This window comes from Varanus komodoensis, unplaced genomic scaffold, assembly GCF_004798865.1.
Source record: "Varanus komodoensis strain SLA01 unplaced genomic scaffold, ASM479886v1 scaffold27, whole genome shotgun sequence".
Lineage (NCBI taxonomy): Eukaryota > Metazoa > Chordata > Lepidosauria > Squamata > Varanidae > Varanus > Varanus komodoensis.
In genome coordinates, this window is record NW_025335701.1 from 11,525,235 (window position 1) to 11,644,058 (window position 118,824).

The window sequence follows — 118,824 nt, forward strand, 5'->3', positions numbered from 1 at the left end:
CATTTCCCGCAGCCGTTCGGAGGGCGGGAGGCTCGCCCGGCCTTCGCAAAAAAAAAAAAAAAAAAAAAAAAAAAAAAAACGCGGCCCCCGGCCCCCTCCCCGAGCCTGCGCGGCGAGGGGCCCCTGGCCGGCAACGGTGCCGCGCAGCCCGCCTCCTCGGCCCGCGCGGCCCCCTGGCGGCTCTGGCCGCCCTGCGGGAAGCGCGGCCGGGCCGGGGAGCCGCGCTGCGCGGAACGGGGCCGGGCCGGGGGCCCCTCGCCGCGCAGGCTCGGGGAGGGGGCCGGGGGCCGCGGTACGTTCCCGGGAGAGGGGGCAGCAGCCCGGGCGAAGGCCGGGCGAGCCTCCCGCCCTCCGAACGGCTGCGGGAAATGCGGGTTTTAGCCGTTCTCGGTCGGTGCAACGCGTGGGACCCGGTGGGCTCCCCCGGCTGGGGGTGGGGGGCGGTCTTGACGGCTGAATTCGCCCGCAGTGTGGGCTGCATAAAAAGTTGTGCTTTGAATGCACAGGCTTTAAATGGTGCCTTGTAAACTTGTTTCTTCAGTGACATGGCCCTCTTTCGTAGCTTTGAATGGATTATCCTTTTAGAATCAAAGGAGTGGTATGTTTGTTTCTTTGGAAAGGGAATGTTATTTTACTCAGTCGCAACAAAATGGACCAATAGAACAGTGTAACTGAAAGTCAGTGGTTTTGTTTAAAAAGGGAACCCGATATCAACCCGAGTGGGATTGGTGCGGCTTGAATGTGGAATGCTAGAAAAGAAGTCTAGTTCTATTGGATTCTGAGCTTTTGGGATTTACTACAGTTGAATTTTCATGTGCTTTTTTCCACCGGTGACCTTCTAATATACGATAATTAAGCCTCAATTCAGGCTTTTTGCAGATCTGTGATTTTTAGGCATTAAGTTTTCCCTTAGCAGGGAATTTTTTTCCTGTCTCCTTCATCTTGCTTGGATGTAATAGCATTTGGTGGTGATTCATGGGTTAATTAACCCATAGATTAACCCCCAAATAACACTGTGTCAGATGTGCAAAAATGCAAGAAGAGGTGGCAGCAATTTGTAGGCTAATTGGCCCAAGGATTGTGGGAACTCTGCTTTGCCCTTGTCACTCCGAATTCCCAGAGGTGGCGTTTGTATGCTTTCTGTGCAGGTTGTGACACCTGAATCTGCATGAAACAAGGGAAGGAATGGCTACCTTGGGGTTGTTTAACCCATGATAACCGCCTATAGATCCTTCATAGCTTTTGTACCAGTAGCTGGAAGTGGCTTGAGCCCGGTGTGCGTCCCAAATGATGCCAGTACAGTGGTACATTGGCTCACGAACTTGATCCGTTCCAGGACTCTGGTTGTGACCCAAACTGGTCATGAGCCAAGATAAATTTCCTCATAAGGTTCAATGTAAATGAGGTTAATCCGTTCTGTAACTTTTTTTTTAATCAGAAAAATGCAAAGAAGCAAAGTGACAACGAACAACAAAGATCATGGCCATCTCCCCGGCCCCCCAGCATGACTGCGATCCGGCCGGTCATCCCTGCACGCTCTCCTCATCCTGGTGCGCTGCAGGGGGGAAATGGGCGTGAACGCGGGTGCACTGGGGGGGGAGACGGGTGCAATCATGCTGGGGGGAGATGGCCGAGGTCGCGGTTGCGCTCATGCAGGAAGGACAGGCACATTCATGGGCGTGCTCCTGCAGGAAAGACGGGCGTGATCTCAACCATCTCCCCCCTGCTGCCCGCAGCAAGATCACAGCCATGTCCCCACTCGGGGGTGAAGGGGATGGCGTGATCGTGGTCGCCACCCAGTGAGGAGTTCGCAACCTGATTCACAATTTTTATGAAATTTTTGTTCATGGCCCGATTTGGTCGTGAAGTGAGGTACCACTGCATGTCCTGTTCGCCCCACTGTGCAGAATTCTGAAGGGTGTGTTCCAGGAGGCAGTTAAAAATATAATCCCCCATTGCACTCTGTTGAATTAAGGTGCTGAAAGAGGGGTCTAAGTTTGCAAGTTGCATACAGAGCATATCATAGAACGAAGGATCTATAGGCGGTTACCATGGGTTAAACAACCCCAAGGTAGCCATTCCTTCCCTTGTTTCATGCAGGTTCAGGTGTCACAACCTGCACAGAGAGCATACAAACGCCACCTCTGGGAATTCGGAGTGACAAGGGCAAAGCAGAGTTCCCACAATCCTTGGGCCAATTAGCCTACAAATTGCTGCCACCTCTTCTTGCATTTTTGCACATCTGACACAGTGTTATTTGGGGGTTAATCATATTTGTTCAGTGCCACAGGCTTGCTGCTTCTGATCATTTTGGTATCATTTTAAATGTCTTAAATTTAAAAGGCAAAATGGGCCTGTGTGTATTTCTTGGAATGGAACTGATGGTTTTCATGTAACTTATTCAGAGCAACTACTGTCCTATCTGTGTTTAGACCAAAAAAAAAAAAAATGTTGCAGCTGCCTGGAGAATGATGGGAATTGTAACACTTTTTCTGTTTAAACATGCGTGGCATTGTGCCCTTAGGCTATTTCCAGAAAGATCACCACATGACTCTTTTGCTGTAAACACAAGTTATTGTGGTACCTTAAAGGTTAACACATTTATTATGACATAAATATGAATGAACTACAGTGCAGATATATCAAGTGTTCTACCGGGGGGGCAGAATATAGATCTGTAGAAATCTGGTTTAATCTTTTGAGGGGCAGGAACAAAGAGGCGTGAACTTGGAGGAAATGTAAATGCAGAAGGAACTCACAGTAAACATTATGTAAAAACCTATAGGTAAAATAGTTGACTGTTAAAATGCTTACAAAAATTTCCTGGCAACAGTGATAGCCAAAGAGCTATAATTTCAGTTTGAGCCACAGGTGGTAGAGTTAAATCACTAGATGAATTATTGTTTCCATGCTGGAATATCCCTGATTGATTTCTTTGATTTGAGTGCCAAAAAAGAGATTAAAACAATAAACCCTTGCAGTTCCCTTGTTTCAAAATGGCTGCTGTATGGTGCCTCTTAGGAGGTTGAACTGTTCTTGCACTGGTTTCTGAGGATTGTCACTTCTGTTGACAACAGTGTTTTCATTCTTTATACCGGTGTGTTGTGACTTGGTTCAGATTGCAGCGTTGTGGAAGTTAGCTTAACCTTCAGAACAGAGTGTCAGTCTTTACTAAGGCTCATGACTTGTGGCAGATTCTTAATGCCAGATTACAACATCACATTGTTTATTTCAAGAACACCCCCCCCCCCCGGTACATCTGTGAGTTTCAGCAAAAGACCAGTGCTGCTCTTCTGGTGCTCTGGGGTGCGGAGCGTGCACATTTTTTCTGCATTCCTTTTGCATTATACCTGCAAGAGCACAGGTTTGTGAGCATGCATGAATTACTTTTCTGTGTTGGGCTGCAATTTCTGTGCGATAGCCTGAACCCAATTGCCTGACAACTGTTCCTTGTCCTTCTGAGAGAAACCTTGCTAAATCTCAAGTTATGATTTAGAAATAGTGTAAGAGGCCAAAGTAGCATGAAAGTCAGTATCACAGATGGAAACCCTGGCAACAGATATTTATGAATGTTGGCACCATACTAGAATTTGGTTCAATGCGGTGGGACTTAAATTGTGCCATGTGAACCTGGATGCTTGGACAAGAGGCTTGGGGAGAGTTTGCCCAACCATGGTGGCCTATTTTCCCTCCCTGCAGGTCCTAAGCAGGAGCTGCTTAATTATTGTAATTACCCTCACTGCATGCAGGTTGTTGTGACACCTGAACCTGGCAAGGGTGGGTGGCTGGGATGGTTGACAACCACCTGAAATGCTAGAATAAGCCATGGGTTTGTAAAATATGCTAATATATTTACATAACCCATTATATGGTATGCTGACCACCACACGTCTCTTTCAGCAGAGTTCTCCTTCCTTGTCTGTGCTTATTAGCTCCAGTCCATGTTGGTTGAATTCTCATGAAGCTGCCAGGACTGGCCTGCCCCGCTTCCCAGGGAGGGCATTTCAGCTGCCCTGGGGTGGCCTAGAAACTAGCCCAAGCAGCCATGGCGTACAGTTTAACTTAGTAAACCCACTGCGGCTTAGTGCGCTGTCTGAACGCAGACATGGTGAAGCCGACCGCCTGCAGAGCCCAGTTGGCTGAAGCAGCAAAAGGGGGTTCCAGCAAGGTGGTCACACCACACATTGTGCCTCTCTCAACCCCTTCTCCCCGCCTCCTGCTGATGCTGGGAGAGGTGGGGGTGCCCCTCACCCTGTGTGGCCAGTGCACACCTGTACAGCAACTGGCAGGGACCTCCTGCCCACCCTCCGGAAGAGGTGGAGGAAGAGCCCCGTGCCAGGCATGCAGTCACTGTGAGGGCGAGCTGGGGTGGCCGACACTGCTTTTTCCGCAGCCCCCCACAGGCTGTCATGCCTGCCCCTTGTTCCTTGGCCTCAGCGGGAACGTGCGAGCCCAGCATGAGGCAGGCCGTGCCCATCTGCTCTGGGGTGCCTGCCCTGGGCACCTGTTGACCTCGCGTGATCGTGTTCTCTGCACTGGCAGGAGGATGGGGCGGGAAGCAGGCGACAGCTGCCCAAAGGGCCCGCTTTCCGCAGCTGTCGCCCCTAAGTATTCCCGCCCTGCCGAGGGGGAAAGAAAGGGATGCCTTACCTGCCACAGCTGGGTCCCCAGGCATCTTTAAGCCCAGGGCGGGTAGTTCAGTGACACTTTTGTATTCCCTCACATACCTGCTAGGGAGAATAATATGAAGAGCACTAGTAATGCCTTTGAAACTGCCAGGCTTTGCTAATATTCATAATTGGCAATAACTGCTAAAGAACACGAAATAGATGATTTTCTGCAGAAAAACAGGGCATGCCAAATCTGTGGGTAGCAGCAGTCGCCCACCTCAGCGTTCAGTTGCAATGATGCTAGGAAGGCTTTGCAGTCTGAAAAGTGTGCTGCGAATGAATAATGTTGATTTCAAGGTGTGCAGCTGGAGATTAAGCACATATGCTTCATTCATGTATACTCTTGTAGTAGATTAAGTGGCTATAATGACGGAAGAGGCAATGGCAGTTGGATGGTGGGTCTGCATCCCACAGAGCCTTGCACGCCTGTCCAATACCTGCTGTCGACATTAACTTCTAAATAAGGCATCGAGTGTTTGCCTCTGTGAAGTTGCAGCCTGTGCACTCGGAAGTCTGTCCTGTTTACTTTGGGGGTATACTTCTGCACGTGGTGTGGAGGGGGGTGTTTTGCCCCTCCCTCCCTCCTCCCAGTTGCCAGAAAATGCATCTCAGCTGGTGGGAATGAGACGTAAAAGAGCTCTCTATGTCAGCACGGGTGCTTTCTGTTTCTTTTCTGGCCACTGAAGGAAAAGAGGCAGTAGTCAGGAAATGCGTAAATATTTGTGGTGATGTTCCATGCGCATGGAACAAGGAGAGTTGTGGGAGGTGGTCCGGCACGATGTGCAAACCAGGGCTGGGCAACGGCAGGGGTTCAGGCCTGTTCTGCCTCCCACCCTCTCTTTGTAGGCTGCATTCAGTTTTTTGGCAGGGATCTGGAAAAAAGCACTGGCTGGGCGCCAGTTGATTGAATCCAGTGCCATCTTGATTGGTTTGTAGGTGTTTTGTCATGTGCAGATGATTCCCATGCGGAAAAATGTTACAGGTTAAGGGCAACTCATTTTTCAAGATGAGTTATAAGGATTGGGTATCTGACCCATGATGGCCTGTGTACGGGTAGCAAAAGCTAAAGTTGTCCCGTTTATGTAATGAAGAGGACTCCATCGGAAATGCCTTTTCCTGTGCTGAATGAGTAGGAAAGCCTTCTGTCCTGGGAAAACCGATAGCTCAAAAGGGCTTGAAATGCAAACATTTGGGATTTGGGAATGCAGCATAACTCTTAAGTATGCAGAAACTCGTGCAGTAGTTCAGTGGTGAAGAAGCTGACAGGCCTGCCCTGGGTGGGATAATTTAGGTAAGTTGAAACTGGACATTAAGTAGCAAAACCCTTTACATTTATCCTTGGACTTTAACCGTGATTTCATTTTGTATGTTGTTATGGTTCACTTTTACTAAACATGCTGAAGTTAGATCATAAAAGAAGTTGACAAGGTTAGGCATGGCAAAGTATAGCTTAAGATAGGGTCCAGTAGAGTTAAGGCTGTGAGAACTGGTGCGCTAGCTATATCTTCCTTAAGGGAGTTTTGTAACCTGGTGTTTGAACTAGAGTTAAATGTGATCCCTACTTGTCTTTTGATGTCATGCCAGAAACATCTTGCCGGCTGATCAACCACCCATCTGCAGGATGATGGTGCTTAGTGTGTACGGAGAGAGTGCTGATCTCCTCGCTTGCGTGTTCTTGCAGCTAGTGCAGTTCTGTGGATGAGAAGCAAGCAGTAGCAAGAAGGGGGACATGATGCGCTGTGTCTGTGTCGGATCGAAGTTAAAAACCGCCTGTTACCCTTACGCGATGTTACTGCGTCCATGGGGCTGTCTGAGTTTATGATCCTGGCAAGACCGTGGCTGATGAATGCAACATTTGCTGGTATTAATTAGGCAGTGCCCTCAACTTGCCTGGCAGCACCACATTAACATGGTCAAATGAAAAATTATGCATCAGCCTCCCACAATCTGATACTCACAAGTTGTTTTGGACTTCAGCTTCTAGCAGCCCCAGACAGCATAGTGAATGTACAGGAATTCTGGGAATTGTAGTCCTAACATCGGGCCACCAGGCTGGAGAAGGCAGTGCTGCTACAGGCAGTGCAGGGTGATGATCAACACACTTGCAGAGTCTTCAGCAATTATTTTGCATTTCCACCAGCCAAGGTGTCTTCCTGGTTCTGACCTGACCAACAAGATGCAAACATGCATTATAACGCAGATGGCTAGTGATCTGGAAACACAGGATTCTAAAACGGCTCTGTCTTTTCTAGTGAAGTGGTCTCTGATGATACAGCTAAACAGGCACAGTTAGGGCTTTCAAGAGTAAGCTCAGAACACGCAGCTCTAACCTGATGTGGTGGATTAGCAATCAGAATGGTTGTATCGAAAAGGAAGGAGGTATTCAGATTCTAGTAGCTTTAAGTAGAAATAATTTGATCTCCCCCTTGATGCTTTTTGTTACCCCTTCAGGGAGCTCTTGTTACAGCCAGAGTATAATTGGGTGTGCTTTGTCTATACTACTTTCGTTTAATTTTCAGTTATCAGTTTTTTATTTTAAATGATTTTTATTTTGATTGGGCATGTCTCAAAAGGAAAAGTGGGATTAAGATTAAGATCTATTTAATGATAGTAGTTAAAACTGTATATCAATGTTTTTGATGTATCAACTGTTGGAAATAGAATCTGCCCCTTGCTTGTATAAATCCCTTTCAAAATTATTCTGAAGAGGACTTTGCTTTTTTCATTTTCCAGTGAGAGCACTGGGTAATTCCAGTTTTTCTTTACAACAAGACTTTTATTTATTTATTTATTTATTTATTTATTTATTTATTTATATTTTTGGATTTATATCCTGCCTTTTTCCTACAAAGGGCTCAAGGCAGCTTGCATCAATCTCCTCCTCCACCTTATCCCCACAACAACAACCCTGTGAGGTAGGTTGGGCTGAGAGTCTGTGACTGGCCCAAAGTCACCCAGTGGGCTCCATGGCCGAGCGGGGACTTGAACCCGGATCCTCTGAGTCCCAGTCCCACGCTCTTAACCACTACACCACACTGGCCCTCAGAGGAACATTTCAGTGTAACGTCGAAACGTTAGTTGTCTACACTTTGCATTCTGTTACCACTTGGATTAAGATTTCTTTAAAAAGTCGTATGTGAACAATGCCACAAGGGAAGGCGAATGGTTGTTCCAACCTGAGCTGCTGTTCTGGTAATAATGAACTCTGTCCCTGGCTCTAAATGTTAATGGATTTTTCCCAGTAGCAAAAATTCAGATGTAGGTAGTAGGGTCCATTGTATCCTTTTCTTTCCACTGCATACCTCACTAGCACGATCCATGCATTTGTCTCCAGCCAGTGCACAAAGAGCTGCAGCATGAATCGGTGATTCCTTTGCTAACTGCATAAGAAGTACTGCAAGGAAGGGGCATTGTTCCCATAACCCACTTCTTAAGCGTGTTGCTTCAGTGAATGGCCCTGGACAGTTTAGACTCTGCATAGATCCAGGTTAGAAGGAAGTTCTTGGGTGGAAGTGAATGGCCTATATACTTGGCACAATATTCATAGTCTTCCGAGTGCATGGCAAACGATCTTTGGGGAGGTTATGTGCAGGTGGGTTGCTTTTTAATTGACAGTGGTTTAATAATTTAAGGCTGCTACCCTAATACATGTACTAGAGTAAATGCCTCTGAGCATAGACATCCGAGGAAACAGTCTTATGTACAGCTTTAAAGCTTATTTTAAAGGGAAATCTAACATTTTGATAAGGAAAGCCTCTTTTTAAAGCAGTTTTGGCTATGCTTTTCTCCAGTTTGCATGAGCCTTGCTAAGCTGCCACATGTAACTCAGGATCATCTGAAAGCCCGATGATATTTCAGAGGCCAGATAGTTCAAATAAATAACCAGTTGAATTGTCTTTAGAAATGGTGTTTGCCTCAGCTTTGAAATGGGGCATGCAGAATAAAATAATGAAGCGGACTGTGGGCATCAGTGTCGTTCTGGGACACAAACTAAGGAGGCACACAGGAAAGGGCTCCCAAAGTTGTGTTGGTGCTGGACCAGCCTTTTATTGGAGGGTTTTTAGTTAAAAAAAGGTGAGCAAGGGGGACATGAAAGAGGCATGCCATTCGTGCACACACGAAGAAAGCGGATAGAGGCGGTACGCAGAATTGGTGTTATCTGATGAAGTGGAACAGTGGGCGATGAAGAAGGGATCAAAGGGAGTTCGTCAGACAAGGTGTAGCGAGGCTGCGGAATTTCTTACCACAAGAAGTGGTGATGGCTACGGCTTGGAACAGCTTTAAAGGGCGGGCAGTGGGTCAGACGAACATATAGAGGATGAGCCTGTCAGTAACCACTAGTCATCATGGCTGTATGTTGCCTTAACTGTGGATGACTGGTTTTGCAGGAGCGCAGAGGGGAGCTGTGAGCTCTCCGGAAGTACGTCTGAACTTACTGGCTGTTGCAGGAAGAGAAAGCCAGACTTGATCTGCCTCTGGTCTGTTCCAGCAGCACTGCTATTACATTCTTAATTTTATTTTATTTTTAGGATTGACCGCTTCACACATTTTTCACATTACAAGCTATCCTGAAATAATCCCTTAACTTGCTTCAGTACGAATCTGTTTGTAATTTCCAGACAGAGACAACAGCTGCATTAGCTGCTTCCACCACGCTGCTGTGTCTGCTGGCAGCTAAATCACGGAGATGAAAAAGCGGTGTGCCGTTGCTGCATCCCTCGCTCGGAGGGGAGAGGAGTGTGTGAGCAGAGCAAGACGTGGTTGAGGAGGATTGTAGATTTTCAGCATGAGGTCAGAACAGATCCGGCGCTGCTAGTGCCATTTCCACTCCTTCCATCAATGAGCTTCCAGGGGAAACACCTGCTTTAAGCCTTTCACAGCTCATTCTTGTGCTACATGTTCGTCTCAGCTAATATGTTTTGGTTCGTATCGCATCCACCTATCTTGCGAATAAGTTCCTCGGTATGATTACTCTGTATGGTTGCACAAGGTTGACTTAATCTCTGTCTTGGAGCATAACTTATTTGGCATGCTTACGATTTGCATTTATAATTATATAGCTGATTGAATTCATTTCTTCGAGAAAGGTAGCCACTGAAATATTTTAACAGATCATATCAACTACTTAAACTTATTTTCTTAAGTTTTTCTTAACTTAAACCCTAAGTTTTTAAAGCATGTCAGGGTCTGGTGGGTTAGATACTGTGACTTTATACCAGTCTTTTCAAATCTGATGCTGTCCCAATGTTTAGGATTCAGTTTTGATAATCTAATCATTGGCATTGCTGGCTGGGATTAATGGGAATTGCGATCCAACACATCCAGCTGGGGAAGGCTGCTTTTTGCTCTAATAGAATTTCTTTTGTAAAAGTACTCGCTCTCCGCTTTCTTCTGTTCAATGGTCCTTGAGTTGTTTGTTGAATCCAGGATCTGCTTTCTGCGAGGAGAAGGAATTTGCTCTCCAAAGGTCCCTTGCCTGATTCTGGGGAAACCTCTCCACCACGCACCACAGCTCACCCCTTTCAGCAGGTTCTTCCAACTTGGTGTACCATTTTCTGGGGATTACAGGGGCTGCTGTAGAAAGTCCTGGGGCAGGGGGAGCCTGCGTCTGTCAGCCCTGTTGATTTCGTGTAAGCCTGAACTCCATCCCATGTTGCTGTTTTTTTAAAACTTTCTTTGCAGGGTGTGTGACCTGATTCACATGGTTGAGTAATCGGAAGCGACCCACTTTGCCAATTTCTTTCAGTGATACAAAAACACACTGCCCGCGTTATACCAAGAACTGGTTGTTGTGGGCAGGTGCTTGCACCATACAATAGGGTGCAATCTACTCTGGCGATCTTGCTCTTGTGGTGCTAGGTTTTTGCAATTTCTGGACAAGACCAGCATCACGCAGCGCAGTTTTGTATGGAGTTTTGCAGCAGCTGACGGTAGAGAATTGTCGTGCCCAAAGTTCCCATTCTCGAGCAGAATGGAATCTGAAGTAGCTCTTGTAGCAGGCTGTAGACAGGTTAAAAAACATGTCGGCACTGCTAGCAATCCGAAGACTTTCTTCCTCTTGGCTCCTCTTAAAGGAATAAATACCAACATTTTGCATACGCTGGATAATGCAATATATTTGCTTATTATGGAGGCAGTCCTTCCTTCCTTTGAATTCTGCCTGTTTGGTTCAGGGTGGGGAGTGTTGGCTGAGTGTACCTAGTTTAAACGAGCAGGAGTCCCCAGAGAGCATTCCTGGTCTAAAGCAGCTTAAGCAGGAGAATTTTCCCAGTGGCTTGCAATCCTATTCTGAAAATAAGTGTGTAAAACTTTGTGCTTTCCATAACATGCTGGACAAACCCTTTGTCTTCCTGTCACCTACAGTCAAACAGGTTTTACAGGTTTTTGAAAGAATAGAGAAACCTACGAAGCCTGAGAGTGAAGTGTGAGTAGTGATCCGTTCAGACTTCTTGCAGCTTGCAGGTGGGGTCTTTTTGCAGTCTGAGATTAAAAATCATGTCCGGCGTTTGGCTTCTTTCATTTCAGAGGGCAGTTCACACATGCTGAAACAAGCAGGTTTTGTTTGAAAGATGCAATGTTGTGACAGAAAGTAGTCTAATATTTTACGTGATGCTGATCTTAATTTGGTTGCTTTATTTCAGCACATGTAATTTTAATTAAAAGTCTTTGTGGCTACTGGGCTGTTGCTACTCCGGGCTACCGGACAGTCTTCTCCCTTGGATACTAGGAGACTGGAGCAAAATTATTTATCTACCAGACAGGTCTGTTTCCTGGCTTTATGGAAGCAGAAATTTCTTCATTGTGTGCTTTTCTTCCTCAAATGATGCTTCTATCTTTGAGGCATCCTGTGTGTGTGGAAATGCCTTGAGCCCGGTGAGTACCATCTTGGCAGGAAGCCATTTACCTGTAGAATGGTAGCCACGCACCTGCCTCCCTCTTGGGCATGGACCAAGGGTGGGGCTTGGGCTCATCCCAGAGTTTTGGCTGGTGCACAGCTGTGTAGCCCAAGAAACCAAAGCTCTTTGCAGAGAGGTGTGGCTAGCAACTCTGGAAGCTCAACCAGTATGAATCACTCCCCTTCTTTTATTCAAGTTTTAATTTTATATGTAAAAGGGAAAATACAAGGGAAAAGTAACATGAGAAAGAAAGAAAATGATATCAAGGGAACTTACACAAAAATTACCTATAGCATTAAGTGCGAGAAATTATGTAAAAAAGTCAATAATTATTACTTTATCAATTTTATAACTACAATTTTGACTTAATTATATTTGGTTATTCCAAAACACGTTAACATGGCTATCAAAGTAAATATTAATTTACCTTACAACATATCTACAAACCCACCAGCAATTAATAATTGTTTTTTTCTTTTTCCCCAGATAAAACAATGTCATAATAAAATTTTAAATTTATAAAACAGTATTAATGTGCTCACTGTCTACATAATACTTAGTAGTTACACTCTCAGTTGTTAAATAAAGACTATGTAGTAGGCTTTCCATTTAACGTAAAATTCTTTCACTGGTCTTCTTTGTGTAGCTGATTAGTAAAAGTATCGGCTAGGTCATCCTTAATACATCCTTTTTTCTTTTTGGACCACTCCCCTGCTTCATAGGCATGCTTCTTACAGATCTTGACCGTAGAAACCACTCCTCCCAGAGAGTCCTACTCTCTCTCTATTTAGTCTCTGGAAAAAGAACCGGAGGCTCGAACCATTCCAGACTTGAAGTGGCACAGCTAAGTGTGTGGAGTGTTTGGATCTCCTCTCCCGTGGAAAGCAGGCGGCACTGTGATTCAGAGCGTTGGACTGGGAGAGCCGGGGTTGAGTCCCCACTCAGCCATGGAGCTCATTCACGGACTTTGGGCCGGTCTCGTCCTCTCAGCCTAACCTACCTCACAGGGTCATTGTGAGGATAAAATGAAGAGAAGGAAGACCGTGGAAGTTGCTTTGGGCATCTTGCGAGAGAAAGAAAGGTGGGCAGAAATGTAATGTAATACCAGGATAATGATAATAGTAAATTATATTTCTGTATGGCCCAGTAGTTGTGTATGAAATTGTGCATGGTGTAGGGAGAGAGGATCAGGGCAGGCTTGGGCCTTGGGGTTATTTCATGAAATGGAATGATGGGAGATTCTTGAAAAATAAAAGGAGGCATTTCTTCACCTGGTGCACCGTTGGACTGTGGAATTTGCAGCCACAGCATATAGTGATGGCCTCCTACCTGGATGGCTGTGAAACTGCCAAATTTACTTGGGTGGCTTCGGTCAGGAATTTTGTCCAACCTTCTCACAATTCCTGTGTATACAATGTCTACATTGCATCCACTTGTTTGATGCTCTTTGAGAATGTGAAAAAATGAATAAAGGACATAACTTTTGCAGAATCCACACTGACTCTTTTACAGAATGACTTGTTCTTCTGTAGCAGCCTTCCCCTTCCAGATACATTTGGACTGCAACACCCAGAATTCCCAGTTAATGGCCCTGCTGGAAGGGCATTCTGGCCGTTGTGGTCCAAATGCTTCTGAAGACCACCAGGTTGGCGAAGGCTGTTCTATAGGCTTGGCAATTTTATTCTTAATAATGCTTCCTGCCTGTTTACCTAGAGCTGACCTTAAGCTGACAGGCTTGTCAATTCCCGAATCCTCCTAGATTCTGTTTTAAGAACTGCCACCTCGTATTTTCCTCGTATTTTCCAGTCTTCTGACCTTGGGGACTGTTGTGTCACACATTTTTGTTAGGAGCTCAGCGATCCCATGTTTCTCTGTATTCAGTCAGTAGCAATCCAGACTTGGTGATTTGTTGATTTTAAAAATTTGTAAATAAGCAAGAAGTATACTGTTCCTTCCTCCTATTATTTGAGAGAGAAATTTGCTTCCTGTTCTTGACTAGAAACAAAGACCTCAAGGTAAAAGCAAACCACAGTTTTGCTTCTTTAATATGTAGTAAACCTGATTGAAACTGCCCTGTTGGGTGTGTGGGTAAGAATTTGTGAATCATCATGTTTGCACTATCTTTGTGGGAATAGAATACATTTGACCTGTGATGTTTTGAAATTAATCCGGTGCTTGGTTTTGTGGTTTTAACCAGATCAAACTCTCTTCAAGTGTAACTTTAGGCCTTGCAGATGTCGCTGGATGGGAATAATTAGTGGCTTGACTAGACTTCGTGTTTTGATATTTTTGGTAAAAGAAGGTTGCATTTTTGTGGTGAAGGGTTGGTATGATGGAGGATAGTCAGTGCTTGGGAAACTTTGGAGAAACACGCCGCATTCTTCCTTTGAAGACTGGAGCAAGAAGAACACTTGTTTTCCAGTTACTGTTTTCCACCACTATAATCTGGTGCCTGGATTAAATACAGATTAAATTAGTTCTACATGACTCAACACCACTGATAAGAAATAACTATTTCCTAGGAATGAACCGTGAAAGAAAACCGGGATCCAGAAATACCCTTGCAAAAGGCAGAAACAAATGTGTTGCAGCTTTCGGGCCATCTTCTTATATGCCCTGGTTCTGTAGCAGAGCAAAGGGGAGAGTATCTCTTTTCAAACTGAGACCAGGTTGTGTCGTGTTGGAGGGGAGAGGTGCGGGGGGGGGATGCGCACAGGTGCAGTTCTGCCTCCCACCCCTTCACTGGGCAGCCAGGGGGCAAGAAAAGGGATTCTGCCTTAGGGCAGGAGGTGAGAAAGCCAGGCCTCTCTGGCTACGGGACAGTTGTTCCCAACTCAGCCCAAAGTCGTGGAGCACTAGCCGCCTTCTCCAGGGGTATCCCCATGTGCGCATACTTGTGCATGCGTTCAGGGTTGTGGGAAGCTTCCCTGGCAAACTGCTTATGATGGAGCACATGTGAGCTAAAGGGAAATGTTATGGTTCAGTGCAAGCTTGAATACTGGCAGTGAATACTGCTAAGCCATGGATTGGCGCTTCCGTGTGTGCATGTGAGAGAGACCAAGGGAGACGGGTGTGTACTTGTGGATCGAGGCTTTTCATGTTTTTGTAGGTTATGTTTTTGTGGTATTTATTTTTATTTGCATTTTGATGATTATTTTGGTTTAGGGTGATTTGGGTTGTGTGTTTTCTTTTAGTTGTATCAATTGTGGATTTCTGTATTGTGGTTTTAAATTACAAGATTGGTTTTTGTAGTTTGAAGCAAGGCGGGCATTTAATTACGTAATAGCAACAGCTGTTTGTAACGGGTTCTGTATGAAAAAGTGTGCTCAGTTCAAAATTCACAATTGTCAAAAATTTTGGTGGGCAATTTGGCTACCATCTTGGAAAGTGGTCACTCATTTCCATCTTTTTGTTACTGTGTTCAATTTATTGAAACCATCAGGTTTTTTCATAAGCAGTATTGTGAAGGCACCTTCATAAAGATTACTGTGAAGTTTTGGAAAATAAAAAAGTTTGATTTTTTAAAAAATCACCCACAAACAAGTTGCAAGAAAAACATGTGGAGTTGCTTTTCAATTCATTTGTACAGTTTATGGAATTTAAAGCCCTGTAGTTTAAAAGCACTTACTTTCCCCCCCTTGAATTTGAATTTCTGCTGTGCCATAAATTGCTTTGTCCTAGATGAAAAGTGAGAGATGACGATCTGAGGGGCGTTCAATGTGTTCTCGGTATCGGGTTGATTTGCAATTGATGTAGGTAATTTAATTATTTCAGTAGCTAATGACGCTATCTGAGGGTATACATGCAAAATTTCAAATAAATGTGATCATTAGTTCCCTAGTAATCCTCAGTGAAAGACGACCATAATGACTGATGCGACAATGTTGAAGAAAATCGAGCACCGTGCTGTGATTAAGTGCCTTACAAAACAAGGAAAAGTAAAAAAATCATGCATGCAGAGATGGTGGCCGTTTACCAGGACTCTGCACCTTCATTATCTACTGTTCAAAAGTGGTCAAGTGGATTTAAAAGGGGCAGAGAAAGCATTGAAGACGACCCTCGCTTGGGCAGGCCCGTTACTGCCACTACGAAAGAAAATGTGAAAAAAATTGAGAAACTTGTATTGGAAGATGCCCAGATAAAAATCAAAATGTTAGCAGAGATGACAAACCTATCCGTTGGTACCATATTTACTGTTTTTCATGACCATCTTAACCTTTCAAAGGTCTGTGCAAGATGGGTGCCGCGAATGCTCATGGTGCCTCAGAAGCAAGTGCGAGTCGAGTGCTGTAGGGAGTTTTTAGAGCTCTGTGGTGAAGATCCATCTAGTATTTTCCACTGGATTGTTACTGGAGATGAAACTTGGGTTCATCACTATGACCCTGAAAGTAAGCAGGAGTCCATGCAGTGGCATAAAAAAGGTGCTGACCCTCCAAAGAAATTCAAAGGCACTCCATCGGCCGGAAAAATAATGGCCACAGTGTTTTGGGACTCAAAGGGAATTTTATTGATCGAGTACACGAAAAAAGGTGAAACCATAAACGCAGCATCTTATGCAACCACTCTGTGTAATTTAAGAGAAGCAATTAAAGAAAAAAGGCGGGGGAAAACTGACCGCAGGTGTGTTGCTTTTTCATGACAATGCACCCGTTCACACGGCGCGTGTTTCGAAGGCTGCTGTGCGAGACTGTGGTTTCGAAGAAATAAACCACCCACCCTATAGCCCGGACCTGGCGCCCAGTGACTACTACCTATTCCCAAATTTTAAAAAAGCTCTTCGTGGAAAGCGATTTTCCAACAATGAAGAGCTCAAGGCGGCAATTAACGCACATTTTTTAGACAAGGAGGAAGGGTATTTTTTAAAGGGAATTGAAAAGTTAATTTCTCGATGTAATGAGTGGATTGAAGTTATGGGGGATTACATTGAAAAATAAAAATTATTTCAATTTATTATACCTTTTTCTTCATGCTGATACCAAGAATACATTGAACGCCCGTCGTACAAAGGCATCCACAGCTCTGAGCAAACAGGCACCTTTTTATGTTCTTCGGTCTCAGTTGCCTGAAGACACCCTCGTCCTCTGGTTCTGCGCATTGAAGGGCCGACTGGTTCAGAAACGGGGAAGCCTTGCTAATCAGGCCGCTGCAGTTGCTACAGTCGGTGTGGACTCCACTTGCAGAACGTTAACGTTAAAGACCCTCCCTCACAAGACAGCCAGTGTGTTTTTTAACTGGATGCTGATGACTTGGGAAATGCCCTCCCACATACTTTTATAAAGGAAAGACTGATTCATGGAAATGAAATGCCTGTTGAGAGAAGTGCCAAAACAGCAAGAAGCAGTCCATAAACGTTATATTCCTTGCATGCCATGGAGACAGGAGCTGGAGGAAAGGAGCATTTTTGAATGCACAGAGACATGTTGTATAGCTTCTTGTTGCAGCTTGTCAAGGACAATGTTGGGATGATCTGTCAAGAAGTGGTACAACTTGTCAATTGTACAGGCACGTGGACTGTTGAGAACTGGACCGAAATTTGCTTTTGGATGTCTCAGCGGCAGCCTGCAAAGCCCTGCTCTCAAAAACACGGTGTTTGGGGATGCTTGACTCAGAGTCTTTGACTGCATGCTCAGAGTCCGTATTGATGGTTCCTCTAAATGTCCTTAGCCTTCTACCTGCCAACATTCACTATCACACAGAGCTTTGGGCATTTTCTTGATCCTGTCTTTTGTCAGAACTGCTTTGTCTTGACCTTTTCTGCTGTGAAGTTTCTTCTCTGGCCGTTGCTGCATCTCTTCAAGATTGTGCATATTTCCTTATTCCCTGCAGTTCTGTTGGTAACAGTTTCTCTACCCACTTTTCAGACTCCATCACTCCCAACACGCTTCTCTTCCTGAGACACCTCCGAAAAGCTGCTGGGTTCAACCCCTGTGTGGGGGGAGGGAAAAGGTCATGGCGAAAAATGCATGTGCGGGACCTGGAAAATGAAGAGGTATCCAAGGCAGAGAAGCACTCCTGAGAATTCTTACAGTTGGTATGGCTCAGCCAACCCTTTTGCTCTCCTCCAGAGAGCATCAGCTGCACATGAGCGCGAGAGGAGGTTAGCCAGAACCAAGCATGAAGGGGAATGAATTATTCACTGGGTGAGTGGAACAAGTAAGAGTGAAGGAGGGGAAGGGAGTCTAAAAAGTAGACAGAAGTGACTTAATTCTGCTGAACTGTATCAATGAACTGCAGGTCACCGAGATTAGCATGAGGCAAATAAAGGGGGTTGTGGAATCTTTGCCAAGTTAAAGAGATCCAGTGATGGCCAGAGAAGAAATTCCACAGCAGAGAGGTTGGGGAGGGGTGGGGATGTAGCTGCTAGTCCCAAAGGCCATTCAGGGAACACTGAGCCAAAGCAACGGGGGGAGGGAGGGGGCATGGGGGGGAGCATAGGGTCGCATGGCAAATAAAAAAGGCGCAGGGGCGCATCAAGTACTGGGGCATTTCATTGGTGGCTGCCAAAGAGCTCTTCTGATAAGCGAGGCAGGGCTTTCTGAGCAGACTTGGCCTGAATGAGAGAGAGCACTCCTTCCTGTCATAACAATTCCTAGCAGCTCAGTTTCGAGACTGTTCTGCCAAATGAGCTTAGGAAGCGATCTCTGTAGAATGCTAAAATTGCCCCACTCTTTTGTGGCAAGTGTTGTAAACAGCAGCCTGCAGCAAGGCTGGCTGGTTGTAACTTTCTCACATAATAAGCGTTAATTAATTAGATTTATAAGTTACTGTCGATCTGAGACCCACTCCTTTGAACGATCGAACGCATTCTTCCTAAATGTGTGGCACCCTGTAGGCCAACAAATTTATTAGGACATAAGCTTTTGTGGCCTGGAAATGACTCATCGTTCTCAGTCGGTGGATATGCTTGGATGTAAAGGAGAAATGTGAGGTCTGATGGAAATAAGATGGAAAAAATGCAGGAAAAAACCTCTAGTCTGTTACAATTAAGTTAAAGCTTAAATATGCAAAATATGTGACTAATCGCAAACAAATAGGGCACAATCTCAGCAAACTGTTTCATGCTTTTCCTTGTTCAAGCAGAGGTGATGCAGATTTTGAAGAATTTCCACTCTAATCCAGAAGTTCCGTTGCTCAGAAACGGCCGTTTTCTGCCCGTGTTTCTTCCAGGAGGCCTTTCCTAGTAGGTAGCCATCAAGTAGTCTGATCGGAGCAGACCAGTGGCAGAGCAAGAAAAGAACCTTGGGGTTGTGCTGGACAGCTGGAGGAAAATGCCAGACCAGTATGTGGCTGCTGTGAAAGAAGCAAACCCCGTTTTAGGCCTAATTCGGAAAGGAAAATAAAAGCCACGGTTGTCCTCCTGTCCTCCCACAAACCTATTGTGGAGCTGCACTTAGAATATCTTGTGCAGTTCTGGTTGCTGTACCTTAAAAAGCAAAGGTACTGTGAAGTTGGGAGAACGTATAGAAAAAGACCGCTCAAACCACGAAGGGGTCAGAGCAGTTGCCCCATGAGAAAAGGCCCCAGCAACTTGGTTTGCTTAGCTCAGAAAAAAGCGAGCAGTGGAAGATGCGGGGCTGGTGTTCAAAATTATGCATGGTGCATTGGATAGAGAGGCGTTTCTCTCTCCTGTAACGTTAGAACCCCAGGTGGCCACCCCGTGCGTCTGACTGGTGAAGGGAAGCCCTTCTCATGCACAGTTTAACCCTGGAATTCGCTCCCAGGAGCTGCAGTGATGGCCACCAGTTGGATGGCTGTCAGAGGCGGTTGGACACATTCATGGGGAAGACTGTCGGGCTATGAGTTCTGATGGCTAGGGGCGACCTCCAGGATCAAAGACGGTATGCCTGTCTGCACCAGTTGGTGGGGAACATGGGTGCGAGGGTGCCATAGGAGCTATATTCTGCTCATGGGTTTGCCATGGGCAGCTGGTTGGTTCTTTTGTGAGCAGAATACTGGACTAGGTGGGCTGTGGGTCTGGTCCACTTGGCTCTTCTTACCTTCACACGAACACGCAGGATGTGAGACCTGCACCGCGGCTTAAGGGGCCTTTCACCAGTGATACAGTGCTCAGGGAGCAGATGTTTGTGCCGTCTTTCTTTTGATAAGATTTTATGGAATGTTTATTGTATTTTTATTGTGCTGTTTTTATGCTGTCTGCTAAACTGACCAGGGAGCTTTGACTGTGGGGTATTGTAGCAATGGAGTAAAAAAATCGGCAGTGCTGATAATGGGGATACGCACTTGTGAAATGGAAGAATCAGATCACATGCTCACTCAAAGTCCCCAAAAATTGCCTTTGTTTTACCAGTCTTTGTTTTCAAAACCATATATGCACAGTCGTTAAAGTGAAAATTGGTACACCCATCCCCTAGCATGTATGTTAATGTACCAGTTCTAACAGGCCTGAAATAGAAGGGAAAAGACAAAGACTGGAGAAATTGGCATCTTTAATACAAGGAGGGAACATGATGCTCTGGAAATGTCAGAGATCGGAAGACTGCATGACACAAACACTCCGATGAAAACGGTGTGCTGTTGAGAAGGAAGTGGAAAGGTTTAGAAGGAAAATAAGGGTGGGGAGCAGAGTGGGATCCTTGACGTGAGGCGTCAGTGTACCGTCAAGTTCATAAAGCACGCTGGATGCAGCTCCTCTGAAGTTGCTCTGGATCTGGAGAAGCGTTCTTTTCCAGGACGGTTTAGCCAAAGTTGATGATGGATGACACCCTGTTGCTTTCTCTTCTGGGTCCGTGTCTCAGTAGATTTCACCTGGCAGCTAGTCTGGCCATGCTGGGGAGGGGGGTTCCGTCCCCACTTCATGGTAGCTTCAGAAATACCTGCTGGTAAATCCTTCCCCAGAGATTTGTGTGGCTTGAGGTGGAACGAATGTTGTTGTTCTTTTATTGCATAACTGTGCAGTGTCTCCCCACAGCCTTGAGTTCTGCATTCAAGCCAAACTTAAAAGGTAAAGGTTTCCCCTTGACGTGAAGTCCAGTCATGCCTGACTCTCGGGGGCGGTGCTCATCTCCGTTTCCTGGCCGAGGGAGCCAGCGTTTGTCTGCACACAATCTCCATGCACGGAATGCTGCTACCTGCCCCCCGAAGTGGCACCTTTTTATCTACTCGCATTTGCATGCTTTTGAACTGCAAGGTTGGCAGGAGCTAGGACGGAGCAACGGGAACTCGCCCCGTTGTGCAGATTCGAACTGGTGACCTTTCGATCAACCAGCACAGCAGTTTAAACCTCTGCGCCACCTGCATCCCTTTTCTTTTCTTTTCTTTTCTTTTCTTTTCTTTTCTTTTCTTTTCTTTTCTTTTATTTATTTTTACTTTTATTGCATTACTGTGCAGGGTTTCCCCACAGCCTTGAGTTCCGCATCCAAACCGAACATACAGGGTGGCTATTTCAGGATATTGTGTCATATGAACAAGATGGAGGCTCAGCTGTAGCTGCAGAGCTGTGGAACACTCTGCATATTGTTGCAAGAGGATAAAGACCTGAGCCTCTTGTGCAACAGCAGTTTGAAGCTGATCGAAGTGCAGAATTCCGATATCCAGAGTGACTTTATGAAGTACACTGAGTTTCAAAAGTATGTCTAAACAATTAATGATGCGATCTCAAGAAAGCATCCTCAGAAATAAGGGTTGCTTCTTAGAGCGGAAATTTAGAGAGCACACGCTGGAGAAAAGGTGTCCAGTAGCCTGTTCTAAATCAAAGCAAGCCAGAGGAAAAATGTTGGGAGATCAGTATGAGCAGGAAATCTTGATATCTTTGCACGGTTGGTCATTGTTAATATTTCTGCTGCTCACAACGCAGACAACGAGTGTTTTTAGATGCCGTGAAGCTTAAGAAAGCCTGTCAAAGTTCGTCAGGAGCCAGGATAGACTGGGTCCCCTAGCAAACCCGTCTGTGGGAGCATCTGTCCTTTGTGTATCTCCCCAGTGACTGCTATTCCAGGATTTCCTGTTTCAATCACACATCTTCCTTGTACTAATAATACTATAAAATCTATAAACAAATATATAAATACCAGCAAAAGAAGCACACGGAATAAATATTTTGAAAACAATTCTAGAACATAGACTGCTTGGCTTCAGAAGTGTGGGGAACTAAAGCTGCCAGGCTCCTTCATCCCAGGTTGGCAGCTATTCTGGACCAGACTCCAACACCGTTTCTGCACAGCCTGAACCATCAGCGAAGAGGCTTGTGCAGCCCAGACCGTCGGACACCACCCTCCTCTTGCGCCAGCACGGCGTGCTCGGTTTCCCGCCGCCCTGCCCGTGAGCCGCTCGCCCGAGGTCAGTGAGGCAGGGGAGCAGCAAGCCCTTGCAATACTGTTGGCTGCAGCGCTACGTGACTTTGGGTTGCAGGGTGAATTTTCGAGCACTGCCCCACATTAAAATGTGTGCCGGCACACCCGAAATTGCCACACACAGAGAACATGAGTTGGAAGATCGGGCCTAAACACCTCCCCGATGTGCCAGGTCTGGATGTTCCAGAAGCGTCTGTGACTCTGACTTCAAGGACTGCATGTGAGGTTGCCAGCTTGCTCTTCATGTTGAGTAGCTGTTGTGTTTTCAGCTCACACATGAGCTGCTAGTTAAAAGTGCACTTTAGTATGGGGCTTAGGTGCAGGGACCGTCCCGGTGCTTAAGTGGGAGTCCTCCGGAAACCAGATGGAGCTCTGGAGCAGCCGGTTGCGTGCCCTTGCGTGCACGTTCATTTGGGGCCGTGACGTTGAAATCCTACTAAATGATCACTGTCGGGAAGGCCTGCTTGGCACAACATGGTGTCCCTTTCGCACAAGAAGAGCCTTGTGCAGCGGTTTCTAACTGGCAGCGCTCTAGTTGTGCTTTAGGGATGTGTGTCCTCCACGTGAGTCCAGAACTTTCCTGAGTTGCAATCGCTGCCTTCCCGAAGCTTCATTCACCTACGACTGTAGTCCATCGAACGTCTCAGCACAGGTAGCCTGAAATGTTTCCCTGCCCCCAAGCCTTGTCCATACTTTGGAGTATGTTCAGTGCTGCTTATGCAAGCTGAAATAGCAGTGAAACCATCAGTGACGTTGGTGCATCAGTGATGTGACTGTTGCTCAGACCCTTCTTGATCAGTGGCTATGCAGTGATATACGGAGACCTTCTAGGGCTTAGAGCCTTTCATTTGTCTTTGCTTAAGCCTTGTTTTTTTCTAACTATATTTTAAGGCTCATTTTGAATATGTGAATTCTTTTATTCCACTCCGACTTAGAATGAGGAACAGTCCTGGATTAAAGCAACTAGGAGACGCTGGGTGGCCCAAACATAGTAGCATCTGATCATGAGCAGCAAAACCTTGCAGAATGTACATGGAGCACTTTGAAAGAGCCAGAAATTCTGCCGGGAGTATCATGCAGCTTTCTAGAACAGTGAAATGTCAGAATTCAGGGAACTAATGCCCTCACCCAAGCTTCTTACAAATTAGTCTGTTGCTAATAAAATGGAATCTATGGATTTTTTTCTGTATGTATGTTGGCAGGTGGTGGGAATGTCAAGTTCCTATCATTTGCTTCCCTCTCCTGTCTCAGATGCTATAAAAAGTCAGGAAAATTAAATGTTGAGTATAAAGTCAGGAAATGCTTGCAGCATGTCACTTGACAGTGGACAAATAAGAACAGAACAAGAAGCATGGCTCAAGGAATTCGGAAGGAACTTGGTGGTGGAGAGCCAACATGGGTTTATTTAATTGCCTTGAATAGTCCACTTCAAAAAAAATACGCAGCAGCTTCCATTACCCTCTTCTGCAGCAGAACCCTGACTCTTACTGAACGCTTACGGGGGAACCGTAGCACTCTAAATGTTGTAGTCTGTTCTCTAATGTATTAGTGCATGGCTCTCCTGCAGTTTTGTTTTGTTTAGTTTAAGGAAATGTATACGACTGTCCCAGCACTCTCTGCACAAAACTGTTCCTTCCACAGTAATGCCACCAGTAATGTGAGGGTAGAATCATAGCGCTAACTGGGACTGGGAGCACAGAAATGGGGTTTTAATCATTCTGAAAGGATGGAAGTCAGCTGCTGATAGGCTTCGCTTAATAAAAACCTTGCCCTTTGCTGAATAATTCAGGGCTGCTTGAAGGGAGAAGTTTGACATTAGGATGGCTTGTCAGAACTGTGGCTGGTCAGCAAGAAGGCTTCCCAGAGCAGAGTTGTCTTTGGCAGATGCCAAAAATAACACAGTGGTGATGTCTGCCTGACTTCGCGAAGCAGCCCGTTCTGCAGAAATGGAACCATCACGCTGGGGCCCTTCTCCTGGTAAGCTCCAGTTGGAGCGTCAGGCCCTGTGGCATCACCAAGAGAATTTCTTCCGGTGACCTTGGTGATCCGGCAGGTGGGTAAGGCACAAGTGCTGTCTCAAGTTTCCTGGTCCCAGATCGTCACGGCTTTGCACACTAGCACCGCAACCGTAAAACCTGGCCTGGCAGTGAGCGGGCAGTTAATAGAGGTCCTTCAGCTAAGGAGTTGCATGCTGAACATGGGCAGCCCCCAGCAGCGGCCGAGCCGTGACTGGATTCTGCACTGGCTCCAGCTTCTGGAGCAGCCTGGATGGCAGCTGCATGTAGAACCTATGGCAGGAATCCAGTTTGGGGGTAGCTGGGCATATCCTCAGACGAGAGAGTTGATTTTCCAGGTGGAGTGCAGTCCCGTTGGGAAGAGGCAGCAGACCGAACTCCTGGACTGGGAAGCCATTCTCCCCCAGGGCAAAAGCCATTCTCCCCCAAGCTTCCAGCAAGCTCTCTCTCACTTAGGGTGGGCTGGCAGATCAGCTGGACCTGAACAGCCATCCCCGCCATGGGCGTGGGGCGATGGAAGCCCTAAATGGGGCCAGGATGAGCTGGGCAGCCGGGCTGAAGCATTGCCTCCGTGGCTGCTGTGCCTTGTCCGGCAGGCCATGCCTTTGTGCCAACAGCCCAGTAGAACAAGCGGGAGCTGCTGGGTGATCGGGCCCATGAAGTGGCAGGTTTCAAAGGGTCCTCGGGTTCTGTCCTCTCCCAAAGACGCGTGATGTGGGCTGAGGGGCGGGGGTTTCCTCCTCAGGCAAACCAGGTCTGATCCAAGCTAATCCCTCAAAGGAATATTCCAAGAACATGCCTCCGTTCTTGTCCAGCTCTCATTTATTTTGGCGGGCGTGCCAGAAAGCAAGATGGCACTTGGTCTCATTTCCAAAGCCCTCATTCTGCAAGCTGTTTTCAGTCATGTCTGGCTACCTGAGAGAAGGTTGCCTGTGTTTGGCTTGGGCAGGAGGAGGGCGACGCTTCCCTGCAGCAGGTGGCTTCCATCCCACGCGGGCCAGAGGGCCTCTTCCATTCCGTTGGGAGTGTCTGACACCCTCCTGCCTCGATCGTATCGCCTGCACGTGCCTGAGGGTGGCCCTCCCCCCCCCCGCCCAGCTGCATGTGATGGCTGCCCACCGGCAACACACGGGGCTGGACTCTGCCCTTCTCCCTCCTCCTCTCTCCTAATTGAGTGCAGTTTTGGTTTTCCAAATAGCTGGGAGCAGTGGGCTGGGGAGTCGGGGCAGGAGGGGGCAGTTGTCCTGCCTGAGGGGTCTTGTGGGGGGCCAGCTGGCCACCATGTGTGCAGTGCTGGGCTGGAGAGACCCTTGGCCCCAGCAGGTTTTGCTCTCTGCCCACCTCTTGGGTCTGTCTTTGGTCTCAGGTAACCTCCAGTCTTTTATAAAAGGAAAAGGAATTGACTACAGGAGAGATGTGTGGATAATGGAATTTTATTTAATATTATTTAAATCATTTCAATTTAATATCTTTAATATTATTTAAATTATTTCAAATGTGAGGCAAGGGTATGCAAGTTGGTAAATAAATGTCTTTGTGATGAACACTTTTAGCACAGTTCTTACTCTTTTTACTTTATGGCCCAGGCCTTCCCACAGATAGAGCATATTGAAATACTTTGTTTTAAAATACCTAAATGTAGCATAAGCATTTGATGGCAAAAGGAGAAGGGGACGGCAGAGAATGAGGTGGCTGGATGGAGTCACTGAAGTAGTCGGCATGAGCTTAAGAGGACACCAGGGGATGGTGGAGGACAGGAAGGCCTGGAGGAATGTTGTCCATGGGGTTGTGATGGGTCGGACATGACTTCGCAACTAGCAGCGACAACAACATAACAACAACTCCACACTCTGATAAGTAAATCTGTGATCCTCTGTCAAACAAACTGAGTTAAATCCTACTTTTCACTGTAAAAGAGTTGGCCATGGGCAAAGACATAGGACTTTTAGGGTCAAATGTCATAAAGCTTTGTAGGATTTTTGTCTCCAGGTAGCTAGCATCTTTTTTGGTGATGTAAAGCACACCGTAGGCTTCCGAGTCTGCTGTCTTCAGGACCCTGCACCTGGACACATAAGATGCTGCTTGATCTACCTTTGCCCTGGTGTTTGAGAACTTGCAGACTTCATGGCACTTGCAGAAGATGGGAGGAAGTTAGGCCAGGGCGTGATACATAAATTTCTTAAATTGGCACTTTTTGCACAGAATCCTTGAACAGAAACATGGTGGATTCATTTCATGGTTTGAACTTGGAACAGAGTCATGCTTCAGTGATACACGCAAGCATAATCTGTTGCACTGGGAAGGCTTGTGCATAATCAGAGATCATGGCTCGTTGCGATCCGTGCTTCCGGCTGCCATATGCAGAGAGCAGAAATGACAGAACTAAGCCGGCTGGTGTTACATGAGGCATGAATGTGGTAAAACCCGGAAATGGTTTGAAGGAGTCGCGTTTATCAGTACTTTAAATGAAGCCATCGTAGCCCAGATATTTTGTCCTGCAGTCCCCAGCACGCCAGCCAGCAGGGCCAGTGGTCAAGGATGATGGGAGCTGTTGTTGCTAGTTGCGAAGTCATGACTGACCCATCGTGACCCCATGGACAATATCCTCCAGGCCTTCCTGTCCTCCACCATTCCCCGCAGTCCACTTAAGCTCATGCCGATTGCTTCAGTGACTCCGTCTAGCCACCTCATTCTCTGCTGTCCCCTCCTTCTTTTGCCATCTATTGTTCCCAGCATTAGGCTCTTCTCCAGGGAGTCCTTCCTTCTCATTAGATGGCCAAAGTATTTGAGTTTCACCTTCACTATCTGGCCTTCTAAAGAGCAGTCAGGGTTGATCTCCTCTAGGACTGACCGGTTTGATCGCCTTGTGGTCCAAGGGACTCGCAGGAGTCTCCTCCAGCACCACAATTCAAAGGCCTCAATCCTTTGACGCTCAGCCTTCCTTATGGTCCAGCTTTCACAGCCATGCATTGTAACTGGAAAAACCATCGCCTTGACTATACGCACTTTTGTTGGCAGGGTGATGTCTCTTCTTTTTAGTATGCTGTCTAGATTTGCCATAGCTTTCCTCCCAAGGAGCAGGTGTCTCTTAATTTCTTGGCTGTAGTCCCTGTCTGCAGTGATCTTGGAGCCCAGGAAAATAAAATCTGTCTCTACCTTCATTTCCTCCCCCATCTATTTGCCAGAAAGTGAGAGGACCAGATGCCATGATCTTAGTTTTCTTAATGTTGAGTTTCAAGCCAACTTTTGCACTCTCCTTCACCCACATCAGGATGCTCTTTAATTTCACTTTCTGCCATGAGAGTGGTATCATCTGCATATCTGAGGTTGTTGATATTTCTCCCGGCAATCTTAATTCCAATTTGTGATTCATCTAGCCCTGCCTTTCTCATGATATGCTCTGCATATAAGTTAAATAGGCAGGGCGACAGTATACAGCCTTGCCGAACTCCTTTCTCAATTTTGAACCAATCAGTGGTTCCGTGTCCAGTTCTCACTGTTGCTTCTTGACCTGCATATCAGTCTCTCAAGAGACAAATAAGATGGTCTGGTACTCCCATCTCTTTAAGAACTTGCCACAATTTGTTGTGATCCACACAATCAGAGGCTTTAGCATAGTCAATGAAGCAGAAGTAGATGTTTTTCTGGAACTCCCTAGCCTTCTCCATGATCCAGCGTATGTTGGCAGTTTGATCTCTACTTCCTCTGCCTCTTTGAAATCCTGCCTGTACTTCTGGTAGTTCTCGGTCCACATACTGCTGGAGCCTCGCTTGTAGGATTTTGAGCATCACTTTGCTAGCATGTGAAATAAGTGCAATGGTGCGGTAGTTTGAACATTCTTTGGCATTGTCCTTCTTTGGGATCAGAATGTAAACTGACCTTTTCCAATCCTGTGGCCACTGTTGAGTTTTCCAAGTTTGCTGGCATATTGAGTGTAGCACTTTTATTGCATCGTCTTTTAAGATCTTGAATAGCTCAGCTGGAATACTGTCACCTCCACTATCTTTGTTGTTGCTCAGACTTCCTAAGGCCCATTTGACTTCACATTCCAGGATGTCTGGCTCGAGGTCAGTGACCACCTCATCTAAGCTCTTTCTTGTATAGTTCCTCTGTGTAATCTTGCCACCTCTTCTTAATCTCTTCTGCCTCTGTTAGTCCCTGCCATTTTGGTCCTTTATCATGGCCTTCATATCTTCATATCTTCAATTTTCTTGAAGAGATCTTTGGTCCTCCGTATTCTATTGTTTTCTTCTATTTCTTTGCACTGTTCATTTAAGAAGGCATTCTTTTCTCTTCTGGCTAATCTCTGGAATTTTGCATTCAGTTAGGTGCATCTCTCTCTTTCTCCCTTGCCTTTCGCTTCCCTTCTTTCCTCAGCTATTTGTAAAGCTTCCTCAGACAGCCATTTTGCTTTCTTGCATTTCTTTTTCTTTGGGTTGGTTTTAGTTGCTACCTCTTGTACAATGTTGAGAACCTTCATCCAAAGTTCTTCAGGCACTCTGTCTATCAGATCTGATTCCTTAAATCTATTTGTAACCTCTACTGTATATTCATCAGGGATATGATTTAGGTCATACCTGAGTGGCCTAGTGCTTTTCCCTACTTTCTTCAACTTAAGCCTAAATTTTGCAACGAGAAGCTCATGATCTGAGCCACAGTCAGCTCCTAGTTTTTACTGACTGTATGGAGCTTCTCCATCTCTGGCTGCAGAGCACATAGTCAGTCTGATTTCTGTGTAGACCGTCTGGTGCTGTCCATGTGTAGAGTCGTCTCTTGGGTTGTTGGAAAAGAGTGTCACGGGGACACCCGGTTGGAGAAGGCTGTGGTGGAGAATGAGGTAGTTGTGGGTAGTGTCCTGCTAGCGCCGGAAGTTGTTCTTGCCCACCAAGGGACATCTCGTGCATCTCCTTGGTGTGTTGGAAAGGGCGCCTCTTTGGCTGGACGGTGGGGTGGAAATGCTTTAAATAGTCAAGGTGCCTGAAATAGATGACTTCACTGGCCTGATCCTTTCTCTCCATGATCAGCTGGAATTTCTTTCTTAGACATTTCCTTGTTTTCCTTATTCCCTTGGTGGTTTATAAAGAGAGGGTTGACATCTTTTGTTTCTTAGTGGAACGTTTTATTGTAAACGTACACATTTGGAGGCCTCTAGCTTTTCTGCTTGCCAATTTTGAAACTAAGTTATTTTTTAATCATTGTAGATTATACCTAGTTCACCAAGATGCATGCACGTGTTTCAGTCAAATGGTGGCAGTTAGCAGGCATTTTGCTCATGGCTCCTTCACTCCACATGGGAGATGGTGCTCAAAAGACTAGAAACATAGAAACAGCGCGAGTCAGAAGGGGTCTCCCGGGCCATCCAGCCTGACCCCCGGCTCCAGCCGGCTCCGCTCACGGCGTGCCACCATGGGCATGTCTAGGAAAGTTGTGTAAGCCATTCTAGCCTTCCTCGCTGCAGTGCTGTAAGAGATGGACGATGGACGCTGCATTACAATAGCCAAGTGTCCAGTGAACTGATTTGCATAATGAGAGGAATTTGGCTTAGTCTGAAACGCAAACTCTTGTAGACGTGGAATGTAGAAGTGAGCAGAGCACATGTGGGCCGACAAGGAGAAGAAATAAAAATAAGGTGGCCCATTGTTCACATGCATTTCAGCGTGCAAACATTTGGTGAGGACACCTCTGTGCTGTGTTTGGCATTCCAGCTGCAAGTCGTGATGGGCGTTCTGTGGCTGAGAGTAACTTTTACACGAGTGCAAGAGGTGCTACTTCTGAGAAGCAGGGGATGGACTGGATAGCTAAGCAGGTCCTGGGCGTTAGGGAAGTGCGCTCCAAGCAGAGGGCAGGTTCCCATTCATGCGACAGCCCGCATGTGTTCACGCCGGCAGAGGCTTCTCATCCCCACTGCTTCCAGGAGCCCCCTTTCCCCCCCTCAGAGAACCTGAAAAGTGGGTCTCAAACCTCAGTTTGTGATCCCCCTTTGGTCACCCATGAACAGTTCATCTAAATCAGTAGCAACTTATTGGGGCTGCCTGCGGCTCGCCAGCCATTCCCCCCCCAAACACAGAATTTTGTAGGAAAAAAAATACAGTAGTCCACCAGTTGCACTCCTAGAGCACGCGCGAATTGCGAAAAACCATGAATTTTGGATGTGGCAGAGGTTCATTGCCAGAAGCCTTAGAACAGGGGTCCTCATACTTCTTGGAGGGCCAGTTGAAAGGTGCCGGCGAAGGGTGCGGGCCGCCAAGGCAGTGCGGGCGGGCGGGTGCATGCAGAGATCGTTTTCTCCAGAGAAAACGATCTCAAGGCACCGGCTTGCTCGCAAGGAGATCGGTTTGCACTCACTCGGAGAAAACGATCTCCTTGTGAGCAAGCCGCCACATGGCGAGGAAAATTCTGCGAAAGACTGAGGCTGCGAATGCTGAACCACGACTTCACGGGGGGGTGCTGTGCACCCTATGTATGTGGAAGATTAACTGTCAAAAGAAGTCCAAGCTGTGAGGGCGTCTTGTTCTGACAAGGGGCTGTTTGGGGGATTTCTACCCCTTCTTATCCAGGTCCTTGCCTTTTCTGGCCTCCCCTTTATTCTCCATGGGGAGCAAACTGTGGTCACTGTCTCAAGTTCCAGGCTAAAATGGCAACCTCCCCTGTCCAAAGGGAAACAGCAGCTAGGCGTCCTAACTCTGGCTTCTTTTAAAAAGTTGCTTTTGATCGGGAAGAAGGTGGTTTTGGACTGGGGCCCTGAGGCATGTTTCCGGTGTGGACCCTGTCACGCTCAGAACCTCCTACAGCAGCTGTGGCTTCCGGAGTTGTTTCAAGAGCGCCCTTAACCATGCATCTTCCCAAGTTTAGACAACGGGAAGATGCATCAGTAAAGGGAGGTTTGGGGGGAAAACCCACAGTGGCTTCTTTTCCTCCTGCAATTGTGTAAACCCCATCTAGGTCAGAGACCATTAAGGTACACTCTTCACCACCCGCTGAATTTTTTGCATCTTGTCATGTCACAGTTTAGACTCAGGACTGATGAGCACTTCTGTAACCAACAAGTGCCAGTTTGTTTGCTCAACTTTTGTGCCACAATAAAAACATTTTGCACTTTCACAGCAGTGCGAAGCATCTGGCATATATCAAATGGTAGCAGTGCCAGTTAAATTTGTGTCACTTTCTGATTATTGCACAACAAAATGTGGAAGAATCAAAGGGGGTGTGTGTGTGGAGGGGGTAAATACTTCCGTCAGGCACTGTAGAATAGGAGAGGGCACCTGCATCTGTCAGGGAAGTGCAGATGGAAGAATTCTGCCTGGCTCGGCTCCCCTGCGTATTGTAACAGGTACAACGCAGGTTCCGAAAGCCTTCCAGGAAAGTGGACCTTGAATGCCCAGGGCACGTTGAGCCACACAGTAACGGGCCTGCCTGTTCCTTTTCAGTTCCCACAACTGTGGTGGACTCCGAAAGTGCAGGTTATGGGCTGGATCAACCGAGGGAAAGGGCAGGTGGTGTTGGGACACTTTGGAAAGAGTGTCAAGAACAAACAGCAGGAGCAGAGAGGAGTAAAAGTATTTTTCCTGCTCTTCTCTAATTGAACTGCAGGAGCAACACTGTCTAAAAAAGGTGCATGCACTATTTAAGAGCGCAATCCTGTGGTCCCTTGGAGATCATCCAGGGACTCTAGGATACTGCTGAGCTCTCCTGCCGAGACCGTATGCATTGCTGCATCTTCCGGAGAGGAGATCAGAAGCGGAGTTCTCGAACCTCACAACCTTCATGGAGAGCAGTGCAGCAGGTTCCTCACCTGAGGTCGGAGCTCCGACTTCAGGTAAGCATGCAAAGAGGAAAGGGATGGGGAGGTAGTGAAGACACGCAGGATCTGGTTGAAACGAGGCGGAAACATTTGCTGAAAACCGTCCCAGAGCATTATTTCCATTTCATAAAGTTAAACTCAAATCTATGTCAATTGCAAATATAATATAAGGCTGGCTTGGCAGCTTCGAAGTTGTAATTAAGGTAATCATCCCTACTAAGTATATGAAACGGGACTATTAAGTAGAGACAGGGAATAGCCCCAGTGGAAGAGGCCAGTGGTTTTCAGCAGACCGTGCCCAGTCCTTTGGGCTGCTGATATTCATCTGTGCAGCAGGTGCTGTTTGCAGCTGGACAGCTGTCCAAGAAAGAGATGCCTCAACTGGGGGGCCTGCAGGGAATGCTGGGTTGGACCCAATGGGCCTCTGGCCCCTTCCAGCTCTACTCTTCCGTGATGCTATAACTCCCGGCATTCCCAGCCAACCATGCTGACTGCAGGATGCTCGGACTGCAAAATACTTGGAGGTCTTTCTTTTTTAACCTGAAAACAATTCAAAAGACATACGCTCAAATGTCCATGTAACACAACTTAAATCACATTAAGAGTGTATTGTCATCTCCTCCCTGCATTGTTTCAGATCAAATACCTGTGGTGTACTGGGGCAAAACATCAACATGGAGTACTTTTTAGTTTAGTTCATTTTCCTTGAATTTAGTGAACATTCTAAATTAAACCACTTGCAGTGCAAATGGAACATTTTCCGATGCAAATAGCCATGTGCAAAAATAGCTTACCTCACACTCAAAAGCTTTGAATGTTTTCTGGAAAACCCGCATGGCTACACGATCTGAAAGCCTCAGAGCTCCTGCTCCCAGCAGTTTTCTTAGAGGAATCTTTGCAGAAAGAACATGGAGGGGCACAGATGGTAGCCCTCTCTCTCCCTTTTATGCCAAGCATCTGCCAGCAGAGCATAGGATTTTCGGAGCTTTGCAACCAGCCCCGGCAGCCCACAATGAAACTGCTGTCCCAGGTTCAGACAGTGCAGCGAGCCATACATATAACTCTTGGAACAAGCCATGCAAAAAAGAAGTCACCCAATGAAAAACACTTTGACTTTGCCTGGTGTCACACTCTACTGTGGCCAGCTGCCCTCAACCACTGTTGAGTCTGCAGTGCAAAACAGAGATAAACTGGTGGTCTGCACAGCAGGGGTTGGGCCTTGCCCCCTTCCAACTCTGCTATTCTATGATTCTGTGATTATATTGTTGCCTTACTTCACTGTACTATATCTCTTTCTGGGGAGGTTGCGGGGGATTTTTTGAGGGAGAGGGAGTTAAGATGCATCCAGAACTAGTTTACTTAGAAAGTAACCAGTGAACTTGGAGTTAAAATTTACATTAACATCTCACTTAACTACAATCTCATCATTTTTCCCCTGCCAGGAAATGACCTAGAGGCCTTAGAAATACATTTCTGCATCCTTTGGACCCTACAATCAAGAAAAGCTCACTCCGAAAGCATCACTCATTAACATCAAAAGGAAACTACCTCAACATAGAAAAGGAGAAGCAGTAAGGCTTGCAATAAAAACAAACACTCTTTATGAATAATGTGTTGCTGCGACGTCTCCAGGAAACAAATGTGCATTTTTTTCAGTATTACGATGGGGAATTCAATCAGATTTGACTGACAGGTTCTGTCAAACCAAGAAACAGTTTGATCTGCTGATGTGAAGGTTCACTAGTCCTTTAAGGAAAGCCCTGTTAAATGTTAATAATCACTGTTGAGCAGTGAGTTTGCTTTCGCTCTTCCTCTCTTAATACTAACTGAAGAAGTTTATAACGATGATTCAGCTTTTTAAAGATAAGGTCTCTTCATTGTAAATAAATGTTAACATTAGGTGTCAAAAATGCATTAACAAGAAAACTCCTGCAGACAGCTTTGATACCTGTTTTGAAATGGTATCTTGGGTGCGTACAGTAGACAGCTGAAAAGGAAACATACAGTATTTTTAAAAAAACTTACTGCAGCTTGCTTTTACAATTCTTACTTGTAACTGCAGCGGTGCTGCGTTTGAACACTGAGTAGTACCAAGTCAGCAACCTGGCTGCCTTTTTCACTGCTGATACCAGTTACGTACTTTTTTTGGTTCGTTTCTGAAACGCCTCTGATGAAAATTATGTGCATTGCCCTGTACTATTGCTATGCCTAAGTCGCTTCCAAGGGAGCAACTCATGAGAACGAATTGTTAATCCGAGGAACCTTTTGTCAAGCACTTCCTTATGTATTGCTGCAGTGCACAAGAAAGTAAAATGGACTATAAGCGGCGCTTTTTGCTTGGCGGGTCCAAGCAAAAAGTGCAGCAACACCAGCAGTACCAAGTGCCGGAACTGGGCAAGACTCTGAACGCACCCGCAGCGTCCCCACTGGTCTCCCCGGCTGCTGCTGGCGGCTGCAGCCACGCAGCTCCGATTGCCGACATCCAGCAGGGAATCTCCAAGTATCTGGATGCACTCAACGTCTTTTGCCGAGCGAGCGCTTTCCTCACGGAGCTTTTCAGCAGCGTGTTTCGGAACTCACACTACTCTAAGGCAGCTATGCAACTGAAGGACGTGCAGGGACACGTCATGGAGGCGGCAAGTCGACTCACCGCAGCAATAAAGCCAGAAATAGCAAAAATGCTCATGGAACTTAGTGCCGGAGCAGCGAACTTCAAAGATCAGAAGGAGTTCAGCCTCCAGGACATCGAGGTAAGCGTGGCACCGGTCGCCTGGTGAAGGCTGTTTTGTCCATCTGCTGCGATTGCCCGGTGTGGGCGAGTTTCTTGGTGGGGGCTGTTTCAGCGTTGCAGCAAAGACGGGCCATCCTTGGTACCGATCTTCCTCTCTCCTGCACTGAGTGTGTTGTTTGCCTACAGCTTTAAAATGGGAATTGCAGCTTTTCTTTATCGGACTGCTAGGGCATATCACAGTATCCCACCTAATAGGTTAGATGTTTATTGCACCAGAGGAACCCAAGAAACTGCCTTATATAGAAATATAGAAACAGAGCGAGTCAGAAGGGGCTTCCCGGGCCATCTAGTCTGACCCCCTGTCTCCATTTGGCTCTGCTCATGACATGCCCACCATGTGCATGTCCAGCCTGTCCTTGAACAGCCTCACCGAGGGGGCCGCACCCACCTCCTGTGGAAGCCCATTCCATGCCCTAGAGGTCCTAACCATCAGAAAGTACTTCCTGGCATCCACCCTGAATCTTGGTTCCCTGAGCTTTGCTCCATTGGAACGTGTCCTGCCCTCCACTGCAGGGGAAAAAAGGTCATGACCTACCTCCGCGTGGCACCCGCTCACGTACCTGCATGTTGCTAACAGGTCTCCTTAGATCATTTGATCCATCTAGTCAGCAATGCCTTGCATCTCCCCCAGCCTGGTGTCCATCAGAGGTCTTGGACCACACCTCCCAGGATTCCTGATTGTTAGCCACACTGGCTGGGGTTGTAGTCCAAGTATTATTTTGTAATTGTGCTTCTGCGGTCTGAAGTAGAAATCACAGACAGTAACTGCGTTCGTATACATGATAAGCTGTGATGGCCTATAAACCAGGTTCAGCTTGTCGTGTTGTCTGAACTCAGCATCACGGTTTACTGACTGGACGCAAAGCAACAGATTAACCGGTAATTTGACAGGACACATCATCCAGGGCATTGATGAGGCGAGGCTGTGCATTAGGGTAGTTGGAGTTGCCCAGCCACCAGCTTAAAAAAAATACCAACAAGAAATTCTCAGATCTCAAGTATATAAATAAAAAGTGTGGAACCCATGATAGCTGCTCCAGGCTGCTGACTGGGCACTTTGAAGAGACCTTCGGCAGCTGTCGCCGTGTGCTTTGCAGAAAGCCGTCTTCGAGCAGGGGGAAGCTACCGCCGCTGTGAAAGGGGTTGTGCTGGGCACAGGGGAGACCGAGTCAGCGACAGTAGTTCTAGAATGCCCCGTGGGTCCTTGGTGTAGTAGTTGTCACTGGTGCCGGCGTGTTTGGGCTGAGCAAGGGAGGGGGAGGCTCCTTTGGCCTAGCAGCTCAGCTGTCTGGGCTTGGGCGAGGTGACAGTGCGTTGCGGCCACCGTAACCCTCAACAGAAGCTCTATCCTGTCAGGGGAGCTGGGCACCCCAGCGCAAGCCATCCTGCAGGAAGTGGTCCCGGTTATATGATGCCCCAACGCAGCAGAGCTATTTCTAAGCAATAGTTCGTTGTGTTGTGCAAACCCTCCCTTTGCACAATAGTGCATTGTGCGTTGACGGAGGGCACAAGCGATATTGCTCTCAAGTTCCCTGCCATCCTCGCCCTGCCGCATACAGTGGCGCTGCCGGGTTATTTTCGGCTCTGGGTTTAGTGGCCTTGGGAGGCTGCTCCTTTTAGATGGCTGCATGAAACGCACGGCTCCCCCTCTCCTTCTCCCATGCCATTCCCATCTCGTGCTTTGCAACCAGCGTTCCTGGTGTGTTGCACCAGCACTGTTTGCCCACACTGGTGAAACTCGGCACTCGTGTGAGTACGTGCATTTCCAGCGCGCTCAACTTGGAGCGCTTCCGGGATGACAGAAGTGAAATGGAATGTGCCTGTGTTACCCTCGTCACCTGCTCGTCCTCTGGCGGTTCCTGGGGGCGCTGGCAGCGAGCCCTGTCTGGCTCTTCTCGGAGCAGAATCTTTCAAAGACTTTTTTTTAAAGAAAAAGAATCCAAAAAGGAAAGTATTGTGCAGGAGCGGCAACTTCGTAGGGGCTGTGGATGTGTGAGCCTCTCCTGCCTGTTTGCCTTCGGGGATTTCTGTAGTAAGTCGAAATGACAGGTGGCACTTTATTTTTGCTGCATGGTAGCAGTTGCTTGTATCACATGCGCTACCTTGCCATCTGCACCGGACACACGCGAGCAGCCAGGCGCAGCGCATTCTTTCAGGGCAATGCTAAATATACACACAGCTTTCCAAACCCCATGTGAGTGTTTTGTTCTCAGTGAGCAAGGGGGCGATCGGGGATTTAATTTTTTGATGCATGCCGATAATCAGCTAGCATGTGCCCCCTTTCGCGGGAGGCACACTTGATCTCTGGCCACCTGTACATTGTGTTCCTGCCTGTCTTTTGTACAGCAGCGGTGCAAAAAGTAGCCTGCCAAGACATTTCCGGCAGTCCGGTGCCTTGCTGCGCCGTGCAAAACACGGCTGTGATTCTGCACGAAGCTTTGCTTGCAGGTGAATGCAAAGTGATCCCTTCCTCTGCTCCGTTCCGTGGCTTGAGATAAGGAACGGATTCTTTTGCTAACTCAGGGAATAGAAACGCCTCACTTCCCATGGCTAATGCGAGCAAGAGAATCCCTACTCTTCTCTCTGCTTTCTGATACCAGAGATAAGGGACGGGATTCCGTCGGCTAGAGTTACCGACGAAAAGCTTCCGTTAGCAAGAACAGCCACCTTCCCCTCCCTTTTGCCTATTATGACATCGTATTTATATCCCACTGTTTTTCCTGCTACAAGGAGGTCAAGATGGCTTGCACAATCCTCTTCGATTCCAGTTCACATTCCTCACAACAACAACCCTGTGAGGTTGCTCAGAGTCACCCAGCGAGCGAGTGCTTGAAGTTGGAATTCCTGCCCCAGCTGAACCCCCAGTGGCCCATGTCTGTCTCCCGCTGCACCACCCCCACCCCATTTTCTAGGCACCTTCACTAACTCCATTTCCCTCCCAATCCCCATTTCCCAGGCAGCTTCGGGGACGGTGCAAGTGGCTCGCCCCTCCTTGCAAATGGCCTTCAGGCCAGCGACAACTGAGGCAGCATCAAGGTTTGCAGCATCCCGAGGGGCTGGCGGCCTCCTGTCTAGCTCCTTGTGTTCTCCAGCATGATTTCAGTTCTGGCAGGACAGTAAGAAGCAAAATGGTGGAATATGGTCTGCTACTAATATGGTCAGATCCTGCCTTTCTTCCAAGGAGCGCCAGGCAGCTCCCGTGATCCTCCGCCAGCACCCCATTGCTTGCTCCCCATGGGGAAGTCCAGGTGGTGAGGTGGGTGGCTGGGCCAGGCCTCCCAGCTGAGCTCCGTGGCTGAGTGAGGATTTGAATCCTGTCTCCAGTGCCTGGTAAGCGATGACGCTGCCAAAAGTACTTGGCGCCTTTGCAAGCTGCCGGTTGTCTCTCCCAGTGACTTTGACAGTGGCACAGGGCTGAAACAGCATCTGGCCACCCTCCTCCGTGCTGTGCTCCCTTGCCTCCTGCACCCCTGCTGGCCAAGAGGGGTCGCGTCACAGCATTTGGGGGGATTCATATCCCCCACCTTTGACTGGCACGTGGAAATGCTGGTCACTTGCGCTCGTGCTCTGCATCATGCTCAGAGCTGCCCCGGGCGACTCGCCGGCTTCCCCATCTTCACTCGTGTCAGCATGTTGCATCTGTTAAGTCAGGACCTCAAAAGCTTGCACTCTTAATTTGGAGCTCCAGCATGTTGTAAAGTGAGGGGGTGTCCTGTGTGTTGTACATTTCCACAGTGTACCATTAAAATGCATGAATCAAGCACCCACCCCGTTTGCTCATCTGCCGAGAGAGCCTGGAGCTCCTGATAGGTCCGGTGCGGCACGGGGATCAGAAATAGGTGCGCCACAGCCACCGAGTCCAGATGCGCAACCAAGCACTTGCTCTTTGCCCCCGCCGGCATCCTGCAAAGACGGGAGCGTCCTTTTCTTTGCATCGCCCCAGGGCTGTGCTGTCTCCTCAGTTTGAACTTTTTAAGCAGCATTCAGCCGAATTCCATGAGGAGAGAGCGATGCTGGTTCCAGAAGAATTATTTTGAAGAGCATAATTTTTGCAAGGGTTTTCTGCATACCACCTGGGAAACTGTGAAGCAAGGGAGCTGTACCTAAGTCCCTCGGCAGGTCGGGCAGCTTACGGAAGCGTTTGAACTGTGTACTAAGAAAGGGAATGATGGAATTGCCATGGAATGTCGGAGGGAGACTAAATGGAATGGTATGATGGGGATGAAAGAGCCCCTGCCACCAGCCGTTCTGCCTCAGTTGATTTCATTGGCCTTTCAAAGCCAGTTATTTTGGACCAGGACGCCCAGCATTCCTGATCGCTGGCCATACTGGTCGGAGCTGTGGAGAGTTAGAGTGCAAAACCCCTAGAGGGCACCAGGCTGGGAAAGGGCCCCTTTCTTGACAAATTCTTGCCGATACAGGAAAAGTGCATTCTGAAAGGATGCCATTAGAAAGAACCCGTGTATCTGTGTGCCATGTGATGCGTATACATGCTACATGTGGTTCTCAGATGATGTGAGCATGTGCACTTCATCGCAATTCTTTGTTACAGAATGCTCAAAATAGTACCTCTAGCAGAGATGCGATCCGCTCACTTCTGTGAGGCTGCCTCCAAATGACGCTTCCATATCGCCGTCTCCCATGTCCTTGCTGCCAGGCTTCTGAAGTGATGTTTTGTGTTTTCTTTAATTTCACACTTAGTGCAAAGGAAGTCAAACAGTTATCTTGGAGACATCCAAATGTTTTCACGCACGTGAGAGCCTAGTGCGAATGCCAGAATGCGCATGCAAAGAATGAATTGTGTGAAGGCCGTTCCTGACCAATGGGAGTCTGTCTTTCCATTTTCATAGGTACTCGGACGATGTTTCTTGACGGTGGTGCAGGTTCATTTTCAGTTTCTGTCCCAAGCTTTGCAGAAGGTCCAGCCGGTGGCCCACTGCTGTTTCACTGAAGCTGTAGCTCAGGAAAGAAAGCATTCGGGTGTGGCAGAGACCTCCAGCGTGAGCCCCACCGTCGAACTGGAAGAAGCAGTGCGCTCCTGGAGAGGAGCGGCAGAGGTGAGTGCGTGGCGCTGCGTGGCCGGGTCGGGGCAGCGTGGGAGAAGTTGCTGTCTTCCCTGGCTTTGTGCTCCTCGTTCTGCTGAATGTGTTGCGATTTATTGACTGTATTTATTAGCAGGTTTGCTTTTTGTAGTAGGAGCAACCTGTAGCCATGCCTTGGATTCTGTTGCTGCAGAATGTGGGTGGAATTCCTCCAGGACACCTGTAGTCACAGAATGACAAGGTCCAGATCCAGGGCCTTTTCCGGGTCAGGAAGGTTAAGTAATGTGGTGAAGTCCAGCGGCGTCTCCAGCCAGTGTGAGGTTCTGAAGACAGAATCCAGGGCCATGTGTCGCATCAGATGATGCCTGCAGTTTTGCCAGTTGGAGCTGGGAAGGAGATGGCAGCTCCCCTCCACACACCCTGGAGTCATGTGGGTCAGTGGGCCCGGCTTCAGCTTAGGGAGGACCTGCATGTGCATCGTGCTAGTTGGAAAGGGGCAGGTGGTCTGCCAAAAAACTGCGGAAGGCACAGGAAGGAAACAGAGATGAGCAGGATGGGAAGTACCAGGAAGAGACGGTTGATTTGGTGGCACAGGAGTGGGCAGCCTGGGGGCTTTAGGCTGCAGCTCCTTAATCATCCAGCATTGGCCGCACAGGCTGGGTCGGGTGGGAGTTGCAGGCCAGACGACTCGGGGGGCACAAGTTGCCCACCCCCGCCGCAGCGTCAGGCGGGGTGTGGGTGTGGTGAGGCGCATACCTGAGGTGCCATGGGTGCTTCCAAAGAGGCCAGGAGAGATTTGGGTTGGGGTACACCAGCTCTTAGAACAAGGTGGTGTGGCTGCTGGCAAGTGGTGTGTTGAGCGAATTCACATGTGCCGCTGCTCCATATTACTATTCTTGTTGTAATTGTGCTGTGTTGTATTTTTAAATAGGATTTTAAATGTGAATTTAATGAGGCTTTTAATAGGTATATGGGAACTGCTTAAGGATTTTAAAGTTAGTTAGCAGTATAATTAGATATTTGTATATAAATAGTACAAATCAATATGTTTCGTGTAAATGCAGTGCATGTGAAAGACAATGTGATCTTTCTGCAAATTTAGATATATTAGGCTAGAAATAACTCTTGAACGTTATTTGAAAGCCTCTGATGAATTGGCCAAGAAGCTAAACTAAAATCAGACTACTAGTTCATAATTAGGGTTTTGGCTAGGAAAGATAAAACCCCAAGCGCATGCACCTCTCCCACTCCAGTTTTATTTCTTTCATTAAATGCCCCCTCTCCCCTTATCTTCACAGTAAACTTGTTGGATAGCTAAGGCTGAAGGGTGACAGCTGGCCGGGGTCCCCGGTCCACTCCAGGGCCGAACGGGGATTCAAGGCTGCTGCTCTCCCGGCCTCACCTGACATTCCTGCTGAATGAATCGTGAGAAAGGGAGGTGCAGCTGCTCCCTCCAACTTTTAAAGAAGTTGTTAGGCGAAGGCAAAAGACACGGGTGACACAGACTTTAGCATTTGCAGGCACGCTGGTGAGGTCCATCAATAAATCCTACTGCTAATGAGGGGCCCTGCTGAATCAGCTCATAGCCCCATCTGCATGCCTTCCTCCCCATGCAAGCACGGCTAGCGTGCAGACACGATCTGTACGTGGTGATGGTTCACCGCGAGTTCCATCTTAGTGGACCACCAAGGCCGCCTCTGTCACTCCCGAGTCCCGGCTGCACCCTCTTACCGGTTCGCTGGGCCTCCCGTTCACAGGCCACGTCGCGTCTGAGAGAGCGGGGCTGTGACGGCCGCCTGGCTGGGATTGAGGTACAGCAGCTCTTCTGCTCCCAGAGCGTGGCCATTCCGGAGCACCAGCTGAAAGAGCTGAACCTGAAGATCGACAGTGCCCTGCAGGTCAGACGCCTTGATGCCGTGGTCGGCATTCAGGGCATCGCCCCCGTGGGGACTGGGTGGGAGAGCGTGGGCGGGCAGTTTTCAGGGGCACACAGAGGCTAAGAGGAAGCAGTAAGGATGTCCTGACCACTGGGCCCCTGGCTATGCTGCAAACGTTGCTCGACTCCTCCAAAGAAGGAGGGCTGCGACTGGATAGCGGGGCGGGGGACACGGCCTCTCAAGGAACTTCCAAGGCCATGCAGAGTAGCCGAGAGATGGCACTGATTCTCGTTCAACACGGTGTATATTTTCAGCCCTGCAACGCCCTGTGATCTCTTTTTTTAATACCAGGCATATAAAGTTGCATTGGAAAGTTTGGGTCACTGTGAATATGCGATGAAAGCTGGCTTCCACCTGAATCCAAAGGCGATTGAAGCAAGTTTGCAGGTAGAGACTGTCTTCTTTGACTGCCAGCAGGCAAGGCGGATGGGTTGCAGGTGGATGCCTTCCTGACATGTTGCTTTGGTGTGCTGTTCTAAGGGCTGCTGCAGCGATGCTGAAGCCCAGCAGACCGGGCGGAGGCAGACTCCTCCACAGCCAATTCAGTGCGAACTCCCCACCGTTCCCATTCAGATCGGCGCCCACTTCCTGAAAGGAATTTCCTTTAATGAATCTGCAGCAGATAATCTGAAGTTGAAAACGGTAAGAACGCTCGGTCGAACTTGGGTGGTGAAAGGACAGCAACTTTTGGCCAGAGAGTTGTGTATGTAAAAATTGTGCGCAAAGCAAACATTTAAAAATGTGTTGTTTAAGCAAGTACTTTTAAAGAAAAGGCAGCATATTGAATTGTAAGCAAAATCGTGCTCCAAAATCTCATGGTCACATTCAGCGACTGTAATCCTGCTCATTGTTGCAGCCTCGGGGGCTTTGGTGTTTTGTCTGGCTTGCTGATTGTCCTGCCCTTTTCAAAGCTGCTGAGAGCTTAAGTGTGGGGCTTTGGCTTTTGGATGTGACTGGGTCGCCATTGCAGACCTCTCCATAAAGACTCGATTTGAACGTGCCAGAAAGTGATTCTTGTCCTTCTGAACCAAGAGCAAGAAAATCAGGGAATGCTGCCAGGGGGCAAGACGTGGCATTGATTGTGGGCTCAGTCCAGAATCTCCTTTCCATGAGGAAGGCCCTTCTGCCCCATCTCCTGGGCCCTTCCACCCACATCACCCTCACCCCATCCAGTGGGTTCCTCTGCCTCTGGGTAGCAGTTGCGGGGAATTAGAAGAGTTTCCCTGGGAAGGAGGGAACAGAGGTGATGCCCCAGCGCCAGTCTAGATCCAGCCCTTGTCCTGAAGTTGATGTTGCATTAACTTCTGTTGGTGAATAGAACAAAAATAGAATATGGGGTCTGTGGTGGGTCAGAACTTGGCTCAAGGTACCCAGCAGGATTGCTGAATTACTGCAGAAGGATCGACTTTGGGAGGCATCGGTGATCTCATGGCCATTTATATTAATAAGGCAAAGGAGTCCAGGAACAGCCCATTAAGTGCTTGCATAGTCATTGATTGTGAAGGTGCTTCTCCAGCACATACTGAATGACAGCATGCGGAGTTCATTGTCTGCTTGAAATTGAGAAAATCCCATTTCTGAAGGCAGTTGCTACTCACTTCCCGAGAGAAGGGCCACTCTTATTCAAGCTGGTGCTGAAGGAGAACTTATAAGTTGTTTACCATGTTGATTTAAGCCAGCTTTTCCCAACATGGACGACAATTCTGCCCAGAGAGACTTGGCGATCGAGGGTATAGAGCTGTAGTTAATTAATAATGAATAAAATCTGCTTCCATCAGGCCGCTAGGTGATCCTAGGAGCAGCGGGCACTTGGGACAGTAGTGAGGGTTGTGGGCGCTTCAGCCATCTTAATCGACGGAGCACTTCCGTTATCGACAGCGGAAGATTGTTGGCTTGGGTGTGGAGGAAATGTCTCGTGCGGCTGCCAGCGTTCTCTCTCCTTTCGCAGCACACGATGATACAGCTGATTAAAGAAGCCGGGTGGCACAACGGCGTGACCCCGCGGGACGACTCTCCCGTGACCGAAGTGCTGAACCAGGTTTGCCCTTCCACGTGGCGGGGGGCCTGCAAGACCGCGGTCCAGTTGCTCTTTGGCCAAGCGGGGCTGGTAAGTGGCCACGAGAGGAGAACGATGTGGCAGACCATAAAGAGGGCGGGGGGACAGAAACGCAAGGATGATAACCGAGTCCTGAAAGAAGGAAGAGCTCCTCTGGCACGTGGGCCCCGTTTAGCACAGCACTGCCACACGGAGCTCTCTCTTCCAGGCTGGTTGCCCTGCCGGCCTCCTTCCTTCCCGGGCTGCCTGTTCCCTTCCCCTCTTCCTGTGCTGTTTTTCTGTTTCAGCCCGAGTGTCATTGGACATGCACTGTTCCTGTTTTTGTCCCTCAGAGTTTTTGACAAAGGCGGTGGTTTTTATTTTTGCTTTTCTGCAGGCTGCAGGTTCACCCCATGTGCCTGAGAGACTCTTTTTGTGTCTGCATGATGTTGCTTGGACTGTATAAGGATGATTACTCAGAGTATGAGTTGGCTGTTAATATACATAGTGACATCATTAACCTGCCGGCTTCTTCATAATCGTATTGACTTACGAAAATGACAAACCACAGAATAAAAGCCTCCGATCTGGAATTTATTGATCGTGTTGGCTCAACATAATAACCCGCCCTTTAAGTAAACCACACAGTGACTGGGTTCACATGCTGTGCCGACCGGTTGTTGGTGGCAAGCCATGGGGGAGTCTCGTGTTGCGCGAACTGAGGCTGTTCCTCACAGGGCTTCCCATTTGACAGCTGTGGCCATCAAGTGAGGGGCAACGCCGCAAGGAGAGCTTTGCCCACGAAATGGTGTGGCAAGCCGGTCTTCTCTTTTGCAGTGAGGCACTCGGATCTTGTTTTTTACATTATTGTTCAGACCCGACTGTCCTCCAGTGTCCACCTCCTTATGGCTGCAGGGGAAGTGGAAATGGCCACCACCATCCCAGTTGCAGGAGCAAGACTCAGGCTTCCTTTTAAAACAGGCTTTCTGCCAGAACTAGTCGGGGGGGGGGGGGTGTTTGACAGGAACGTATGCGGGCATAATGGTTTGTATATTTACCGTGACAGCTAGGTCTATCTTCCATATAGCAGAAGATCCTGAGATTCTTTGCCTCCTAAGGAAGAGCCTTCCAAAGTTTAGCTGGGTTTTCTTTCCCCATCCAGCAACGTGGAGATAAACTCTACAAAAGTGCTCCTTTTACCTGCGAAGGTTTCTGGGGCCTTTGGTTTCTCTTGACAGTTTGTCACTTGACAGCTGTCAAAAGTAATGGAACTTGGGGAGGGTTTCCACAGGCACAGTGCAGCTGTGCCTATTTAAAAAAAATAATGTGAAAAATGCGCTTTTCTGTACAGCAAAAAAATAAAAGTACTGCCAGGCACAGACAGCTCTGCCAAGTTGCTGCTTGGGAATTTTGAAGGGGCTGGTGGCTGTCAAACAGAGACTTCAGCTTTTGCAGTCCCTGGTGGGGTGGGGGGATTAAACTGCAGAGAAGCTGTGGCTAGCCAAAACGGCCTCCCAGTCACGGGGGTGGGGGGACTCGGTCTTCCTGCAGTGTCCCCTGGGAGACCTCCTGGAGGATCATGGGCAGGGAGGGAGCAAACAACCCCAGGTCAGACTGATTGTCTTTGGTCCCCCCGTGGGTTGTTTGTAGAACTGAGCCCCCCCCCCCCCCCGGTGGCTTACTACCATATAATTGTGTTGGCGTGACACGCAAACTTGCCCAGGCACCGAGTAATGTTGGCCACTGTAATTAAGGGTCAGTACTGGGGTGTGTCTATTTATCCTTCGACAGATGATTTCTCCAGCTAATCTCCCATGTGGAGTTGTTAAATTAAAATCTTCTCTGAGCTCCAGGATGTAATTAATACACATGCAGGATAAACAGTAAAGCAAACCTGAGCAGATGTGATGCAGACACGGTTGCGGTGCAGTGAGAGCATGAGATTTTAAATTGGTGGCCCGGTTCCCTTTGTGGGAGGACAGGATCAGGCAGTGGCGCTTCGTAGCGCAAGAAGGGTGCGGCGGGTGCGGTGCTGGGCACTTCAGGGCTCAGTCAGAGGAAGGCCGCCCTCAGTTTTCCTAGATGCACATTGGACACAAGGGCAAGCGGGAGCCAGCATGCGGCAGGGAGAGAGCAGTGCTTTTCACATGACAGTCCCAAAGGCTAAGCTGGAGGGACCTTCCCCCGGTGTTTGCGCGACTTACGCTGTGGAAGTGGAGGAGCCAACCCCTGGTGAGTCTTGGCACTGCTTTTAGCAGCGCTGTTCTGTGCAAGAATCCCAGAATTAATGGCTGAATTATGCAGTCCAGGAATTGTGGTCTCTGCTAAATGTGTAAGAAATCCCCTGCAAAAGACCGCAAGCCAACTGCCCCTTCCTCACCCCGTCGCTGCTCAGTGCTCATGTTGGAGCAAGCGGCTGTGTACACCCCTCAGTTGCGGAACTCGCTTGCAGAGCACTTTGAAAGAGTGGGATAGGAACAGGCTGTGACTGCTTGAAGGGCTTCCAGCCCGGCATGCTGTGGGACATCCTCGCCCATTGTTTAGACTGTTCTCTGGGTGGGAAGGACCGAGGAAACATCTGCAGAACAAGAACAATGACTGTTGGGAGTCATTTCCTTTTTTAAATATATAATGTTTTATTCAAAATTGTAACCCTAAAACAAAGAAAAACTAAAACCAACATCAGTCATCAGAAACATCGGACCTGCTGAGTCAGCCCCCACATTTTTTTACATTTATGTTAACTTAGAAACAGATTTAAATCTATACGAAGTCCCATTTCTCTAGCCAATAATAAAAAGAGTCTCAAGTTTGATAGAAATCAGTATCTTCTTTCTCCTTCAAGGACAAAGTCAATCTGTCCATTTCTGCACAGTGCAAGATCTTTTTTAGGATCAATTCGTTGGTGGGTGGTTCTTCACTTTTCCAGTGTTGAGCAAGTGCAATCCTCGCCGCAGTAATTATATGTAAAATCAAGTACATTTCTTGTTTACTAATGTCTTCCGGTATAATGCCTCATAAGAAGACTTCAGGTTTAAAAGCTAAGGATTTTTGTGTTTCTTGATTCAATTTCAATCCTCCATCATTATCCAGAACGTCATATCTTATGATTCCTTCAAAGTTCAATGCATTTGGATATACAAAAGCTTCCATAGGTGAAAGCCATCTTGATAATTTATTATACAATTTTGTCTTTAACTTTTCCCACACCGACATTAATGATTTCCTAATATAGTGACTTAAAAAAGAGCCATGTAACTTAGCCTTTTCATACCACATATAAGCGTGCCAACCCATTTGCAAATCATGCCCTTCGAGATACAAGATTCTCTTATTTCTTAAAGTTATCCAGTCTTTTAGCCACGATAAAACAGAAGCTTGATAATACAGCATCCAATCGGGGAGACCAAAGCCCCCATTCTCTTTAGCCTCCTGAAGTATTTTTCATTTAATCCTTGGTTTCTTCTTTCCCCATATAAATCTCGAGATTTGAAAATTCAAATCATGAAAACATTTTCTATCAATTTTTATGGGAATCATTTGGAACAGAAACAAAAGCTTTGGTAATATGTTCATTTTAGCCAGTGCTGTTCTTCCCAGCCAGGATGATGGCAAATTAGCCCATTCTTCCAAATCACTCTTAATTTCCTTAAATAGTTTATCATAATTGTCTTCCTTCAGAGTGGTGCACTTAGCTGTAAGACAAATTCCCAAATATTTAACCTTTTTAACAATCTGCAAGTCAACTTGTTGAAGCAGAGTTCTTCTCTGCTCCTGTGTGAGATTTTTTACTAACAATTTTGTCTTTTCTCTGTTTATTTTCATCCCAGTAACCTCGCCATACTCTTCAATCCTTTGTAGGAGTTTAGGCATTGCTACTAAGGGTTCCCCCGTTACGAAAACTAGATCATCTGCAAATGCTTGCAGTTTATAGCTTTCATCTCTGATTCTAGTGCCTTCAATGTCCATATCGTCCCTGATATTTCTGTTTAACTCTTCTAGGATCAATATAAACAACAGAGGTGATAGCGGGCATCCTTGCCTTGTACCCTTTTGTATATCTATAATATTTGTAAATTCTCTGTTGATTATAATCCTAGCAGACTGCTTTTGATAGATGCTTGATATCGCATTAATAAGCCTTTCACCAAACTCCATTTGAGCTAGCTGTTGCTTCATAAATTGCCAGTTAACATTGTCAAAAGCCTTCTGTGCGTCCATGAATAACAGTGCCATTGGTTTTTCCGTATGTATCTCATAATACTCAAAGATGTCCAGGATAGTTCTCAAGTTATTCCTCATTTGTCTTTTAGGTAAAAAACCATTTTGATCTGAGTGAATAAAGTCTGTTAGATACTTCTTCAATCTTTCTGCCATTATGGAGGCAAAAATTTTGTAATCCACGTTTAATAGTGATATAGGTCTATAATTTTGAACCTGCGTCAAGTCCGTGTCTTCTTTCGGTATTAATGAAATATTTGCCTCTGTCCAAGTATTTGGTATTTTAGCATTTAACAGTGCTGCATTACATATATCCTTAAGAAGCGTAGCGAAAATTCCTTCAAAGGATTTATAAAACTCTGCTGGTCGCCCATCCGGGCCAGGAGTTTCATTGTTCTTTTGCTGCTTAATTGCCTCTATTACTTCCGTGATGGTTACTTCTTGATTCAATACTTTTTGGTATTTCTCCGGTAACTTTGGCAGGTCTCCCTTTCGAATATATTCTTTTACTTTCTCAGTTGAAATCTCATCATTCTGGTATAGCTTTGCAAAGAAATCTTCCGCTATTCTCTTGATATGTATACTTTGTACTTGCAGTCGTCCTTCTCCATCCTTCAATTTACATATCAGTCTCTTCTCTCTTTCTTTCTTTACTTTATAGGCTAACCATCTCCCTGGTTTATTAGCATTTTCAAAGAAGTTTTGTTTGGTCAATTTCATTTGCTTAGTAAGTTCATTTGTGTCCAGGAGTTTCAGTTTATGTTTTAGAATATTCATTTGCACCTTAAGGGTTTTTTTGGATGGATCTTCCTGTAATTCTTGTTCACTTTTCGTCAATTCCTCTACTATTTTAGCTCCTTCTTGTTTTTTCCTTTTGTTTATTTTTACTGAGTATGTTATTATCAGCCCCCTGACATAGGCTTTGGCTGTATCCTAGACATTTTGTAAAGAGGTCTCTTCAGTTTTATTTATTTGAAAGAATATTTGCATTTCCTTATTTATCTCTTCTGTGAATTTTTTATCCTTTAATAAGGCTTTATTTAACCTCCATCTGGGCGTCCTTACTGTCCCTTTCAGTGATATAGCTACAGGGTTGTGATCTGCCCAGACATTTGCCTCTATTTCAGCTTCTAGCAAGTCTGGTACTAAGTCTGGGGTTATCCAAACCGTATCAACTCTAGACCACGACCTATGTCTATTCGAATAAAAAGTATATTTAGCAGAGGTTGGGTTTTTATGTCTCCAAACATCTATCAATCTGAATTCTTCAATCATATTAGACATAGATTCTTCAACCATGTTCTGATATGACTGGGGAGTCATTTCCGTTGCTGGCGTGTGCAATGGCCATCGGCTGTTCTTGGAGCGGAACTCACGTTGGCAGAATAGCAGTGGGTCACACGCTTTGGCATCTGCTGAAACGGCACCAGCGTTGCCTGGCTCCCCCAAACCCTGCATGCCCCGAACTGGACAGAGAGTCTGCGAGGACTCCTGGATCGCTGGGCCTCGCCTGGGACAAAGGAAAGCCTCGAGCTGCAGCGTGGGCCTGGTCCCCGGCGGCCTGGGCGGAACGGCTTGCTGCCGTTTCATTGCAACCTGCCCGCTGCAGCAAAGCGGTTGCGCCGTTACGGAAGTCGTGCTCCAGGGGCAGGTTACTCGTAGGGCAAAGATTTTTTTTCTAGTCCTGCATAGCAGGCTGTGGGAGCAAGCATGACGGCACAGCAGGGCGCTTTGCGAGGCACAGTGGCCCAATTTGAGCTATTTAATCCCAGCTGAACCTGAGCCTGAGGCTGGTATTTAGAATAGGACACCTCCGTGTAGGGATGTCATGTCACCTGGACAGCCACGGAACCTGTGGCCTGTTTGTCTAACCCTCTTGTAGCCCACAGTCCTCGAATTCACTGAGTGGGCTGAGTGGCCACTGAGTGGGCGCCCCATGGGCACTGTGGCTGCTGATGGGTTAAAAAGCCCTCGGTGAGCCAAGGTGTGTCCCGCGGTGCGGGACGCAAAGTGGACGCTCCCCCTGGGAAGAAGCACGGGGACCCTGACTCTCTGCGGCTGGAAAAGCATGAATTAAACCTTTCCATTCTAAGTGATGCCGTATTTTTCAAATGTTACCCTTTGGGATTAACAGAGTAAGAAAGAGATGGTTCTTTAGCTCAGCACCTGTTCCAGTTAAAGTTATTGTTACCATTATTACAGTACATTTTTATCCTGCCATTCTTCTTCCAAGGAGCTGAGGTGGTTTACAAGGTCCTCCTCCTCTCCATTTTTCCTCACAACAACAGCCCTGTGAGGTGGGTTAGGCTGAGGGGCAGTAACCAGTCCCTGGCTGAGTGGGGACTAGAACCCAGATCTCCAGCACCCTTAACCACCTCACTGCACTAGCTCTCAAAAGGTCCCTTCAGAAGCCCAGTTGCCTGGTGGTTGGATGCAGTAGAGCAGGAACAAGGAACATGCAGCCTTCAAGGTGATGATAGACCACAGCTCCCATCATCCTTCACCATTGGCTGTGTTGACAAAGGCAGATGGAGTTGTAGTCGAACATCAGGCAGGTTATATGATCCCTAATCCTCCAGCAGACCAAGTTCTCACTCCCGCGGGGCTGTCTTGGCAGCAGCAGGACGGTATTTTCACCAGTTGGAGAATGACCTCTTCTAGGTCCAGAGAACAAAACTGTGATTTTAAAATGCCAGTTGCTTACTGCTTTTTCTTTGTGATTAGGTGGTTGTGGATACAGCACAGATTGAGAACAAAGAAGCGTATGCACCCCAAATAAGCTTAGAAAACTCTAGAATCGTGGTTCAAGTCCCATCAACTTGGTAATTATGACTTACTCTTAGGGAAAAAAAATTGAGAAAGCTTTAAAAAATGCTGAGAAAACCAACGGTTCATCCGAAGGTGAGCATTCTGGAGATGTCATATTGCGTTTTTTTCTCAGGTGCCTGAAAGAAGACCCGGCCACGATGTCCCTGCTGCAGAGAAGCCTGGATCCAGAGAAGACCCTGGGGCTGGTGGACGTGCTGTACACTGCCATGTTTGACCTGAATCGGTGGAAGGAAGGGAGGTGTGTGTGGCCTGCGCCTCAGCCTTCCCACCCAGACATCGGGGCGGTGCACAGGCGGTGCCTTTGTCCCCAGTGTCGGGGGTGACCGAGGTGGGAGCTCCGCCCGGTTGGGGCCAGCGGGGAGTGTGTGGAGGAGCAGAGAGGCCTGGGGCAGCGGTGGAGGGCAGTATCCCCGGGCACCCGGCCGGGTCCTCTGGCCATCTCTGCTCCTTGCCTGAAAGTTACGGCCCATCACCCAAGCCTGCTGGACGGGAAACGGGAGAACTTGTTGCGGGGAGAGGATACTGAATATCTTTGCGGCAGATGTGCCAGGAACCTTTGCTTGCTGCTTTGGTAAGCTGTCTGGTTTGACCGCTGGGTGTCTTGAGCATGAAAACACCTGGCGACCGGTAGACCGTTGGCTCAGTCCTTTGAGCCCTATTTGAGGATTGTGGCTCCACAGGAATCCTGGTAACGCTGGATACACAACACCTTTGGAAAGTGGCACTTGCTCGCATGCCAGAAAAAGGCTGTGCCAAACGTTAATTTCGTGGATAAAACATGGAAGGGTTGCCATTTAAAATGTCATCCTGGGAGAAGATGGCCATTTGGGCGAATAACTCGCTGACTCGGGGGGGCAGGTGTCCCTCCAGGGCCTCGCAGGCACCCTTCCTCTTGGGCTCCTTAGACTCCGGCCGCCCTAGCACGGCTGAGGCGCCCATGGAGACCCCCAACCCCTAGCGGATGCTGTGCCCAGTGTCCGGCCGCCCCTGAAGGGGCCCACCTGGGCGTTCTTCGGCTCGAGAGCAGCCCGGTTGCTGTGGAATCAAGGGCTCCCTTTCTGCCTGGATGAAGCGTGCGTGTGAGCAGCCAGAGCAGCACTGCTCTCAGTGGGTTAAATGGCTTTGAGACGGGTGGAGCAGGATGGGGGCGGCTGACTGCCCCCCCCCCCCCCTTCATTGACTGCCTCCCCATGCCCGTTGCGGCCTCCTCTGGCTGTGTGTTCACTTCACCCCATGCAGGACTGTTACTCGGCTGGTGAGGTGCTCGGCCAAAGCAAGCTTTCTGTTTTCTTGACTGTGTTACGGTGTCGTCATACAAAGGCCTGTGTTGGGAGGTTTAAAATTGCACATACTGATGGCCACTTTTTCAAGGCAAGAGCTCTTACTGTGCAGAAACAGTTTACGAGGCCTTCTGTCGCAGGGTTTTGTACTGTGCTTTTATTTCCCACTAGTGGAATTCATCCATTTCTAAGAAACCTAAATTTCATGCCTTGGGCTTAATTCTCATACAGATGTCTGTGTTGTAGGGAACCTTGCCTTTTCTTTTTGCCTGAAATAGGGGTTTCTTGTTGTTAAAACAGGGAACAAGCCCTGCCCTGCATTCAGATCCAGCTCCAGCGCGAGATCAGCGATTTTGGGGGTCACACTGACTTACCCTCCGGAAATGGAAGCAAATCGACCGGTGGCTTGCAGAAGACTTTCTCAAAGCTGACTTCCCGATTCACAAAGAAAGCGTCCTGTGTGAGTTCAAACAACAGTGGTAGCTACTCCATTCCCAACATACCTTCCAAAAACCTTTTTATAGCTAACTCAGAGGATAAAGCAAAAATCTCCAACAACATGGATGCCCGACTGCAAAATATCTTGAACATGGGGAGTTTCCCCCGGCCTGTCGAGCCGGCCCAGCAGAACCTGGGCCACCAGGCCGTCAATGGGTTTCTCCTCGACCGAAGCGGCAGCCTCCGAGCAGAGGATGGCAAGGATGCCAAAGGTATGAATTTGCCAACGGACCAAGAAATGCAGGAGGTCATCGATTTCCTCTCCGGCTTCAACATGGGCAAGTCCCAGCAGGCCTCACCGCAGGCAAAACGGAGGAACTCGGTGGCCTCGTCCTCCTCAGCAGCGGAGCAGAAGCCGGCGGCCACGCACCAGCAGCCGCAGCCCTCCTCCCACGCCCCCTTGCACCCCCTGCCGCAGGGGCCCCCGCAGCCCCCTCCCCCACCGCAGAAGCCCCCGCAGCAGCAGTACTATCAGCACTTGCTCCAGCCCATCGGCTCGCAGCAGCGCCTGCCCGGCAAGTGGCCGGCCGGTTCTGGCCAGCAGGCGGTCAACCCCGGCCTGGCGCACTTGCCTCAGTGGAGCGGCCACACCTTCTCCGATCTGAGCGCCGACCTCTACAACTTGGGTCTTGTGAACAGTTACATGGACAACATGATGTCAGAGATGCTGGGGCAGAAGCCGCAGGGGCCGAGGAATAACACATGGCCAAACCGCGACCAAAGCGACGGGATCTTTGGAATGCTGGGCGAGTTCCTACCCTTTGACCCGGCAGGTGAGTGCCTCTTCCGGGCTCCGTCGGCAGGTGCAGCACCCCGCCGCCGGTTTGCCAGATGCTGCCCGTCTGTGGGTCTTGGCATGGGGTGAGGGACCCTCTTCAAGTTGGTCCGGAGTGTCTTATTGGTGGAAATAGGACGCCAAGGCTCTAGGCCAGCCTTCCCCAGCTTGATGCCCTCAGGAGATTTTGGTCCTCAACTCCCATCAGCCCGAGCACCACGGCCAGTGGTCAGGAGTTCCAGAATCAAGCTTGTGGAGGGCACCAGGTTGGAGAAGGATGCTGTGCCTGCAGCCCTGGTCTGAGAGTGCATCTCCGTGTGTGAATGGCTTTCCTTTCATGAATAGCCTCCCCCGTGCACCGTGATCCATGAGGCAGCTGCCACTTTAAGAGCTTGCCAGACCAAATTTGTGCTCTGCTGTTCCCCGCATGGCGCTGGGCTTCCTCCAGAGCAAAGCGGGCTGGAAGGGAGAGTGTTGTCCACCTGCGTACTGCGATGGGGCAGTTCCCACCTGGAGCCAGCTGGCTTCCCAGATTCCTGAAGAGCATGAGGCTCTCGCTTCCTCCCCTGCTGTTTGGGTGGATCCCGCACCCCTCTCGCCATAGAAACAGAGCAAACAGAAGGGGTCTCCCGGCCATCTAGTCTGACCCCCGGCTCCAGCCGGCTCTGCCATGTTGACTTTGCTTGGGCTGGGCCAGCCTTCCCAGTCAGAAGGACCCTGGAGGTTTGGGACAGCACCAGGTTGGGTAAGACTGGGCCAAGTGACAGATCATGTGACTGGCTGGACTACATTTCCACCTCCACCTCCATTTCTTAAGTTCTGGACCAGCTTTGCAGCCTCAAGATCACTTATCACAGACTTTGAGAAGCCCTTCTTGGTTTTGCAAATGCTGAATATGCTCATGGGGCAGAAGAACTCTGATGGGCGAGGTGGGACAGCCCCCCTCGGGGCAACTGGTTAGACTGCCCAGCTTTTTGGGTCCCCTCAGCATCGTGGTGAGTTTACGATGGCATATTCTGAATAGGCGTGCATTTTATCTGCATGGAATAAATATCACATGTTCAGAGGAAAGTGTGTTGCCGGCAAGGGAGGAGGAGAGCAAAAGCAGCCGCTGGGGCTCCTCCGTAAAATGTCTGCCAAACGCTGGGAAAGATGCCGCCGCCTCGTTTCTTTCCTGTGCGTGCTGTTCGGATCCAGAGCGCCGGCCAGTCTCCTGAGCCGTTCCGATTGTCCTTGGCAGAAACAGTTGGAGCACGTGCTGCTGCCGCTGACGTGCGGTGAGCCCACTGAGCTTACGAAGTCGCCCCTGCAGAACGGGAGTATTGCAGGAACGCCAGGACAGAGTGCGAGTTGGACGTGTGCTGGCCTTGCGAGAAGCCTGTTGCGGTGGCATGTGCCCTGGGTGGGTGGGGCGGGGGGGGTCCATGCCCTTGCCCAGAGCACCAGGAAGTGAGACCACAAGGCAGTGCCTGCCTCCTGCACCTCCACCCACAGCCCCGCAGGGCCTCCTCCCTGGCGCACGGATGGGATTGGCAGGGGGAAACGAGGGGACACGCTCCCCCGGGCCCCGCCGAGGACTGCCGCATGTCCCTGAGTCCCGGGGGAGGGCATCCTGGCCCCATGGCACGCCCAGGGCCTGTGTGCGCCCCTTGCCCCTTCGTAGCTTTGTTCAGCCAGGTAGGACTGGCCACCTTTGCCTTGCTTTGCTTGGATTTTGCAGTGAGAGTCAGGGTGGCCGTGGCGGGAGGGAAGGAGAGGGGACATTCCTTTCGCTCGTTATCTTTGGAAAGCAATCTCGGAGGAGGATCGGTGTGCCTCCTGCTTGCTTGCTTGCTTGCTTGCTTGCTTCCTTTGGGCATTCCTCATCTTTATGACGGAGAATAATCTCTCCTCACAAGAGGAATGCAATTCTGGAACCAGCTTTTCCACAGCCCTGGTGGGCTGCCAAGTTTTGTAGCAGCAGCGTGGTGGGAAGAGGGCTCGCCGAGACGCCTGTGGATGAACGGGGGCGGCAGCTGCTCCGGCTGGTCAGAGCCCCTGGGCCCGTTTGCCTGGCATGGGGAGGACTCAGCCCGAGGGCGGAGGTGTTGGCGTCATGACGCTCACTTCGCCCACCTTTGGGTTTGGGTTGAAGCTGGGGGTTTGCTCTCCTAAGGCTGAACGTTGCGCTTGGTTTAGCCTAGAGGTTCTGGCCTGCTTGCACCATGCACACGTGTGTGGCAGGCAGTCTCGCCGTCCGCTGCTGTCGGTCGGGCGCCTCGTGTCCTGTGTGGATGTGCGCTCCAGGCAGACGGTTGGGTGAGGGGGGCCCGGTGCAGAGACAGTCCACCGTGTCCGCAGCTGACTGCCCCCTGCCTCTCTTGTGCCCAGTTGGCTCCGACCCAGAGTTCGCCCGCTACGTGGCTGGGGTCAGCCAGGCCATGCAGCAGAAGCGGCAGGCGCAGCACTTCCGGCGCCCAGGCAACGCGCGCGGCAACTGGTCTCATCCCGAGGACCCTCACAGGACATGGCCCTTCCCGGACTACTTCACAGAAGGGTGAGGCGCTTCGCACACCGGCACGAAATGCCCCTTCGCTTGGCGCCCTTCTTGCTGCTGCACAGGGGGGCCAGCTCCAGGGGGCCCTGCGTGAGGGTTCGTGGGGGGCTGGAGGGGCACTCCCGTGCCATGTTAGAGGGTTCCGGCCCGCCTGATTAGCATTCCCCTGCCTAGAAAATTCCGAGGAGAAGCCCTGTGAGGGCTGACTCTGGCTGCCTGAGTCACACGTAGAGCCGCTTGGGCCTGGAGCCCCTGACCCCTGCCTCCCCCCATCTCTCCCCAGGGAGATGGCGAGCAGCTGGTCGGGGACTCAGGGCGACTCGGCCAGTTCCAGCGACGAAACCTCCTCAGCCAACGGAGACAGCCTGTTTTCCATGTTCTCAGGGCCGGACATCATTGCTGCAGTCAAGCAAAGAAGGTGAGCAGAAGACCCCCACCCACCCGTCCTTGGAAGAGCAGAAGGGGGACTCTGGTTTTGTGGGTGTCCCTGCCCTCCTCCGGCCGAAGGGACTTTGCAGGCCGCTCGGGAGCGTTCCTCGCCTGGCTGCTCTCACAGCCAAGAGGGTGCCCCACGGAAGAGCTCCGTCCTTCTGCCAGCTGGCGTTTCTCCCCCTGGGCTCGCCGTTGCTTCAGCTCATGGAGACAAGCACCACAGGAGCCCCGGGCCAGAAAGCTGGGCAGCCCCGTCCATTTCCAGCCACGGTCTGGGCCATTGTGCCCTGCACGTGCCTTGCCAGCTTCGCGCCTGCTCATTCGAGCACACGCAGCGAACGCTCGGAAAGCAGCACCGGGTTGGCTGTGTCAAGTCTCTGCCGGAACTGCAAGCTTTTCCTGTGCTATCCTGTGGATTGGAGAGAGATGGAATAAGCTGCATTTGAAAGTGGATTGCAGCGAGACAAACTTTGCTTTCTTACAACAGTCACCTTTTTCCAAGCACAAGTTTACTCTGTCCCGTTTCCACACTAGCCTACCAATTATTCTAGCATTGTTATGAGAACTTAAATTTATTTCTCCCCCATGAATGCAGTTTTATATACAACTTCTCCTAGTTTGCAGTTTTTGATCAAGACTGGCATCACAGTTTGCCAAGAATTTAGAAACCCATTTGGATAACAGTATTCGAGTTGATGTGCCAGGTCTGAGAAATGTGCGTTAAGTTGCATTAAAGGCCAGCCAAACCACTTCCCCTCCATTCCTAGCTGTGAATGGCTGGTTGTGCTCAGTGGCACATAGGCGGGGTGCCCATCGCACGCCTAGAGCAGGCCCAAGTCCTAGAAAGACTGTGTTGAAACAAATGGAAGACAAAACAGCGGCCCCCAGGCTGGAACTGCTCGGTCCACATGCCAGTCTCCAGGAAGGGGGATGCTGAGCAGGGCGGTGGCCATGGGCCCACCGCCTCGTATAGGCTGCCTCTTGACTTGGGGATCTTTCCGGCTTGGCTTCAAGGGACGGGAAATGGGAGCTGCACCCAGGGACATGCACGGAAGGTGCGGTTAGGATTCTGCCAAAAGGTGCTGCAGCCCTGGAGAGTTTGGACGAAGGAGGACAGCTGCTCTGAAGTGCTGTTCACCAGCTCCTTCGTCGGCCGGGGAAGTATTTCTTCCGGCCCTGGAGATACTTCAGAGTAGCCAGGAGTTCTTGAACCATGTGCTTGCTTTCTGGAGGGCCACAAGCCGCTCGTTATGTCATGGGTCCCCAGTGGACAAAGAGACCCAGCCCTTCTCCTGGGAGAAGGCTGAGGCATCACCCCCTTCCCGCAGCCACGACCCTGCTTCTTCCTTGGTCTCCTCCTTGGTTCAGAGCGCCAACGCTGCCCTTTCTCCGCAGGAAGCACAGCAGTGGGGAGCAAGATCCAAGCACGCTTCCTTCTCCGCCACTCTTTTCTACAGTGGATGATCATAACCAGGCAAGTATGAGATTCAGGGCTGTGTTTCCCAGAGACCAGTCACGGAGGCACCCCTTTACTCGGCTCATGGCCGGCTGCTTAAAACGGTTCCTCCAGGGGAAAACCATGTCCTGAATTCGGTGGCCTTCGGAGACGGCCTGTGCTTTTCGGAGGGGTTTCACTTTTGGCCGACTCTGCCGTCGCCGGCCCAGGAGGCTTTTCTCCATTGTAGATGCGTTCTTCCTGTCCTCACTGTCCGGAAGCTGCTCCATGCGTGGCATGAGCACTGCCTGCACAGAGGCTCTCCGCCCACCACACCACGAGCCCTTCGCTTGGACGTGTGGGCGCGTCCTCCATGACGGGCTGCTCAGAGAAGCAAAGCGCTGGAGCCTCGTAGGCGTGGCAGGAGAAGGCCTGGCACGGGGACGGACGGGGCCAGGGAAGGACCCGGCTGGCCTGCTCTGCCCTCACAGCCTGCACCTGGCAGTGGCACGGGGCCAGTCTCCCTGTCGCGCTTGCAACAGCAGCGGCCACATCCCGCCTTCGGCTCTTCGGCCCTGTGGGGTTGGGAGCCTCTCGGGGGAGGGGAGGGGAGGGGAGGGGAGGGGAGGTCCTCGAAACAGGGCTGGGCAGATGGCCAGGCCTGGGCCTGAACGGTCTGCCCAGTTTGCCATGGGCCTCCCCGGACACAGGAAGCCGCTCCAGGGGGCAAAATGGCCGGGGTGGCCCACCCTGTGGGATTGCGCAGGGCAAGCGAGCGGGATGTCCCGTCCGCGCCTCCGCTGTGCTCAGCCCTCGCCACCGCTCTCTTGCAGGACAGCAAGACCAAAACCTGGCCCCCAAAAGCCCCTTGGCAGCACGCGCTGCCCAGCCAGAGCCTGCCCTTGTACCCAATGAGCAGCGCGGCCGGCCAGTGGAACGACACGGCGCAGATGCTGCAGTCGCCCGTCTGGTCAGCCGTCAGCGACTGCGCTCCCTCGGCAGGGCTCTCCTCCTCCTTCGCCTACGTGCCGCCGCCTCCGCCGCCCTCCCCGCCGCCCCCGTCTCAGCACAAACCGATGAATAAGGGCTTCAAACCGTTCCCGGCCAAGCACGAGCGCAGGCCCTCGTACATGCACCAGTACTGACGGCCCATCTCTCGCGGGAGAGGCAGCACAGGACCAAAGTCTCGGACACGACACGCATTTGCTTTGTCTTACACTTGTGCAGTGGTGACTGTCTTCTGGTTGTTCTGTGAAGTGACCAGCTTCTTGCGGGGATCCCCTCCCTCCCCCCCCTCCATCTCTCTCCTCCTCTCTCTCCCTCTCCTCTCTCTTTACAGTGCTGAGCAAATGGTGCCAAGGTGTTAGCTGAAGACCCATCAGCCCCAAACTGTGATGCTTTCCAAGCGTATGAACTTCCCTGCTAACAAACTGCGACATTATTACCACAGAGAGCACTGTATTTTATAGCTATTTTTTCATATAGATTTATAGCTCCCATTTCTTGCTACAACAAATTTGAGTATTTTTAAGCAAACCTAGCAGTTTTGCTCAACACTCCTTTTGTTTAGATTTCTAATTGACTAGATAAGGAAGTCTTCACTCTGACTACGAAGGCTGCGGTGACTTTTCAAAATGCATTGGTTGTTTGCATGCCGCTCATTCTCCTTGTCGCAGGGTGGCGTGGAAACAACCACAAAGCGGGCGTTCCCAGGCGTTTCCTTCGTGCAGAAGCCCTGGAACGGCTGGCTTTGCCACAAGTTACCTGGCCACCCAGCGGGCACAATCCACCCCGTACCCCGTGCACAAGCTCCGTATGATGGGTTGGGGGATTGTACGCCTCTGCAGCAGACACTACATGTGATACACAATTTGATACTTCTACATTGGCCAAAGGCATTATCCATACCGTGCTCCTTAAATGTATGAAAGAATTGTTAAGACTACTTGCAAATATTTAAAGTCTTATTTCAGTGCTAGACTTAGTGTGTAAAAACATGAGCTGGCTCAGAAGAGAGAGAACTTAAAACACTATTTTTTGTAGTGCTAAGGATTAAAGTAACTACTTTCAGTCAGTATGTGCCATTATATAAGTGAACCTGTGGAATTAGGAAATACCTTCCAACCAAAGTGGATATGGGGGAATGACTGGTGCTTAAATTGAAAAAAGATAAAAATGTATAGCTATCCCATTGTATATTAATTGAGGTGAGAGAAGTCTTTATAAAACCTATTTAAATTTTCATATTTCATCTTTGAAAGAGTAATTATAAACCACAATATTTTCTGGTATAAAGGTTTTTGACAGTATTAATATTATTTTTATATTTTCTTAAGTCATATCATTCTAATACATTGACAAGTAAAATGGGTTATTAGTTATAAATGCATATAGTTTTTGATGAAGATAAAAGCACATTTTAAGTTCCCATTTTCTACAAACTAAGTACATGTGTATATTAAAGATACCAAAATATCTATAAATATCTATAAATAAAACACAACACTAAAAGTCGGGGTGCGGGGAGCCACAGCCGCCCGCCCGCCCGCCCGGCCTCTGCTTGTGCAGCGAAGGGCCACCTTGGCAGGCCCAGAATGTTCCTGTTTGTGCTGGTTGGAGATGCCAACGTTGCCTGTATTTATGGTATTGTCACCATGTTTCCTGGAAACCCATTCTTACCATGTTTACAGAGTTGTTTGCTGTGCATAACTTTACAGTCATGTGCTTGGCACAACCAGTGTGGCTTCTGTCTGTAAGTTGTTAATGTTCTGTACTTTCTGCTAAAACGTTGGTGAATTTAAAAAAAGTGGTTTTGCGTTTCCTCAACTATGCCATTGAAAACGTAGGCTGGGCCCTGATCTGTGCCGTGGTCACGTGCCACAGCGACCCCAGAGTGAGGTACAGGCGCGGTGTGCTGGCGGTCCCTGCGGAGCAGCTCGCTGCTGTTAGACTCGCCTGGCAAATGCCGGCACTGGCAGTTCCTCAGGCGGGAGTGAGCTGTGGAATTGCCGGGGAATCTCTCTAGTAGGTGCTACTCTGGCCCTCTGCTTCCGGTTCTTCGGGACACCGATCCTTTTCCCAAGCGGTTTGCACTTGGCAACAACTCTTGCCGCACAATGTTTCGCACTGCTGAGTGCCGGGGTTTGGTGCTTAGTTAACCTTTTCGCAGTACGTCGATGAATAGCCGATGCTTTGAACTGGAACTGTACATTTTGTATTTTAATTTTAAAGCACCTGTAAGTAAAAACAACCCTATTTGCTTTATTAAAGATATACCTTTAATAAGAGGTTATATCTTCTTAACATAAGACTTCTGCGGAAGTCAGTGAGCACCGTCACTGAAATTCTTTCAGGAGGAGCTTTTATTAACTTAGAAATGACCGTGCTCGAATTCAGAACAGCCCCGCCTAAGTGAGGCCTCCTGCTGCTTCTCCACCTTTGGGATCCTCGACCATTGCAGGGCGCAGGCGCGTTCACTGGGTGTGCAGGCGAACTGTACCTCGAATCCGGGGCCTCGCTCCAGCATGGCCTGCCCTACTTACTGCAAGTGTTGAAGGAAGCTTCAAAGTGGCGCAGTACCTTTGAGAAGCCGTTTCCTCTCTAGCCAGCCAGTGGTGTCGAGGTCTGAAACCCTCAGGGACAGAGGCAGAGGCTTCCCCGAGGAACTGTCCGGATCCGAACCTCAAAAGAGAAGCTAGACCCTTGCAGCTGGATTCTGCCTGAGGTTTTCATGGCCCCAGGGTCACAGGTGCGGAGCAGCATTTGGAGGGTTCCCAACCCTTTGGAATTGGGTTGATGGGTGCGCTACTGCTGTCCCCCCATTCTGCCCCCCGGACCTTCCCCCCCCCCCCCCCCCCCCCCCCCATCCCCTGGCAGCAGCTCCTTGTTCCCATTGTTTCTGCAGGTTCTGGCTGCCTGCCCTCTTTCTCGCTTGCGGGGCCTAGCCAAGGGAGTTGCCCGCAGGGCCTGGGCCGGAGAGGCAGGCCACGCTCCGGAGCGCCCTGGGCCCATCCCCTTGAGCACAGCACTCCTGGGCAGTCCCTTCCCAGCCTGCGACCAAGCAGGGACCCACAGCGGAGTGTGGGAGAGCATTTCCCCGGTACGTTACTAGTAGCTTCTGTCTCACACCACGTTGTTGTAACAGGCGGGGGGAAATACTTTTGTGCCTTATGAAGATGCCGTTTACACAGGAGCTTTTCCACTTTGAACGTGCCAGACGCTCTCGCCCTGTGCCGTGGTATCCATGGCATCAATTTCTCAAGGGTGTGCTAGGAATGATTGACGGCAAAAGGAGAAGGGGGCGGCAGAGGATGAGGTGGCTGGATGGGGTCACGGGGGCAGTGGGTGTGAGCTCGGGTGGACCCCGGGGACGGTGGAGGACAGGAGTGCCTGGAGGAATGTTGTCCATGGGGTTGTGATGTGTCAGGCACAACTTTGTGACCGACAACGGCATGCTAACTGTGCCACAGAAGTTCTGTACTTCTGAGCCTGGGAGTGGGGCAGATCTTCAGCAGAGGCTTCCCACTACCCCATCCAATCTTGCTGCAAGCTGGTAAGGTGCTAGTCCAGGGCAGTGCCTTGGTCCCTTGCTGAACAAAGTGGCTGAATTGCTTTAAACAGTATTTAGTACAAATATGTAACATTTTCATTTCATTATGGCCCCCTTTCTGGGCATTGTAACCAACAGAGGGGTTTACTGAGTGAGTTACCCTCTGGCTTGGCTTTCGTGATGGTTTTCAGTGCAAGTTGGAATAAGAAGCCATGCCTGTTTTGGGAACCCCTTTTACACAGTTCTCCAGGCAGGTTAACTGTTGGTACGTTTACAGCCCAGATTTCTTTCAAGGCTGCCTCCCCTTGCTTACCAGCACAAGCCTGTGAGGTGGGTTGGGCCGAGAGGCTGCGCCCAGCCCAAAGTTACTCAGAAAGCTTTGCAGCTCCGCAGGGCCCAAACCCGCGCTAACCAGCACAGCACACAGGCTGCTGTTGGCTAGCCATTTGGCCTCTCCCATCTCAGACCTCCGGGGGCGACCGACCCGTTACACTAGCAGTTAAGGCCATTGGCAGCCTAGCTCTCAAAGAACGGCTCTCTCTGCGGACTGGTGCATTCCGGCTTTCCATATGGTTTGGTCGTGGAAGGCTGGTGAACAGCAGCACCGGCTCCATGGTGCCTTCATTGTGAGCCACCCAGAAAGCCTTCAGGCTCTGAGGCGGCATACAAATGTAACGAGGAAGGTGCTCGCCAGTTCCTCCTCAACTATACTGCTCGGGATCCATGCTTAAGACCAGCTACTGAGGCTTCCTGTGTAAGTTAACTTCTAGCATGCTTGCTCCGTTCAGGCTTTGTATTGCAAGCTCTCCAGTCCATCTCCCTGTCCCGGACAACCCACCAGAAAAAAGTTTAACCACATGGCATCTTTCGGTAGACACCAGAAAGGAAATGCCATTCAGATCACTGCTAGCACATTAAGGGGCAGGTGGTGGGACCCATAAAGGGTAAAGCGACTAGAAACTGGGGACACTGGGTAACGGAAACAGGACGCAAGCAGTCAACTCGAAGCAGAATTTTATTTCCTTAATGCAGTTCATTTCCAGCACTCCCTGCTTTCAGTCGCATGTTTGTGGGACAATTAGTGCAGTATTTATGGGGATGAGCAGGCGAGGCAAAGCTTGGCACTGCCCTCTACTGGTGATGCAGTGCAAGTACAACGGGAATACAGAAGGGGAGAGTTGGCAATAAAGAGCAGCCTGGGTCGATGGCTCCAGGTTGCTCTGCAAGCTGCCCTCCGACAGAGGGAGCAGGTTACTGCGTTTGCCACCCTCGTGCCTGCTGGATCCTTTTCTTGCAAAGAGAATAAGAACTGTGCTGTCTTAAAAAAGCACAATGTGGCAGGTTTCCCACAGGGGTACATTCAAAGCAGCAGCTGCTGGCTCTTCCAAACTCTCTCCCTGCTCCCCCCAAAGAGGCTCAGTCCTTTTGCACACCCGTGCATCAGTCCGCAATGGTCTTCTCTGCATTCGGAGAGGGAGATGCGTCGGCGATGGTGGCCAGATAAATCAGGTTTCTGTGCAGCGTGTGCTGGTGCCTGAAGAGACAAGCCAAAGAATCCGTCTTGTGAAAATTCCAGCAAGCAAAAGGATACAACAGAATTCCTTAGCATATAAGTGACATTACGATCCAGCTTTCTGTTGCTCTCCCAGCACTAAGTCAGTGATATATCTAAATGGAAGCCCGTCTTTGCTTTTCTTACCATGGCAACACTTTGTTCCGAATTACAAAGAGAGCAAACCGTGGCAGGGCAGGATGCCCCCGTTTCAGCCACCCAGCTGTGCCCTCCTCCAGCAATGCTTCTCTGTGCCACTTGGCTTTCCATTCTGGCCCCAGCCAGCCACTGCACAGGGTCAGGCCTCCCTGGACTGTTAGCGAAAGAGTTTAGGGTTTTTTTTGGGGGGGGGGTACTTTTGCAAGTACCCCAAGCATGCCAATATGCTACTAGCAATAACACCGCTTCCTCACTGGAAATAGAAAGAAGGAAAATTATGTACAGTTCCGGTTGTCCCTCTGAAAAAGGATACCAGAGAGCTGGAAAAGTTGCAGAAAAGGGGCTGCCAAAACGGGCGAGGAACTGAAGCACTCCCCTTCAAACAAAGGATAAAGCATTTGGAACTTTTCATTTAGGAAGAAGTATGACAGGACGGCTGGGGCGTTATTAAGGTTAGGGTTCGGGCACACACTCTCCAAGCAACCCTATGATAATTAGCAAGAACTAGCAGATATTAAAACGAGGAGCTGAAAGATGCACAACAGGTGACTGAGAAGAAAGGTACATACTGCACACATTCTGCAGCTCTTCCTTTATTCTGGTACTCCACGATACACCGGATCAGTTGATCATTTTCATCTAGAAGCTGAAAGTCACAAGAGCAAAGCAGCAAAAAAAGGCATGTTATTGAAACCCATTCAACCATTGCAATTGCATTACGTAGTTCTGCTGGTCCAGGAGAGCAAAAGTCCAAAATCCAGAACTGGGCAATACAATTGGGCAAGACCAGTGAAAATTCATTGTAATGTTTTGAGTTCTCAGAAGTTGTTCATCAACTACCTAACCTGATGCGTTCCAGAGAATGCAAGAGCGCATATATGTTTGCGCCCTTTGTATTGGTCCTCGTAAAGCTATTACCCAACTATGTATTTGGATTTCATTCAACAATGCCTACACAATCATGACAGGGAACACGATTTTACAGAGCTTTCAAACACAGCCAATTGAAAATTACACCCTTCTATTTTCCGTTCAACATTTTACTTGTGGTGTTGTTAGTCGTAAAGTCGTGTCTGACCCATCGCAACCCCATGGACAACACTCCTCCAGGCCTTCCTGTCCCCCACCATCCCCCAGAGTCCACTTAAGTTCACACCGACTGCTTCAGTGACTCCATCCAGCCACCCCACCCTCTGCCGTCCCCTCCTTCTTTTGCCATCTATTGTCCCCAGCAATAAATTCTTCTCCAGTGAGTCCTTCCTTCTCATTAGGTGGCCAAAGTATTTGAGTTTCACCTTCACTATCTGGCCTTCTAAAGAGCAGTCAGGGCTGATCTCCTCTAGGACTGACCGGTTTGATCACCTTGCGGTCCAAGGGACTCGCAGGAGTCTCCTCCAGCACCACAATTCAAAGGCCTCAATCCTTTGGCGCTCAGCCTTCCTTATGGTCCAGCTTTCACAGCCATACATTGCAACTGGGAAAACCATCACCTTGACTAAACACACTTTTGTCTCTGCTTTTTAGTATGCTGTCTAGATTTGCCATAGCTTTCCTCCCAAGGAGCAAGTGTCTCTTAATTTCTTGGCTGCAGTCCCCGTCTGCAGTGATCTTGTAGCCCAGGAAAATAAAATCTGTCACTACCTCCATTTCTTCCCCATCTATTTGCCAGGAAGTGAGAGGACCAGATGCCATGATCTTAGTTTTCTTAATGTTGAGTTTCAAGCCAACTTTTGCACTCTCCTCCTTCACCCGCATCAAGAGGCTTTTTAGCTCCTCTTCACTTTCTGCCATTAGAGTGGTATCATCTGCATATCCGAGGTCGCTGATATTTCTCCCAGCAATCTTAATTCCAACTGGTGATTCATCCAGCCCCGCCTTTCTCATGATGTGCTCTGCATATAAGTTAAGTTGGCAGGGCGACAGTATACAGCCTTGCCGAACTCCTTTCTCAATTTTGAACCAGTCAGTGGTTCCATGTCCAGTTCTCACTGTTGTTTCTTGACCCGCATATAGGTTTCTCAAGAGACAAATAAGATGGTCTGGTACTCCCATCTCTTTAAGAACTTGCCACAATTTGTTGTGATCCACACAATCAGAGGCTTTAGCGTAGTCAATGAAGCAGAAGTAGATGTTTTTCTGGAGCTCCCTATCTTTCTCCATGATCCAGCGTATGTTGGCAATTTGATCTCTAGTTCCTCTCCCTTCGAAATCCTGCCTGTACTTCTGGTAGTTCTCTGTCCACATACTGCTGGAGCCTCGCTTGTAGGATTTTGAGCATCACTTTGCTAGCATGTGAAATGAGTGCAATGGTGCGGTAGTTTGAACATTCTTTGGCATTGCCCTTCTTTGGGATTGGAAAGTAAACTGACCTTTTCCAATCCTGTGGCCACTGTTGAGTTTTCCAAATTTGCTGACATATTGAGTGTAGCACTTTTACTGCATCGTCTTTTAAGATTTTGAATAGCTCAGCTGGAATACTGTCGCCTCCACTAGCTTTGTTGTTGCTCAGACTTCCTAAGGCCCATTTGACTTCACATTCCAGGATGTCTGGCTCGAGGTCAGTGACCACCCCATCGTGGTCATCAGGGACGTTAAGCTCTTTCTTGTCTAGTTCCTCTGTGTAATCTTGCCACCTCTTCTTAATCTCTTCTGCCTCTCTTAGGTCCCTGCCATTTTGGTCCTTTATCATGCCCATCTTTGCATGAAATGTTCCCTTCATATCTCCAATTTTCTTGAAGAGATCTCTGGTCCTCCCTATTCTATTGTTTTCTTCTATTTCTTTGCGCTGTTCATTGAAGAAGGCATTCTTATCTCTTCTAGCTATTCTCTGAAATTCTGCATTCAATTGGGTGTATGTTTCTCTTTCTTCCTTGCCTTTCGCTTTCCTACTTTCCTCAGCTATTTGTAAAGCTTCCTCAGACAGCCATTTTGCTTTCTTGCATTTCTTTTTCTTTGGGATGGTTTTAGTGCTACCTCTTGTACAATGTTGCGAACCTCCGTCCAAAGTTTTTCAGGCACTCTGTCTATCAGATCTAATTCCTTATGTCTATTTGTCACCTCTACTGTATATTCATCAGGGATATGACTTAGGTCATACCTGAGTGGCCTAGTGCTTTTCCCTACTTCCTTCAATTTAAGCCTAAATTTTGCAACGAGAAGCTCATGATCTGAGCCACAGTCAGCTCCTGGTCTAGTTTTTACTGACTGTATGGAGCTTCTCCATCTTTGGCTGCAGAGCACATAGTCAGTCTGATTTCTGTATTGACCGTCTGGTGCTGTCCATGTGTAGAGCCGTCTCTTGGGTTGTTGGAAAAGAGTGTTTGCTATGACCATTGTATTCTCCTGACAAAATTCTACCAGCCTGTGCCCTGCTTCATTTTGTACTCCAAGGCCAAACTTGCCTGTTATTCGGTTATCTTTTGGCTTCCTACTTTAGCATTCCAATCCCCCATGATGATAAGGACATCATTTTTTGGAGTTAATTCTAGAAGGTGTTGTAGGCCTTCATAGAACCGGTCAACTTCAGCCTCTTCAGCACCAGTGGCTGGGGCACAGACTTGGACTGCTGTGATGTTGAATGGTTTGCCTTGGATTCGAACTGCGATCATTCTGTCATTTTGGAGATTGTATCCCAGTACTGCTTTTCCTACTCTTTTATTGACTATGAAGGCTACTCCATTTCTTCTGAGGGATTCTTGCCCGCAGTAGTATACCTGATGGTCATCTGAATCGAATTCACCTATTCCTGTCCATTTTAGTTCACTGATTCCTAAGATGTTGATGGTCTTGTCATCTCTTGTTTGACCACGTCCAGCTTGCCTTGATACATGGATCTTACATTCCAGGTTCCTATGGAGTATAGATCTTTGCAGCATCGGACTCTCCTTTCGCCACCAGATACATCTGCAACTGAGTGTCCTTTCGGCTTTGACCCAGTCGCTTCATTCTTTCTGGCGCTACTAGTACTAGCCCTCTGCTGTTCCCCAGTCGCACGCTGGACACCTTCTGACCTGAGGGGCTCATCTTCCGGCATCATATCTTTTTGCCCTTTGGTACAGTCCATGGGGGTTTCATGGCAAAGATGCTGGAGTGGGCTGCCATTTCCTTCTCCAGTGGATCACGTTTTGTCAGAGCTCTCTGCTATGGCCTGTCCGTCTTGGGTGGCCCTGCATGGCAGAGCTCACAGCTTCATTGAGCTACGCAAGCCCCTTCGCCACGACAAGGCAGTGATTTACTTGTAGCACCCCAGAAATCCAACCAGAGGAAAATCTATTCCACAGGTATGCCCATGCCAGTGTAAGTGCTTGCATAAGTACGCGCATGCACACACACACAGTCTAGGCACCTGCTGTAGTGCATTACTGGCCATATGTATCCTCTTTTGTCATTTGTGCACTGACAGCTTAGGGACTCCCACTACACCCGTTCAGGAAAATAGTTCACAGAATGCCATTCCCCATTTCTTTTGTCTGGACTGTACCTAATACTAGGCTGATTCAAGGCCCATTCATTTTAACAAGTCCATTCTAACATTGGATAAAGACACTGAGAGCCAGTGTGATGTATCGCTTGGGAGCAATAATGCCCCTGAGCATGTGCAAAGCGGAGCGCATGCGCGACCTGCCGATCCGAGCACGGCGGAGCACCCCATGACCGGGCGCTGACGTCACGCCCTCGCTACCGCCGCGGGGTCGAGCCTGGGAGCCTAGAGCGGCTCTTCCGGGCCGCGCCCACGAAAACACCACAAAGGGCCGGCGGGGCCCATAGAGTCCCGGCGAGGAGCGAGAGCGGCGCCCCGCCCGCCCGCCCGGCGCGGTTTCGCGGGACCCGGAAGTGAGGCCCGGGAGGGCCGGGCGCCGCGTCCTCCGCCTCCACGGCGGCCCCTCGCCCGCCGCCGCCGCCGCTCACCCTCCGCAGCGTCTCCTGGTTCACCTCCGCCTTGCCCCGCACTCGCTCCGGCACGAACACCACCGACATCGCCGCGGCGCCTCGCCCTCACCCGCGGCGGCGCGGGCGGCCCCGGCGCGAGGCATCCTGGGAGCGCGGGGCCGGCGCCGCTCGCGCGGATTGGCGGGCGGCCGCGCCGGGGGCGGGCGCTCCACTCGGGCGCCGCTCCCCGGCACGTGCCGCGGAGGGGCGCTGCCGGGCGCCCGCCGGGCTTGCACCAGCGCGCCCGTCCCGCTGAGCCCTCGCGTGCTGCGCCGCAGCGACGCGCACACGCGGGCGGTCTGGGCGGGTGACTGCGATGGGGACGGAACGGGGGAAGGGGCAGCGGCCGGGCGGGCCGCTTCCGCGAGGCTTCGAGCACACGCTCTCCTCGGGGCGGCGGAAGCAAACGGGCCCGTGGCAGCTTCGGGTCCCGTTCAGACCTGAAGGGCCAGCCTCAGCGAGGGGACGGGCAGAGCGGCGCTAGGACTGCCGAGAGGGAGTCGCCAAGGCCGTCTGAAGGCGCAGCCCGTTTCCCCGCCGGGAAGCGGGCAAAGCCGCCCGCGAGCCTCCCCGCGGCCCCGCTTCCTGCGCTGTCCAGGGCCCGTCTCTGCGTCTGCGCTGCGCCTTCGCACGTGGGCGCCCCGGGCTGCCCCTGCGCCCGCAGCCCGAGCAGCTCGGCCACGCTCCGCTGAGCTGCGCCAAGGTGCTTCTTTATCCTCAACGCCCCCGGACTGCGCGCTTTTCGTCTGGCCGCACTCGAAAGAAAACCCGCCTGCACTCCCCGCGCCGCTCCCGGACGCGTTCGGCCAGGTCAGGCGTCCCCGGCCGCATACACCCTTTCGAGATGCCGCGTACAGCACCGCACCCATCGTCCCCAGCCACGGCGGGGAAGGCGGGCGCAGCCGGGCAGCGGATTCGCCCTCTGCGCCGCGGCGAAACCCGCAACGACGCCCGGCAGAGGGCGCCGCTCTGCAGGTCTGCGCTGTTTGCGCGAGAGGGGAGGAGCCTGTCTAGGACGTCCCCCGTTGCTCTCGGCGGCCGCGCTTGAGAGGCGGCGGCGCGGGCCACTCGGCGTCGGGCGGGGGCGGGCCTGGGCCTGATTGGCGGGCGGCGAGGTTGGCGGGCCGGATTGGCCGGCGCGGGGCACCCGTGCGAGGTTTGTTGTCAGGGCTCCGGTTGTCAAGGAGCGGCCAATCGCGGCGGGCGGCGGAGGACGGCCGGAGCCGCGGGGCCGGCGGGCTGCTCGGCCGCGGGAGAGCGCAGGTGGGCCGGGCGGCGCGGGCCGGCGCGGGAAGGCGTGGGCGGGGGTCGAGTCCTCGGGCCCGCCGGGCAGGTGGCGCGGGCCGCGGCCGCCGCCGCCTCCCTGTCCCAGCCCGGCGGCGCTGGCGGAAGGCCTCCGAGCCCGCGCGGCCTTCGGGAAGGAGGCGAGGGCCGGGGCCGCTGCGCGCTGCCTCCCTTCCGCGGCTGCAGCAGTGCTCCGGGGCCGCGTCCGCCCGCCGTGTGGGCAGCCCGGGCTCCCGGGGGCGAGCGCCTGGCCTCTTCCGGAGCAGAGCCCCGGCCTCTCCGCGCCTCCAGGGCCTGCTTCTGTGCTGCTCGTGGGGAACCTGCCGGCGGGCGAGCGCGCTGGCTCCGGCTCCCCTTATTTTATTTATTTATTTGTTTAGGAAGCTGCTGTCGCGTCCCATTCGCCGAAGCCTCGGGGCGGCTCACAACAATAAATAAATAATTAAAAATCAAAATATAAAAACAATATAATTGGAGACGACCTGGCCAGAAATATAAAATAAATACGTAATATTAATAATAAAAATGACATTTAAATAAAAAGGTCTTGGCCTGGCGCCGAAAAGCAAATAAGGACGGCGCCAGGCGGACCTCTCTGGGGAGCGCATTCCATAGGCGGGGTGCCACTGCAGAGAAAGCCCTCCTGTGGGTACTCACCCTCCTGATATCTTTCACTGAGGGCTCCCGGAGAAGGGCCTCTGCCGCCGATCTCAAGGAGCGGGAGGGCGTGTATGGACGTAAGCGCTCCTTCAGGTAACCATGCAGCGGGAGCGGCGGAGAGGGAGATGCGGAGGAGCGGCCCTGGCCCGTAAAGCAGGCAGGCACAGGGGTGCCCCTTCAGTTCTGGGGGCCCCTGTCCAGGCCGCCCTGGCATCGTTAGTCATTCCACTGTCGGGTTAGAGCTGCTCTCAGCACCCAGGCATCGAACAACACATTCATTCAAAGCTTTTATGTGCATTCATTTAACAGGCGAGCCCCCAAAAAGGTATATGAGGGACCCATCAGCCGGTTTAACAGGGCTAGTTTTGATTGAAATTGTTTCAGTTACTAGTGCCATTATAAGATGTGTTTATGGTAATTCCAAAATGTATTATTGTTATTCATGTTTTTATTGTACTGTCTATGCTTGGGAATTGCTGTGAGCTGCTCAGAACACTTCAGCTGTTAGGCCGTATAGAAATTAAATGGATAACGGCAACAACATCCAGACAGAGAGTTCGGCTGCAGTGCAAAGAAGCTAGTCAACACCTATTTCAAGGTTGCTTAACTGAGGCTCTACAGATTCTAGTGAATTATTTCTGTGAACCTGTTTTTCCCTGTGAAAAACCCAAGGTGCCTTCCATATTCTTCTCTCCATTTTATCCGCACTACAGTGCTGTGACAGTCAATGACTGGCTGAAGGTCACCCCACGAGGTTCGTGTTTGCATGGGGCCTAGAATCCAGATTTCCTGAGTCCCAGTCCAGTGCTGCAGCCACTACACTGCCCTGGTTATGCTTTTGTTCTGTGTAAACTGGACTGATCGAAATGATCTCCTCCATCCTTTTTTTATAGATTAGAGTTGCTTTTTGAGATTTGTCTCAGTTTCTGGAAGAAACAGGACACTGGAGCACATAGGAGTCAGCGGTAGGTTTCATCAGTTCGGCTGCTGCAGGACAGTTTGGAAGTTCGGCCCTTATACCTGGGGGGTTGAGCCCCACACATGCCGATGAGCGCAGAACACTGGGGCTAAGAAGAAGACTGCGGGAGCCCCAGCGATGGCAGCTGCAGTCGCCACCAAGACAGCGTGGAAGCTGCGTGAGTGAGCCCTTCTTGCCATTCTAGCTGCATGTCAGCAATGCCACTTCGGCTCACACGACCTCCATCTTTGTTCCCCCCAAGGCCTGTTGCTTACTCTCCCCACTTCCTCCTCATCTTGCTCCCCTGACCAGCCTCCTTGTCCTCCAAGGTGTCATTCACACCTGCTTCTGTGGGGATGTCCTTTGGCGTGAGACTGGGCACTGCCACACACGCCCTCACAGATGCAGGCACCCCACGCCGGAGCTGAGAAGCCCGCTCCCTCTTATGCCCCGGAGCAGCAATGGCCAGCTGCTGGGTCTCCCACCTGTGTGGCCCGCAGTGCCCATCAGCCCTCCCTACCGGGCTTTCTGGTCAGAGCTGCCCCAAACCCCTGGAGGGCCAGAAGGTGCCCAGCCCTGCCCTCAAGGATGGCCAGCATCTCCCTAAAACAGGGCAGGGGACTTGGAAGGCCAGAGAACGGGAGGGCCAAAGCTCTCATCAGCCCCAGCCAGCAGAGCGATAGTGAGGGCTCGTGGGGAAGCATCGTAGGCCGAAACATCGGAGGCGCTGCAACTTGCCGTCCTTGCTCTAAGATTAGAAGAGAACGGAAGTCCTCCTGCTAGCAAGAGTTAGCCAGTGTGCTGCTTTGAAGGCCTCTGTAGATTTCCTGTTTGTGGACAGTCCAGTTACAGGTGCGACGTCCACATCAGTCCATGGAGTTGTACTTTGGCTGTACAGGCTCAGCTATTCACTTTTTTTTCTCTGATAGTTGCAAACAATAAAAACCAGCATCGAGAAACGTAGGCATACACATGTGACTGGTAGGCAAAGGAACTCTCTCAATGCCTGCTAAACTTTTTGCTGGAAAAAGTAGTTCGTATTGAGAGCAGGGTGCATGTGCAGAATTTCAGGGCTTTGCAGAGAATGCTTGGCCAGCAGATTTCTGGAGTTGGGAGCGATCGGTTTGGCTTCCATGTTCCAGCTTGCCTGTTCATGTGCAATAAGGCAGTGTTTGGGTTCCCCTCTTTCTCTTTCCTCTTCTCTTCTAAAGCCCGGCCTTGTGCAAGTGCACTCGGCCATCCTCCTGTGTCAAGTGAGGCTTACTCTTAAGCATGTGGCAGTTGGGCTGCGGAGCTGTGTGCCCATGTTTGCAACACGCGCAGGCAGAACAGTCCCCTGTGCACCGCGCCACGAATAGCCTGCTCAGATGCATCTGGCATGCTCGCTGGCGAGCAGGGAGAGGCGGCAGTGGATCTGGCGCTGGCAGCGGGTGCTCATTGCTGTGTCTCTCTTTGCACGCAGAGGAAATCACTGCCCACAGCAGCAACATTTCTTCACTCGTGCTGGGCAAAAGCTCAGGCCGGCTGCTGGCGACTGGGGGCGATGACTGCCGAGTTAACATCTGGTCCGTCAACAAGCCCAACTGTATTATGGTGAGGCCTGGCGGATTTCTCGGTGGTGGTGGGAGGACCGGGCTGAGGAGCAGCGGCTTTGCCAAAGGGGCAACCCATCCTTTGACCGTGGCTGCAGCTTCATCTGCAGCAGCCGTTCGCTGTGCGGGTGCCGCCAATAACGTGATGCCACCCTCAGTCCCTTGTGTATTTGTGGAGGACCAGTGACGAGCGAAGAAGTCAGCCAGCCACACTGGAGGGGCCCTCTGTCGGCCAGTCCGGGGGCTCCTTGTGGTTCCAGCAAGAGTTGGCCCTGTACTGCAATGCCGGTTGTCTCAGACTGAGCAGCTGTAGCCATTCTTTTTATTTTCGCTTCGCTCTGAAGGACAATTATGGAGGCCAAACTCTCTTCCCAAGAAAAGAAACGGGGAGAAATGAGAGGCAGAAATTGCTGTTAGGTCCATCTGATAATCACAAAGGTTTCTCCATCTTTAATCTGCTTAGCAAACAAAAAGTTAAATTGTCGCACAATTTTTTAAAAAGACAATCAGTATATCTGTGGGTTAATCATTTCTCTTTCTTAATTCTACCAGCTAGCTGAGGCATAGGCTTGATTTCACTGTGTTTGCTTCAAAAGTCAAATTAAGCCATTTTCACCATACTGCTAATACTCTCAGATGCTGCTACAAGTTCAGTGTTTGAGTCGTGATTCACAATCAATTCACAATCAATTTTAAAGTATTTTCAGCACATTGATGTACTACCCTTGAGCTTAAGAATTCCTAGAGCAACTCTTGTGTTAAAGCAATAAATAACGAGTAATTAAATGGTGAAGGTGCCGGACATGAAGCAGAATTTACTTTGTAAGGGGGCGTTTTGCTGGACTTTATCTGCTACAATAAAATGCTGCAGCATCTGAGCAGCTCAGGAAGTCCCTGGGACCCCAGAGACACCCTTTGCCCCCACACGTGCTGCCTTGCCCCAGGTGGGGAGTGTTTAATATGTAGGGGGCCGCATGATGAGTACAGGAAGGCACCCGATTTCAGTTCTTGCTGGGGGTGCCAGTTTCTGGGTTTCTGCGACTGCAGACCAGGCCTTAAAGCTTTGTCACGGTGCTCCTTTCTCGTGGCTGAGAACAGCTCCAGTGAAATCCTTGGATCTGGCCGAAAATCCTTGGAACCCCTGCTGCAGACCCGCTCATTGGGCGGGCGGCCCACCGCTTCAGCGGGCTCACAGCTGCTTTTCTGTTTTGCCCAGAGCCTGACAGGCCACACCACACCCGTGGAGAGCGTGAAGATCAATGCCAACGAGGAGCTTATCGTCGCAGGATCCCAGTCGGGCTGCATTCGGATCTGGGATCTGGAAGCTGCCAAAAGTAGGCTCAAGGGCCCTTCTTGTGCCTTTGCTTCCTGAGCGGCCCTATTCTCTGAATAGCAGGGAACTAAGTGAGATTTGGTCTGTTTGGAAGGACTGTAGGGCTGCCTTTGCCAGCGTGGCGTCGGCCGGGTGCCCCGGGCCTCAGCTCCTGGTGGCTGGTGGCGACGATTGCCAAGTCAGCATCTGGTCCATTAACAAGCCCAAGGCTTGGCTGGTTTCTCGGTGGTGTTGGGGAGACTGGGCTGGGGAGCAGCAGCTTTGCCGGGGGGGGAACCATCCTTGACCGGGGCTGCGGCTTCACCCACAGTGGTCTCTGCCAGCCGCCACGGATGGGCTGCCCCGGTTGGTCTTCTGCTTGTGGGTTGTTCACCAGTTTTGAGCTTTAATGTGCAAATAACTGAGATGCAAGGAAAATACGGATTTGTCATTAAAACCCAGGGACAAGCCTGAGAGGCAGCTGCCTTGATAATAGACAATGCTGGTTTTCTGAGGCCATCTTAATCCATTTGTGAAAGGAAGTGTTCCTCAGCATCGAGGTTGTTGCAGTGTGATCTGCATGGGGCTGCCCCAGACACGTGTGGGGAAGTGTTTGGCAATAGTCGCCTGCCAGCTTTCTGGCACGCGCTTGCATCTCGGCTTTTCCCCTCCCTGCCTTGCCCATCCAGTTCTCCGAACTTTAGCGGCCCACAAAGCCAACATCTGCAGCCTGGAATTTCACCCTTTCGGAGGCTTTGTCGCTTCGGGGTGCATGGACACCAACATCAAGGTGAGGCCGCCCTTCCCAAAACCTCTAAGCGTCTGTAAAAGGGAGAAAGGAGACGTGCTAGGAAGCCAACGTCTAAAAGAGCGACACCTCGTTGGAGAAATGTGGTGGGCCAGACTAGGTGGGGTGCCTGGGAGCCCCTTCTGACTTGCTCTGCTTCCATGTTCCTGCATGAGGAGACACAGCAGCGCTTCAGCCCGGAATCCGCAGTACTGCTCTCTCGGGCAGGAGCCGCTTCCCAGCCCTCCCTGATTCTCCGTTGGGCATGCTGTGACACAGGCAGGGGCCCTTTCAGGTTCCCAACTCGCTTGTGGAGGAGCTCTCTGGCCACATTCCAGCAGTGGCGGGGTCCCAAAATGCCAAGAGCTGCCCGGGTGTTTCGGTGTCCCACGCTGGCTGGCAGTTAGCCTAGGAAGGGCCTGTCCCAGAGCCAGCAGGGGGCCCAAGGAGCAGTGGCTGGGAGGAAGCAGCCTGGCCCTCTTGGGAGCCTCCGCCCTGGGGGGTGAGGTTTACCTGCCCTACCCTGCCCAGAGCAGGCCTAAGATTCCCCCCATTGGAGCAGGGCAGCTTTCCTCGGGGTCCAAAGCTCCCCTCCGGCTCCCACAGATCTTGCCCCCAAGGCCTCCTTTGTGTGAAGTGAGTGGCACAGTCTTTAGGCTGCAGCCCGCTTTGAAACGGGAACTGTTGTCCGTGTTCAGGAAACACTGCTTGACCCCACATCCTGGTTTGAGATGGATGCTTTGAACTCTTCAGGATACTTAAAATCCCCCATTCTAAAATTCCCGCACCTTTCTGTCTACACAGCTTTGGGATGTGAGAAGAAAAGGCTGTGTCTTCAGGTACAAGGTAAGCAGCAGGCAGCGGCCGGCCCAGCAGGGCCCCCCAGGAAGCAGCTTCCGAGGCACGCCGCCCCTGTGCGTGCAGCCAGTACAGCGCTTTGTGGCGGGGCGACCTCTGAAATGCGGCGGGCGGCGCTGCGATGCATCAGCAAAGATGAGGTGTCTTGGCGAGGCTCCCCCTGCTTTGTCTTGATGGACTTAGAAGGTGCTCCATGAAACTGGGGCACTTCCAGGGGGCAAGAATTGGGCTGCTGGCTGTGCTGCCAGCTCTCCTGGCAAGGCTTTGGGTAGCCCAGGCAGGTGTGGAAGAGGCTCCTCCCGGTCGTGTCCGGGCATCCGCCCCGCGCCGGTCACGCAGCCAGGTCTTGGTTGGGGCCAGCCGTCCGCCTCTGATGGCTCCCATATCCCGGTTAGCAACGCCTGGTCTCTGGCAGTGCCCGCGACTTTGCCGAGTTCTGGTGTGCGCATTCTGTGGCACCCAGCTCTGGCCGGAGGTGTGCTGAGCCTCTCTCAACCTTGCAGGGCCACACACAGGCTGTCAGGTGCCTCCGGTTCAGTCCCGACGGGAAGTGGCTGGCCTCCTCCTCCGATGATCACACAGTGAAGGTATCCATGCGGCTCTGCCGGATCCTTTTGCCCTCGCCGGGACCCATTTGCAGTCCCTTTGTGGCCCTGCCGGCCACGGTGCCCCCCATAAAGAAAGGCTCCTTTGCTAAGCAGAACGAGTATCAGAACTGGTCACACACACCCTTCTTAGAGGCTTTGCCCTTCTGTCTCTTCCCAGATGTGGGACCTGACCGCTGGGAAGATCATGTCCGAGTTCACCGGGCACACTGCGCCAGTGAACGTGGTGGAGTTCCATCCCAACGAATACCTCTTGGCCTCGGGTGGCTCTGACAGGTATGCCCCTGCCGGGGAGGAAGGGATGCCGGGGTGCACACCGCCACCGTGTTTTGGACCAGGGAGCTGCCAAACCCAACCTGCCTCGCAGGTCCTTGTGGGGATAAGACAGAGAGGAGGAGGAGAAAAATGATGGAAGCTGCTTGGAGTTGTTGTAAGAAAACAGGCAGATATAAATGAAATTAAAATAAATGAAATCTTGGTGTAGAAATTGGGAACTGGGGAAAGAAATGGGCCAGGGGATGGAGCTAGCTCTTGGTTTACAAGCTATCATCCCAATTCTGAATGGAACCACAATCTGTTGTTAGAAGGAAGTGCCACTGGCTTCGCTGCTGGACCAGCTTCTGGTTGCCTCCGAAATGGGAGGGTGACAGCAGCGTTCTCTTTGTCCTGCAGGTCGATCCGATTCTGGGACTTGGAGAAATTCCAGGTCGTGAGCTGCATTGAGGAGGACGCCAACCCAGTCCGGTAGGTACCACTGGGTCAGCGGTTGCCTAACGGGGTGACATGGCGTGGCGTCGTTACCCCGCCTCACCCGCAGGACGTTGCGGGGGATCTGGCTGGGGGGGCCTTCCACCCCGGTTCTCCCACGTTCTCCCCTCGGGTCCTTTCCTTCCCAGAGAACATAAACGAAGGAGCAAAAGTTCTGCCTGGTAGCGCCCATGCCTGTGCTCTGCCTGGAAGTGCACTCGGTTTGGCACCTGCCGTCTTGCTCCACGGGATCCACTCGGCAGCAGAAGCGCCCTGGCAGCACTCCTGGCCACGCCTTGGCTCCAGCAAAGCGAGCCACTGGCCCGGCTGGGCCAGCCAGATGCTCTCCCGGGGGCCTCCGTTGTGGCCTGGCATGTTGGCCGCCCTCCTTGGAGAAGGGGCCCACGCGACCCTCCCCGCTTGCCCCCAGGTCCATGCTGTTCAACCCGGACGGCTGCTGCCTCTTCGCCGGCTGCCACGATTCTCTGCGCATCTATGGCTGGGAGCCCGAGCGCTGCTTTGACGTGGTCTCGGTGAACTGGGGCAGAGTGGCTGATCTGTCGATCTGCAGCAACCAGCTGGTGAGGGAGCGAGATGCGGGAGGCCACTGGAATGTCCCCCCTGCCCGCTGCCAGGCCCTCAGCATGTGCTGCTGTAGCAGGGAGCGTGCTGGCGCGCACCCGAACTCTGGCACATGCGCATGGGCCTGTGTTCCGTGATCCTTTCCATCCTCCGTCCATGCAAAGCTTTTGCATACCATCCCATTACCAACGTCTCAGGATAGTTTACAACCCGCTCAAAATAAGATAGAAAATGGTACAGCATATAGTGACAAATATAAAAAGCACAATTAAGACCAGTTAACAGTTAAAATAATGGGAGAATAAAAAGGTTTCCACCTGGCGCCGAAAAGAAAAAAGCGTTGGCGACAGGCGGGCCTCTCTGGGGGGGCCACTGCAGAGAAGGCCCTCCTCCAGGCAGCCACCCTCCTGATCTCTTTCAAGGAGGGCTCCCGGAGCAGGGCCTCCACCTCATCTCAAGGGGCGGGTCTGCAGAGAGGAAAGAAGGCGCTCCTGCAGGGATCTTGTGGCTTTCCCCGAAAGTGCGTGTCTGCGTCCCCCACCCCTTCTCCCGGTTATCACAGCCCACTGCCTGGCAGGATGGATGCTGGCGAACGCAGAGGTGTTCTGCCGGGTTGCTGTGAACACTGCTGTGCACAGAAAGCAAGCTGCTTTTCGAAGGGGAGTGGAAGGCCCGCCGGTGAGCCTCCCTTTCCGTCCTCCGTAGATTGGAGCCTCTTTCACGCAAAGCCTCGTCTCCACATTCGTCGTGGACCTCAGCCGAGTCCGCAAAAGCGGGCCGGGCCTCCACGGCCTCCTCCGGGACGACCGGCCCCTTGTCCATCCCTCGCCCGCGGGCTCCTCCCTGCGGCGGATCTACGAGAGGCCATCGACCACGTGCAGCAGGCCCCAGAGGTAACGGGCCAGGCCAGCTGGGGGGGGGGGTCCTGGCGCCAGGGGCCTCCCTGCTGGAGGGGGCGCTCCAGCCTCTCGCTGCCCCCTCGTGGCTTCCCGGCAGAATGAAGCACAGCTCGGAGAGCGAGCGGCGCAGCCCCAGCAGTGAGGATGACCGGGAGGAGAAGGAGCCGGCCGCGGAGATCCGGAACCCCGAGGAGTACAAGGAGATTTTCAAGCCCAAGAACTCCATCAGTGAGTGCTCGTGGTGGGGGCGGTGGAGGGGGGCTGATGTCCGTGGCACGAAGAGTCGCGCCACGGCCGGCCCGGGGGACCCTTGAGCCCCTTTCGTGGCAGCGTTGCTCCATGGCTGGCTTTTCCCCTTTGCAGCTCGCACCCCGCCCCACAAGAACGACCCTTTTCCTGCTCCGCCGGAAGACGGTGAGTGGGAACCGCTGTGCATCTGCTCTGCTCCTGGCCTGGCGTAGGCGGTTGTGATGTCCAGGTGGCGGGGGGAAGGTGGGGGCTCCTTTTCTGGGCCCTGACAGGCCTGGCGCTGTTTCCTGGAATCCGCACGGGGCCGGCTGCCGGAGCGCCCCAGGCTGCGTTGGGTGCCGGTGCAGGAGGTGTTCCCCGTGGCCAGCCCAGCGCGACAGGGCGTTCTCCGGGGATCGCCTTTTTCTCGTCCAGTTGGCTCTTGGTTTCCAGGGAAGAGCCCACTCTGCTTCCCCGTGAGCCGCCCCGGGGCTAAGGGCGCTCGCTCCTCTCCTCGCCAGATCCTGCGCTTCCCAGCGAAGCCTCCAGGCCGGGCCAAGCCGTGGATGTGCCGGTGCCGGTGCCAAGCCAGGAGAACGTACGTGCCTCACCGGCGCGCTTCCCCCCCCGCCGCTTTCCCCCTTGCACCTGACAGCGGGGGCCCGTAGCCGCGGCTGCTGACCCTCGGCCGGGGGCTACTCCGGTGGGTCGGGCTGCCTCCCCAGTCCCCAGCTGCCCCTGTGCTGGCGGCCTTCCTGCTCTTGTGCCATTTTTGGAAGGCCTCTGCTAAGGCTTCCTCCTGCAAGCAGGACTGCTGGGCTTGCGCTGCTCTGGAAGCCCCGTGCCACTGAAAAGAGCAAAGCGGGCAGAAACGAGAGCCTTTGGGGGTGCAAGGGGACAGCGACGCCCGGGACTCCACCGCGGGCCTTGCCTGGGCCCACCTCCATCCCCACGAGCAGCTCCTGCTGGGTGGCGTTCCGGCCTCAGTGCCGTTTTCCTGCGCTTCAGGAGGTGGTGATGCCCCCGCAGGGCTTCCCTCCTGGCGAGGGGGGCGCTGAACTGAACCCGGCTTGCTTCCTGGCCCCGCCCCATCTGCCTGCAGCCCTGCTCACCCTGCCGTGGCCCCCCAGAACAAGAGAGGCGAGCTCCCCCGCTCCAGGGGCACCCTCTGCTTGTTGCACTTCCCTCCTGTCCCAGGGGGCTTTTCCCGAGCAGCGCCCAGCGGTGCCCCTCGGCTGGCTCGGACGGAGCCCTCCTGGAGCGCCTGGGCCAGCGGCCAGGCATCCTGGCCGCCTCCAGGCCGCTGCCTGTTCCAGCTGGAGGAGCGCAGCCCACGCGCCAGCACGCCTCTGGGCGGCCACTGCGACGCGGCTGGGGTGCCCGCGGGCGGTGCCGGGAGGGGAGGAGAGGGGAGGGGAGGGGAGGGGAGGGTGGGTGCAGCCCCAGCGCAGCCTCGCTCGGCTGGGGGCGTGGCGGGCGCCGCACGGTGGAGGGCTCCCCAGTGTCTCCCCTCGCCCTGCAGCCTGACCCCCTCCCGTGGCCGCCGGTCGCGGCCTCCACCCCCATGGCCAAGGCGGAGCCAGCCGTGATCCCAGCTGCGCGGAACGAGCCGATTGGGCTGAAGGCCGCCGATTTCCTGCCCGTGAGTGCCTTTCCCCAGAGAGGGTCCTGGGCAGGGTGGGAGGCAGGCAGCTGCTGGCTCTTCCGGGGGGTGGGGGTGGCGTGTGGGATTTTCAACGGCACGCCTCTGGCCTCGCAATCTTGGAGAGGAAGGCCAAGCTGCCGGAGGAAGGGCTGGTCAAAGTGGGTGGGAATCGGAGGTCCCTGAAGAGGGGCGGGCGCGCTTGGGCCTGTGCACAGAATAGCGGGTGGCTTTCCTGTTCGGCAGGCTGGGCTGGCAAGGAGGCCCGCGCGGCTTCCTCAGCAACTTCCTTGACCTCAGCAAAGGCCGAGCCGGAGTCCCCTCACCGCTTCTCCGGCTCGTGTCCCCCCAAACCTGCTCCCTCGGGGCCGGCGGCGGCCAGCCCCGCTGCCTCCAAAAACCGCCTGCACGACTGCCCCCCCCCCCCCCCGCCTCTGCCTTGCAGGCTGTGAAGAGCCAGAGCTTGGCCGAGGTAGTTGATGAGGAGGCCATGTCCCAGATCCGGAAGGGCCACGAGACCATGTGCGTGGTGCTGACCAGCCGCCGCAAGAACCTGGACACCGTGAGAGCCGTGTGGAGCACTGGGGACATCAAGGCAAGCCGCCTGCCCAGTCGGCAGAGTAGCCCGGGGCGGCCTTGGGAGGAAGGCAGCGGAGCTTCCGCCAGGGTGGCCTCTCCTGCCGGGCTCAAGCACCCGCTCTGCACAAAAAGTGGCCCGGACGGCCACTTCTGGCACCGCGGCTGCTCAAAAGCGGTACTGTCTGGATCCGGAGCAAAGCTTGCGGGGCGCGGGCCTTCGGGGGTCCTGCTCTGCCCCATTTTCCTGACCTAGACGGGCTTTTATCCCCATCTTACGGACCCAAGCACAGATGTGAATTCTGCAGCGCAGATGGGTCTTGCGTGCGTTTCCGACGGAGACGGGCAGCCCTGCGGGCGTGGCCTGCCTCGTGGCCTGCCCTGGCCTGCTGCGGCCGTGGCCTTGCCCCCCGGCTGCCACGCTTGACTGGCGCAGGTCCTGCGGGGTGGGCACCAGCAGGGTTTGTGGGGCATCCCGTTTTGGGTTCGTGCCAAGAAGGGGAACAAGGGGGCGAGTCCCCGAGTGGCGTGGAAGGCCTTGCAGCGCCGTGCCCGCCCCTCCGAACGTGCCTCGCCTTAACCCTGCACCGTGCTCTCCCCGCCCAGACTTCGGTGGACTCTGCCGTGGCCATCAATGACCTCTCCGTCGTGGTGGACCTCCTGAACATCGTCAACCAGAAGGCGTGAGTCCCCCCAAACTGACGTGGCCCCTGGGTGCGGCAAATTTCCGTGTTGAGCTGCTTCCCTCTGGAAGGGCCACCGAGACCCTTTGCTGGGCTTGGCGGGCAGGAGGGAGCAGCTCGAGGCACTGGGGAAAGGCGGGAGGAGTCCCCGCGGCACCCCACGCAGCGTCCTCCTGCATCCCCGGCACGCGTCCAGCGTGACGGGCCTGGGCTTTTTCCAGGTCTCTGTGGAAGCTGGACCTGTGCACCATCGTCCTGCCTCAGATAGAGAAGCTTCTGCAAAGCAAGTATGAGAGGTGAGGCACCGGGAAAGGCGCTCTGCCTTGCTGTTTTGCCCCTCTTCGCGGAGGAGTCGAGGGGCCTTGGGCCCTCTGCTCGGGGTTTCTGGGCAGCTTGGTGCCAGCTGCACAGGCGCTCACTGTGCTCGCTCCCGGCCGTTTCTGGGGACGTTAAGTAGCGCTGTCCCCAGTGCCGCTCCCTGAGACCGGCTCCCAAGTCCTCGCCCTCCTGGTCTTTAAGGAGCTACCTGCCCCCCTGCCACACGTAATTTTCCCCGAAGCTCTCCCAAGGGCTCCCCTTCCTGCCTCTTTCTCCCCTTGGCGGTCCCGGCAGGAGGAAGGTGGTCACGTTGCTTCCCCTGCCCCAGGCCCAGCAAGGGTTGGTCTGTAGGCCGAGGGCTTCAGGCGGCCCTGGCTGTGGGGCAGGGAGGCCTCCTGCAGTCTCCCTCACTGAGCTGAGCTCTGGACGCCCCTGCGGTGGCTTGTGGGGATTCCGAGCAGGCTGTCAGCCGCCCTTTCAGGGTCGTTTTCCCACTGGATCTCTCTCTGCCCAGGGGGAAAAAAACATTTTGCCCATTGAATGGCTGTTTCTGGGACCCAACGGCTGAAGCGGGTGGCCTGCTTGCCACAAGGACCTCTTCAGAGGGCTTGGCAGCTGAGACTAGGCGATTGTGCACATGTCCCAGACCCAAACAGCGGAAAACAGGGCCGCTGCTGCAGCCAGACCCCTGGCAGGGTCCGGCCGCAGGGGTGGGCAGCTCGTGACCCTCCACTTGCCTCGCCCTTGACTGTTGCCCGGGGCTGAGGAGTGCTCAGCCAAGCACCCGGTGGGCCACAGTTTCCGCTGCTGTTACCAAATTGGAGAAGGGCGAATGTTTCTCGCTTTCCTGGACGTAGCATGCAGGGCACACGGGTCCTGAGCCAGACAGACCGGCATTGCAAATGGAGGGCGAGCGGTGAGAGATGCTCTGGAAAACGGCCTCTCCCGCAAAGGACGGCCGTCCTTTCAGCAGGTCTTCCAGGGAGCGATCGGAAGGCCGGCAGCGGGCTTTCCCCGGGCTCCGTCTTCGCGCCTCTGCCGGCGCCCCTTCTTGCCTTTCATTGTGCGGGGCTCGCTATCTGAGTCGGTTGTTCTATCAGTTACGTCCAGACGGGCTGCACCTCGCTGAAGCTGATCCTGCAGAGGTTCCTACCGCTGATCACGGACATTCTCGCTGCGCCCCCCTCTGTCGGGGTGGACATCAGCCGGGAGGAAAGGTAGGGCAGCTGGGTGGCCGTGGGGCGCTGTGGCTGACGCACAGTCCCCGCAGGGCCGTGGGGGGCGTGGGCTTCCCCAGGGCTGGTGCAGAAAGGGCGTCCGTGCCGTTTCCCTGCACCCGGGCACCTCGCGGCTGGGTGCACTCGCCCCGTGGAAGCCTGACAGCTGCAGGCTGCCCTTCCGGGCTCCCACGCCTGCCCCATTCCCACTGCCGGAGCGAGTCCCCCCCCCCCCCCCCCCCCCCCGGGGGGGCGCCCCCCCCCCCCCCCGTCTTCTGCAGAGGGTCTGCTCTGGGCATTTCAGCGCCAGCGCCCCGCCTCCCTCCACCAGGAGCAGGGCCTCATTCAGTGCAGCGCTGGGCTCTGGGAGCAGCCTCCCTGCAGGGGGCCTCTGGGTCAGACGGGCCCTTGCCTTCGCTTTCCAGCCTTGCCAGCTGACCTGCCCACTCTGCTAAAAATCACTTAGTGGCCGGCACTTTGGAAAGCAGACAGCCTTTCCTGGGCTCGGTGGGCCTGGGAGCGGCTGGTGTGCCAGGTAAGCCTCTCTGGTCCCCCCCGCCCCCAGCAGGGGCTCTCCGAAGCTCGGGCCGACCAGCACACTGCTCTCTCCTGCCGCAGGCTCCACAAGTGCCGCCTCTGCTACAAGCAGCTGAAGAACATCAGCAACGTCATCAAGAACAAGTCGGGGCTCAGCGGCCGCCACGGCAGCGCCTTCCGGGAGCTGCACCTCCTCATGGCCGTGCTGGAGTGACGGCGGCTGCGCCTTGCGCACTCACGCACCGCACCCGGGGACCCGGCCCGGGTTTGCCCTTCCATCCCTCCCTCCGCGGCTCCAGTGCCTTACAGGCCCCATCGCAAACCAGGGCGCCCGCCTGGCCATGGCTGTCTGCAGCGGGACTGGGGAACGTGGTGGGGGGAGTCCCGGCGTGGGCGCCGTCTCCTCCCCGGCAGCGGCACGAGCCCCCAGCCTTGTGCTCGGGGGGGGGGGGGCTGAGCTGGTCCGCCGTGGCTGCGCCGCCCTGCGCGTCTTCCCCTGGGCTGGGGACCGTGAGCCAGCTTCCCCCGCCTCTGGTGGGCCTCCCCTCCTTTTCTCCCCCACAGTGGACGTTGCCTCGAGCACGGCGGGACAGGCCGTCCCTTCACTTGTTGATACGCTGGAGCCCACTGTTCACGGACTGTAACTTATAACGGATTTTATTAAAACATTTGCAACTTTGCTTTGGCAAAGATGCCAGAAACTTTGTGCCCCTCCTTCTGCAACCAGACTTTGCCAGGGTGGCTGGCTGAGAGCCATGGAAGGCAGTGTGTTGTCGGGGGCTGGGGGAGCCAGGTCCTGGTCTCCTCGTGGCCACCAAGCTCCTTGGGGTGGCTTGTGGCCAGTCCCTCCCCCAGCCTCACCGGGATGCTGTGGTGAGGACGCGATGGGGCTAGGTGAGCGATGTCGCCATAACAACAAGAGAGAATCTTCCAGATACTTTCTTGGCTCTGCTTTTGATGGAAAGGGCCATGTGACACAGACGATCGCAGGAATACAAATCAGCAAGGAAGGGGCTAAAGCTTTCCCAGCAGCCTCCAGAAAGCTTCCCCCACTTATGCCGGTGCAGAAAGAACTCGCTGCTGCCTGCTTTGAGGAGACGGGAGGGACCTCCGAGGTGGGTTCTGTGGGGCGGGAAGGGGGAGCAGCTGGCTTACACAACACCCCGGAGCCATCTCTGCCTCCTCCTCGCACCCCTCCCCCCAGAAGGTCACCCTTGGGCACTCACATGCGCTGCTTGGAGGGGGCTGCAAGGTGGCCACTCCGCCCCCCCCACCACTCGCGGCCCCGGGTGGCCTAGCTGGGCAGCTCTGCCCGCCACAAGAGAACGGCCTCGTGTCCGTTTGCCTGAGTGTCCCTCCGTGCTCGGTGCCCACCCTGGCTGGCTTTCACTCTAAACCTTCAACACTCTCCCCTCGTTCTCTGTCGCAGTGGCGGCGAAACTCTGGCACGCGTGCCACCGCGGGCACACAGAGCCCCTTCTGCCGGCATGCGAGCCAGGGCGCCCCAGCAGTTGGTCCTTGGATAACAGGGCACGTGGGGGCCGTGGGCAGGTTCGGAAAGGAGTAGCGGCACCAGGCGATGACTTCATGAGCCACGACTCATTAGCTGCAACTCGTCCGAGCTCCCGCATGGCCGGTCAGTGCGCTGCAAGGGATACATATGTATTTGCTTGGATTGGCTGAGAGTTGTTTTTTTCTAAACGAAAACTGCAGTTTTCAGGTTTCATTGCAGTGTTGGCATTTTGCGATAAATAAGTGGGTATTGGATTGCAGTTTGGGCACTCAGTCTCTAAAAGGTTCACCATCACTGGGTTAGGGTTAGAAAAATGAGGTATCCTGGTATGATTTTGATGGTTGGAATGTGTTTAGAATGTGCAGAACTGATGAGCAGTGCAGAAAAAGCCACTCACGGAAGGGTTTTCCAAAATCGCCCTCTTTTCTATGGAATTTTACCCCAGTATTAAGGCTAGGGGAGTGCACTAGGGCAGGGTTAGGGTCAGGAAAACGAGGTGTCCTGGCATGATTTTGAGGGTTGGAATGTGTTCAGAATGGGCAGAAAGGATGAGCTGTGCAGCAAAAGCTACTCAAGGGGGGCTTTTTCAAAATCACCCCTTTCAATAGTATTTTACCCCTATATTAGGGCTAGGGGAGCGCACCAGGGCAGGGTTGGGCAGTGGTGGTGAAGCTACGGCATGCTTGCCACAGCAGGCAGGCAGAGCCCTCTCTGTCGGCACGCGAGCCAAGTCGCCCCAGCAGCCGAGCATCAGGTAACAGCGCACACAGGGGCCATGCGCATGCTCAGAAAGGAGAAGCGGCACCAGGCAATGACATCACGAGCCGCAACGCAATAGCCGTGACTCATCTGAGCTTTCACGTGGCCGGGCAGTGCACTGCCAAGGATCGATATGTGCTTGGAGTTGTTTTTTCTAAACTAAAACCTGTTTTAGGTTTTATTGTAGTGTTTGCACTTTGCGATAAAAAAGTGGGTTTTGGGTTGCCATTTGGGCTCACAGTCTCTAAAAGGTCTGCCATCTGTCTATAGGGAGTGTTTGCAACACCCCAGCTCTGATAGTGTGTATGGAGTGATTCAGTTCTAAACACAGGGCCTAATCCAAGAGTGACCTGTTCTTTTTATTGCTACTATTTTTCACATATTTCAAGGCCTTGTTTTTGCCGACTTCAACTTGCCAGTGTGCTGGATGGCATCAGTGGCCCTGGTGGCGCTACACGGCGTGGCGAGTCTGTCGCCCTGGCTTTCATTTGCAATACCTAGGTGCCCTCTGCGGGCCCCAGGGAGCATGGAGTGGATCTGGTTATGTCCCTTAAATTTACACCTCACAGGTCCATCTTTCCTATTTCTTGTCCTTTTAACCCAAGGCTTTGCTTCACAACCATGAATATTTTGTATCATTTGCCAGTGTATTTTCATGCTTCCTTCTAGGCTGGTTGCTATCTAATCACATCACGCTACAGTCTGAATAGCTGGATGGCACTCCAGTGTGTGGCTTTGAACACCAGGGCATACCTTCGGTGAGCGTGGCTCAACCCCACCCTTCCAGCGCCAGAGGAAGGGGCTTGGTCCTGCCACGCCCTGATCAGTCACCCAGCTAAAATCAGAGGATGCCCGCACAAGGGTTTCCTCCCCGTTTCCAAATCTATGGCATGTGTAGAACAGAGCTGAGCCCTAGAGCATCCCCTGGGGTGGGGGGCCCTACCTAACCGAGTGTCTTGCCTGCCAGAGAACTCCAGCAGTGGCGCTTCCTTCTTTCCTTCCTCATTCGGTATGGACTAAACCAGAGAGAACAAAGCAGACGGGGGCATCTGTTGAAACCACATTTTCATGGCAAGCTGTGAAGGATTCAAACGGCCCCCTCAGGGCAGCCCTTCTTGGTGGAGGCCTCTCCCCAACGATCTCCGACTTGTGGGGAGGGACATCCAGCTGGTGCAGGCCTCAAAACAGCCACTTGGGCTCCCACCGCCCCACGTGTTTGTGTTCCTGCCGCTCCCCCTCCCCGGGCAGAGGACCAAACGCAGAATCAGGCCATCGGCAGCTGTGCCCTTTGCAGAGGACTTGCCACGTTGCGCAGGGCAGAGCGCTTGGCAGCCCAGCCCTCCCTGGCTGCCACACTCCTTTCCGGCAGTGGAGAAGCACTGGAATGCAGAGACCCCTTCCCAGACCAGGGGAAGTGCTGCCTTTTGCACTCATAAACCTGAGGAAGAGGACACGGTCACAACTGCAGGATGCAGGATGTGTGCCATGCTGTCCCAACTGGGACAACCTGCTTGTAAATACTTTTAGAAGCATAGAAACAGCACGAGTCAGAAGGGTCTCCCGGGCCATCTAGTCTGACCCCCGGCTCCAGCTGGCTCTGCTCATGACATGCCCACCATGTGCATGTCCAGCCTGTCTTTGAACGCCCTCCCCAATGGGGCCTCAGCCACCTCCCGGGGAAGCCCATTCCACACCCTCAGGGTCCTGGCTGTCAGGAATTGGTTCCTGGCATCTAAATGGAACCTGGGTTCCCTGACACTTTTCCAAATTGTCAAAATGTGACAAGGTAGGAACAAATCAATCCTGTATTTTCCAGGGGCTCAACCCCAACACTGGCCCCTTCTCTAGGGCTTGCTGCATGAGGCTCCTGAAGAAAGCTGTTTGGAAGATCAACAGCTAGAGGAAACGGCCCCTAACACAGTGGGGGTTTCTAGCGGCTTTGACCAAGCCAAGCCAGCAAATGTGCCCCGTGACCGATGACGACGATCAACGAGATGCAGACCCAGCTCTGCTCCAGCCCAAGTCATGTTTCACTTCCACTCTTGCCCTCCTAGGCACTTGCTCGTTTTTCAGAACACGGAAAACGCAGAGTGCCTGAAAGCCTGCCTCTCGGTGCAGAGAGTTTTTATTCATTTAAAAACCAGAGCAATGGTGCGAAGGACTGTTCCCAACCTCCATTCTCCCTTTCAAAATGTATTAAAACTCGCCCCGTATCCTTGGGCAGAGGAACCATCTCCAGAAGTCCAGCTGCATCCAAGGAGAGCCGCACCTGCTTCCAGCAGCAGGTGAGGTATGGCTGAGGAGAGGCCTGGATGGAGCGTCTGGTGGAGACCTCAGCCTAGCCCAGGAGGAGCGATGGGCGCCGGCCCCGCTTTGGCTGCTGCTCCTGTGACTGCGCCCCCACAAAAGCCCTGGACACGTCTCCTGGGCCCGCGTGCGTGAGCCGCTGCGGGGTGGTCCCGTGGTGAAAGCAAGCGGGGCGTTCTGCACTCCTCCCAGGCAACCTGGTTTCTCGTGTCCAATTGCGGTCACACAGGAATCGGTCTCAGCTTCCCTGAAAAAGGTGAAGGAGAAGAAAGCACTCGTACTGCAGAGCAGTGGAAGCGGGAGCGCCACTCTCGGCTGCCCGCCACCGTGCAGCATGCAAGACAACCAAGCGGGAGGCAAGATGCTGCCTGGCCACTCCGAAACGTCCCCGTGCAGCATGTCATGCGACTCTAGGTCAAGGGTAAAATATGCAGCTGTGCCTTGCAAAACGTGAAAGCCCTGAACTTTGCCCAGACATTTAAAAACGGCCCAAATCAAAAGGATTTATGAAAGGCATTTATCTGTTACGACGATATTCAGTGTGGCCCTTCCGTAAGGCTTAGTGCTTAAATGTAGCATGACTGACAGCACGGAAATAGCTTCACAACATGGATCTGAAAGTGCTGGCATGAGAGGCCGGCAGGAGGGGAAAGGCACCGAGACGCCCACTGCAGCGTCTCCTCCGTGTGGGGAAAAGCCTGCCAAGGAGCTCGGCGTTCTGCTGCGTCACGCTCTGGGGCTGCAACATGTTCTGCCTGGCCCCACATGCGGGGACATTTTCCCCTGCAGGAGAGCTTTCATTTCCAGTTGTGGATTTTGCTTGCTTCACTGAGCAAAGGTGGTGAGCAGTCCTTGGTTAGCCGGGCCACGGAAGGGGAGGGCTCCATCCAGCAGGCTGAGGAGCAAGTCAGAACTCCGTGTCCGCAAGCTCCATCCCGAGTAAAGCGGGAGCATTGCTGGACAGGTGCCTCCACATCCAGAAGCCATCGGCGCATTCGTAAAGCAGGCTTCCCGGGGCGCTGGGCCAGCGGCCAGAGTCAGCCTGGTGCTACACACTGCAGCCATGCAAATGCCACCCGGCCAAGGAGCAGCATGCCGGCAGGAGGAGCTGCACCCACCCCCCTCTTCCCCCTCATGCCGGCCAAAGAGGGACCCTGCACCCTGACAAGCGTCTCCGCTCCAGTGCTTCCACACCTGCCCGCACTCACCTGGAGGCAGGCAGAGAATCGCTTAATTCCAAGCTGGAAACAAATGAGATACTGGAGGTTTGTTTCACATTCAGGTTAAAAGAACTGCAAATGGGCATGAGTTAGACTCCTGAAACAGCTGCCGCCGTCACGGCTGACAAACGAGATCCCCCTTTCCTGGAAGAGCAGCTATGGAGTGACTCTCACAGACCCACACATTACCAGAAGGTGGCCACCCCTTCCCACAACAGATTATCCTCCAACTAAAAGACCCTTTTGGATGTTCGTGTTATGGAGAAGGCGAGAGCAGAGTCTCCCCACGTTTCATCAGTGAAACCATCAGATTTTAAGGGATGGCAATAAGCCTAGGCTGTTTTTATGAGTGGTGGGCATGGCCCCAAAAAGGCCCCTCAGTGCTGACCTGCATCACAGGCAGATGGGAGTAAAACCACTTTTGCAGGGGGTCGGCCACCGGCCTGCTCATGTGCAATGGTCTGCCATACTCCCAGGCACTCAGAATGCAGAGGAGCCGGCCAGTTCCATGAGCAAAATGCAAAATGCTCAAGGTGCAGCAGGGCAGGAGGCGCCAGCAAAGTCGGCGTGAGGGGCCGTGCGCAGGGCCTGAACGTGTAGCAGGAATGAGCTGCTGTCACCCGGAAAGTGGCAGAGAGCTGAAAGGATGGTGGTCCCTTTAAACGAGGATGGCTGTCCCAGTAAGACTGTGCCCAAACTGCAGGTCTCTTTGGAGTGACCGGCCCGTTGGTCAGGGCTGTCTGAAGTTTGCATGTAAGGAGGAGAGGAAATGCCCAGGTGCCCTGGCACGCCGTGCCTGCAGGCTAAGTCCAAGCTGCCTGATAGAACGACTGAAGGGGCGAGTGCCCGCTGTGCCGCGGCTGCCACAGCAGGAGGCTGACTGTTAACGCTGTGGGCAACTTCTCCTTTCACTCCGGATGAGTTCTGTAAGTCCATGTTTTCTGGACCTTGGACGAGGGGCCACCCAGACACATCCTGCAAGCAGACCCAGCTCCATCCCAGGAGAAGATGCCAGGGCCAGGCAGGGCCCCTGACGGAGGCAGAGTCACCTACCGCGCCTCCAGAGAGCCCAAGGAATCCGCGTTAACACTCACCTGAACTCTGGAGCTTGGCCCGGAGCGAACTCGATCGGCCCATCCGAGGAGACGACTGTGCGCGAATGCAGGGCTGCAGAGGGGCCGGGGGCTCTGTCTGGAGAAAGCGCAGCCAGAGGAGGTTGGCTCGGAGGAAAGCCGCGCTGCCGGACCCTCGCGTCCCCGGAGGAGCGCAGCGCAGTGGCAGAAGCGCTCCAAGGGAGGCCACACAGAAACCAGCCTCCCCAAATCTGGCACGGGTTGCGGAAGCCAGAGCTCAGTGGAGCTGGGAACCGGTCAGTGGGTGGAAGGGCGAAAACGACGGTTCTCCCCACAAGCTGCGCCACAGGCCCTGCTGCACCGTGGCCATGAAGGGGGGCGGCAGCGGCGAAAGAAACTTGTGTGGATGTCTACATTCATAATCACACTTGAAACATGAATTTGTTTAAGATGTGAGATGTGCTATTTTTTTCAAAAAGAATAAGCTTTTTCATACTTTGGTCAACAGGGAAAAAGTGCACACTTTTGAAAACTGCACGGAAAGGAACACTTTCACCGTTCAGCTGAGCTGAAGAAACAGGTCAAAAACTGAAAGGGGAACAAGCCCAAACAAGCTGAAAATGCCTTCCAGAGAACGTAGGGCAGGTTGCGAATTGCTGGTTCTCCCACCCCTATTTCAGAGGCAGCCTCCACTTACGGACATTCTGTCTCAAACGTTATTTCGGGACAGGGAAACACCCCGGAATTTGACACATCCTTCAAGGATGAGCATCGATGGCAAGGAGAACGGCAATGAAGCGCATTTCTCCAGCCACAGGATCACAAACCAAAGCGGGGCGACCGACGGTCAGGCACGTTCTCCCTTGCGCGCGAAGGCAGCTTTGGGGGGGGGGGGGCGGAAGGCACAGGGCTGGGCAGAGCACCCAGCCTGCACGGATCCTGCCCACGCGGCCGCCAGCTGCCAGGGCCGAGGTGCAGCAAGGCCCGTACTTCACCACCGCAGAGCATGTCTGCAAATCGAGCGCAGTCACAGAATGACCGCAGCTCTCGGCCTGGCCCACCCCCATCTCTCTCTCTCGCTCGCTCGCTCGCTCTCCCCCACTTCTTTGTTCGCCTGTGGAAGGCAGCCTCTGAGCGGGAATGGTCCCGGCGTGTGGGGTCACTCAAGAACAGAGCAGGGCAACTTGGGGCCCCGCGGCCTAAAGCTCCCGGCGTCCTCACCATGGACTCCGCTGAGGAACCACAGGCCAAAACTGCCAGGGACCCCAGGCCACTCATCCGCGCCCAGGAACAGCCGCCTGGTGTTGAAGTCCAACTTCAGCGTGACAGGAATGCTCCCAAAGCATGCCTCTGATGGCAAATGCAAGACCAGAGGAACCGCCACGTCTCCAGGGTGGTGGCGCCGTGCCCAGCCGGTTACCTCCAAGTGCTCTTGACTGGTCCAGCTGCCCGGTTCTGCCCTCCGAGAGCCGAGGCCCAGTTCGACGGAGCGCACCCTCTCAGCAAACTTGAGGGAGCAGAGGGTCTCGCTCGTGTTCTTCTCAGCAGGGGAGACCTAGTGCCACAGGTAGGAAAGAATCGGTTAGGGCTGCGAAGACCTGGAAAGCCAAGCAAGACAGACTCCCCGGGCATGTTTCCAGGCTCGGTCTAAAAAGTTTGTGCCTGCCGCCCTGGGGCCGGATCATATTCTTCCACACCAGCCTGCATGGAGAGCACCCAGTTCTCCATGGAAGCACATTTTATGTCCTGGTATCGAAGCAGCAGAGTCAGAACGAAAATATGCAGACTGCGTCAATTCTTTCTCTGGGCGTCATGTTTGGCTTTGCGCCCTCAAGACGCCTGCATCCTGCAAGGGCCACCGAAGGTCCCCGCTCTGCTGCGTCCTGCCGTCCTGTCTCTGCCAGTCATTTCTGGCACAGTGCCTCCAAAGCATCGCCACGGCCTTCCCAGGATTGAAAGAACCACAGTGGCAAAAAGCAGGAGGCCTGAAGGCATGCCAGCGAGCCTCGTTCCACTCCGCCCGCCGCGGGCTGGCTGGGGAGGACGGATGTGTCAACCCAGTGCAGCCACAGAGCGCCGATCGGGGGCACCCTGCTGCACCATGCGCAAGGCGAGCTGTTGTGCGACTCGTGGAAGCACCCACCTGAACCATCATGAGGGTCTTGCTGTCCCCGCTGAGGGAGTCCTGGAGCAGGTAGGTGAGCTTGGAGTTGCGGAACGGCACGTGGCCCTGGCGAGAGCGCAGGGCGTAGATCACGTCCCCCAGAGCTGAGAGCGATTTGTTGATGTACTGAGCCTCACGCAGCCGGCTCCCCTCTGCACCCGAGCGCCCCACGCGCTCTGATCCTGCCAGGTCTACCAAGTTCAGCTTCCCTGGCAGATGACAAGCGAGACACATTGAGGCCATGCGCGACTGCAAATATGGCCAGGACTGGGCGGTTGACCCCGTGCGCGTCCGGCCAGGGGACTGCATGGGCAAGCATCCCCACCAGGCCGTGGACGCTCGGAGAGGGGCGGTCAAGAGCTCCCAGGAACCATCGTCACGCACACCTGCGGCCCTGGCAGTGGACCCCTCCACGCCCGAGCTGAGCCCGGTGGATTCCTGGCAGACCTCCAGGAGTGCCAAGCCGGATTTGGTGCCGGGAAGCGCCTGCAGCACTCCAGCAGGAGGACAGGCAACGCTGGGCGCGCCGAGCACCCTCGAATACCAGGCGCAGGGCGAGGGAGGGAAGGGCCGGGGGCGGGAAGGCGCTGCCTGGGCACGGAATGGCGCCGGGAGCCTCGCTCAGGAGACAGTGTGTCCGGGCGGATGGGTGACGACCGGGCCGGACTCCCTCCCGCCTCCGCACTGCTGCGGACACCGACCTGTGGTTCTTATGCCCGTGCTGTAATCAACTCCCCGGACGGTGATGATGAGCAGGGCGTGAGACCGGGAGCTGTGCTCGTTCAGGTGGGTGCACTCAGTGGCTCGGTTGACGTGGCCGAACTCAAAGACCTGCGGGGAGACGGAGCATCGGTTTTTGGCAGGCGATGCTCGCGGCACTCGGCGGGCAGCGGCACCCTGGGTGGCCGAGCAGCTGGAAACGGCCTTTGTGGCTCTGCACCCCGATCTCTGAGCGCCGAGTTGGCGGTGCGGTGAAAGCCGACAGAGGCCGAAGGACGCCGCTCCGAGGAACGGAGGCGAGCCACGCCGCGCAAGCGCCACCATGAAACAGGCGTGGCAGGCACAAGCCACGCGCCCCTCCTGCCACGGTCTGGACAGGATGTCCTTGCACCGCTCCTTCCTCGGGGAGGACCGCGAGGGCCCCGGCAGCGACCGGCAGCTCTGCGGCTCCAGAACCCCTGCACGGCCCCTCACCTTGTTGATGTCCTCCACGCAGTGCACGGCGAACTCCGTCAGGCCCGGCACGTACAGCTGCCCACTGCCGTCGGGACACAGCTTGATGTCCAGCTTCTCCTGGGGATCCCTGCCCAGCAGGTCCCTGCAAGAGGAGCCGGCCGGCCTCAGCCCGCAGAAGCGCCCGGGCTCCTGCACAAGGCTGCTCCCCGGGCCCAGGAGGACAGCTGGGCAAGCGTGAGGCCGGAGCGCCAGCCGCCAAGGGGGTGCCCCCACAGCCCAGGGGTCTTGCCAGGTGGGCGGCGAGGGGAGGGAGGGCCTGACGCGGAGCACTGTTCAACAGGCCGGGGGTGGCAGAGCAAACGGCTGGTGCGAGACCGCCGAGCGACTCGCGCACATCAGCCCGAGCAATACTCCTCTGCACGGCTCTTCCATGCCAGAGCAAACGCGTCTGCTGGAGGGCAGAGCTGGCCGGCGAACCCAGCCCCACATGCAGCGGAGCCGGCTCTGGGACTGCTCCCCACTCCGGAATGGATTTCCCGGGACCGTCAGAAGGGCCCTGCCAGAGCGCTTCTGCCCCACCTTCCATTTCCGCAGCGGCAAGCCAGGCCCCCTCAGAGGAGGCCTGCACGGAGCACTGGCCGCCCGCGGCCCCCGCCCGCGGCTGCGCTTCGGAGGCCAGCTGCCCCAGCCCCGCGGAGGGCGCAGAGCCGGCATGGCCAGCAGCCAGACAGCCGCTCCCTGCCTGCACTGCCCGCTCTGGTGGGGGCGTTCAACTTTCTGCATGCAGGGAAGCCCTTTCCTTCCGCTCTCCCGCGTTTCCTGCCCTTCAGCTTCGTGGGATGATGCTCTCGAGTCATCCCCTCACTCGACACCACTCCCAAGGGGCCTGAAGTGAGAGAACCGCATGGCGCTGCCCTTGTGGCTGAAGGCAGTGCTTCTGCGCACAGGCAGAGTGCCACCTCCCCTGCGGCCTTGGGTCCGGCCTTCCCAACGGCCAGCCTGGTGCCCCATGTGCGGGAAAAGCTCGGGGCCTGAAGGCCGGGGCAGCCCCGCTGCAGGAAGCGCCTGTGCCGGCTTCTGGGAGGCGCCCCAGGCGAGCGGCCATGCAGGCCACTGCGCACCGGAGGGCTTCGTTGTAGATCTCCGCCACACTGACGGTGATCCTGTAGTTCCAGTCGAAGGCTTTCGCTTGCACTTCCGAGAAGAGCAGCTGCAGGGCCCGCTGGTTAATTCCGGGGTTCTCGGGAACGCCCTGGGGAAGAGAAAGGCCCCAGCGTCACGGGCTGCATCCTCGTCCGGGGCAGCCCAGCCGAGGCCGTGGGGGGATCCTGCAGGAGCTCTGCTGGACCGGGGCCGGAAGCTCACCGCAGGACGCAGGAAGCCCCCGGCCCTAGCGTTGCACGCGTGAGTGCCTCTGAGCACGGCGCCCACCCTCTCGCTGGTATTCATTTGCTATTTAGTAAATGCTTCCCTAACCCGTCCCCTGCAGACGTCTCGGGACGCAGTGCAGAAAATGACTAGAATAAAGCAAGCACCACGGGAGCCCGGGCCATGCACGGCCCTCCGCAGCCTTGCCGTCCTTTCGTGGCATCCTCAGCGTGGCCCGAGGAACTCTCGCAGCCCGAGCAAGGCCCATGGCCGTACAGCCACCTCTCGGTGCGCTGGACCACACCTCCCAGCATCCTGCAGCACGGGGATGCCCGGCATTGTGGTTTGGCACGACTGGGGTGCCGGCAGCGGCAATTTACCCCGGCCGAAGCGCTGTGGGGGAGGGGAGTCCCCCGCGGGCGCCGAAACAGCCCCGCACCCAAGGGCCGAGGCGCGAGCGGCTCACCTCCATGGTGTAGGTCTTGCCGGCGCCCGTCTGTCCGTAGGCAAAGATGCAAACGTTGTAGCCGTCGATGCAGGAGGTGACGAGGGCGCGCACCTCGCGGAAGACCTTGGGAGGCGGTGAGGGCTCGTCAGCGGGGCCCCATGGCCTCCGAGGGGGACCGGCGGGAGGCCGTCCCCACTGCTGGGCGAGCTAGGGCTTCCTCGTGGACGGGGCTCCCTCCCAGGCCCGGCGCCTCCCAGAGGCCGGGCCCCGTGACGGCCAGGGGCCAGGAGGCCCGTGCGCCTGCCCTGAACCTGACCAGGCCATTCCCCTGGCGCCAAAGGACTGCCGCGGAGGGGGCGCCTGCGAAAGGTCCCCTTCCGCGATGGCAGCCCGGCTGTGGAAGCCCCTCTGCAGAGGCGTCCTGGGCACCTGCGGCCTGGGATCCAGGCGTGGCCCGACCCTTTCAGGGCCGCCCCGCATTTCGCCATGCAGTGTTTCAGGGCTGGAACGATGTGACTGCCCCAGACAGATCTGCCCCTTGGGTGGCATCCAGGAGGGTGCACTGATCCATCGCCGGCTGGCACGGCCACGCCGGCGGGGAATCATGGCAGCCGAGGCGGATCCAGAGGGGGTCCCGCCGGGGCGCCTCGTCCTCCTGGGCTGCTGGGAAAGGCAGAAGCATCGCCGCCAGACGCCCCCCCCCTCCCGGCGGAGCTCGAGCAGCAGAGGCGATGCCGGCCTCGCAGTCCCCTCCCACCTCTCCCCACCGACACGCCCTCCGGCCGCCCCGCAGCCACGCTTACGTCTTCCTGCGTCGCCTCTGGGGGGAAGACCTTGTCCAGCTCAAACGAGATCAACTTCCCTTTGTGGGTGAGGTGCAGGACCGCATCGTCGTCCGGGTCAAAGGTCACAGCGTTGGCCACTTCCGGCCCTTCTCCATCCTCTTTACTTATTGGCCGGACACGACCAAACACTCGGATGTTGCCTTTCACAGGAATTGCACAAACTTAAAAACCTGGGAATGGCTGGAATACTGGCCCCCGACTGCTCTACGGAGAATTTTTCCAGCAAGGGCAGAAGTGGAGACCCACAGCCCACCAGGAGTTCCCCTGACACCCAGGCCCCTTTTCTCTGTCCCTTATCCCAACCAGCTCTTTGGTACTTTCTGGGCTTCTTGGCACAACTTTTCCCCCATTCTGGAAGGTTAAAATGGGCCTCCTTAGTGAAGTAAAAGCTCAGCCAGCAGCATTTTAGCTCAAAGAAAGAGCAAGTTTCAAGCTGGTACTTCAGCCCCCGCGCATTCACCCAGCCTGAATGGGGGACCTTCTCCCCACTGGCTGAGCTGCCATGTCCCTGAAGAGCTGCCTTCAAACACATGCCGGGGCCCACAGAGCCGGGCCCTCGCTTACAGGGAGGGGGGGCCCCACAGGTCCACCAGGGAAGCAACAACAGCACCCCTGGCCCAGCAGACCTCCTGCCCCACAACACACTCAACCCGGACGCCCCGCGTCACCAGCCTTGGCCTTCAGCTTGGCAGTGGTTATGGGGCGTTAATGGGTGCGCCACCTGGAGAACAATCCGCCCAGCACCTTTGGCAGACCTGCAAGGGCCACACGATGAGACGCACAGACCTCTCAGCCGCACAAGCTCGTTGTGGCACTTCTTCCGGAGCTGCAGCTCCCTGCGGTATTTCCTCAGGAGCTCCTCGTTGGTACTGTTCACCTCCGCGATGGCACGCCCGATCTTGGAGAGGGGACAGGACGAGCGATACCTTCAGGGGGCTTCAGGATCCACCCAGCCGGCCAGCCCACCTCCCCCTCAGAAGCGTGCCGCCACCCGAAGGCGCCTGCCACCAACATGTCCTGACCTCGGCCTTGGCACTCCGCAGGGCCTCTTGCAGGAGTACCGGAAATTCTCGGACCTGCCGCTTCAGGCCGTTGTAGTCGTTGGTGAGGGTGCGGAGCGCTGGTTGCAGCGTGAGCAGGTTTGTTCGCACCCCTGCAGAGAAGCCGAAAAGTTCACTGAGGGTGCCGCATGGGCCGAGGGGCAGAAAGCTCCAGCACCCATCGGCAAGCGTGGCTGCAGTGCTCTGTGGGACGCAGCGCCGGCCGCGGAGGGAAGGCAGGCCCCTCGTCCTGCACCCTGCTGGCCCACCAAGGGAGCGGGTCCTCTGGCCCCCCAGGAGCCGCCGGGCTGCCACGGTCCGAGGGAAGAAGCGGCTTTCACGAAGAGACACAATGGCTACTGGCACAGCCCCAGAGGTCCCGGGTGCAGCTGCGGGCTCAGCCCATGGCCAGCCGGGTGCTTGGCCCCCGGCCACCCCCGGCTGGGAGATCTTCACCTGCCAGGTTCTCGTGAACGGCCTTCATCTCCTCCTGGGCCCGGGCAAAGGCCTCCTCGATGGCCTGGTTCTTGCTCTCCTCCAAGCTCTGCATCTCCTCCAGGACCTGCTCTTGGGTGCGCTCCAGCTCTGACTCGTACAGCAGCACCTGGACAATGTGCCGGGAATGCCGTCAGCAGAGCAAGGAGGGCGCCTCCCGCCACGGGTGGGAAGGAGTTTGGGTGGCCGCTTCCATGCCCATGCAGAGAATCTGCCCCACGGGGGATGGGGCAAGAGATGGCACCCTCCCTCGGCAACCTGCCCGGGTCTCACCTCTGCTCCTCCTATTCCTCCCCGCCCCCGAATCTGCTAGGGACAGAAAGGCAGCACCACACCAGGTGCCAGGGAGTGTGAGGACCCCAAGGGGTGTCAGGGAGGGCCCCGGGACGGGTCGTGGGCCACCCGCGGGCTCATCACGCCTGCCTGTCGGCCGGAGGAAGGAGAGGGGGTGCACGTGGGCGCCGGCTGCAGCAGCTGCTGCAAAGCGACAACCGGAGGCCTGGGCCCCCCTGCGTGGGCTCCCGTTTCCCGCCAAACGAAGACGACCCTGGCTCGCTCCCCGCGCCTGGCTTGCCTGTGCCCTGAGCTGAGCGGCTGTCGTCTGTGCGTTCTGCAGCTGCTGCTCCATCTCCTTCAGGACTTGCCTCTGCATCCCCACCTGGTCCTGCAGGTACTGGTTCCGGGACTGGGCTTCGCAGACGGCCTGCTTCGTCTTGGAGGATTCCACTTCCACCGTTCGAATGACGTACTGGGCGAGGGAGGGGACGAAGGCGCAGGTGATGAATCCCGCCTGAACCAGCCGCAAAACCTCGGCGGAGTGGTTGGGATCCGGCTCCCAAGCCCGAGGGAGTGCACTGAGTGTGCAAATGGCGCTCCAGCCCCTCCCCGGCCCTCGGGGAGCATCCTCAGAGGGGCTAGACGTGACCCTCCTTGGGGCAGGGAGGGGCACAGGCAGCAGCCCCCTTGGCCTCCTCCTGCCTGCTGTGAGACGGCGCTGCGAGAAGGCAGGAAGGCATCTGTCCAGCGAGAAGGCAGAGCGTGGCGAGCACGTGGCACGGGCCACCTCGGGCCGCTCCTTCCCCGTCCCGGGCCAGCGGGAGGAGCCTCCTTTTTACAGAGCAGAGCATGTGCGCCAGCCAGAAGCCAGAACAACTCCCTTCGGGGTCAGATGGCTCCCAGCACGGAAGGGGCCTGCACCTTGATCTGCTGCGGCTGGGCCCTGAGGCTGGCGATGGTCTCCTGGCTGTCCCGCAGCCGCCGGCTGAGGCGCTCCTCCTCCTCCGCCTTCTCGGCCAGAGAGTCCTTCAGCCGCAGCTCCACCTCGGCCAGGCGGTTGGTTTTCTGCTCCACCTCCAGGTCCAGCTCGGACAGGCGCCCCTTCGCCTCCTCCGCCTCGCGCACCAGCTGTGCCAGCTGGTCCTGCAGCTTCACGTTCTCCTGGGCACGGAGGGAATTGCAGGGCTCTTGAGAAGCTGGGTGGAGAGCCGGCACGGGGACACCCCGGGGGAAAGACGCCGCCCTTTACCTGGCTGTGCTCACAGTTCACACATCTCGCCGGCTGCTTCCTGAACTCCTGCAGCAGCGCCTTGCATGCCTTCACCTCTTGCTTCAGCCGCATGTTCTCTGCAACCAGCTGGTCCCGGTGCTTCTCCAAGTCTGTTCCACCCTGAGGAAGCACAGGAGGCGGCGTGCGTTAGCACTATCCGTGCACAGGGAACAGTATTACTCGCTCTCAAACCACCTACTAAGGAAACCAACATGTTCATTCAGAAGATTTTGCAGCCGTAATCAGTGGTTCTTAGCTCAGTTAAAACTCTCAGTGGGAACAATGCTCTTTGGACTACCAGAACCGGCTACACATGTGTGGAGGGGTTACCTGCTGCAGTTGCATCTTTGCCTGTACTCAGGATAAAGGCCAATGCTTTTGCTCTTTTAACTCTTGGGCACCCCAGGAAAATCACCAAGGGGATGAGACAGTTTTTCTGGAGAAATTACAGTGACAGAAACATTTTCATTTCAGAGCAGATGCTTCTGTTTCGTCAAGGCGCTACCAGCAAGAGCTGGGCAGGGCAGGAGGGACAACGGAGGGCAGGGGGAATTTTGCCTTTTGTGGCTCCTAAAAAGAGCAAACTCGGCTAGAACATCTGGCCGATTTTCTGGGGGTGCCCGTGACCCCAGAGGTGGCCACCCCCCTGCCTGTTTGTTCCACCCAACCTCCGAGGTTGTGGGTGAGACCCAAGCACAGCAGCTGTGCCACTGCTTTCTGCAAAGGTGGTGGGGGCACAGGGCGGGGAAGAGCCCCCTCTGAGATCTGGCGGGGATGCAAGGGCAGCTGTGGAAACGATGATACCCAACTCGCTGGCTGAGGGAGAGCTGGACCACCATGAGAGCCATCCAGAGGTGGCGACGCCAGTGTGGGTCTGGCTAGAGTTGGCAGGCCATGACGTGCCACCAATTGCTTTTGGAGAGAGTAATCAGAACTTTCATCACAATGAAGGAATATTAAATTGTCCTTTCCTCTCTTCTGGCTAGAATACTAATTTCCATTGTATTCACTGCTGACAACCTGAGACTAGTTAAAACGAAGCCACACCTTTTCTACGAGCAGCTGTGCTGAGTTCAATGCATGGGCCAAGACAAGCAGCCGGTTAACTGGGAACGCGTTAAGTGTTCTGTTCGATGCAAATACTATCGCTAGACGATCTGGGAGTTGTAATCACACGATTTTTGGGAAACAACTTTGGGATCAGCAGGACGTCCAGGGGGGCCCTGGCTGGGAAAGCAGAAAGGCCTCAACGCCTCAGCTGCTCTGCTGAACATGAAACTGATTTAGCCCGCAAATGGTGCGCGGGCTTCGGCTAATTGGTCTCCCTTCTCGCCCACCTCCACAGCAGGTGGGTAGCACCCTCATCCTTTGCACGAGAGGCTTTTTACGATGTTGCCTTTGTTGTGCAATTACTACCACGCAGGTATCTTAAGCGTTCTCAGGTGTGTATTTAAATATTCGTGCTGCTCCCTTCTTGTTTTGCCACCACGGTTGTTTGACGCCTCCCTGCTATTCCGTGGGCACTCCCTTCAGCGCTTCTTCGGTTCACAAGAGAAGAGGCCGGGGAAGATTTTCAAGCTCTCGTCATTTCAGCCGGAAACTTTAAATGGAGGCAGCCACATGGTTTACTGGGCTCCAGATGCTTCAAAAAGCCATGCACGCACTGGCATTCTTGGGGAAAGATTATCCAGGCAGAGGGAATGGAACGCACTGTGAGAGGCGTCCTGCCATCTTTAGAAAGGGGGAAATGACTCTCCCTGCCCAAGAGGCCAACTTCCTGGATGACACGGAGCCAGAAGTGCCGAGTGGCAATTTCTGTGCCCCAGTCCGAACTGCCTGTCCCACCGAGCACGGCAAAATCACGCCCTGTGCTCAGGCTGGCAGCCCATCCTCAAACCCAGTGGCTGGACGGTGGTTTCCATGAGGATTCATCACCTGTCATCATCGCCGCCACAACTCACCAGCACGGAATGCAGCCGGTCCATCTCCTGGGCCCGCTCCAAGCGTCTGTCCTTCACGCTCTCCGTCTGCTGAGAGAAAGGCCGCCTTAAGCAGACACCCTTTGCAAAGTGGAAAACAAACAGATGAGCCTGGCAGATTTTATCCCACAGAATCGTATGGGATCCAAGGAGCTTTGTTCTTCGGTTTAAAAGGGTGGTGGCAATGGGGTCCCAAGCAGTCCCAGCCTGTTAAAATGGGGTGGGGGTGAGCAAGCCAGGAAATGGGGGGGGGTTGGGTGAACTGGGTTGGGCCAAGGAATGTGGGAAATGCGGAAGGGCCGACCTGGCCCTGCACCGTGGCTCCTGGAAAACCATGGCGCTTAAGCCCCCCGTCAAGGCAACGTGGGAAGGATCCACGAAGGCACGTGGCTCAGCGCTCGTGAGATGGGGGCAGCAGGCACGTTCTCGCCAACTCTCCTATTGCGCTCGCTTGTTTATGCATTTATTGTGTATTTGGTTTGCTGTATTTTCCCCACTTTTCAGACCACTGTTGTTTCCCAAAGTGGCTCACATCAAGTCGCAGAGAGAGAAGCAGGCACTGCCATCACCAAAAGGACAAGGCACAGAAAGTGGAATAGAGAAAGCCCTGTTTGCTGAGCCTAACCTACCTCGCAGGGTTGTTGTGGTGTGGATAAAACGGAGAGGCGGTGAACCTTGTAAGCCACCTGGGATTCCTTGCAAGAGGAAGAAAGACAGGAAATAAATGCAACGCGAGGAGGAGCAGGCGCAGCATTCCGTGCGGGTTCTGACTTCTGGGTGCCTTTGCAAAGTTTATCCAAGGCTTGCGCCTAAGCTGCAGCCCTACGAAAGTGCAGGCCGAAAGTCCACCGGTTTGGTCTGAGACACTCGGAGCATCATGTGTGGGCTGACCAGGGGGCACCCAAGGAGGGCCCGGGACGGGGCCCCGGAAAGGCCGCCTTGGAGGCACGCTCACAGGGCCTCGCGCACAGAGGCCAGCCTGGGACACTGGCCCTCCTAGGGAAGGGCGAGACGAGCACGCAGCAGAGAGGGGCCGAGGGGCCCCCGAAGGGGCATGCAGGGCCCTCCCAGGACTCACCTTTTGCTGGGGACTATGTAGCACCCCCGTAGAGCAGGTGGGGACGAGGCACTGCTTGCGGGGTGCCAGCATCCCACACACGCGTCCACTGGTTGTACCAGCTGGAAGTTGGGGCCTTCGGAGCAGGACCCTTGTCTGGGGAGGGAGCCATGGCAGCAGAGGGAGGGATGGGGAAGGGTGTACCCTGGGACAGTCGCCAAGCGCCTGGGTGTCCTGCCCAGCACGCCCAGTGGGTCAACAGGGAGCCCCCTGGCTGCAGGCTCACAAAAGGGCCGCCCCTGATTCCCTCGGGCACCTTCTGCGGTCGAAGGAGAAGAGGCAGACCGGACAGAGGCACGAGCCTGGTGGAGGCGATCCACAGCGAGCAACCGCTCTCCCCACGCGGCACAAGGGGAACGCCCAAGGCAACGCGGGGGGGGGGGGGTTCCCGCCTCCCTCGCGCCCTGCCCGCAGTGGGGGCTGCAGGCAGCCGCGTCAGATGCCCTCCGGCACGCCCGCCCTCTCGCAGTGCACTTTAGGGCATTATGTAGGGTTATTCGGTGCAACGAGTTCAGGGCCCGTGTCCATTCCTCCCTGCGCACTTTGGGGATTCTTCTGTGCCACATCTGCACGGTTCCTGCGCCTTCCTGCAGCTCTGCACCCGTTTGCTCTCCCTGCCCGTTGCTTCTCGCGCTGCTCTTTGGACCTTCGCGTCACACTCACGAGTGCAGGAAGCACAAAGAACGAGGGGGGGCAACGAGGGGGGGCGCACGTGCTGCAGGACGGTGGCGGTCTGGGACAGAGTTACTCCGAGGCGGTTTCTCACAGCGATCTCGAGGAGGAGGAGGCGCCCTCCAAGGTCTTCCTGGGCATGGCTGGCAGGAGCTGGGGAAAGCTCCTGGCACGAACCCTCAGCGGAGAGGCTCTGCTGGGAGGCCAGCCAGGGTGAACGGCAGATTCCACAGCCGGCCCCAAGAGAAACCACAAGCAGAGGAGTATCACGTTTCTGTATGGAGGCCGTGAAGGAGACGGAGCAGGGAAGAAGGCAGGTGTACCTGGCTGTGCAGCTGTGCGGCCTGCGTTTGCCGGCTGTCCTCTTGTGTGGAAAGTTCCTCCTGCAGCGGCAGCTTTTCTTCTTGCAGCTGGGCCAGCGACTCCACCAGTTTCTGGTGTGCTCCTGGCACGCGGGGCTGCCTCCCGCCGAGGAATCTCACCCCTGCAACAAGACGGCGCTTAGGACGGAACTGTGGAGGCACCGGGCCGGCACAGCGAGGGGGAGACAGCGTGTGATGACGGGGCAGAGCCCAGAGCCCGTGGAGGCAATGCGGACCGCCAGGGACGTTCCCTGAAGGGCGGTGCAGGCGAGCAGGCCACAGCCAAGCCCGGCGCAGGGAGGGCTCCTGACGGTCTGCCAGATGCGTCTGCAGCCAAATTTCTGGGCAGGGCAGCGACATCCGCCAGCCTGCCCAGAGCAAGGAATACCCTGTCGCAGGGCTCAGGGAAAATGACGTCTGTTGAGGAGGATCAAAATTGCAACTGGCACTCATGCTTTAAAGGCAGAGCTGGCCTCTGTCCCAAGGTGAAACGTGACTTCTCTTTTCCACCCAGCTAGAATTAACCCAACAGCCGTCCCGATCCTCTATCTGTTTACAAACAAGGAAGCCGTGCCGAGTTGAAAGGGACCTGCACCCAGGCAAGTGAGGACAGCCAAAGTGGGATCGAGCGGGAGAAGCTGGCTTGCGTGAAGGGACATCACAGCCATCTCCTCCTCTCCCTGTGGCAACCTGCATGCCCCAGATTTGCTCTGGGGGGTCCCCCACCTCCCTGGGACAGATGTGGGGGGCTCTGGAGCTGCAAGGGGGAAGGGAACACATTACACTGATGATTCCTTTCTGCTGGCTGAACAACGCCTGCGAACACCCACCGCTTCAGGGCTTGTTTCATACCCCAAGATACCTTCCTCCCTCCCTGCTCCCGACATCCACTTTTTCTTCCCTTTTACTGAACGTCGGACAGGTAAATGACCTCTTGAAAGCTTTGCGGTCATTTCATCCATCCTAATAAAAGCCATTATGCTGCTGCTGGTTTTCAATTTCTCCTGCAGAGCCGTCAGAGTGACCTATAAAACTTGGGTGGGTTGGAGAGACGTCTGGAAGGCTCCGTGTGCTGAGAAAGCACGGTTTGTCCAAGCAAGGGCTCGGGGGCCTTTGGCCTTGTGGCGGAGCAGAGACATCGCTTCCCAGGCTCAGCAGCGTCAGGTGCGTGTCTTGGAAAGATGGCAGGAACAACGCAGAGAAGACGACACTGAAATGCCACATCGCCAACGGCTGCCCAACACGCCCTGAGGGAGTCTGGCGTGTGGGAGGCATGTGAGGACCACTCAGGCAAGCGTGGCGGCGAGACGCATGCCACACGCCGTCAGCCCCGGGACGGGGGCCCTCCACCCACCGCATTCTGAGTGCCTGTTGCCACTGGCTGCCAGGGGAGGAGGAGACACAGACAGCACCTGTGGCTTGAGCGTGTGAAAAAGACCTGAATAATTGAGTAATTAATCTCTCTGTAGCCAAGATCCCAGTGGAGGGGTGCACCAGAAGTCCTTTTTTATAGTCCAGGTTTTTTTGGTATTTTTTTATGATCAATGCATTTTTGCATTTGTATCTACACATTTTAGTACTGCATTTTGGATGGTCAAAGAAAAATATAATTCAAAAATTAATTAATTAATTTGATTTAAATATAATTTTAAAAAGAACCTATGATTTGTTCATGTGAAAAAGAGCTGGGATGCCCCGAAGGCAATCTGGAATGGTGACTACACCCCGCCTGTCCCAGCGATAGCTGGCTTACAAAAAACTCTGAGAAGATTGGACCCCCCCCTCCTCTGAGGGAATCAATAGCCAAACAAGGAACATTTCTGAGAAACAGAGAAATGATCAGCTGCGAAGGGGCAGCCTAGGAAGCTCAGACCGCAGCGGCCCCGAAGCCCACTGGCCCTGCAAGCCCCCCGGAGCACCATTCTGGGAAAGAAAATGGGCAGGATGCAGACACACAAATGGATAAAAGTAGACAGAAGTTAGCGTTAAGGTTCCCAGTCAAGTCTGTGGCTGAGGGGAGCTGATGCCATGTCATACTGAAGGTGTCACTCCGAAACAGTGGCAGGGATCGGTCTACTCCAGCCCCTGAATGGGAGAGGGGATCTTGCTGTAGGGCAAGCAGGCCACCGGGGGCAGCCTGTTCCAGTCCTACGTCTTGCAGCCATCTTGAACCTTGAAGGCAAAGCAAAGGCCGTCTACAGGAGCGTGGGAAAGGGAAAAGCTGCCACCTGTGAGCTGCTAAGGGCTTCCCACCGGACTGGTTTAACCTGCTGCTTTAACAGGGGCTTCGGTTTCCATTTTCTTTGCTGGAGGGGGGAAATGCATCTGTTGCATGGGAATCGTCTCTGCTCTTCTCTGTATTCTGTTCGGCAAGCGCAAGGCGGAACTGTGGTACAGCTCCAACGCAGCGGGCCCTCGTTATAGTCTGCATTTGGGTAGCTGACTTCCCTTGATTGAAGAGAAACCAAGAAAGTGGCTCGGATCAAGGAAGCGTCCCTGGAGGGTAACCGTGTGGCGAAAAAGCCCTGAACACGTCCATGAGAGGGGTCCTAAGCGCACAATGAATGCCATATGGAGCGACAGTCCAGCTGTCCAGGCGGCTGAGCCTTACCAAGTCTGCTTCCTCGGGGTAAGGCTATGCTGCAGGCTTTTGTTTCCAGTCCAGCGCGCATAAAGGCCACGAATCCACTTGCCGTCTATGGAATTCAGAGGGATACACACAGGTGCGCAAACATGCAGGCACATGCGCCTGTCTACATGGGTGTAATGAGATCTGGAAAGTAACCACGCTTTTGTTTGACAGTGAGAAAGAAAAGGAAGGGGACTGTCCAGACGAACAGCCAAGATGATCTTTTAAAATGTTCTTTTGCAACCTGGTTCTTTCTAAGTGTGTCAGATTGCAAGTCCTGGCTGGCTGTGGAATGTCAGGAGTTCCGGTCCAACACATCTGGAAATTACCAGAAAAATTCCTGTAAACAAATCTGCAATACCCAGAACTTCATGAAACGGGCTCGGGCTCCAGGCCTGCCAACTGGTAAGCCAGCATTTCAGAAGCAAGTTCTGACCTTTATGTAGAAAAAATGTGAAGTTAAAATTTGGTTTGGTTGACTTTGCACATTAGCAGAGAGTGGACCTGACACTCAGTTGACTTAATAACTCCCGCAAATGTCACACCCATGTGGTTTTATTAGAAGGGAAAAGGCGGGTGCTCCAACTATCACGCCGTGGCAAATATCAAGCGGCAGGTGTAGCTTGCTTGTTAAAAAGCATCTTTTTCCGCAAGGGCTTTAAACCAATGTTTGAAGACCAGGAACCACCCAGTGTTTCCAACTGCCCACTGAACTAACTTGTCTGGATGCCTCCGCACTATTGCTATTTATTCCACCAGCCCTTCCGCGGAGCCAATAACAAAGCCATAAATACCACAGAGGTGACGGGGAGCCCGTCGGCACCACTGAAGCCCAGCTGTGCGGCTCCAGAGAGGCCACCCCGCCCACGCACCTTCACCGACGCAAGCACCAAGGATGCGTCCGGCCGTGGCCTGAAACGCCGAGCGCACGTACGTAGGAGGTTCGACGCACGCACACGCAGTCACCTGGCCTTGGACCAAGCCTTCGCCCCACGGCCACCGGCTCGCCTGGCCTTGTCTTCTCACCCGGGAGCTTCACGCCCAGGCAGGGGTTGCACCCACAGCCACAGCTGACACACAGCCGATGATCAGAGTCCGCCAAGACAAGCATCCTCCAAAGCCCCGGCCAAACACTTTGTTTTCGGGTGCAGGCCGATCTCCTTCCGCCCCCCCCCCCGCACCCCGCACTCACTCCCTGCGGCGCTCCAGACAAAAGTCACTCCGCAGCCCCACGGCCTCGCTCACAGGATCCTACGTGGCTCGGGCGGCCACTCGCCGCCTCCCATGCTTTCCCGCGGCTTCTTCCAGGGTGCAGGGGGAAATCCTGTTGCAAAGGAAGCCCCTGAAGAGGCGGCGGCAACCCAGCTGTGCTCGCCTGCGGCGTGGAAGGAGCCCCCATCCGAAGCGCCCCGACCTTGCGTTCCCGCCTGTGCCTCCCCTGCTTTTCCCTGCCTCTTTTCTTACCCAGAGAAAAGAGTTGCGGGAGAAAGCGCTGACCCGCTGCAGGAGGCCTGCTCCCACCGACCGACAGACCGGCACCTGCCGCCAGCGCCGTCTGCCTCGCCCGGGCATCAGCCCGCTTCCGTCCTGTGCCAGGAGTCTCCTCACTTCCGTGCGTCAGCTCGCCTCTCTCTGTCGTGACGCCCCAGGAAGGGCAGAAAGGAGACGAGCTGCAGCCTCGGCATCAGCACCAGCCAGGGAGTGCCTCCGCAGCCTGATCTGTCTGGGCAAGCACGGGCAATTAAGACCTTGGGAAGCAGCAAGGAAGGCAGGGGAACGATCCGTGGCCCTTCCGCCTGGGCTCGTCGGAGCCCTTCCAGGGGACACTCCCTTCCCAAGCGCCAGACTGGCTGGGACCCCCACCACGGGGTCCGCCCCGAGTGTGTGCTCTTCCCCTGGGGGGCGGGGCTGATCCAAATCCTGGTCCTGCTGATCCAAATTCTTGTCCGCGCTCCACCCAGACAGAAGGTGCGCGTGGCAGCAAACGCAGCAGTTGTCTGCGGCTGACTCTGGATTCGGGCCGGCTCGCCCCACCCCTGGGACCCCGGTTCCGATCTGGGTGGGGCCTCCCATGCTGGCCGAGGGTGGGTGCAAGCGCCCCGTGCAGGAAGAGCGGGGAGGGACAACGCGCACAGGGCCGGCCTGCTTGCTGCTCCCTGGGGAGGGAGGCAGCCTCACGGTTTCTGCTGACCTCACCAAGCTGGAAAGCTGCTCCCTCCCGTTTATATGAGACGCGAGTGCTGCAAGTGTTCGGGGTTCAGGTTTCCACTGCGGCCCCCCAGCATGTGCTTTGCGGCCGGCACTTGCTCTTCGGGAGAACAAGCAGCTGCACATCAAGCACAGACTGCTGAATTCCAGTGCAGAATGCCTGAGGGGGCACTCGCCCCCCCGCCCTGCGCCCCTGAGGCCTGGGGAGGGGGCACCTACAGGGAAACTCAGCGCTTCTCCCTGCCCCCCCCCCATTTTTGTCGCGGCTAATGCAGGCCTTTATCTCAAAGGTTTTCTTCCGGAAGGGCAAGCGGAATGCCTTCACAGTGGCACCCACACTGCAGCCAGCTGCATCAATGCAAAACCCACACGCCCACAACTGCAAGGTCGCATGCCGGCGGCGTGCCGAGCGCCAAACGAGCTGCGCTCCCTGGACCACGCAAGGCACCTGCCCAGCCCTTTCCAGGCCAAAGGGGCAGTGGTGAGACCGTCGCACAGCTCCGCCGCCCGCTTCTCACTTACCAGCTCAGGAGCAAATATAACACCAACAGCTGGCGGGGGGCGGGCGGGGGGAGAATTCCCACAGACTGGAGCCGAGTCAGAGGAATGGGAGGGAGGGATTCGCAACCTGCTGGATCTGCATCTTAACCGGCAAGTGCTGGGCTCCCCTGGCCTTTTCCCACCCTTTCATCCAAAAGGAACAGGCAGGCAGGGCGAGGGCACCAGCGCAGGCCTGATCCTGGCCCCACAGGCCCGGCCTCCAAGTAAGGCTGGGACGGGGACGGGCTGGAGGTGCTGCCCAGTGGGTGGGACACAGCGCAGGCTTCTGCCTGTTCCTCTCGCCCTCTTCTTTTCACTGGTACCTTGAATTCCACCCACCTATCGCTCATTTCCCCCTCACTTCCCCCTCTCCTTTCCATCAGCGCTCATTTCTTTCCCAAGTGTAACAACAGAACGTTATGGAACGCGTAAGGCGCTTGGGGGCTCCAGTCCCCCTGGGGAGTACAATTTAGGTAAAGAGAAAGAAGAATTGCACTGGCATCGGGGTCACATACTCGGGGCAGTCCCAGCTTGTTGGGTTAGCTGGAACCTCTGGACTCACTCAGCAGGATCCAGCACGCCTGAGCCCCCAGATGTGTGGAAATGGCCACCACACCCATCCTGCAGCCAGTGGTCTGGGAATGACGGGCGCTGCAGACCCTGCACACCTGGAAAGCGCCAGGTGGGGAGGGCTGGGCTAGCCGCTGTGCTCCGGGGGTATCCGTGCTGGCCGATCCGCGGAGAAATGCATGGGCTCGGGGCATCTTCGTACCTGCTCTCTCCATGCTCCCAGCGTCCGCTTCCCGCTCCAGGGTGCCGCAGTGCCAGGCCGCTTCTGTGTGCCCAGCCGGGCTGCGGGTGCCGCAGGTTCCCTCGCGCCGGCCGGCAGCCAGCCTCGCGCGCCCTGCTTCAGAGAGCCTGCCGGGGAGAGAGAGACGCCTGAGCCGAAGGCACAAACGTGCTCCATGTGCCCCGCGGCCACGCCAAATTAGACACGGCAGCAGCTGGTGACCCACCGGAGGGGTTGCCTGTCTTAGGGGAAGGGCAAACTCCAGGAAGCCCTAGGCTCGTCAGACAGGCAAGTCCGTGCAAGCCACTGCTGCCCGGAACCCCCTGCCCACGGGACCGGCAACCCAAGGGAAGAGCGAGTTCTGCTGTCAGAACTGAATCGCACTCAAGGTTTTAGAGCCACTGCAAACTACTGTCCCCAACCCTGTACCCCCATGTTTGGGACTGCAATCCCCATCGTCCCCAACCAGCATGGCCAGGGACCGTGTTGGTAAGGATGATGGATTCTGCAAGTCCAACACTTCCGGAGGGCACCGAGGCAGGGGACGCCGTGGGGCAGTGGCGCAAAGCCCTCTCCGGGGGGAGCGAGCTACCGACGCGCCAGCTGCCCCCAGCGACGCCTGATCCGGAGGCACCCCGGAGGCCTCCCGCGCGTCTCCCCGTGTCCCACATGGCACTCTGCCTGCGAAGGCCTGGGCAACCGCCGAACGCTGGGGCCAGGCTGCCCACTGGGACCCGCTCCAGGGCGTGCGCAAGAAGCCCTCTGCCAACCCCCAGCCTGTGTCCAGGCACAACTCGGAGGGGGGCTGGTGAGCGAGAAAGCCATGCAAGCATGCCAGCTCGGCACAGTCTCCGTCTTTGGAGAGGCCCTTCCTGTGGGTCCACCCGACGCATCATAGCTGCCCTTACATGTGAAGTCAGGTTTCCAGGCCAGGGCTGTTCATCCCGAAGATAAGCAGGTCGTAACACAACAGCTGTTTCAGAAGAGCCCTTTCCACACTTGCTGATGAGCAAATCCGCTCTGTCCCTTAATATCAGAAGCAACAAAAAATTCTCAGTGCTCCGAGCAAATTTCACCAAAGGCAAAGAACTGCACCCCGATCCCGCCTACCTCTGTGTCAGCCAAGATGCTAGGCATCTGAAGCTGGCATAAAGCCCCCTGCCCTCCCTCCCTGTCCCCCCACCCACAACCCCATGACGTTTGCCAATCTTGCAGCCCAGCATAGTCCGAGCTGATGGAAGCACCGAGAGTTTCACCCAGAACCCTATGACACAGGCCTGTCCCATAAAATGGGATGAGGGTGGTGGGTGGAGAGGAAGAGGTCCAACAAGACCGCTGGTCTCGCCGCTACCCCAGAAAGGGCTTGCCGGACATGCTTCCAGAGTAGGCATTCATTCTAGGAAGCCGCATCCCAGATCGCAGGAGAGCATTCGGGAGGCCGACACAACATTCTGTCCTCCCCTCACCCTGGCCCAAGGTCACCACACCAAACATGGACCCTCGGCTTCGGCCACGTCACACGCATGTCGGGATTCACCTCCCAACATCCTCACGCCAGGCTGTTTTATCAGTCTTCTCTGACGGACGAACACTGGGCCTTTCCCAGGAAAACCAGCGCTGCATCTTTCCCTCCCCTTCCCAGCACGCACGACTGCCTGCCAAGCACATGCGGATTCCGAGACAGTGCACTGAACCGTGCGAGACGTTTGTGCCCAAATGCTTTCTGCAAAGCCACCAACATGGGATCAAATTAGTAAAATTTTCTGGAAGGGGGACGGAGGAGAGAAGAGGGCTGGAGGTTTATTCCCTTCTGTGCCATTCTCCACTTCCTGCCAGGATGACCCATTTCACAGCCATCAGCCATCACCCTCCCAATCTGCAAAACAGCTGCCAGCGTGCTCAGAAAACCCCAACCCTCTCCTGCACCCACTGAGAGCAGGGAAGCGCACTCCAGAAGAGTTTCCTCTCCCAGTATAAATAGGAGGCGTGACTCCTGAACCCCAAACACTTTGATCAGACCTGAAATTCAGACCTGTGGCACTTGAAAGCATCACGCACACATTACTGAAAAACTGGGACAGATTCCCGTATCAATGGAAGCCAATTTCAGAATGAAAACATTTGCATGGTATGCAACAGACAGAAGCTTATTTGCATCGGTTTAGATGATGGAGAGGACCAACATTTTAATACCAGAGGTCCCAAGGATGTCCAGGCCGTAAAGTTTCCTGCTGGAGGGATCCTGGGGATGGCTGGTTTGCCCCCGTGTGAGCCGAGCGTTGGCCTGGATCGGCCGTTAGATAGAAAATCACAGGAGCCCTCCGTGAAAGATATTAGGAGGGTGAGTACCTGGAGGAGGGCCTTCTCTGTGGTGGCGCCCAACTTATGGAACGCGCTCCCCAGAGAGGTCCGCCTGGTGCCGTCGTCATTTGCTTTTCGGCGGCAGGCCAAGACCTTTTCATTTAAATGTTATTTTAATTGTTGATTTTATTTATTGATTTTAAAAAATTTTGCCAGGATGTCTCCAGTATTTTATGCATTTCTATTGACTGTCTTTCTTTATGGATTGGAAGCTGCCCCGAGGCTTATGCGAATGGAGCGGCATACAAGTTTTCCAAACAAACAATAGAAAGGAAGGGAAAATTGGATCCAGGAACTCCTAACTGGCAGTGTGGAGGTGGGTGTTCCCTTCAATACTTCACCAAGAGTGACATGAAGACTGACTCAATTGTTCAGTACCACGAATTGCAGCACTGAACTAAGTAGCCCTGAAATTAAAAAACCCTTACAAGTTTATAACTGTCATTTTGATATAGGTTTTATCACTTGAAATCGTTTAGGACAAGTTTTGTTTTGTTTTGCTTTGTTTTATGCTGCCTTACTGTCAAACCATCCTGAGACCTTGGTAGTGGATGGTATAAAAAAGTTTTAAATCAATCAATCAAATGATTCACCCCACAAAAGCTGCAGAAATCAATGTGACCAGCAATAAAAGGGGCCTTGCTGACGGGTTAAACAAAGCATGCGGAGTGCTGCTTGAGGGCGGCAGTGACACAGTGGGAGAGCGCGCCTGCAAAGGAGGAAGAGGGGACCGGAATAAGGAGCTCCTAGATTACGCAGAACTTGCCCATAGCCCTCTGGAACGTACTTTTCCAGCCAATGCCTCAGCAGTCCTTGACTTTTGAGCGCCTGATATAATGTTTGGATTGGTACGAACAGATATTACTGTATTTATCAACATTATATAGGCACAGAAATGTACATGTGCTATGGTGCCCTTTGCAGCCAAAGCCCTTAGTAACAACTAGGTTGCTTAAAACAAAAGCTGATATGTGTAAACCGTCTTGAGATTTCGTAACGATTTGACAGTACATAAAACGCTAAATAAAGAAATAAATCACCTGCATCGCAAATTTAGCTGGCGCGGTCCAGCTTTTTATGCTCGGACATCATTTGGGCCACCCAAGTAACACTGGCTAGAAACTGTGTAGCTCTGTCTTGGACCAAAGGAAGTTCTCAAACTAGCTTCAAGGGGGCCCAGCAGTGAAATGCATCACAATGGAGCGCGCTCCCCCTGCCTGAGGCCCCCGGAGGGGCTGGGCAACACATCCCCACGTTCCCAGCCAGCCCGCATGTTCCAGGGACAAGGGAGGCGCTGGGGACCGCCACTCTGACATGCTGGGAGGGCCCCAAGCGGGGCAGGCTGCAAGAGTCTAATCTGGTGATTGGCAAGAGCTGCAATCACCGGCAGGAAACTGAGGCAGCCTCTGACTGGCCTGCCCAGCACAAAGTCAGCCCCTGAACCTCTGCCCCGCTGGAGCTCCAGCATCTGCCCTGACTCCCGTGCCTCCGCTCCCCGTCTCGCCTGGCAGAGCTGCTCCAGGAGTCTCTGCATCCAGACAGAGGTCGGCCTTAAACACCAGTCTTGGCAGGGCGATTGCATAAGCAGCTAGAGAAAACGGCAGTTTTTGAGTATTTATGGAAAGCCCTGGGATGCATTTCTTTAGGAAGCACATCATGAGCAAAGCCAAGTTAAAGTGGAAGAGAGCTTACCTGCTTTATGTATGTATGTATGTATGTATGTATGTATGTATGTATGTATTTATTATTTAACACTTTTCTAACCCGCCCGCCGCTGAAATCTCAGGACGGCTTACAATAAAAGAACAACTAAAGCAAGCATGACATCCGGCAACTCACGATAATAAAACCTCAGTTAAAACCAACTAGACATTAAAATAATGGGAAAATTTAAAGGCTGTGGGATGGTATCAGAATGAAAGCAGCAGCAGGCTCCGAATCAAGAAAGCAACACACAGCAGCAAACGAGGTGAGGGCTTCCAGTCGTGCCTGATCCAAAGGATGCTCTCGGGGCGGTTGTGGCCACCGGGAGGGATCCGACGGGGGACCTCACTGGCAGAACAAGGAGTCCAACCGGTCGAGAAGACATCCATCCATCCAGGCCGGGTCACCGTCCACCAGAGGAAGTGCAGCAGGTGGCAGGGTGGGACCCAAAACACCGAAGGAGAGCGCCGTGGCCCATAAGCCTCCAGCCTCCCCTAGGAAGGCCTCAGAGCAGCTGCCTCATTTGCGCAGCACTAGCCCAGCCAGCCGGCCAGCCAGCCCACGCCCAGTTCCAAGGACACATGCAGCGCACTGCACTCATGTTCACAAGCCTGGCTGCGGCTCAGCCACAGAGCCACAGCCACGAAGGGACGAAGCCAGGGACCACGTGTTCGCCTCAGTCTCACAGTGACGACGCAGGAGAACCTGCGCTTGCTCTGGTATGAGAGGACTCTCTCACACACACACAACACACAGAGACCGCATGTCCACCTTCTGATATGCAGTGAAGAGGGAGGGCAAGCGGCACTCCAGGAAGCCTCATGAAGAGACTTGGGTGTCTTGCAGGCTCGCACCCGTTCCTGTGTCTCCTTGGCTGGCCAAATAAAGGATTACAATAACAGGGACTGTGGGATCGTTCCAAGCAGCTGCAGCTTTACTGGCCTGGCCTGGCCTGTTAGGAAGCACCCTACTAGCCAGCCAACCGAACCAAGGAGGAAAGGGACCGATGCTGGCCAGGAACTCTGAGCCTCTCCTTCGAGCCCGGAGAGTCCACAGTCCGTTGCTCTCTGGGACACAAGAAGTGTCGCTGCAAAAACAGCACCCCCACAGCAGTCACAAGACCCTTCCCTTAAGCACCGTGGTCTTATAAGTTTTATCCCTTCTCCGCTGCTGAGGAAATGGGCTCCAAGGCAAACCAGTTTCATAGTCAGGCAGGAAATGGGGGAAAAGATCTTTTTCAGCAAATGATCTAACCTACAGCAGCAAGCACTCCAAGGAGAACACATGACCCCTAAAACAATGGAAGATCAATGCATGTTTGCCAGAATTCAACTCAGGCCCGATTCAGAGGCAGAGAACAGAGTGAAAAGAAGGCAAAAATGACAGAACGCCAGTGAAATCTTCTGCCTCAGAGTGCATGCACACACACAGCGCCATGATCAGGGTGGGCAGCAGCCGTGGTGCGGGTGAGAAGCCCCAGCGCCAGCTTTCTGCCTAGGCTGCCAAAGTCATCCTGGGCAGTTCTGCCCACGCAGGTCCCGGCCACACCTCCAAAGCACTGGGCCCCCCACCACCGACTCTGCTCTGGAGGAGGAAGCCGACGGCCCTGCGCCAGGCTGGGGGGCCATCCCCACATGTTCCAGGATCAAGCCTGCACTGGGGGCAGGACTTGCTTCCGTCTCTCCAGAGTCGTCCATCGCTTCTGGGGGGAGGCGAGCTGAGGATGGCGAGAGTAATACTTGAACGGAACATGCCACATGCACTGTAACACACTTCCGTCGTGTTCCGCTTTGACTGCCTTTTCCCCAAATTGAAAAAGTCACACATGTTGGTATCCTTTATTGACGGGGGGGGGGGGGGGCCGCTCCAGCCCATTCATCATTCTGCTTATTCACACAGATCACAAGTTCTTTGCCTGTGGCTCGGCTTCCCCACTGCAAATTATGACTAATTAACAGGAAAAAAATTCAGGAGACACACGCCAAGGTTTATGCTCCTTGCCAGTTCTCCAGACCGACACAGAAGCTGGAGTAAATATCATTCCTGACTCTGACACAGAGTCAAATAAAGGAGCAATGCCATGCCCCGGCCCTCCATTTCTGCACCTGTCCGGGGAGTCCTGAAATTGCAACCTGTCCTGGAAGGCCTTTCCCCAATCTCAGGTGTTTAGGACCAAGTAGGTACTAATCTGTAGAGAATAAGCTTACTCCACGTCTACTCAGAGGCACTCTCCACTTTATTGCGGCTTTATTTTTGTAGGACTGGCAATGAAAACTGGATCTGACACTAAGTTCTGTTAGACCTGGGCTCACCCCGGAGGAGCACTAGGCAAGGGAAGGGCCTTCTTTGTAGCAGCCCCGACCTTTGGAAAGTGCTTCTCAAGATGACGGCACAACCGCAACCATGTCTCTCCTTTCTGCGCCCAGTGGTAACTTTTTTGTTCCATGGATGCTTTGGTAATTAGCTGGTATTTTATTGATCTTGCTTTTATTCATCACCAGATTGCATTTAAATCTTTTAATTGCCTTCATTCTGTGTTTCAAAATTTCAACTTGATCATTTTAAAAATCTTATTTGCCAGTTTTTATTCCTATTGCTTTATTGTTTGAATCAGATTTTGTCTTCCAATTGTTATTTATTGTTGTTACTACCTGTTATAGGCCGCCCAGAGATCCTTGCCAACAACGAAGTGGCACAGAAATTTAATAAAGAAAGAAAGAAAGAAAGAAAGAAAGAAAGAAAGAAAGAAAGAAAGAAAGCAGGATGAAATCGGGATGGACATGGGTAAAGTACGAGACTCCAGCAACAGCTCAACTCTGCACACCTATGCTTTTCTTGAATCCAGAGGCTCATGCCTCTTCCCCACATTTCCAGACGTGTTATGGTATCTCCTGTACCATCCTTACAAGCTTCCCGTCGCCAAAAGCGAAACAAGAAAGAATTTGGAACGTCAAAGGTACGTCCCAAAGTGCAAAGGTCCATTCAGTACAGGCTTAACTGCTTCTCACTCAGCCAGATCCTAGAGTCTGATTAACCGAGGGGGGGGGGGGAGAGAAACAGAGGTGGGTTCGCGCAACAGAATAAGCCCCGGTGTGACCACCGGCTTCTTGTGTGCTCCCTGGGTGCGGCCACCGTCCCGCGGTGCGTAGCCCGTCAGCAAGCGAGGGTGTGCACACTTGTTTTCACCCTCCACGCAGAGCGTCAGCCCCAGAAAGCAGCTTTTGCTTCTCCCCTCCGAGGGGCCCGCCCCTCGAAACCTGCCGGTTCAAACCCACCTACCTCCACCTGTGGCCAGGTGAGAGCCGCCCTTCGGGCAGCACAGAGGAGCCCGCGTCCCGTTCTTCCACAAGGCGCGACAACTCGGCCTGTGGGCGCTGTTCAAGCGGAGCCTGCCTCCCTCGAGAGGGGCAAGTCTCCCCCCGCCGGCCGAGAGCGGCTCCGGACTGCGCAGCCCGGGACTGCCCGAGCGCGGCGGCGCGCCTCTTCCGCCGAAACCCTCCGCTCGGCGCGCCACCCGGAGTGGAATGCCAGAAATGCGGCGCCGCCGGTTGCGCGGCTTCCCCCGCGGCGCCGCGAGACCGGGCGGAGGCGGGAGGGCGGCCGCCCGCTTTCGAGGGAAGGCGCCCCCGAGCAGCCAAGGCGCGCCGGCTCTCGGGATGCGCGGGGCGCCGCGCTTCGCTCGACCCCAGCGGGGTCCCGCCCGCTGCTGCGCACGTCTGAACGCCCGCGGGGCGCTCGGGTCCCGTCCGCTGCCCCGCGCAGTGCCCTGCCGGGGTCACGGGAGGCGCCAGAAAGGGGGCGGCCCGGCCCGGCCCCGGCGCGGCGCGGCACTCCTGCAAGGGCCCGCCCGGCGAGCAGCTGAGTCTGATTCACCGCGATTGCCCCGCCGCTCCGCAGCCTCCGCTCCGGGATGCACCGCGCCGCCCCGTCGCGGCCACCCCTCCGACGCTGCGCGGGACAGGCCCCGCTCGGCCCTTTGCGCGCGACTGGCGCGCCGGGTTGCCCGGCCCTTGCGCTCGGCGGAGCCAGCCCCGCGCGGGTTCAAGGCAACCTGCACCACTCGGCGCCCTGCAGGGCGCTGGGCTGCGTCCACGCCGGCCACTGGCCACGAGGCCCGGGAGCCACGGGAGGGGGCGTCCCGCGCGCCCGCAGGGCACCAGGCGGGGGGCGGCCGGCCGGCCGGCCCGGAGCTGCTTCCGCCCCCCAAGCGCGAGCGCAGGGCCCCCGGGCGACCTACCGGCGCTGCATCGCTTCTCACGGCCGCGCCGCACCTCTCCTCTCCGCCGCGGCGAACAGCGCGCTCCGGGACCGCGCGACGTGCGGAGCGGCGG

At 53.5% G+C, this 118,824-nt stretch overlaps 4 protein-coding genes across 16 annotated transcripts; 2 read left to right on the plus strand and 2 right to left on the minus strand.

The window, feature by feature from the left end:
• The first annotated feature begins 7,600 nt into the window (after positions 1–7,600).
• On the plus strand, positions 7,601–60,790 carry GARRE1 (granule associated Rac and RHOG effector 1). 6 transcript variants are annotated; one of them, XM_044434326.1, is made up of 15 exons: positions 7,601–12,647; positions 31,482–31,707; positions 33,135–34,442; positions 39,334–39,540; positions 41,283–41,423; positions 41,754–41,849; positions 41,943–42,104; positions 43,411–43,569; positions 50,443–50,540; positions 50,660–50,785; positions 52,128–53,098; positions 55,471–55,636; positions 55,920–56,054; positions 57,464–57,542; positions 58,337–60,790. In XM_044434326.1, exons 3-15 carry the CDS (start codon positions 33,975–33,977, stop codon positions 58,646–58,648), a joined length of 3,120 nt encoding a protein of 1,039 aa, XP_044290261.1. In that variant the 5' UTR covers positions 7,601–12,647; positions 31,482–31,707; positions 33,135–33,974; the 3' UTR covers positions 58,649–60,790. The 6 variants fall into 6 exon arrangements, with proteins under 6 accessions (XP_044290261.1, XP_044290265.1, XP_044290262.1 ...); XM_044434330.1 differs by having other exon boundaries at positions 7,601–9,461; XM_044434329.1 differs by lacking the exon at positions 7,601–12,647 and adding an exon at positions 17,998–21,862.
• Positions 60,791–63,049: 2,259 nt separating this feature from the next.
• On the minus strand, positions 63,050–68,805 carry SS18L2 (SS18 like 2). Its single transcript, XM_044434105.1, has 3 exons — positions 68,672–68,805; positions 64,333–64,409; positions 63,050–63,586 (listed from the first exon to the last, which is right to left on the minus strand). The coding sequence occupies exons 1-3, from the start codon at positions 68,738–68,740 to the stop codon at positions 63,493–63,495; spliced, it is 240 nt and encodes a 79-aa protein (XP_044290040.1). The 5' UTR covers positions 68,741–68,805; the 3' UTR covers positions 63,050–63,492.
• Positions 68,806–69,355: 550 nt separating this feature from the next.
• Positions 69,356–84,878, plus strand: KATNB1 (katanin regulatory subunit B1). 5 transcript variants are annotated; one of them, XM_044434175.1, is made up of 20 exons: positions 69,356–69,502; positions 71,530–71,772; positions 73,057–73,187; positions 74,403–74,520; positions 75,188–75,288; positions 76,090–76,131; positions 76,647–76,730; positions 76,909–77,024; positions 77,421–77,492; positions 77,926–78,076; positions 78,783–78,970; positions 79,074–79,204; positions 79,340–79,390; positions 79,726–79,802; positions 80,727–80,846; positions 81,292–81,441; positions 82,029–82,105; positions 82,327–82,401; positions 83,524–83,640; positions 84,259–84,878. In XM_044434175.1, exons 2-20 carry the CDS (start codon positions 71,733–71,735, stop codon positions 84,389–84,391), a joined length of 1,974 nt encoding a protein of 657 aa, XP_044290110.1. In that variant the 5' UTR covers positions 69,356–69,502; positions 71,530–71,732; the 3' UTR covers positions 84,392–84,878. The 5 variants fall into 5 exon arrangements, with proteins under 5 accessions (XP_044290110.1, XP_044290109.1, XP_044290108.1 ...); XM_044434174.1 differs by lacking the exon at positions 69,356–69,502 and adding an exon at positions 69,900–69,955; XM_044434173.1 differs by lacking the exon at positions 69,356–69,502 and having other exon boundaries at positions 70,794–71,772.
• A 3,662-nt stretch (positions 84,879–88,540) lies between these two features.
• On the minus strand, positions 88,541–111,502 carry KIFC3 (kinesin family member C3). 4 transcript variants are annotated; one of them, XM_044434172.1, is made up of 20 exons: positions 111,337–111,502; positions 110,411–110,556; positions 104,223–104,383; positions 102,740–102,805; positions 102,093–102,158; positions 100,111–100,251; positions 99,783–100,022; positions 99,160–99,333; positions 98,547–98,694; positions 98,073–98,203; positions 97,837–97,948; positions 97,009–97,190; positions 96,224–96,328; positions 95,511–95,641; positions 94,408–94,531; positions 93,915–94,044; positions 93,193–93,422; positions 92,470–92,604; positions 91,071–91,167; positions 88,541–89,003 (listed from the first exon to the last, which is right to left on the minus strand). In XM_044434172.1, coding segments are annotated over exons 1-20 (2,547 nt in total). In that variant the 5' UTR covers positions 111,339–111,502; the 3' UTR covers positions 88,541–88,977. The 4 variants fall into 4 exon arrangements, with proteins under 4 accessions (XP_044290107.1, XP_044290105.1, XP_044290104.1 ...); XM_044434170.1 differs by lacking the exons at positions 110,411–110,556; positions 111,337–111,502 and adding an exon at positions 89,965–89,997 and having other exon boundaries at positions 104,223–108,040; XM_044434169.1 differs by lacking the exons at positions 110,411–110,556; positions 111,337–111,502 and having other exon boundaries at positions 104,223–108,040.
• Between the last annotated feature and the right edge of the window lie 7,322 nt (positions 111,503–118,824).

What these genes read in the sequence shown, in the direction of transcription:
- GARRE1 (XM_044434326.1), top strand. Translation starts at nt 33,975, where the DNA reads ATGTATTGCTGCAGTGCACAAGAAAGTAAAATGGACTATAAGCGGCGC. An exon ending in TCTTTGGCCAAGCGGGGCTG is followed by an intron (nt 43,570 to 50,442) that starts GTAAGTGGCCAC and finishes CTTTGTGATTAG; the next exon opens with GTGGTTGTGGATACAGCACA. An exon ending in AATCGGTGGAAGGAAGGGAG is followed by an intron (nt 50,786 to 52,127) that starts GTGTGTGTGGCC and finishes TTGTTAAAACAG; the next exon opens with GGAACAAGCCCTGCCCTGCA.
- SS18L2 (XM_044434105.1), bottom strand. Translation starts at nt 68,740, where the DNA reads ATGTCGGTGGTGTTCGTGCCGGAGCGAGTGCGGGGCAAGGCGGAGGTG. An exon ending in ACCAGGAGACGCTGCGGAGG is followed by an intron (nt 64,410 to 68,671) that starts GTGAGCGGCGGC and finishes TGTGACTTTCAG; the next exon opens with CTTCTAGATGAAAATGATCA. An exon ending in AGAGCTGCAGAATGTGTGCA is followed by an intron (nt 63,587 to 64,332) that starts GTATGTACCTTT and finishes TTGTCTCTTCAG; the next exon opens with GCACCAGCACACGCTGCACA.
- KATNB1 (XM_044434175.1), top strand. Translation starts at nt 71,733, where the DNA reads ATGGCAGCTGCAGTCGCCACCAAGACAGCGTGGAAGCTGC. An exon ending in GCATGGACACCAACATCAAG is followed by an intron (nt 75,289 to 76,089) that starts GTGAGGCCGCCC and finishes CTGTCTACACAG; the next exon opens with CTTTGGGATGTGAGAAGAAA. An exon ending in GACATCAGCCGGGAGGAAAG is followed by an intron (nt 83,641 to 84,258) that starts GTAGGGCAGCTG and finishes CTCCTGCCGCAG; the next exon opens with GCTCCACAAGTGCCGCCTCT.
- KIFC3 (XM_044434169.1), bottom strand. Translation starts at nt 104,714, where the DNA reads ATGAGTGCCAGTTGCAATTTTGATCCTCCTCAACAGACGTCATTTTCC. An exon ending in CACCACAACAACCCTGCGAG is followed by an intron (nt 102,159 to 102,739) that starts GTAGGTTAGGCT and finishes TTCTCTCAGCAG; the next exon opens with ACGGAGAGCGTGAAGGACAG. An exon ending in TGAACTGTGAGCACAGCCAG is followed by an intron (nt 100,023 to 100,110) that starts GTAAAGGGCGGC and finishes CTCCGTGCCCAG; the next exon opens with GAGAACGTGAAGCTGCAGGA.